The sequence below is a fragment of the Ictidomys tridecemlineatus genome, chromosome 11, assembly GCF_052094955.1.
Source record: "Ictidomys tridecemlineatus isolate mIctTri1 chromosome 11, mIctTri1.hap1, whole genome shotgun sequence".
Classification (NCBI taxonomy): domain Eukaryota; kingdom Metazoa; phylum Chordata; class Mammalia; order Rodentia; family Sciuridae; genus Ictidomys; species Ictidomys tridecemlineatus.
The window spans coordinates 11,900,451-12,031,325 of record NC_135487.1 but is presented as its reverse complement, the minus strand read 5'-3'; the positions used below and the strand labels follow the sequence as shown (position 1 = coordinate 12,031,325).

The 130,875-nt window shown below is 60.3% G+C and overlaps 1 protein-coding gene across 3 annotated transcripts; it reads right to left on the bottom strand.

Moving 5' to 3' along the window:
* Positions 1–28,556: 28,556 nt before the first annotated feature.
* Pax7 (paired box 7) lies at positions 28,557–114,890 on the bottom strand. Of its 3 annotated transcripts, XM_078025429.1 has the most exons (11): positions 114,688–114,890; positions 111,935–112,170; positions 111,237–111,366; positions 110,328–110,456; positions 67,911–68,110; positions 61,898–62,063; positions 60,801–61,000; positions 48,108–48,147; positions 46,844–46,858; positions 35,192–35,449; positions 28,557–28,685 (listed from the first exon to the last, which is right to left on the bottom strand). In XM_078025429.1, exons 1-11 carry the CDS (start codon positions 114,770–114,772, stop codon positions 28,570–28,572), a joined length of 1,575 nt encoding a protein of 524 aa, XP_077881555.1. In that variant the 5' UTR covers positions 114,773–114,890; the 3' UTR covers positions 28,557–28,569. The 3 variants fall into 3 exon arrangements, with proteins under 3 accessions (XP_077881555.1, XP_077881556.1, XP_077881557.1); XM_078025430.1 differs by lacking the exons at positions 46,844–46,858; positions 48,108–48,147 and having other exon boundaries at positions 35,192–35,438; positions 110,328–110,462; XM_078025431.1 differs by lacking the exons at positions 46,844–46,858; positions 48,108–48,147 and having other exon boundaries at positions 35,192–35,438.
* Between the last annotated feature and the right edge of the window lie 15,985 nt (positions 114,891–130,875).

Genomic DNA, 130,875 nt, shown 5'->3' with positions numbered 1-130,875 from the left:
ATATTGCCCACGAGGTCCCAGGCCTGCAGCTGAGAGCTTTACCTCTGTGACTTCATGTAATGCCAACAAAAATCCTGAGACGACATCATGGTTCTCATTATTTCCATCCTATAGACAAGGAAACAGGCTCAGAGAGGTTATTGCCCAAAGCCACTCAGCAGGTACAAGGAAGAGCCAGGACTGAAACCCGGGTGCCTTTGACCCCAGAGTACCCGATCCTTACTATAATCTAGCGCTGTCTTTCCTCGGCACCCCGCCCCCCATATCTGCTTTTGGTCCCTGGAATTCCACCCTGGCTAAAAAGCCTTGTTAGATTAAGGAACAGAAGGGGAGCCGGGTACAGGGGTGCACGCCTACAATCCCAGTGACTAGAGAGGCCAAGGAAGGAGGATGGGAAGGTGGAGGCTGGGATATAGCTCAGTGCCAGAGCACCTCTGGGCTCCATCCCTGGAACTGCAGAAAAGGACCAGGGGAACAGATGTCCTGTCCTCTTGCCTCCTCTGTATCCACTTGTCCCCGAGCAGGAGACTCATCTCACCCAGGCTTTGCAGGAACCTCGTCCCCTGGCTGATGCCTTCCTGGGAGGGCAGCCTGGCCCAAGAAGGCTCAGGAGGGACGGACCGTCTGGGTTAGTGCCTTGGGGACCAGCCCTGCCCCCTCAGGTGCCAGTGCCCTTGGCCTGGACCTCACCAGACCTGGCTGAGGCGGGGGGCAGCCCCTCTGGGCAGCCTGTACCCTGTGGGGGATGGTAGAGGTGCCTGGACCCCAGCCTGTGACCCTCTCTTCTCAGTAGCCCCGTTAATGAACAGATGGGGTGACAACGCCAGTCAGAACAGGGCCCAGGCCCGGAAGTTTCCAACAAACCTTTCTCTAGATGGCAATTTCCTTTCCTTCCCTCCATGATGGCATCTGCCCTGTCACCTGTGCAGGACACGGTGGCCTCGCTGGCCTGCCCTGCTATGTCCACTCGTCTCTCTCCAACCCATTTTGAGGGCTCCCCTGATTATTCCGATAACGTATCTCGAGTCACGTCCCTGCCGCCCGCGGGAGCCTCAGTGGTCCCCGTCACCCCCGAGACAGCCCCAGCCGCTGGGCCTGGCCTTCAAAGCCCTTTACACACACCCTTGGCCTCCCTGTCCCATCTGACGCCGCCCGGTGCCAGCCCACACCGCCCCGCCAGGCCCACACCGCCCTGCCCCTCGTCTCCCCCTCCAGCTCCGTGGGTCCCGCAGGAAGCCGCTCCTCATGTCCCTCCCGGGCGCCTCTCCGAGCCCAGGCAGGACCCAGGAAGGGTTTCAAAGTGGTGGCCACGGCCAGCTTCCTCCTCCCGGTCCCCGGCACAGAGCAGGGCCCAGCAGCCAGGCCCCGGGACCCTCCGTGCCAGGCCCCTCACGCCCTGCCCAGCCCCTCGGCGGCCCGGCCGGTCCCCTCCGCCGCCTTCACCTGGCTGCCGTGACCAGCCTGGAATTTCAAGCTGAATTTGATTTGCCCTGTTCTGCGGGGCTGGCCCTAAACCAAACCATATTCCTGCTGAACCCCCAGTGCCCAGTGTCCCCAGGGAGGTGGAGACAGCCTGGCTGGGCCACTGCCTGGGGCCACCTTCGCCAGCCCCTGCCCGGCGTGGCCTCCTGAACTAATTCCATAATCCCGCGCCTGCCTGGCCCAGCGGCTCAGGAAGGGTCCTGTGGTCTGTCTGATCCCACCTTCCTGCCCCGCCCGGATCTGTGGCCCCTGGCCCCTCACCCACCACGCTGGGGCCCCGCTGAGGTTCTGAAACTTATTTAGGTCCCTTGCTCTGCTGGCTTAGCGTCCCCACCCCCCTACCCCCAGCTAGGCCTTAACAGGATCCAGATGTTCCCTTCCCTGTCCCCAGGGTCCCTGGAATAATCCGTGACAGTCGGGGGGCCAAAGGGGGCAGGCACAGCTGCAGGGACTGCTGGGATAGAGGACAGAAACAGGTCCAGGGTCAGTGGCGGGATAAACAGACACACCCGACCCAGGAGCCCCCCCAGCCGATCTACGCCACCCTCCTCCAGGGGCCCCTCACCTCCCAGGAGAGGGTGGACCTTCCCCGTGTGTCGGCTCTGAGACCTCTGGTCCCTGTGCGGGCTCGGAGAGGGTCGCCCTCACCCGCTGGGCCAGCTGAGAGCTCATGGCAGTGCCCCGGGGCCAGGCAGGGCCAACCAGGCACCCAGCAGGCGCTCACCCCACAGTAGGGTGAGGCGCTGCCTCACAGGACCCGTGGTCTCCTCATCTGTAAAGTGGGGGTGACGGAGCCCACTTTCCTGGGCTTCAGGGGGACTGGCACCTGGCGCCGGGTCCCTGCGTCTTCCAGCGGCACTGGTCAGCACCCACGTGGCAGAAGGAGGTGGGCGGGGCTTATCTCCTGGAGTCTGTGCCAAGGCCAAGGCTGGGTGGGGAGCCACTCCTCCAATGGAGAATCCAGTTCTAGTCCCGAGCTGCCTCTAGGGACGCGCCTTCCCCTGCCTGGGCCTCAGATTCCCCAGAACAGAAGGTCTTTGGAGTCCCTTCCAAGCTCCCAGAACACAGTACATGCTCAATAAATCTGTTGCATGATATTCAGAAAACTCACCATCCTTTTCTGTCCTTCTTCCCAAGCCCCCTGGCCTTCCTCTTTCCCTGCTGTCCCCGAGGGGCTGCAGCACCCCTTGTCCTGATGGCCCCTTCCAAAGAACCCTCACCAGAGCTTACCTGCCACCAAGCCACGGCCCGCACTCAGCAGACCAGGGTGGAGATCCAGGGGCTAGACAGGAAGGACAGGGGCACGAGCAGGTGCAGGGACCCTCCCAGGCCCCCTGCAGGCACAGGTGGGATCTGGAGGCAAGGAGAGCCCTTCTCCCCCCGCTGGGATGGGTCATCTGTGTAGCCTGGCGTTGCTTGGGGGTTTACTGTTCCCCAAACCCTTCCATGCACTCCACAGACAAATGCACATGCAGAAATACAGCCTGGGGACAGTCAGCACGTGAGACTGAAGTGGATGTAGTTTGAAATGTCATTTGTTGTCTCAAAGATCTGTATCTGCCAATCCCTGTCACTCTAATTCATTTTTAAAAAGTAAAAACAAGACAACTCATTCCCAGTTTTTGCTCCACACACGTTGATGAAACATGCATTCAGAACCAGAACCAGGAAATGGAGACAAATGCGACCCAGACTCTGCTTTCAAGGGAACTTGAGTCCCAGGAGTGAAGCAGGGAGAAACCAGGCCCTTCCAGCACCCAGGGCTGAAGGCAGGGAGGGGGCAGGCAGGTGTGGAGGAGGGGCGGGGCCAAGCTGGCTGGGAAGGGGCGGGGCCAAGATGGCTGGGCGGGGCCAACCTGGTTGGGCAGGGGCGGGGCCAAGGTGGCTGGGCGGGGAGTGGGGCGGGGCCAACCTGGCTGGGTGGGGAGTGGGGCGGGGCCAATCTGGCTGGGCAGGGGCGGGGCCAGCCTGGCTGGGCGGGGAGTGGGGCGGGGCAAGACCGAGAGGAGGTGGGCCAGAGGGTGTCTTCCCGGGGAGGGGAAGAAGCATTCCAGAGAGGGGTCACCGCAGGGGCGGAGTGCTGGAGGTGTGGACTGCCGCAGATGCAAGGGGGCGGCTGGGTGGCAAGGGCCCGAGGACCATCACTTCCCGCCTGGATTCCGGGCCAGCTTCTTGGCAGGTGTTCTAAGCTTTACACGATTGACCTCCTTAACGCTCTCTGTGTTGAAAGATCAGAAACGGAGGCACCGAGGGTTGAAGGATCTGAGGACACATTGTCCTGAGGCTCCGTGGGCAGGGCCTCTGCCAATGGGGACCTGGAAGGCGTGTGGCAACAGCCTCTGATTCCAGACCCTTAACACTGGCGACATTGGGAGGTGCGGGTGAGGGTCCCTGCGGCCCCTGAGACTTGTTAAAGAATGATTTCAGGAAACGGAGCAGGAGAAGGGCCTGCGGAGAGGAGGGTGGCGACCAGGGTGGAGGTCTCTGGGTCTCCTGCATCCCCGCGGCTGGGTGGCTCGTTCCACAGCGAGCTGCAGCCCTCCCCAGAGGTGGGCATCCGTCTGCGTGGACCTGGGGCTTTGCATTTCTTTCTCTTCCTTTTTTCAGGATTGGGATTGAACCCAGGGGTAGAGGGCCACTGAGCTGCATCCCCAGCCTCTTTTATTTTTTTTCATTTTGAGACAGGGTCTTGCTAAATTGCTGGGCTGGCCTCGTTGGAACTTGAGATCCTCCGGGTCACTGGTGTGACCCCCAGTCATCCTTGGGGTGGATGATCCTTCCAGCGTTAAGGATCTGGAATCGGCTACTACCATTCTCTTCTCAGGAATTTAAGATGGGAGAGGTTGAGTGACTTGCCAGAGTCCTTGCCTCGGGGCTCACCATCTCTCCTCTAGGAGACACCACCTCAGGGCCTTTGCACTTGCTCTTCCCTCTGTCTGGATGCCTTTCCTGAGCTCCCAGGGGCTGCCTCCTCTGCATTATTGAGGTGGATGTGCAGATACAGCCTCCTCAGAGGCTGCTCCTTTCCCTGGGTGTAGCACAAGCTGCAATCGCTATTCTTAATATTTACTCAATTGCTTACCATCTGTCTCCATTGGACAGAACGTGACCTCTAAGGTCAGGGAGGTGAGTGTGTGGTTCACTCCTGCACCCCAGGACCCCACTCGGCTCTGATAGGTAGAAGGGCATGTTCTGCCTGTTGAATGAATAAAATCCTCCCTAACAGTCTTTTTTGTTCAAATGTTCTTGAACTCTTTTCTCTCTCTTCCTAGTTCAACCCTCAGACATCAAGTACAGCCCTGCCCCCAAACCTAGTGACTGTCACCAGCCGGGGCTCCTTACAGTACTGCCTGATGGTGCACAGAAGCCACCCTGGCAGGACAGAGGCGGGATCCAGGTGTGAAGTTGGGAACCCGAGAGCGGCTCAGGGACGGCGGTAGCCTGTCCTGACACGCGGGTGGCTGGCGGCTTCCTCTCTGGCTGCCCTCCCAAAGCCAACGTGCTCGGGGTTTGCCTTCGATTTTTAAAACTCTTAAATTTGATGTATTTCATATGATGCATTCATATGATTCAAAATTCAAAAGGACAAAGGCATGTCCCCGTCCCCCTCCCAAGAGGTAGCTCACAAAAGCAGCTTCTCATATACCTTCCAGAGATGGCTTTTAAACGCTTGTGCAAACACAGATTTATTCTTTTTCCCCTTTCATACACAAATGGCGGTGTACGGTTTCACTCTTTATTGTTTTGTTTTTTTAGCCAACTGTCGATCTTGGCCATCATTCCGCTCCGAATGCTGACAGCGCATGCGCACTCCTGCTTCCAGCAGCCGGGGGAGGGGGCGCTCTGGTGAGCCGTGGTCTGCTCTGCGTCCACAGCCCCCACCTGGTGACCTGTGCCAGGTGGCGGGGAAGGTCGGAGAGACCGGGTTTAATGCCAGCTCCACCACCAAACCGAAGGACCTCTGCTCCATGGCCTATCCCCAGACACCTTCCTCTGAGTTGAGGCCAGGATTAAATAAGGTCAAGGGTCTCGCTCTGTGCCTGACACACAGTAGGCCCTCATTGCATGGTGGCTGCTATGACCAGAATCATGAAGAGAGACAGGGGAGACAGGGACACAGCTTGCCCTGGTGGCCTTTCCCTGGTTCTCAGTGGCCATGTTTCGGGTTGAGGTTTTGGGGATCTTATTAAATTCTTTCCCCCGAGTTTCTTCCTCCAGGAGGAGCAGCTTCTGTGGGGAGCTGTGGTCAGCCGGAGGCGACGGCCCAGGGCACCGCCTTCCCTCCAGGCCCCCTTGCCGATTGCTCCCCGCAGGTCTTCTCAACTTATCAGGGTAGCAGAGCCACCATTAGGAGAGTAAAAAGAAACGCCCTAATTCCCTTCTTGGGGTGACTTCCAGTGACACCTTCACCCCCGTCCTTGCCCGCCCTCCGTGTGCCCTGGCATCTCTGAGATCCTGTTACGGTCAGGTTCCTGTCCTGGGTCATGCGTCACATCCTCACGATGTGGGAGACCTCATCTACGTCTGCTTCGTGGCTGTGGAGTGGCCTAGTGCCGAGAAACACCGTGTTTCTGGGATCCTCCTCCTATGCTGGACCTGGGGCTGTTGTGCGTTGCTGTACCACTTGGGGGTGTCCCCACAGAGAGAGCTATGGCCACCTGAGGATTTTCCCTGAGGCTGGGACTTCCAGGAGTGGGTCCCTTGGCCAGTGACTGTGAGATGCTGAGGATTGTGACCTCCACCACCCCCCCCATCCCATCCCCTGCGGTCAGCTTCATTTTAAGACGTGGTTCAGCAAATCCTGCCTTTTTAACAGACGGGGCTTTCACCTGTGAGACCCAAATTTCACGTTTGTTTTTCCTAAAGCATCTCCAAGGGCCCCTGATCCAAGGCCATCAGAAGCCAGTGCAAATGGCTGTCCAGGGCATCCGGGATGCCAGGCCTCGGGGGGCAGGGAGCTCGGTGGAAGAAGAAGAGCTCAGCCACCGGCTGCAGACCTGGTCCCAGCTGCTCCCTCTCACCGCAGCATCCCTGGCATGTGCAGCCGTGAGATCTGGGAAGGTCTCAGGCCTTCCAAGCACCAGTTATCTTTAAGACGGGCGGCTCTCCCCTCCTCTGAATGTTGGCTGGTGATTTCTGCTCTCTCACTCAATCCTTTACTCAATCTGTGTTTACTAATTGCTGCATCCGGCTCAGGAGGAGACTCTCCCTTCCCCATCATCCCACCTGCAGGTGTTGGTTCAACAGGATGGAGCTGGGGTCAAATGCCGTGGGTTAAAATCCCGCCTCTCCCTCTGACTGGCTGTGGGATTGGGTCAGTCATTGAACCTCCCTGAGCCTGAGTCTTCTCCTGTGAACACCGGGAAGGAAACGGGAGCCTGTGGGGGTGGTTGTGAGGATTCACCTGCGCAGAGAGTGGGAAGGCTCGTCAGCACCCAGCCAGCGCGGGCTCCGATGACGGTGGCGGAACGGTAACCACGTTGTGTAACAGGATCTCAGGCACCTTCTCTGGTGGTCATTTCCCCCCATTTCCAGGATGGCCACATGCTCCAGCTCCTGGCAAGTCTCACGGGGTGCGGGCACGACGGGGGAAATCACCCAGCCTGAGTGCCCCCCAAGGGTCCCCAGGTGCATTTGCCCTCCCAGAGAAAAGGGACAGCAGGTCTGAGCCCCTGTCGGTGACTGACAGCCAGACACTGGAAACAGGTGAATTGCGGATTGGGGTCTTCCACGTGGACTGGACAGCCCGGGCGTGGGAAGGAGGGAGGAGGCAGGGGTGTTAGAATAGTGTCATCGTCACAGGTGACAGTGGTGCGAAGCCAGGATGTTAACACGACTCCCTGGGAAAATGCGTGGACGTCATAATAGTGGGCAGGACATTACGCGCAAAGAACTTCGGCTTGGAACAGGCTATGGCAGAGGACCTCGCAGGCACAAAAAGTCCCGGGAAGAATACGGTATCATTTTCTGAGGGTTGGCAGCACAGGATTTGGACAGGAGTTTTAGGCGGGAAATTCAGAACCGGATCGGCACAGTTTTATGCATTTGGGAACAGAACCCAAAGTTGACATGTATGATTATGAGCTTTAACGTTTTGGACCATTTTGGCTGGGGTGCCCTGGGTTCAATCCCCAGCACCGCAAAAAAACAAATATGTGTAGCCAGTCAAATAGCTGTGGGTTTGGGGTGGGCCCTTGGGTTCTGCCCACCTCAAGGGCCCTGGGCACGGACACCCACGCTTCCTTTCTTTCTTCCTAGGAGGTGAAGACCAGTGACTTTAGATGGGTCCCTTCATCTAACAGGTGAGGAGGCGGAGATCCAGGTTGCAAGATGCCCTGGCCAGGCCACGTGCGGGCTTTGTGGGGTTGCAATGAGTCCGAGCACCTGGGTGTCTGCTGCCCTCTCCCCACGGCCATCTCCTTGGCTCTCCTGGGCTGTGGTGCTTGGCCTCCTGCGCTGGCATCACTGAACTCTGCCTTGGGTTGGAGATAATTGTGTTCAAGTTGCACCCAACCTGCTGGCTGTGGCCATGGCTCTGGTTCCTAGGCCATACCCGATTCAGTTATGTCATTTCACTAAGAGAACAAGTCGTTGGGAAGAGATGGCCATCTGGTCTACCTAGAACACTGGAGTAGAGTGGTTTTTTTAGAGCCAGGAAGCATGGGTTCAAATCCCACCTCTGCCGCTTCCTGGCTGTGTGTTCTTGGGCAAATAACATAACCTCTCTTGTGAATCATTTTCCCACGGGTTAAATTAGGTTAATGTTAATGTGATCATATTGTCACGAGGATTCATGAGACAGAGACCCTTAGCACAGCGGCTGTGACAGAGCGGATGTCTAACAGACATGTGAGGGTCATCTTCTCTCTCCTTTCTGCTTCCCCTCAGCTCCCACCACACTCTCCCTGGAGGCTCATGGACTGGTCTTTCAGTGCCAAGGTGGAGACACTTGACTCACCCCAAATACCTACGAGTTTAGACATGATGGACATTTGGAGCTTGGGTTTTTCTTGATGAACTGGAAGGACTGTTTTCTTTGAAGGCCTCAGAATTCCTTAGCAAAGTGGCAGCCAGACCAGGAGAAGGGACAGCCACCAGTCCTGAAGGCCTGCCCTGCTTGGTCACAGCTCATGCTCCGGCCTCCAGGCAGAGAGGTGTGGGGGGACCTTCCTTCTCACAGATGGGCACTGGGGCCCAGGGAGGAGTCGATCTGGTCAACCTCAGAGATTCACTTCTGAAGCTGAATGTTGGATCCTAAAACCCGCTTCCTTTCTGCTGGGCCTGGCTGGCTTTCTTCCTCTTTTTTTAAGAGCAGACAGTATTTGAATAACATTTAAGAGTGGGCTGACGTGCGGCCGATTCTCACGACTTTTGTTGTTTTTGGATTCTCCTTGGTGCTTCTTGGTCGCACAGAATGGCGGCTTCATTGTGGCATATTCCTAGATACATAAACGTGGAATCTGATCTGCTTGGCTTTCTGAGCTGGAGAGTGGCCCAGTCTTCACCTGGCCCTGGGTTCCCCGGGGGGGACGGGGAGGGTGTGCTGCAGAGATGGATGGGGTCGGAGGGAAAGGGTGTGGTCCAAGTCTGCATCCCCCACGGAGCACCTTCCTGGCAGCGGTACGGAGCTGAGCTCCGTGGACAGTCCCCTGCCTCGTCGAGGACACCTGGTTGTTTCCCCTCTGAGATGGAGAGCAGGTCCCTGGAGTGAGGCCCTCCCTGCAAGGCAGTTGCAAGATGCAGCCAGATGGAAGCAGCTGGAACAATTGGAAACAAAAGTAAAAGAGCTAAAGAAGCAAGGGGGGGGAGGGGGGAAAGGGGGTTGTGGGGGGTGGGGCGGGATGGGGGTGGGGCTCAAGGGAAGCTTCGCAGGCACCACCAGTGTCTCCTTCCCGCTCCCTTTACCTCTCCAACAGGAGTGAAGTCAGAGCTGAGCCGGAGAAGTGCGGGCCAGGCTACCCTAGTCCCATAGGAAGGACCAGAATGACCCCTAAGGAGGGTCAGGAAGAACCTGGCTGGTCCAAAGAGGGACAGGGGACCAAGTATAGATTGGAGCCCAGTCTTGAGGACAATCTCTGGGGAAGTGGTGAAGCCCTCCCAGCAGACGCTAGGTTGGAGCAGGAGGCTCAGAACCAAGACCAAGAACCAAGGGAGGAGTCCAGGGTCCACTCTCAGGTGCTTTGGGTGCAGGTCTGTTGACCCAAGAGGTCCTCCCCCAGCTCAGACCCAAGGGGTGGGATTCCAGGTGGTGGGCTCACAGACACGGGAGGTGGAGGACGGGAGGCGGATGACCTTCACCAGCGTCACCCAACTTGGTGAGGGACAGAGCACCCCTCGCAGGGAGCTGAGACCGCCGACTCACCCTCCTCTGTTCCTCCTGAAGCCCAAAGTGGCACGAGGCCAGATGGAGGCCCAGGCAGTGGCTGCTCATCCTCTCGTCCCCGGCCACCAAGAGACAGCAGAATGGGAAATAATTAAAAAAACAAGAGTGAGGATGGGGGGGGGTGCTGGGTAGGAGGAGAGCCGGGGGCTGGGGGAGCCGCTTCCAGAGGGGAGTGGGAGGCGGGCTGGCGGGAGACACCAGCAGATGCGATTCTGCAGATAAGCGTAGCAACTTAGATAAATCTCAGGCTTTGGAGCGGGTCGCCTGCGTCCCCTCTCCTCCGTCCCCTCTCCTCCTCCGTCTGCCTTTCTTCAATTTTATCTCTGAGCCCGGGGAGGGGGAGGGGGAGGCCGGGACTCTGAGGGGTGAGGGGCGGGGAGGGGGGCCAGCTTCATCTTCGGGGACTTTGGCTTTTCTTTTTAATGTGTTTTTCCCAGAAGGTGGGAAATGCCAACACACACTCGGAGACCTAGAAGGCGGCCTATGTTTTTTAAAAAGCGGCGGACAAAAATCAAAATATTTGAAAATGTATTTCATGGTAATTATGTCATATTTCATGGGCTGGTGGCACTACTGAAAGAGAGGCTGAATGCCTTAATTTGTATAGAAATTGTAATCATTTGTTCATTTCAAGGTGAAAATTGCATTTTTTAATTTAAATTGTATCCTGCATGATAGTCTATTATCTAGTAAAATTGTCTCCATGTCTGAATGCCTTATATGCAGTTGCAATGCTTGTTACAAATCCACTTATATTCATAAAAGCAGGTGGACATCTCAGGAAATGGGAGCCGTTGTGTGTGTGTGTGTGTGTGTGTGTGTGTACGCGTGCGTGGGGATGCGGTGGCCCCTCTGTCCATCTCTCACTCCTTCCCAGCCCCTGCACCCACCTCAGACAAGGACACACTCATGTCAGGATCCAGATCTTCTGAAGAGAAGATAATTAGCTGGGATAGACGGGGAGATGGAAGGGTGAGCCCTGGGCAGTTGGGGGGCTGGGCAGGGCTCTGCTCCAATACCACAAAGTGCCCCCTGCAGGTTGCAGGCTTGATCCCTTCTCTGGGCCTCAGTCCCCCCCAGATCTAAAGCTTGACTTCCTCCAAGTGAAGACTGTGCACCCATCGAGCGAAGAACCCAAGTCCAAGCTCGGCTGTCCCCGTCCAGCCCTGCTCTGTGGTCACACTCGCCCTGAGGTCCTACAGGACCGCCTTCGCCTTTCCGGGCCTGTTTCCTCATCTGTAAATTGGCAACAAAATCTGCATCATATGGTGGTGGTTTCTGCAAACGACAGGCTTCGGGCCAAATGCTTTGTTCAGCCCAGGAGCCTAGAGTGTTTTTTTATGTTTTTTTTTTTTTTTTTTTTTGCATTTTTTAACAGTTGAAAAAGTAAAGAAGGATATTTTGTGATGTGAAGTTTTATGAAATTCAAATCTATGGGCTCATAAAGAAATTTTTACTGGCACAAGGACGCGCTCCTGGGTTCACACGAGGCCACTCTCGCGATGTTGTGGCGCTCTAACGGTCTGGGTAGCCCACCAGGCCAAAAACTTTTGCTATCTAGCTCCTTATGGGAAAAGTTTGCCCACCTCTGAGATAATAGGAGCTCAGCACTTGGCTCAGCCTCCAGCACGGGGCGGGGGAAGTCTGGGTGTCAGGAAGAAAGTTAGGCACCTGGTGTTTATATGGCAGGTTCCATATGCCCTGCCCACACCTGGTACCGATGGGTCAAGGTGCAGAATTTTACTTGGGGGCAAAAACTAGAATTGGACTCTGTTTCCTCCAAAGATATGGTACCTGGAGTTTTCTTGAAAATTCCATGATTTGTTTTTTAAACTCTTGGGTGTCAGAAGGGGCTGTGGACCAGGAAGTAGATGCTCTTGTCCACCCACTGACCCTGGGCCTCAGCTTCCGTTGGTAAAATGGGTCCCCTCCAGCCAGAGGTATGACCGAGGGTACTCTACGCCACAGACGGTCAACTAGCATGTTCCTGCCTGTCCCTTGGTCACTCTAGAACCCACTGAGAGGCTTCGCCTCACCCCATTTTGGTGGCTCATTGGACCAGCAATTTCCAGACCTCTCCTGTGACTGAGCCCCTGCTGTGCGGAGCAGCTGGCTGACCTGAACTCTGGCCGTTGTCAGAGAGAAAGGAACGCTGCAGCCGGACCCTAGCTGAGTGTCATTTTGTGTGTGACTTCACCTCTGAGCCTCAGTTTCCCCAACCATAAAGTGGAACCCAGGATTTCCCTCCCTTTACTGTGGGGAGATGGGGGAGGGGTGGGGCTCGAGGAGCCACTGGGCACCAGCTGTCCTCGGTGACCGTAAAGAGTGGTATTTAAGGATTTATCTTTCCCAGGATTCGGGCTGGGACAACTTGCCCCGGGTCTTCATTACCCACCACCCTCCCTCTCCTGACAGCTTTTATGGCCAAAGGGGACGCCAGGCTTCTGTCTGTGCCTGGAGGACTTCAGGGTAGAGGTGAGCTAGGGTTGGAGGCCCAGGGCCTCGGTTTCCCCGTGGGCTGTCAATACTGGGGGTGTCAGAACCAACAACAACAACAATAGCAATAATGATGAAGGTACCTGGCCAGTCCCCCCCCCCCAGTGGTCCCGGCCTAATGGGCAGGGGCCAGAACTGCTGTTTCTCTCTGCTTCCAACCCGCAGCACCAGGGCTGAGAACCGTGCGCTCCACATGCTTGAAAGAGGGGCCCTGTGTGGCGGGAGACTGCCGCAGTCTGGCTGGGCACAAAATCACGAGGCACCACACACCTTGTAGATTCAGACAGCAACTCTTTATTCCTGAACTCTCACCGGCACTCTACACACACGTTCTGGGGAAATTCACGTTCTCCACCGGGCTCTGAATCCCAAATACTCTCCGAATCCCCCGAGAACTCACTGGGAACTCAAGCGCCTGAGGCAGCAGGATACGCCCTATTCCCAGCAGGGTACACCTGAAACCTGGAACTGCCCTAAACCCAAGGAGCGGGATACTCCCTAATCCCAGCAGTATACACCCTAAACCTGGATCCGCCCTGGTCCTTGAGCAAGGTCACTTTACATGCAATGTCACTGCAAATGACCTGGGTCCCATATGGAGAGTCCTTTCTCTAAGCAACATGGGGTCGGCCGACAAAGAAACTGCCACGCGTCATTCCTACTTGGCAATAGAGGAATCTCAGCAGGAGACAATGTCCAGGGCCTCCAGTGGCTGGTCCTGATGTCCCTTCACCTCACTCCTGCTCCAGGAAATGCCACCCCACTTCAGAAAGGTCGAGGGCTCTGGGATGAGCAGAAGCGAACCCTAAGGCCGATTCTAACTCGACCCCCACCCCTTGCACCCCTGTGTGACAAGGTGAGGACACAGGGACTCCCAGAGCTTCCCACTGCTGTGACTATGCGCCTGGGGCAGGCAGGGCTCAGTGGATCCCAGGGAGTGAGAGCCAGCCGGAGCCCAGGAGAGCCTGACCTGCAGGTCCTCCTGGGAGCACCGCCCTGGGCACCTGGCCGGACTCTCGGGCCAGTGGCTAATGGTGTGGGGGGGGTGGGGGGCAGTGGCCAGCAGTTAGCAGACTTTCTTGGCAATCTTCCAAGTGAGTTCAAGTTCATAACAGCACGTACCAATGGCTGGGCCACCCCCGTGGGCCTCGAGGATTTATTTAGGGACAGACCATGTGACAGGCCAATTCCTTGTCCCCCACCTGCCTGAGTGTCTCTCCCCTCTCCAGCGGTCCCTGCTGTGACTGCAGACTGCTTCGCTGGAGCCTCGTCTGTGTTGAACTCTGGAGGGCCTGGTCCTCGGCTCTTTTCCTCCTCGCTCTCCTACCCCACTCGCTCTCTGCGTGATCACAACCAAACGGGACCCACCAGCCCCACTCCCGGGACTGAGGCTGCAGGCTCAGAAGCCTCCGGGTGTCCCCCACTGGGGCAGCTCCTCCGGCCTTCTGAGCTCTGACACCCTGGCTCCTTCCCTGGTCCTACCAGCCCAGCGAAGGGCCCCAGATCTACCCACCGTCTAGACCCAAAGTCCAGGACCCTCCATCCACTCCCCTCCCACTTTTCCAGTGCTGGAGGGGGACGCGAGACTCCTCCCCCCACATGTTACTGGGTCCGCCCACTCCCACCTCCATTCTACCACCCAGTCGGGGCCACCGCTGTCACTGTCCCCTGGTTCCCTGCACCCCTCTTGCCAGCACAGGCTTGTCTCCCTACAGCAGTCGGACACTCTTTCCAATATAACCCCCACCACTGAAGACCCTCCCTCGGAGGCTCTTGTCCATTCTCTGAGTGAATCAAAGTCTAAGCTCTGGGCCAGGTTCTGCAGGGCCTCCAGGATCTGGCCACTGCCCATTTCAACCTTCTAATCTACCACAAGGGAATGGATGAATGAATGAGTGAATAAATGAGTGAATGAATGAATGAGTGAATGAATGGATGAATGAATGAGTGAATGGATGAATGAATGAGTGAATGAATGAATGGATGAATGAGAGAATGAATGAATGGATGGATGAATGAATGAGTGAGTGGACGAATGAATGAGTGAATGAATGAGTGAGTGAGTGAATGAGTGAATGAATGAGTGAATGAATGAGTGAGTGAGTGAATGGATGAATGAATGAATGAATGGATGAATGAATGAGTGAATGGATGAATGAATGAGTGAATGAATGAATGAATGAGTGAATGGATGAATGAATGAGTGAATGGATGAATGAATGAGTGAGTGGACGAATGAATGAGTGAATGAATGAGTGAGTGAGTGAATGAGTGAATGAATGAATGAATCAGTGCATAAATAGATGAGTGTACAAGTAACGGCCTGCATTGGGAATTAAGAGATGGACCCCAGCCCTAGGTTCTCTGGGACCTTGGACAACCCGTGTCCCTGGGACTTAGCTCTAGTGCTGGTTGGATCTCTCACCACGGTGCCTATGAAATAGTCACTGCTATGCTCGTTTCACAGATGGGCAAACTGAGTCCTGGCAGGGTTAGGTCCTTTGCCGAGGTCACCCAGCAGCAATGGAGAGACCTAGGATTTGTTTTTGGTTGTTTGTTTTGGGCTGTGCTGGGGATGGACCCAGGACCTCATCGTGCTAGACCAGTTCTCTCCACCGAGCTACATCCCCAGCCTGAGACCCGGGATTCTCAGAGCAGCACGAGTCGTTCCAAATCCCGTAGCCCCTCCCCATGTGCCTGTAGATTGGGGCCAGAGACACACCCAGCTGCTGCTGTCACGCCACTTGACCCCGCATCAGGGGTCCCTCATTAGCAGCACCCTGCCCAGGCCTGGCGAGGACACTTTGTATAAAACAAAATGTGCCCTGCCACATCCAGCTGTCTTTCAGAAAGAACCAGATCCGTGGCTCCTGGGGTCAAGATGGGACATTCTGTTAATTTGGTGCCTCTGGACACGGCCTTGCGTGACAGAGTTCTCAGCTGTGTGGCCTCTAATGGAACCCGCCCTGCGTGGTCCCCTGACCCAGGCCTTCCCCACCTCGGTGCCAGGAGGTGGGTCGGATGGCTGTGTTGCAGACACTGTCCTGGGCTTTGGAGGACAGTGCACTACGTACTAGACGCCAGGAGCAGCCCACCCCCCACCGGGACAACCTAAAATGTGTCTAGCCTTCGTCCAACATCCCCAGGGGGCGGGGACCAAGAACGGTCACTCTCATCTAAAGCTAGCCCGATCCAGAACTGTCCCATCTTACACCTGACAGCTCTTGTTCCGTGGCACTTTTCCATGTAGCAGGCTTCCAATAATTGGCACCTCATTAGGAATTAACTACCAGTGAGCACCTACTGAGTGCCAGGCACCCAAATTTAGCATAGATATGCACTTTCTCGACCCCTTGGGTAGGTGCTATTTCACCCATTTCACAGATGAGGAGATTGAGGCTCAGAAGGATGAGGTGAGTTACCCAAGGTCATGCACCTGGCAGGACGCCCAGCCAGAGCCAGGCTCTCTGCCTCGCGTGCACCTGCATTTGGTCCAGACCATTTTGCCAGCCATGGGGCTGTGATGTTCAGATTCTGGAGGAGGAGACCCAGGCTCACGGGATGTCCCTGAGTTCACTGAGTGTCCCTTGGCCTCCGTAATCGGTGGAGCCAGGATTTCACCCCAAGGCTGTGAGAGGAGCATGCGCCCTTCCCGCCGTGGCTGGCTGCCCTCTGGACGGGCACACGCTGCTGACTTGGCGGGTGCTCAGGGCTGCTCACTTACTCCTCCAACAGACAGCACCGATGCCACCCCATGCCAGGCTCTTCATCTTTTGGATGCGGAGGGGAGGCGGGCCGTGGTGCGGATGAAACGAGACTGGCGGGGGATTTTCTCGGACGCGGCTGGAGGAGGCCCGTCTTTGCTCCTAGGAGGCTTTTCATCTGATGGTGCTTTTCCAAGTGTAGACACCAGGTCTGGCTTCACCACCCACAGTGTCATCTTGGGGACACGTCTCTGCCTCCCCAACATCGGCTTCCTGATGGGAAAACTGAAGACGACCCTTTTCCATTCTCAGGGTGTCTTAGGGACCAGGGGAGAGAATCCAGGGAACGTGGTCCCCACGGGCACTGAGTAAGGACCGAGACCTTGAAGGGGCTTCTTCCCATCACCACGAGGACCTCACTGTCTCCTTGTCCCCATACCTCACCTGAGCACCACCCTGGGTCCACCCTCAGTCCAGATGGCCAGCCCACGGGCCCCGCGCCTTGGGGTGGCCCTGGAGAGAGTCTAGCCCTGGATTGTCCACAGCGCAGGAGGAGGGCAGGGTCCTGATCCCCGTGGAGACTCTGGGGCCACGCAACTCTGCACCCCTCAATGACAGCTGCGACGAGGTCTCACCTGGAATCCTGGTGGCTGAGCTGAAGTCCACCCCTCGGCTTTCCCCCTCCCTTCCCCTGTCCCCTCCAGGTGGGGCTCCTCCTCGTCCACGGTCTGGGCAGATTAATTATTTCGGTGTTCCCAGCCCCAGGGGTTGGCGTGGAGTTTTGGAGACCCTCCAGGAATCCTGGCTTGGTGTGGGGTGTGGGGTGTGGGCTGTGGGGTGAGGGCCAACAAGGCAGTGCCCGAAGGGTGCCTGCCCCTGTCCCCAGGAGGGAATGAAGATGGTCTCGTGCTCACAGGGTGGCCACCTGGGGACTGACTTCCACCCAACAAATATTCCGGACCCTGTCCTGCACTCCCCGGCCCCCATGCCAGGTGCAGGGGTGCACGCCTGTGATTCCCACCACTTGGGAGGCTGAGGCAGGAGGATCGTGAGTTCTAAGCCAGCCTCAGCAGCTTAGTGAGGCCCTAGACAACTTAGTGACACCCTGTCTCCAAATAAAATATAAAAAAAGGGCTGGGGATGTGGATCAGTGGTTGAGTGCCTCTGGGTACATTCAATCTCAGGTACCATAAATAGATAGATAGATAGATAGATAGATAGATAGATAGATAGATAGATAGATAGATAGCAAGCTGCAGTCATATGACCAGTTCTGGCCAAAGGCCTGTGAAGGAAATGACACTTGTACTCACCAAACGTACCTCCCTTCCCTCTTTTCCCTAGATGGTGTGCTCCGAGGCCATGTGTTCTAACTAGTATAGAAACATCCTGGAGGAAAAGAAAATCCTTCATCACCATTGAGATTTGAGGGTGCTATAGTTTGGGTGTGATGTGTCCCCTAGAAGCTCACTTGTGAGACAATGCAAGAAGGTTTGGAGGAGAAATGACTGGGTTGTGAATGAATCCCTTGGTGGGGTTCACTGAGTGGTAATGGAAGGCAGGCAGGTGTGGCTGGAGGAGGGAGGACTTTGGGGATGAGCCTTTGGGGCATATATTCTGTCCCTGGTGAGTGCAGTCTCTCTCTGCTTCCTGGTGCGATAACCTGAGCCGCTTTCCCCTACCACGCTCTTCCGCCATGATGTTCTGGCCCAGAGCCATGGAGCCGGCCCTCTGTGGACAGAGACCCCTGAAACCATGAGCCCCCAGATAAGCTGTTCCTCCTCTGATTGTTCTTGTCAGGTCTTTCGGCTGCAGCAGAAAAATAACAAGCTGACTAAAACAGGGCTTACCCGTCTCTGCAGCAGAACCCAGCCTATCCTGGCTCATATGACAGGAGCTGTGTCAGAAAGACCTGCAGAGATCCCGAGAGTAAAGGTCAGCCACACAGGCAGGGTACCACGGTTCCCCTAAGGCCAAAGTGACCACCCCTGGGTGATAATGCTCTCTGTGCCGTGTCCTGTGTCACCCCTGGAAGGGACCCCACTCTCTATGAACTCACAGACCAAGGACAGTGGAAAACTTGACTTCTGGAACCCTCCTGGGTCTGCTGAGTGAGGGCCACAACCACAAAACAAACAAATATGACCAGAGTCCCGTCGTCCAGAGGATTTTAACAGGCTCCAGAGTTCATGACGTTCTATTCAAAAAGTCCAAGATCACTCGACGTCCCAAAGGCCAGGAAGCCCTAAAGCAATTCAGAAGGGAAAGGCACTGGGCAGCTGCTGACCCTGTCATGCAGCAGGCGCTGGAGCCATCAAGACCTTCAGGGGCCATTAGAAGCGCATTCGGTGAGGTGCAGGTGGACAGGCTTGAAGAGAAGGAAAAGGGAGCAATTCTTGGTGGAAATAGAAGTTCTGGGGAAGAACCAGATGGAAATCTTAGAACTGAAGCACACAATATCAGAAATGTTTCCAAAACCCACTGGATGAGGTTGATAGCAGGGGAGAGATGACTGACCGGAGGACAGATTCAGAGAAACTGTCTGATCCAAACAATAGAGAAAAATTATTTAAAAAACAAAAACAAACAGAGGCTCAGAGACCTGCGTGACCCTAAGATGCCACTGAAATCCCTGAGTAGGAAGAGTAAGAGAGACAGAAAGAATATTTTGTAAAAATAATGGCTGAAAATTTCCCAAAAACATTGAAAAGACACAGATATTCAAGATGAGCTCCCACATGCACAGATGTAACTGGATCCAACTTTTGACCATGAAAGAAAAGTCTTTAAAGCCATTAGAGGGAAAAATGTTCAAACGATTGCAGATATGTCCTCAGAAACCACGGAGCCCAGAGAGATCGGAACACCTTTTCTAAAGAAGACAGCCGTCTACCCAGAACCTTCTCTGTAGAGAAATATCCTTTATGGGCTGCGGTGGGGCCCCATGGTAGAGCGCTGGCCTAGCATGTGTGAGGCACTGGATTCGATCCTCACAAAACATATAAATAGATAAAAATAAAGGTCCATTGAAAACTTTAAAAATATCCTGCAGAAATGAAGGCAAATGAGAAAATCTGGGGTGAAGAAAAAATCCAAAGAATTCTTGACCCTGGGAATGCACTAAGGAAATGTTAACATAAGTTCTTCTGACCGAAGGAAACTGATCCAGAGGGAAACTTTAGGAATAAAGACAGAGTAACAGAAATGTTGGATATCTTGGGAAATAGAACAGATTATTTTTAAGTTTTTTTAGAACATATAATTAAAAGTATCCAATTGCCCGAGAGGGATCCATGTACGTACATTAATACATACGACAACAACAGCATCAAGTGTCGTAGAGATGCTAGGTTTTCTTTTGTATTTCTAGGTAAAATATTAATTCCAAGTAGATTTAGGAATTCAGGAATGTTTATTATATCCCTAGACCCATCGTTAAACAATAATATAAAGAGGTATAGCCCAAGCACCCTTAACTTACTAAGATAACACTAAAATAGATTAAAATAACTCAAAAGAAGGCAGCATAAAGGAAAGAGAGAAACAAACAAGAAGTTACAAACAGAAAAAAGTAAAATGACAAGCCCAAATCTAATGACATCACTTATTACATTAAACATAAACGGCCTAGATACAGACCTTACAAGACAGAGATTGTCAATTCCTGTTAATGCTCCCTATCAGAAACCTACTAATTACCTATATAATCAGACTCTAAACATTTTCAGAGTGTGTATTTATGAAAAGCACACCTGTTAAATAGTCACTTGAATTGTGATTTTCTTGATGGTATTAACTTCCTTCTCTAGATGGTCCCAAACGTTCCTATGTCAAGTGAAGGTATCAAGGAACTGAGTCTAGAGCATGTCCTGTTGTCCCCCCTCCTCACCTGCCCCCAGAAAACCTTTATAAGAGACATTTCTTTTTTTTTTTTTTTTTTTTTTTTTTTAAAGAGAGAGTGAGAGAGAGAGGGGGACAGAGAGAGAGAGAGAGAATTTTAACATTTATTTATTTTTTCTTAGTTCTTGGCGGACACAACATCTTTGTTGGTATGTGGTGCTGCTGAGGATCGAACCCGGGCCGCACGCATGCTAGGCGAGCGCGCTACCGCTTGAGCCACATCCCCAGCCCCTATAAGAGACATTTCTTATGCATCTTTCTATATTTCACAAGTTTATTCTGAAGTTGTCATTTATATTATTGAATAGTTTCCTCTTTGGGAAGACACCACGTATAAACTGCTTATAATATCTGAACCTTCTCTTAGCAAGTTCCTTATTTTCTCAAGGACATCGAGATTGGTAACTCCTCGGGTTTCCTGTTTTCCTTGGGCTTCCTGGAAGCTCCAGGATCTTTCCCGTAATGTTGGCGAGTATTCCTACCAGAAAAGGTCCAGCCATCAAGTGAGTTTGTGAAATGAGACGAAAGGCAGTTGGTTGGGGTTCTTAATCCCATGGTGGTAGGTCATCCCCACGCCCCCTTGGAGGTTGCTGCCATCGTTAAGTCAGTTCAGAGATGAAGGGGAAGGTGAGTCCCCACTGAGGTTTACAGCGCTCACACCGGATCACCCAGGGGTGGCTTCAGGATGGGAACCGCCTGCCACAGGAGGTTGCCAGGCGGCTCTGTGACCTGAGAACCACTCTCTTGAACTGTCTGTCGGCAGATTGTGTACAGAAAGCCATCGACACGGAGGACGCTCGCCCTTAGGGACTGGGCAGCTGAAGTGCTGGTTTCACAAAGGAGGGGGCCGTCTTCAGGGACAGGTGAGGCCTGGCCCCAGGTCCCAGGGAAAGCAGATCTGCTACCCCAGCCCTTCCCTGAGCCCTTCCTCCTGGGAGTATCCCCTCTGCTGTCCATGACCAGCGATGCTCCTGGAGACCCGCAGACCCCTGCTGCTCCTCGGGCCCAGGCCCCTCTTCCGGAGGCCAGTGTCCTGCGAGCTCGAAGCCCTCCCCGGAGATAACTGCTCACGGCTGAGCGTGTCCCGGGAGTGGAACAGGTTCCGCCCGACAGGAGGATTTTTTTCTAAATTTCCCAGATAACGGGCCTCACTCTTCCCTCCTCTGCCGTCCAGATGGCATCCAGACCCTGTGCGGGCCTCGAGGAGGGCGGAATGCTCTTCCCGGTTCCTGACTTTGGCCCTGAGCCTTGCCTTGGCCTTGGGACGTCGGTGAACTGACCAGAGAGGCCTGAAGTAGATGGTGAAATACCTGGGACCGCGGTGCCCTTTGAACCCTGGTCTTCTGCAGCCACGGCCCCCGGACCCCGCATCGTCACAGCTGCCCTCGGAGCTCGGCTCCCGGTGCGAGCTTTCTCCTGCCATGGCTCCAGCGCCACCCCCGCGTCCCTCACGGTCTCTGCAGGTCAGGAGTCCGCACGGCATGGCCGGGGCCCCTGCAGGGGAGTCCCCAGGCTGAGGCCCGGGTGGTCAGGGCTGGGGCTCATCTGGAGGCTGGACTGGGGGGAACCGGCCCCCAGGTTGGCTGGAGGGTGGCATCGGCTCCTCGCCCTCGAGGACTGAGTGCCCCCTTCCTTGCTGGCTCTTGGACACGGGTCCCCCCAGCTCCTAGAGGGTGTCCTCACCTGCAGGCCACGCGGTCCTCTCCCGGTGTGGCAGCCCACTGTGTTCAGCCATCAGCTCCAGGCTGCCGTGGTGGGCTCTGGTGACACGTGACACAGTCACAGTCACCCTTGCCAGGTGTGCAGCTGCCGAGGACCCGGGGTGGCCAGACCTCAGCAGCCCACAGCCCGCAGGAGGGAGAGCCAGTGGTCATGGGCCCAGGAGTTCTCACGTGGCTTGTCCCCAGGCTTCGCCATGGTGATGGCCGGTGGCGGGTGACCTTCTTTTCCAGCTCCGTGCTGGGAGGGAGGCCGCCACAGTGGACGGAGCTTTGCTTTGGTTCCAGGTGAATCTGAATTTCAACCTCGGTTCCTCCCATTTCTAGTTGGGGACCCGGGGACAATGACCTCACTCCCTGGGTCCATTTCCTCATCTGGACCCGCGAGGCCTGCCGTGTCCCGATGGCGGAGGCCACAGCTCCGGATGTGGCAGGACCGCAGCCCCTCTGCCCATCTGCCCAGGGGAAGCAGGTGGAGAGAATTCTGGGCAGGGCCGCGCGCTGTGCTGCCTGGCTAGTGTCACCGCTGGGGAGGACGGTGGCCTGCAGGAGTCTCTGACCCTGGGTGGACTCTCAGTGTGACAGATGGCAGGAGGCCGCCCTGCCAGGCTCCTGTGGGCACCACCCTCAGGCAAGGCCCCGCTCCAACCCTCCAGCACCTTGGTGCTGACGTGTGGCCTGGCCCGCTTCTCCCCACCACTGACCCGTCACGTGACTTGGACCAGTGACTTTCACTTTTGGACCTTGATTTCCCTCCTCACCTTAGGGTTAAACTCCCACTTCCCGAGGAGGTTGTCATGCTGATCATGTGACAAAGGCTCTGGCTGGGCCATCGTGGGGCCACAGGACAGGCTGCCCACCTATGTGGGTTGCTGTGTCCCCTGCCGCAGGGCCACCAGGACAGCAGCCCCTGTCTCCCCTCCGTCCCCGGGGCCTCCTTCTGTCCTCATGAAAACCCTCTGTGGCAGGGGCCGGAGGGGACCGTGCTGATGCTGAGCCCCAACCCCGCTCCCTGCTCCCTTGGAGGTTCCGGCGGAGGCTCTGGTGCCAGGGCACCTTGCTCCCTGTCTTGCCCCCAGCGGCCACAGCCCTTGGCACGATGCCACACTCCAACAGCCCGTGGTGGGTGCCATGGGGTGAAGGTGTCTCCCAAAGTTCATGTGTTGGAAACTTAATCCCCAAATGAATAAATCAAAGGTGTAAAGTTGGGGGCCCTTAGGTGAAGTCATGAGTGTGTGCCCCCCCCATGGCATGAGTGGCTTTATGAGGACAGAGACCTGACCTGGGTCTCTGTCCCTCCACGTGGCTGTCTGCCTTGTTATGACATAGCAGGGGTCCTCACAAGATGCCACACAGATGTCTGCAGCGTGCTCTCGAACTTCCCAGCCTTCAGAACTGCCAGCCAGATAAACCTCTATTCTTTATAAACAGCCCAGTCTCAGGGACTTTGTTACAGCAACAGAAACCAGATTAAGAATGAGTAGAGGACACGAATAGGAACAAGAAAAAACGAGCCTTTGGAACCACCAAGATGTGGGGCTGGTGGTCACCATATTCTGACATGATACAGTAAGCAGTCTTTATTCCCACGGGAAGGATGGGACAGCTGAGGGATATGACTTGCCTACAGAGGGGACCTGGGACCAAAGGTGGGATTTGGCCAGAGGAGGTACATTTTGATCTTTCTGGGGGAGGCACAGAAGTGACAGATGCTCTGAGCGCAGGCTTCTTGCTGCCCCTGGGGGGGAATCTCGCTCCCCCAGCGGCAGCTGTAGATGTGGCCAGAGGAAGGAAGATGATTCTCTGTTCTGGGAGGACCAGAGTCTAGACTCCACTACCCAACAGGGGGGACTGTACCGAGTGTCTGTCCCGTGTGTCCCTCCCACTCGGTGGCTCCATTCATCTGCTAGCCCAGGACCCTGTTTCCCCTCACCAGCTCTTGTCACCTGAGGAAAGCTGGGAAGCTCGTCCACCATAAGGAGGGCGTGACAGAGGAGCCGGAGGACACTGCTCCAGTGTCTGTGGCAAAGCTGGCAGATCCACGCGTCTGTCCCACGTCTGACCCCCATTCCTAGGCAAGTCCCCTAAGAGGGTCAGTGAGCGCTCTGGAGCACGGTGGCGGGCAAGCTCTCAGGCCGCTGGGCCTCCTCCAAGCCTGCCTTCAGCTCAGGCCACTGTGACGGTAACCGGGGGTCCCCAGAGGGTGTCCAGCCTGCTTTCTAAAAATGAAAACTGTCCCCGGACCCACGAAGGCTCTAACGCAGCGCGAGGGTGGGGTCTGACTGGCTCTTGGACTCTCCTGTGATGGTGGCCTGGCGGGGGAGGGGGAGGAGGAGGGACAGACGTGGGATGGATGGAAGTCGGGAGCATCAGTTGCTGGGACTTGGCAGGGGTGGCAAGGGACCCCGCATGGGGGAGGGTCCTGGTCTCAGACCCTGGGAGAACCCAGCCTCCCCCTGGGTCCTGCCCTGGAGGACCAGGCCTGGGCCGTGTCCGCTGAGGTCAACAGGAACCCTTGACCTTGGTCAATTCTTCATATATGATTCCTCTCCCAAACTGCCCTACTGCCCGCCTCCTGTTTAGAAGACGGTCCAGGGAAACCAGAACCCTGGAAAGGCGTGCAGACCCGAGTTCAGGGCCAGGAGAACACGGGGGGCATGGACACTGCTGGCCCCTGCCCAGGTCCCTTCACATGTCCCTGAATGCTCACGGCAGCTCCTTTCTGGCAGAATTTCAATCAGAGCTGCTGGACACGCAGGTCGGTCTCTACTCAGCCACCCGCACCCCAGGGCACCAGTAGCCCAGGAATCCCCACGTCAGGTGACATGCCGGCTCCCAAGCCCTCTCCTGCCTCTCCATCCTGTATCCCCGGAGAGAACTCAGGAGGTTCTAAGCTTAGCGACAGGAAGTCTGTTCTGGAGAAGGGAACCCAAGTTCCCGCCCCTTCTCTGACATCGCACTGTTCCTCTGAGCTCAGAGCTGCTCCAGCAACTCCATCTGTTGATCAGATATCGATTAGGCACCAACTGCATACTGGTAGCAGCTGCTTAGCACTGGGGGACTCAGCGGGGTGCGAGAGAGTCCCAGTTCCCACCCTGACCTTCTGTCCTAGGTCAAAAGGCTTCCCCGACCCCCCTCGGCCCCCAGCCCCAAATGGCAATCAATCAGTGGAGGACACGGAACCTTTAAAATGCTTTTAATTTCTTTTAATGTATAACGGTTACGCCTGAGTTACAGAGGCAGCGCTTACAAGCAGCAGGTAGTTAAAGCAAATACCAGTTTCTCTTCCTAGTCTACTATTCCATATAGCTGAATAAATTATGGTGCGATTATATTTAAACACAGACCCTCACGCGCACGCACACACCCACGCACACCCTCTCCACGCACACACTCTTCCATGTGGAGGAAAACTGTCGAGAGTCAGACACGGGAGCCACGGTGCTGCCGATACAAGGAAGGAGGAATGATCTAGAGTGTGATGGGGCAGTTTCCCAGGTCAGCACACAGGTGTCTTGGAGCATCCAAGATGGCGGCTGGAGCGCACCCATTTGGTCTTGGCTTGCTGCTCCTGCAGGAGGGGAGGAGAGAAGACCTGCGCACCCCGACAGCTTCCAAGATGGAAAGACACATTCAGGAGCTTGAGGAGAACGCCAGCCCGAGACAAGATCCAGAGAAAGATTTTAGCTGGCAAACATGGAGTTCTGGGTTGAGGTCCAAGATCCGAATCCCACCAGGTTTCACCAGCTCCATCTGAGACCACCCTGGGTTGCCGGTGGCCTGCTCCAAGTCCAGGACCTGTCCTGTTCTCCAGCCACGGTCAGGTGGGACCTCTGACCTCCGCCTCGGTCTGCACTCTTCTCTCTCTTATTCCCCTGTTTCTCGGCTTCCTCTGCTCTTTCAGTTCCTCTGGCAAAAGAGCATCAAAAGTGAATCAAGTAAAAAATAAAGAGTAGAAGAGCATACCTCGGGTCTTACACGTCACTTATTTGTTTTTTGTTTTTTTTTTTCATAGCAAGAGAGAAAGGACCAAGTGAAAAAAAACAAAGCAACAGAGTGAAGGAACTCAACAGAGCCCGGAATGCATAACCTGGAACACACGATAGGCAGGTATATCCCTACAGAGGGTCCCTGGCACTAGCACGACACACACTGCGGGGGTTTTCTTTCCTTTTTTTTTTTTTTAGCATATATATTCATATATAAAAAGTCAACTTCCTATAAACAAACAGCACGTCACCACGTTTCCAACTAATATCCAGTGGGCTCAGGAGACGAGCCCCCGTAGGAAGGACCAGTAGCTACTTGGGACAGTTGGAGGAGACATCTCTTCTCTTGCTAGGGGCTCTATTTACAGGGACGGCTGGGGTTGTTTCTGGGCGGGCCTGGCCACTGGACTTCAAGGCCTTTTTCTAGGCTGTGGTCAACCCCCGGGGATTGAAGCTTCGAGCCTCTCGTCCAACCAAATATCACTTTCCCGGTGAAGCTGCAAGCCGCCAACGCAAGGTCCAGTTTATAGACTGAGTTGGCGAGACCACAGATGCACGGGGTGTTAGGGAATATCTGCTGGGGGTTAAGGGTGCCCTGGAAAACCAGTGAGTACCACTGTCTCCCGAGACGGTGGCTTGGGAGAACTCCGAGGTGTTGGATACCGTAAAGACAAACCGCTGGGTTGACTCCCAAGCAGGTCTTGGTTTTGTTTCCCGGTGGGGGCAGATCATTGGGATTGGTCCTAGCATGGGAATGTCACTATTGGTGCTGGGCTGGGCAGTTTTGATGTCACCTGCCTGAGAGCCCTGCTCCTGAGTCTCACAGGACGTGTCCTGAGCCGGGCCTCCAGGGAAGGACTGGCCGTTAAGGAATGTGGACGAAGATGGCGTTGGTCTTCTGAGCGGCCTTCTGGCTGTGACAGCTACAGCAGCGTGGACTGCACTTCCAAGGGACAACGAGATCTTCCCTTTTGTCCAGAGCTTGAAGAACCCAAAGTCTCTTGGAGTGGATGCTCCAGTTGGCTGAACCTGACGGGCCACTGCTGTCCGGGTGCCCACTGCTGTCCGGGTGCCCACCGCCACCAAAGAGCCCGTTTGTCCTCGGTTATCAATTGGTCGCATCCAAACCACAGGGTATAAGCCGTCCTGGTCAGGGCTCAGGACTGGCTTGGTGTGATCAGTTCTCACGAAGAGAAACAGGTGAGCATGGTCCCACAGGTGACGTCCATGCGGACGAGTGTCCTAGCTTCTTGTCCATGTGGCTCTCCAGGAGGAAGGACCTCAGGTGAGCTCCCAGAGCAGCATCCCTTCCCTCTAGGAATGACTCGTTGGCTGAGGGCAAGAGGCCTGGACGCAGCAAACAGGTGGCCTCGTGTGCCCAGGTGGGGACAAGCAACAGGGTCCAGTGTTTGTGGATTCCTTGCCGTGTCCCCCATCACTAGTGTCCTGTAGCCAGCCGCACTGGTGCAGGTGAGCTGAGCGGAGTGTATGAGAGGGTGAGGGGGAAGGTGGACGCGCCCGGGGAGGAGGGGCAGGGCGTGAAGCAGAGGCCCCGGCTCTTGGGAGAGTAGAGCTGGAGGAAGCCGCTGGAGTGCTGAAGGCAGGAAGGAGTCTTTTCTCCTCTTTTCTAGAACCTTCTGCGTCTTCCTCTGCCCAGGCCCAGGGTTTGGAAATGGCCACATGCACCCAGGTCAGCTGGACCCCATCAGGAGACAGAGGCCCCTTGGCCCAGAGCGAGTCAGCGCTGAAAGATGGGTGGGACCAAAACGCCAAGGCGACTTGGCAGGCTGATCTGGAGGGCAGGCCACCCCTGCCCAGTCCAAGACTCTCCTCCGAAGCTCTGGCGGAAGCCCTGCACCTCGGCCCATCCAGGGCCCGCGGCGGGAAGATGGCGGCCTCTCCTGCAGCAGGGTGCAGGGTGGGTTCCCGTCTCTGAGGAGCCTTCGTGGGGATCCTGACTCCAGGCAGGTGGACGTGAGGCCAAGGGCTGGGGCGTCTCGCCTCCATGGCTGGCCGCCCTCCAGGGAAAGGATTTGGTCAGGAAAGTCCCTTCCGGGCCCACCTGGCACCTCTTTGCTGGTGACTGTCCCCTCTCTGTCCCATCGGACCCTGCTGAGGAGGGAGCTGAGCAGCTTTGCAGACCCCCCGGGGTGGACGCGGCTGGAACTGGGCTTCGGTTGAAGAGCCTCTGCCTCCTGGAGCCTGAGGTGGGGCCTGGCGCTCTGGGCCAGCAGTGTGGCCTGCAGGTGTGACCCCACAGCCCCGGCCCTGGTCGAGCCTCTGCCCTGTCCCGGTCTCCCCGAGGGCTCAGCAGGGCTGTGTGGGGAGGGTCCTGAAGTCCTCCAACGTCCTGGGTGAAGTCGAGACCGTCACCCGCTGACTCCCTTGGGAAGACCCCGGGGTCCCCTCTGCTGGAGCCCTGTGTCCTGGGGAGGAAAGGGCTGTGGTTCTGGTGCTGAGCCAAAGACCCACCGTGGCAGGGGGCGGGGCCCCAGCACTGGGAGCTGACGGGGTCACCCCGGGCTTCCCCTGCCCTCTGGCCAGGGCGCCCCGCTGCAGAACTCAGCCCACAGGATGGCAGCGCAGGCTCCGTCCCGCTCTGGGGCCCAGGTGCCCTGTTCAGAACGGGCCTCCGTCTCCACCCTGGGCTCTGGAGGCCACCGCAGATCTGAGCAGGGGACGTTGCAGGTTGGCCTCCACCCTTCTGGGAGGGACTCCAAGGGGCCTTTGAGGGTCCCCAACCACAGGTGACTGTCAGGAGGGCTGCTGATGAGCAGGGGACGGGCTCCCTTCCTGGTCTCCCGTGGCCCCAGGGGGATGAGGGGGACTGAGGCGGAGGCTCAGGGGTCAGGAGGGGGTGGGCTGGGCCTCGGGCTGGGGCAAGTCGCCCCAGGAGCCTAGTAGGCCTGGCCAGTCTCCACCGGCAGGAGTCCCAGCACCGCGGAGTGCTCCCCGAGCTTCATGCGACGCTGGGTGGACAGGCTCACGTTTTTGGCCAGGTAATCAACAGCAGCTGGAAAAAAACAGAGAGAGAAACTCCTGGAAATTGAGGTTCTTTTGGTCTATCTTCCATTTACTCCATCCATCCATCCACCCATTCATCCATCCGTCCATCTATCCATCCACTCATCCATCTGTCCATCCATCCATCCATCTGTCCATCCATCCATCCACTCATCCATCCATCCATCCATCCATCCGTCCATCCACCCTTTGGCCATCTATCCGTCCATCCTGGCCTTCTCGCCCTCCTCCCCCTCCCTCCCTCCATCCACCTCTTCTCTCACCTCCTCCCCTACACTCGGCACACAGTCACCTGACATTTAATGTTTATAGCTTTCTCGTGGGTTCTGCAGGGACAGAATACGGAGGGGATCCACAGTGTCGAGGGAAGAATAATTGCCTCTTCCCACCAGCCCTCTGCACACCCCAGCTGCGGGGGATGACCAGGGAGTCCCTTGAGTCCAGGTAGCAATGCCTGCTCTGGACCCTAGCCCAGCTCATGGACGAAGCCAGGCAGGACCCCGCACAAACACCAAGGCAGCTTTGTGGGTGAGCTGAGGGGTCCGGCAGGAGGAGGAGCCAGGGCCCCCGGGGTGCAGGGAGCCGAGCCTGCAGCCTCTGGTCATGCAGAGGAGATGGACGAGCCTCTGAGGATGTGTGTGCGTGTGCGAGTGAGTGGGCGCACTCGTGTGTGTGAACCCTGTGAACAGAAACAAGAATCTCCCTGAAGCAAGAACGAGGCTGCGTGCGTGTTCGTGCAAGAGCAACGCTTGTGTTCACGCCCACACTCGTGAGTCAGGCACACCTTTGGGAGTAGATGACAGAGGAAATGGCTGGGCTTGGGCAGGTGCTGTGTGCCGTGAGTTGCACCTGAGCTAGGTGCACGTGTCTACCTGTGTCTGGGTGCAGCTGTGATCAGTGGCCTACTCCTACGTGGGCTCTGGCTACCCTCAGTAAGGCCCGAGCAGAAATCAGGCCTGACCTGAGAGCTGCCAGGCAGGTGGCGGAGGCCTCCTGGGACCCAGAGATGCTGCCCAGCAGTCCCCTGGGACCTCGGGGCACCTCACTAGGGGACTAGCGTCCAAGCCTGGCCCAACACCCACTCCAGCCCCTGCCCCCAGGGGTCACTACTACGTTTCCCACTGTGGGAGCCTGCTGCCTAGAGCAGGTGGGGGGCAGGTGGCAGATACGGGCTGAGTGGGAGGGCAGGGGCCTCCTGGACAGTAGCTGCTGGGGGCTGAACCACCTTGTGGTTCCAGGGACCCAGGTTCGAGTCCAGAACCTGCCACCTGAGCCTCGGTGTCCTTGCCTGTAAAATGGGGCTATTTATCACCCCACGGAGGCTGCAGAGGCCACCGAAGGCTGAAGGACACACACAGGTGTGGTCAGCTGGGCCTCCCCCATCAGGCCGTGAGCTCGGCCACCACTGGCTCAGTGTGGTAGGACCTGAGACTGGGACTTGGTGAGCAAATGTGACGTTTGAAAGGGTCAGAAAGGAAAGTGGTGGCAAAGAGGCGGCCACCTCCTGCTCATGTGGCTTTGGGCAAATCACTGTTCTTTGGTACCAGGACTGACTCAGGGGCACTCGGCCACTGGGCCCCACCCCCAACCCTGTTTTGCATTTTATTTGGAGACAGGGTCTCCCTGAGTTGCTTAAGGCTTCACTGTAGCTGAGGCTGGCTTTGAACATGTGATCCTCCTGCCTCAGCCTCCCGAGCTGCTGGGATGACCTGGTGCAAATCCCTCTTCCTCTCTGGGCCTGTGTCCCCGTCTCTAAATGGGGAGAGCAGACTCCAGCCAGCTCCAGGCTGCTGTGAGGAGGGGCACATGACATGACGCTCTTCTGGATGCTGGGCACCGAAGGCCTGGGCCAAGGCCCCTGGGTTTCTGAAGGATGTACCAAGACCCCCGTGTCCCTGGGAGTGTCAGGCCTGTGCCCTGAGCTGCCAGGCTCCAGGTGGGAGGTAGGAGGGCAGGCCCCTCCAGGGTCTGAGGAGCCCCAGGGGCAGCCCACCTCCCGGGGCGTGGAGCAGAGGGGGCTGTGGCCTGCTGCCTGCCCTGGACCTGCCCCTGCCCTGCTCTGGGGGTGGGTGGTACACCGGGCCTGGCCTGCAGAGACCCCCGGCTCTGGCCACGCCGCTCCCCTAGCTGGGTGCCCCCCCAGGAGGAGGCGGTCTCAGCGGGGTGATAGGACGGGCAAGAGGAAGAGCTGGCAGTGCCCAGAGCTCGGCCCCGTGGACCCGCTCACAGCACCGCGAGCTCTTGGGTCACTGAATTGTCACCCCAGCTCTTCGAGGCGGCTGGGTGAAGAGCCCCTTCCACACCATGGAGCTGACGTCCTGGGACCAACTTGCAATGTCACACAGGTCCCAAGTCGGGAAGCCAGCCAGACCCGGGCAGCCCAAGGCCCCCTCCCCAAACCCCACAGCGTCCCCTGCAGAATGACCGGGGAAGAGTGTGGGGGGCCCTCTCCACCCGAGACTCACGTGGGTCCACTCCTTCCCCAGGCAAAGCCAGTGACATGTCCAAGGTCACACGGCCAAGTCAGGTGGCCTCTCCCCCGGCACAGACGCTGCCCCTGCCTCCCCGTGCTCCACACGCGCCAGGTGGACAGGATCCCGCTTAATCTTTCTTTTTTGGTGCCGAGGATGGAGCCCCGGCTTCCTGCTCGCGGTAAGTGCTCTGCGCTGAGCTGCGGCCCGGCTGCTCCCAGCAGGCCCTGTGCTTTAGGAGTGGCGGCCCCATTCGGTGACTGAGGACCCAGGCACCGTGATGGCCCAGAGCCACACACAGCATGGGACATGGAGGAGCCTGAACGGTCCCTGGTGTACCTCTAGCCACTCTGCCTCCTCCTCCACTTCTCTGAGCCACCGGCCCGTGGCCCAGCACACAGTAGGAGCTTGCCCAGGTCCTGCCCTGTCAAGGTGGCCCAGGGGCCATCAGGAAGCCACACTGGCGACCCAGCCAACTCCAAGGGCACCCCACGTGCCTGCCTCTCCAGGGCGGAGGCGGGGCCGATGAGGGCAGGGCTGTGACATTCCTCGTTCGGGCCTCTGCCGGGCCCTCCCTGTCCCTCTGTCTCTCCATGGCTCCCTTCCCCTGCCCCACGCCCGCGCCTGGGCTCTAAACGTCTCAAATTAGATTAATCAGGCGTTGGCAGGAGGGTGGCCGCAATGCCAACCCGTAAACAGACACCAGCCGTCAGCGCTGCGTCAGCCGCGGCCCCAGAGGAGGACCCGTCCAGACACAAGTTCTTATTAGACTTGTCAGATCGATTAAAATCCTCTCCACACTCCTGAGCTCTATCAGTGCATCATTAGCTCAGCCCTGGCCTCTGGGAACACCGGGGCCAGATTAATCTGCCGCGCGCCCCATCTCCGGCCCCTGCCCCACACCCTCCAGGGACAGGGAGGGACAGATAGATGGACGGACAATGGCCCGACAGGAGAGGAAGGTGTGACCGTGTCCCAGGAAGGTGGGAGGCTTCGAGAGGACACAGCTGCTCGGGGGTTTGGCCACGTGGGGTCCACACACACCTGCGGTGGCCCTCCAGAGACGGAGCACACGCCGATAGCTACCCCTGGTGACCTCAGGCAGAGAACCTCTCTGGGATGCCATTTCCTCTCCCGTGAAAGGGAATCACCACGTGCCGCCCAGGGTGGCCGTGGGGATGGAGGGCAGGCCACAGTAGATGCTCAATAAACGGTCAGTCCCTTCCTTCCCACACAACCTGCTGTTTCTACCTTGAATCAGCGGACTCACACGCTGGTGATGCACTCGGATCTCGGTGTGCATCTGTGGGTGTGTGTGAAGCTGTGAACACGAATCGAGCACAGGAAGGCCTAGTAGGTGTCGGTAACTGAGCGTCTCACACCAGCTTGTGGCTTTGGGTGGCTGAAGTCGGGAGACCCTGCATCCTCCATTCTCCTGCTGTGGGACCTTGGGAAAGCTACCTGGCCTCTCTGAGCCTAGTTTTTAAATCTGTACGTTGGAGACAAATCGCTTTGAGAAGCACATGAACAAGGAACATGGGTTTCATCCGGTGTCCCCTGGACTGGACTCACGCACAGGCAGGTGTGAACAGGTGACCCCAGGCCCACGTGGCAAGCTCAGAATGCGTGACTCTTGACACACACACCACGAGAGCCCAGCCGCAGGGTGTCCAGTGGCCTGTGGACCTGGGGGTCTGCCCAGGAAGCCAAGGGCCAGGGAGAAGGCCCCATGGGAAACTGGAAGCCAGCGGAGCCTCGTCCCAGCCCCTTTCACAGGTGGGAGGACTGAGGCTGCGGGCAGCAGCGGTGGGGCTGGGGAGGGTGGCCCGGGAGGAGCTCCGAGCTCTCCCTGGAGGACCCATCGGGGAGCTGGGGTTGGAGGGGCAGGAGGAGGAAGGGGGAGAGGAGGGGAGAGAGGGACAGGGCTCCTCTCGCCTCCCGGGCCCTTCCCTTTTGATCCCCGCCCCCACTCCCCCCGAGCTGACTCCGGGGTTAATTCTATTTCCGAGCTGGGCAGGCGCCTGGAGCAGGGCGCGGGCTCCGGGTGTGACTAACGCCTGCCCCGGGCCGGCTCTTGATCAAGAGCATGTGTCCCACTCCGTGCAGGGACATGCGCTGGGTCAGCCGGTCGCCAGGGCCCCTCCGGGAGCACTCCCTCGCACACACACGTGCTCCCGTGCACACACATTCGCACGGTCACACACAGACACGCCACCCGCGTCCCCCTCCCCCACAGATTCGAACACACGCTCACACCTGAAGGAACCAGCGGCGCACACGTATGCACACCTGCACACGCTGCTCCTTCCGCAGGACCACGCGGTGACACGACCCCACGCACACCAAGCGCACGTGCACACACGGACTCGCTCGACCCCACGCACACACCTGAAGGCACATTGGAAACACGGGCGTGTGTGACTGCCACCGAGGCGCCCGTGCATGGGTGCACACGCGTGTCCGTGCACACAGACCCACAGGTGCACCGTGCGCACGCGACGCCCTTCCTCAGCAGGTGTGTGTGGAGCCGCCCGCCCACGTTCCCCCACGTGCTCACCGCGCCTTACACACGGACACACAACTCACCCGCTCTACGCAGACGCCAACGTACCAGGACACACAAGCCTGAACTGGGTCACTCGCGGTGCCACCGCCACACTCGCCCAGATATATGTGTGCACAGGAGCGGGCTCACACACGGGCAGGGCCACAGGAGAGGAGTGGGCAGGAAGCGGGGCGCAGGCCGGGCGGGTGGAGAGGGCGCCCCGGGGTCGGGGGCTGCACCCCCTCCCTTCGCCTGCTGATTAGTTTGACACCAGCAGGTGAGGCCCTGGCCGGGAGGTAGGGCAGGAGGGGACCCGGTGACCTCTGACCCCTGTCCCGTCTGGGCCTGCCCTGCCGCGGGCCCCGCCGGGCAGCCAGAAGGGGGGGCCAGGTCGGCCCTCCCCAGCCTTTGGTCTGAGAGTCTCCTGTCCCCTGTCTGCAGATGGGTTCTGAGAGGATGGCAGCGGGGGTGGGCAGGGGACAGCAGGCAGCTGGGGACACCGAGGCTGAGGGGTCGGGCTGGATGCCAGAGATTCACACACAGCTGCCCCAGCCTGGGGACAGCACGGGGCAGGGCCTCACACTGTGCCACCAAGCTGGCCACCATGAGCCACACGCTGGCTACTGAGCACTCGAACGGTGGCGAGCGCAGCCAGGGAGCCGAATTCAGAGGTTGGTTTAGTTCTCATCTAGATTTGAAAACCCATCGTGGACTGCGTCATTTCATGGCTGGGAAACCTGTGAGTCTCTCTGAGCCACCCGCGTGTGTGAATCTACCTCCCGACTGTAAACTTGATGAAATTTCAATATGGAGAGAGCATTTCTGTTCTTTTGCCGTCGTGGGGAGTGAACCCAGGGCTTCGGGTGCCAGACGGCACCCTGCTCCTGAGCTGTCCCCAGCCCTGGGCTGTGCTTCTGATGCAAGTTTAGTGTCTGAATTAAAATGGAAAAACAAAACGAAATGAAATAAAATAAAACGCAGTGCCATCAGGTAAAACACGCAGCAGGTATCAAAGCCCAGCATGGAAGACACAATGCAAAACCCAAAATTAATAATCGTATGGGGCTGGGGCTGGGGCTCCGTGGGGGGTGCTTGCCTGGCGCACGTGGGGCCCTGGGTCCCATCCTCAGCACCACAGAAAAATGAATAAATAAATAACTAAAATACAGCTCTTGTGCCTGTCTACAACTTGAAAATCTTTCAAAAATGATAATTTTATGTGCATTGCATGTTGACGTGATCATCTTTCAGAGAGATCAGGTTCAATAAAACACGCCAGTGAAGGTCATTCCGCTCTCGCTTCTCTGCTAACGCCACGGAGCGTTCGGGGCTGTGTCCTGGAGGAGTGGCACCGGGGCCCGGGCAGGAGACAACTGGACTTGAGGCTCGGCTCCTTCGTGGAGACCGACTCTCGTCCCTTCTGAACCTGGTCTGCCCATCTGGGAGGTGCCCCCCGCCCCAGGGCCCGGGGACACTCACTCTGGCCGTACTGGCCGTACTGGTAGCCGGCCACGGGGTCCACGCCGTAGCCGGTGGTGCTGTAGGTGGGCGGGCAGTAGGACTGGGAGGTGGGCAGGCTGTCTCCAGGCTTGATGGCGTCGGCCCTCTGGCTGCAGCTGCCCGAGATGGAGGAGGCTGAGTCCAGGCCGCCGTGCAGCGGGGAGATGGAGAAGTCGGCCTGCGGCTGTGGGGCCACCGCGCTGGGGCTGCTCAGGATGCTCATCACCTGCCGAGAGACTCAGTGCCGGGGACCGCCCACCAGGACGGAGGGCGCGGGGCGGCCTGGCGGGAGCAGACCCCTCGAGGTCCCTGCAGCCTCCTGCTCCCCCTTTACCTGGTCTGTGTCCCCTTGGGAGCGACAGGGCTGCCGTCTCCGCTGCTCTCCTGCCCACGGCCCAGCCCAGGGGCCCCCTTCCCCTGAGAGTCTAGGGCAGGGCAGGCCCTGGGCACCTCTCTGTCCCCATGGTCTGGCTCAGGGCTCACCCCGGGCCTGGCTGTCCAGGGGCCAGGAATGTGTGTGTGAATGAGTGAACTCATGGGGTGCAGGGTCTCCCCCTTGTCAGGCACCTCCCCCAGACCAGGAAGGCCCGGCCTCCATCCCTGCAGGGCAGCAGGACACTGGCCGAGCTTCACCCACTCTCTGCAGAGGCTGGCTGGGCTCTGGACTCCCGGCCTTCCTGCCCCCTGCCCTGCCCCTCCTCAGCATGTGGCCGGTGCTTTTATTGTATCTTATTGGGGGGTGGGGGGAGCAGGGTGACTGGGGACTGAAGCTCGGCTCTAGCACTGAGCCACATCCCCAGCTCTTTTTACCTTATTTAGAGACAGGGTCCTGCTGAGCCACCCAGGCTGCCCTTGAACGTGCCCTTGAACCTCCGCCCTCTTCCTCCTCAGCAGGTGTGTGTGGCCCAGCAGCCAGTGCTTAAGGCAGCTTCCTGGGGGCCCTGTTTTGACTCTGGCAGCTCCCTGATGTCTGTGACCATCACCACCTCCCTACTTGGCCCGGGGACAGCCACTGGGATGTCCCCTCAGTGCTGGCCCTGGGACTGACCTGTGGGGCTTGTCTGTAGACACGGAGCTTCAAGGAGCTGGGGTTGGGATGTCGGGATGAAGGTCACTTATTCATTCAACAAACAGGCACCACTAACAGCTGGCCCGGCCCTCAGAGCCTGGGACTTCAGAGGACAGAGTCCTGGTGCCTGCCCCAGGTGGGGAATGGAGGGAAGGGTCCAGGCTTGGGGATGTGACACACAGGGGCCATCAGGGCCATGGGGCACTGAGGGACTGGACTGAGACAACTCAGGGCCGAGGAGCCCACGGAGCGCGTCCCGCCAGCTCAGGGGTCCAGGGAAGCTAAGCAGAGTCACCTGCTGAGGAGTGGCCCCAGGGGACAGCAGAACCAGGCAGCGCCAGGGCAGACCCTGGGGAAGGGGAGGGCAGCGTCCCCACCCTACCAGGGGAGGACAGACGGGCCCTGTCTGCAGAGCCCAGGACGCCAGTGACCTCCTGCCACGGCCACCCATTTGGGGAGGGAGGGCGCCAGGTGGGGACAGTTCCGCCATCACCAGCCCCGCTCAGAGCAGAGGCTCCAGACGCACAGCCCTGTCCTCTGCCTTCCCGGAGACCCTCCTCAGGGGGCAGCAGGCTGCGGGCACCTCCTGAGGAGCCCACCTGCCCCGGACGCGCATGGCCACGGGATTGGCTCAGGCCGCAGAGGCCTGGATCCCTCCTGTGGGAACCTCGGGGTGTCCCTCAACTGCTGTGACCGTCTGTGATCCTCAGGGAAAGGGTGACGATGTCCCTGACACCAGGGTAGCTAAGGACGGAGTGATCTCGGCATGGAACAGGCTTTGCCTCCTTGGTGACTGTCCTTCCTGCCCCTCCTCCTGACCACTGACCGCGCTACCTGCCCAATCCAGAACCCCATGGACAAGAGTGGGGTGGAGCCAAGGTGCCCATTTCTCAGAAGAAAAGACTGAGGTCTGCAGAGGCCGGGGCTGCCCCAGATCTAGAGCAGGTCTGCAGGCCTGCTGTCCAGGCCCAGGCTCCCCTGCCCAGGCTCCCCTGCCCCAGCTTGTGGCCAGGCGTCAGGATGGACCCTCCAGGCCGAGGCTCCCAGAGCAGAGAGTCCCAGGTTCCTCCTCTGTGTTCCTGGCAGCCTCCACCTCTGCCCAGTCCCTTGTCCCCACTCTCAGGGCCAGGGCCAGGGCCGGGGCACTGCTGGGCTGTGGCCTGGCTGGCCTCATCTCCTGTAGCTGTGGGGATCCCACCGAGGCGTCCGGGAACCACTGTGTGTCTCTGGGTTCTCCAGAGGGAGCTGGGGAGGGTCCTGGAGCGGCCTCACCGTCCACCCAGGGCTGCAGGCCGAGCTCTGCAGTGGAGCCGGTGCTCTGCCCGCACAAGGCCCTGGCTTCCACCCCCAGCCCCAGGGGAAATAATAATAGATATATCTACTTAGAGAGAGAGAGAGAGAGCATAGCCTGGTTTTGGGTTGGAGACGCAGCTCAGTGGCACAGCGTCTGCTTACTAAGCACAAGGCTCTGGGTTCAATCCCGGCACCACAGAAAAACTAAAAAGAAAAAAAGAAAGAAAAAGGCAGGAAGGAAGGAGAAAAGAAGGAATGGATGGTTCCTCCCCCTCCATCCCCCGCCCCCCACACACATGGAGCCTGCTCCCTCCCCCTGGAGGAGGAGGAATGGGGACGGGGGACACCAGGCTGCTTTGGAACCCGCTGCAGCTGTGCCTGGACCCGGTGCTCAATCTGCAAGACAGAGATCTGCACAGAACGGCCACCAAAGGGACCGCACCCCTCGAGAGTGACCGGTGGCTCCCAGAACCTCCCCGTAAAGGCTTCTTGTGATGGGACCTGCGCCAGCCTGCCCCAACGCCTCCCGCTTTCCAACCTCGTAACGCACAGCCCAGCCACGCCAAGTGTCGCTCCCCCCCTCCTCCGTCTATTCACTCAACAAACATTTCTCAGGGTGCCACCGTGTGCCGAGGTCTAGGTAAGGCGGCGGGGCTCTCTGAGGACAGGACGGAACGTGTTTGACCATCTCTGCCGCCCACAGCCCACACCGTGATCTGGATAAAGCTCTGTTGAATCCATGTGTATTCAGTGAGCACCTACTATGTGCCAGACCCTGAGCCAGGCACTGGGGACAGAGCAATGGACGATGCTGATTCCACACCCGACCCAGGGAAACTGAAAACCACCAAGTGTGTGCATAAATAACCTAATTTCTGATCCTGCTAAATGCTGTGGAGGACAAATAAGGGCATGTGGTGGTTGTGGGGAGCCAGGAAGACGCCCCCCGGCACACACACCCATGAGGGAATATCCAGCAAGACCGAAAAGGACTAGCCATGGAAGATGTGCAGGCGAGCTTTCCAGGCAGGGGCATCTGCAAGTGCAAAGGCCCTGGGGTGGGAACACACCCAGCAGGTATAAGAAATAGCAAGAAGGTCAACGTTGAGAAGAAAAATCCTGGCAGCTGCCAGGCGTCCCGCAGCCCTTTGTCAGGAGGGGCTTGTGTGGTGCCCAGTGGCTCAGAAGGCCTTGGACCCTGGCCGTTAACAGGCGGCTCAGAAACAGCTTGGGCCCAGGGAGCTTTTCCTGTAATGGGATTTGCTCAATGGGATTTGCCCTGGAACATCAAATCAAATCCACATCTGGGGTAGGTGTGAATGGGGGATGCGAGCTATCGGCTGAGTCTCTCCCAGAGTCCCCGGAGGCCTGCGGATCAAAGGGCTTCCATTTCATCCAACCCCCTGTTTCCAGGCAGAGCTGCTTCCAAACAAATGGGACAGGACCCGAGTAGAGAGGAGGGAGGGGGTGCTGCCGAGAAGGCCAGGCCCCAGCCGTAGCCTGGTCACTTCCAGGGCTCCCCAAGCAAATGGGCTATTACTGCCCCCATTCTGCAGACGGGGAAACTGAGGCAAGGGGATGTAAACAGACCCCCTGAGGTCATGCAGCGGGAATTGCAGAGCGGGGACTTGCGTGCATCTCCTGGATGCCCAGCTCTGCTCTTTCCCCACAGGTTGGGGGGGGGGGCCGAGCTGAGCTGCTCAGAGCCCCGCCAGCCCAGGTGGCCCTCTGCCAGCTTCGGGCTCGCCCAGGGACCTCTGGGAGTCCCTCTTTGCCCACAGGAGCGGGAAGCGTTTTGCCCACGGTGAGGGGCCCGGCTGAGGTCTGGGGCCTGCAAACTTTTGAACTTGAGGAAGTCCTGGCCTGACGCGCGGTAATCCACCCCCTCAAGAATGCCGCGCCTCTGCCCGGGTGGGTTTGCCTCCTTCCCGGTGACCTTGCTCTTGCTAATGTATTACTTCTTGGTACGTTACCGTTACTAACTCAAAATCAATACCGACCTCCACATCTGTAAGGTTTTATCTGAAGGCAGATCTCGGGGCTGTCCGTCAGGCTGACTGACAGCCGTCCCTTCCTCTCCCTTCCCCCCCACCCCTGCCCGCCCCCCAGCCCCTTCCTCTCCCTCTGCTCCAAATCAGTCCCAGCCCGGACCAGACTAAATCAATAAGGGGCCAGCCTCACCCTCCCTTCCGCCCGCTGGGGAGAGGCTGGCTGGTTTCGGGGGTGGGGACCCCCCTTCCCCAGCCTCTGCTCACCCCCCTCCCCCGGGACGCGCGGGCGCGCTCCCCCACTTTAAAAGAAGGGGATGGGAAAATGTAATTAATTCCCTCCGTTCCTGAGCTGGCCCCGGGGCCTGGGATGCGGGGACTGAGCTGGAGGTCTGCACCCTGTGTGATAACCGAGCGTGGCTTTGGGAGCGCGGCTGCAATTAGAAGGGCCATCGCCACCGTCCTGGCTCCGTGGCAGGATCTGGGTGGGTGCAGGGGGGCCTCGGCAGGGTGCAGGGGAGGAGGCGGCGCAGGGACCTGAGCCTGGGGGGCCGGGCCCTTGACAGCTGGAGGGGGAGGGGCCTCGAATCGGGCCAAGGACCCCTGGGATCAGCTGCAGGTCAGGGGGCAGCCCCCTCCTCACGGCTAGAGGGGCACTGAGGCCCTGAGGGGCACCCGCGAGGGCCCTTGGTCAGTCGGTGCTGGGCCGGGGGCTTCTCTGGCCGCCACGTTCCCCTGTGACTGCTTTAACCTGCCGGTTCAGCCTCAGTCTTCCCGTCTCTACAGTGGGAGCGGCAGCGGCCCAGGCCGCCTGTGGGGTCAGCAAAGGACTAAATGAGGAAGTGCACAGGGGGTACCCCAGAGGGGGCCTGGCACCCGTCTGTCCCCAGGGAACCCGCTGTCTCCTCCCTGGCTGGCTCCCCTCAGCCCCTCCCCACGGGGACCTCCTCTTTGTCATCGTGGCTTCACAGGAGGCACCTCCTGGAGGAGCATCGCTCGGCCCCCAGGACAGGTCTGCCACCCCCCAGAGCCCGGGGTCACTCGACAAGACACCCCCCCTGCATGTGTGTGTCCCTGGAAGGCCCTGATGGCGAATCTGTGACACCTCCCCGCCGCCACCTAGCCAGGCCTGAAGTCCACAGACCCCTCCTCCCGCACACCCCACGGAGCAGCTCACGCCGCCCGGTGCACGCTCCAGATCAGAGTGAGCAAGGCTCAGACAGCTTCTCCCCACAGCCCCGGGGGGGGCCGTGCGACAGACCTATTTGCACACCGGCCTTTGGTGAAACTCGTCAGATTCACTTGCACGCACACAGCCCCGTGCTCCCCCGAGACCCCAAGGCAGCCTGGAGGTCACCGCTCAAGGGGGAGGAGGACTGGCCGAGTCCCCAGCAAGCAGGCCCTGCCGCGGCCCACGCGGCCTTCCTGTCACTCCTCCTGTCCCCTGGCCTGTGCTGGGCTGCAAGACACCCACCGACCCAGCTCGCCAAGGGCTTCTCCTCCGAGCCTCAGACCCAGATCCAGCCCTGGGCCCCATCCTGCTCGTCCCCTGGGCTTCCATGAGTGTCGAGGGGGGGACAACTGGGGACAGCCTGCTCCCATCGCCAGGAAAGGAAAGCAAGGTGTCTGAATTGCACAAAAATGTCTTCATGGGCCGAGAGCCACCCGCAGGCTGGGGGGACCTAGGTGTCCCAGCCCCAACTGGCCTGCTCCCTGAGGCCTGGGGTCGACTCGGCAAGCTGAGGGCAGGGGCGGCAGGCAGGACTGCTCCCCCGGGTCCCCTCACCGCTGGGAGTCAGTGGGTTCTGGGGCATCGGGTACTTTTCAAAGGCCCCCAGGTGATTGTTATGGGGTGTCACCATCACTCCCCGACACCGTGGGACACCGTGGGAGCACACAGCACCCGGGTCAGGCCAGCAGGGACCGGGCACAGGCTGCGGGGCCACCACCCACCCGCCCGTGTGCACGCCCACGCAGCCTCCAACCCCGTCCACCGCTCCACACACGTGCCTCCACACCCTCCTCCAGCCGCCAAGGGATGCCCAGATACACATCTTGGGCGCATGCACACGCACACACACACACACACACACACACACACACACACTTTCGCTGGTCCCCTGCCTGTCCCAGCTCCACGCTGGGATTAGTACGAGCAAGAAATCACCCACCCGGGCAGTGGCCACTCTCCCCCCCTCCCCCTCTCCCTGGCAGTTCTCTGCTAAGAGGATCTGGCCCCCCTGCCCGCCCCCTGTGGACAGCAGTAATGGGCTTCGGGTGCTGACTTGGAGCTTCCAAACGAGATTTCCTGCAGGTCTTCCTGTCCCCCGCCCCCTTCCCCGCCATCCCTGATGGCCCTCACCCCTACCCCCTCCGCCCCCACCCAGGCCTCACACAGCAGCCCCCACCAGCCAGGGACCAGGACCAGTGCCGCCGTCCCCACCCCTCACTTGTCACCCCCCAGCTTCCACGGAGGCCTTTCTAAGCTGCTCCTGCCGCTCTCGGGCCTGAGCACAGCACCTTACAGTTTGCAAACCATTTCCTTTGGGGCTCGAGACTCTGTGACTCCACTTTGCAGATGAGAAACTGAGGCTGGGGGGCTGGCCTCGGTGACCCCAGGGGTGAGGGCAGGCGTGGCCCCCAGTCCCAGGCACCTCGCCAAGGTCTCCTCTCACTACCAACAGCTCATTCATTCAGGCTTAGGCAAGTGTGCACACCACGGTGCGTTTGTTGTGTGTGCGTGTGTAAGGGCTGCATCGGTGTGTATGCGCGTGTGCAGGGCAGGTGTCCTGGAAAGCACAGGTGCAGGCTGGGCAGAGGCCCTTGGGTGAACACCAGGTCACGGGCTGTCATCTCTGACCTGGTGGGGACTCCCCACTCTCCACCCCATCAGGGTCTCTCTTCACCCCCCTGCAGTTCAACCCCTAGACAGGAAGGACTCCCGAGGCGGGCTCTGTGTGAGGGGGGAAGCAGGGTGGGGTGGGAAGGGCATCATTTGTGAAATTGCAGCAGGACAGATCTAGGTAAGACGTTGGTAAGAACCTCCTGATGTGGACGGAGATGCTGGAAAGTCAAGCAGAAGCCTCACTGGGTGCAGCCTGACCCAGAGGCAACTTTTCAACCTCATTGCTGCCAACCCTCGGCCTGGGTATAGGTGCCTCTGGCCCTGGGTGCTGCTGCACACATACCTACACACACCTGCTCTCTGGAGCACTGATACCCACCCCCACAGTGCTCTCTCGCTCTCTCTCTCCCTCCCTCTCTCTCTCTCTCTCTCTCTCTCTCTCACACACACACACACACACACACACACACACACACAAATTCCCCGTGATTGACAGGATGACACTCTCTAAATATCTGGACGGATCTAGAAAAACTAGATGGAGATTTTTGACCGCACCCACCCTGGGCGGGTCCCTTGGCCTCAGTGCCAGGATGGGTCCCAGGGCTCGGGCCGGGAGGGTGCTGGGAGTGGTCGGAGCTGGGGGACTCAGAGACCATCTCTGATGGTGCGATAACGGCCCCCGGCCGGGGATTAGAGCGACACGGGCTGCCGGGAGCTGCGCGGGGCCGGGGAAGGAAGGGGCCGATCGCTGGGAAAGATATGACTATTTAAAGATAATGATTGCATAAATTTAATTAGCACACTTTCACGCGGCAAATGGCCGTTTTGTAATTAATGTATCTGGCCTTACTAAGCATGAAAGATCCCATCTCCCCCTCTCCCTTCCCGCTCCCCCTCCTCAGCGGCCCTAATGAAAGACAGAGAGCAAGTGACAGAAACAGTTTGTCATCGGCTCCAGGTGTCAGGGGCCTAATTGGCCGAGCTGAGGGGAGGAGGGGGGAGGCACGGGGCCTCCTTGACTCTGGAGGAGGATGGGAGGCCTGGGCTCTGAGGGCCCCCCCCGGCCCGGGGGTCCCCCTCCATCAGTGCCAGAGACGGATGGAGACGGACGGTGCCAGAGAGGCCTCGTTAGGCCCCGAGCAGACAAGCCGGCACGTGTCACAGCGCGTTAGGGACTCATGACAGTCGGCCGATGCCCGCTCCAGGGAGAGACGCCCCTCAGCCTCCTCCCGGGTCGAGAAGCTGGCACGACACCATCAGAGCCCACCTACTATGTGCAGGGGGCCCAGGGGCTGATGAAATCGGGATTCACCTTGCACCCGCTGTGCCCAGTGATGGCCACGTGGCGGGGTGGCTTTGTGAAGGCTCCCGGGGACACCTTCTGAGAAGATGGAGAGGAGCCAGCAGCGCAGCGACTTGGATCCACCGAAACGCGGTACAATGAGGAGCAGCGGATCCGTCCCAGGGACCCGGAAACTGAGGCTCCGGGAAGCTAAAGTCTTGCTCCAACTGACCCAATCAGTAAGTGGCGGACTGGGACCTGAACTCAGAGGGTCAGATCTAAAGTCCCTTCCCTTCCTGGGGACTCGCTGCCAGGCCCGCTCAGCACCTTCTCCTGCCCCCGAGGTGCCGTCCTCTAGGGTGACCGAATGGCCCGACTGGCCTCATGGGAACGTCTGCTGGCCAAGTGGGCACAGCTGCCCATCTCCGTCGTGTGCCAAGGTGGTAGGGTCCCCCAGTGTTCCTGCAGAGCCACCAGGTAACGGGGTGCAGAGAGTTTGAGCCACCATGGCCGCGCGTACCCCCTGACAGTGACCCTCCACCGTCCTCACCAGCCTCAGCCACGGGCCTGTGCCCAGCACACTCTTGCCCACTTCTCTCTGAGGAAGGAAGAGCGAGGAGGCCCTGAGCCGGCACGGCCAGCCCTGGCCCCGCAGCCCTGGCCCCGCAGCCCTGGCCTGGACCAAATTCAATTTCGAAGCTTAATGAGTTTGCAGAGGAGCCCAGTAGCTCCCCACGCCGCTCCTTGCCGGCTGGGTGGTTCCCGGCCGGGCCACCGAGCGCGCGGTGGCTGAGCTGGGAGAGCCCTGGGCCCCGTCGAGAGTGGCGGGGGCACCGAGCAAGTGAAAAATGTCAGAGCAAATTGCTCTTGACAGCGTTAATATCTGCAGCTCATAGCCATAATTACATGTAAATAAATAGCAAAACCACACTCAGCTGGAGGCTCGAGCCGGGGACAGGCACCGCTAAGGACCAGCTGAGGACCGCTGAGCCCCGCGCCTGCCTCTCTTCCTCTTAGAGCCCCGTCCCCCCGCCCCCAGCCAGATTCCTGCCGCAGCCCAGGGCGGGGGCCTCAGGATCTGGTCACTCGTGTTCAAAATAAAAGGAAATAAAGAAAGGTTGATGTCCCTGCCCCACATTCTGGGCCCGCCGTGGGGCGCAGTGGGACCAAGCGCCCTCCCACCCTCCCTCCCTCCTCTCTCCCTGCACACCCTGCTCCATCCCTGGCTCTCCGCCCTGGGCATCCTGGCGACGGTCTCCCGGCCTTGGCCTTCTAAGGCCCACCCCTGATCCAGGGGTACCCCTGCAGTCCCGTTTCTGCGCATGACCAGGGTCACTCAGACTCCAGACCCATGTCTCGGTCATCCTCCGTCCCCAAGTCCCAACACCCTGTTGGCCATCACAGGCCGCGCCAAGTCGCCGGCTAAACATGGTGGGACTTCCTGGAGAGAGCAAGAACTGACCCAGGGCCCCTCTGCCACAGGGTCCTGCCTGCCCCCGGCCCCACAGAGGCCAGGAGAGATAATGCATGCACCTCGGCAGGGCACCCACCCCGGACCTCCAGGGCAGACACTCCACTCTTATCAGGGGGTGACTGTGGCCCCAGAGAGGCCATCCTCAGAAATCACCCAGAGTAAGAATACGCTCAGGGACCTTCCAGGCCTCTCACCAGACGTGCCTCTTGCTTCTGTTTGACTGGACCGTCCAGGCTAGCGGAGCAGAGGCCTGGGGCTGAACTCACAGGGCCCGGCGGGGGGGCCTGGGACGGTCAGGGGAGGGCCACAGGAAGGGAAGGTGGAAGGAGAAGAGGGTGGACAGAAGAGGACCAGGGGACCGCGCAGCCTGGAGGAGGAGGCTCCAGAGCCCCCCCCCCAGGACCCAGGGCCCTTCTCCCAGGCCCCGCCCGCCCGCCCCTCTGCACGTGGGGTCCCCAGGCCCTGGAGAGAGGCGCAGAGCCTCGCAGCTCCTCCCAGGCCCTGCCCGCCTCCCCGCACGCACGGAGCAGGGAGCCAGGGAACGCAGGCTCCATTCTTCAGGAAACAAATATCTTCTCTGGAGCAGGCCCGGGCCGCACCTTCTTGTTTAGCTCACCAGCTAATCCACTTATCAAGGATAAAGCGCCTGCGAATCCCCCTTGATAAAGGCAGCTACAAAATTAGCCCCAGTGTGCCCACGGCACCACGTGCCAAACAAACAAGAGGCCGGGCCCGCGGCTCCGCAACGGCTCCTCTCAGGCCCTGGGCAGGGAGCGATGCGAGCAGATAGCGGCTCCCTCTCTCCAGGGCCCTGCAGACTGCGAAGGGGGTGGGGGGCGATTATCCAGGAAAGGGGCTGGGCAGGGTGGAGGAAGGACCTGGGAGAAGCACCCCTCCCCATCCGACACTGCACCTTCCCCAGCTACGACCGGGACCCCCAGCTCCCGTTGCGACCCCACTCTGGGACCCTGAGCTGGCGCAGCGCTAATCCATTAACTCCTCACAGCCAGCCTGGGAAGTGGGTACTGCATCACCCACAGAGTAGAGATGAAGAAACTGACACACAGAGAGGTCAAGTCCCTGGCCCAAGGTCACACAGCTGGTAAGTAATTTAAACAATACATTCCAATTCAACACAACCCGTTCTAACTCCAATCCTAGTCCCCAACTTGGACAGCGATCGTCTAAACCAGCCAAGGCCCTGAAGCTTGGCTCCAGCGATCCAGGGTCCCCTCCTCTGCCACTGCAAAGTTCTTTCAAGTGGCTGAAGCCTGTTGGCATTCCCGTGTGATGTGACAACTGTGAGTCTCCCCTGATGGTCACTGTTAGAGCGGAAGTTGTCCCCCATGGGCATTAGTGACTCCCGTCAGGGCTGTGGGCTCCCAGAAGCCCCAGCAGCCTCTCTGCTTTGCTCCCAGGGGCTCTGGGCACTGGGCAGAGGCAGCCTCCGACCGTGACAGCAGGATTACGACCACGCCACCCAGCCAGGGAGCCACAGGCTTGGGGAAAGTCACCCATGGTCAACTGAGGTGACCCAGGAGGTCCAGGAAGAGGGAGGGGCCAGGGCGGATTCTAGAAGGCTCTGTCCTTGTGCCGCCCACCCACCCTCCGGCTCTGGCTTAGAGAGGAGGAGCTGGTCCCAGGCCAAGGGTTGGGGACATTAATCATGGGAAGCACCTGTCAGGGTGGCATCTGGAACTAAAGGGAAACACTTGGCAAAAGGGCGGGAACTTCCCACCCCAGGCGCCTGGGGATCCAGGACCAGCCACTGCCCACCAGGAGGCCAGGGCATGTGGGGCCCAGGCCCGGCAGCCTGGGAGCAGGTCCCCACCCTGGGTGGACCTCTGCATCGAGGATGGGAGGAGGGGTTGCAGGGAGCATGGAGAGAAGCCCATCTGGGCAGGTTGCCACTGTCACTGCTTCTGTTGATGGGCAACCTGATGATGCCACACAGCTGGGAGCCGGCGGGCTGGGACTACAGAGCCGGGACTGTGTTCCCGGTCCTAGGTGACCCTCAGGCCCGCCCCTTTTGCTCTGGGCCCCCTCTCCCGAGGTTCCGGCCGTGCCTCCTGGTGGTCTCTGTCCACACCTTGGTCCCTGGCCTCCTTTCTCTCTTCCCTCCCTGTCCCTGACCTTTCTGCAGCCCTGTGTGTCCATCTGCCCTGGTCTTCCTGTGCTGGGGCTCTGCCTCTCTCCATCTCTGCTCCTCTCTGGGCACCTCTCCCCTCCCCTCTCCACGGCTCCTTCTGTCCCTCCCTTTCCCTGGCCCTTCCGTGTGTCTGTCTGGACCCACTTCCCTTGTCACCAGCATCTCATGACCCAGGTTTCCGTCCGTCTAGACCCACCTGCCTTGTGCCCCTTGGCTCCCACTCCTGTGTGCCTCCTGCAGAGGGTCCCTCCCCTGTCAGCCCAGGAAGGAGTGTGCCCAGGAGAGCCTGCCCTGCCAGGGAGCCAGGGTACAGGCTGTCCAGCCCGTGGTGGGCATGCTCGGGGACTGCAGGATGGGAGGGCCCTCGGTCTCTCTCTGGATCCCTGGACACTTCATCCTGGTCTTGGAGGGGCTGTGGGCTCTTGCCACAGCTTCCTGTTACTGTCCTCTGCCGTCCAGGGTGGTCCACTGTGAATCACTGTGGGGAGCTTAGAGGGCATATGGGAGCTGGGGCCGGGTGGTAAGGCCATTCCCAGGCCTGCACCTCCCTGGGGACCTTGTTAATGGGCAGGCCAGACCTGGCAGCAGGGGTCTAGCCCAGTCCCTCCTGATCTGGCAGCCCAGCAAGGAGGGCAGGCCTGATCTGGGGCTCTGACACTGTCCCCCACTGACGACCTTGGCTTCTCCTCTGAATCTGCACAGGGGGCATGAGGATTCCAGGCCCCTGGGGCTCAGTGAAAATCAAAGAGGGTCTGCTGCCGCCAGGCTCTGGACTATGCTCCGAGTGGTGACTGATATGAGCACAGACCACCCTGGACCAGGGGCCCTGCTTCTTCGGGGGTCAGGATAGAGACGGAGTCCCGCTGGGCAGCTGCCTTAGCCCAGAGCCCTAGAGAGGGTGAGAGGAGTTGGCTGGGCGGGTGGACACCCTGGGCTGCAGCGGGGACGCCAGGTCCGGGGAAGCTCAGGAACTTCTGCCCCTGGGCATCATGTCTCAATTTCAGCCTGGAAGTGTCCCCTTTGTGATAAGACACTTGCCAGGGTCCTCGTGGGACCTTAATCCTCTGATGCTGCGGGTCAGAGACCCTGGTCTGGCGAGAGAGTGGCATTCATTTGGCCTTGGGCCAGCTCCACGGGGCCTGGGGGGCCGGGATCTGAGCCCCCCGACAGCCCAGAAGGATGCAGAGGCAGGAGCAGGGCAGGCGTGGGTCTCCCCTGCGCACCCCAACACGCCTCCGTCTCCCTGGCTGGGGCTGGTTCACCCCCAGGCAGCTTGATGCCAGTGTCCATGCGACAAATCCGCCCTCTAAACATGGGGCCGCCGCCCACCCACCTGCCCTTGGAAAGCCCCGCCAACCCGAGAGGACTTGGCGGTGAACATGGGCTCTGTCTCTATTTGTGAACGGAGGTGGCTCTTCCAGCTCTGAGGTCCCTCCGGAGAGGGATCTTGGCTCAGTGTGGTTCGGACCCTCTTGGAGTCGCTTTCCAAGGAAAAGGGGGTCCAGGTGCATAGGAATCCCGGGGTGCACGTAGGTGAGGGGGCCCTGGATGGGCTCCGCTCTGCCTGCAGGAGGTAGACAAGGGCGACGCTTGCTAGGCTGCCGCTTCTGGGTGCCAGGCCTGGGGTGAGCTGCCTCTGAGGGGGGCTTCTTTAAAGGGCAGATTCCCGGTCCCTCAGCGGCACCCCCAGATCAGCCCACATCACCAGAGCCTGCGCTGGGAATGTGGCCCCGATTCATTCCGTCTCCCCATCTGGCCAAGGACCTGCTGGCCCGGGCTTTTGACAGGCCCGGTGTGGATTCTGCTTCTCGGGGCCGCCCCTCGGTCCCCAGCCCTTGGGATCCCTCACCCACCCGGCTTCTACCGTGTCAAAGCCCCTCGCAGGCTCAGGGCGGTTCCCCTCCTGCCCACACTGATCCCCATTTCCCCGGGACAGTTGGTCAGAGAGCAAAGCCTGACCTCAAGTGACCTGTCCAGTGTGGTCAAGCCAGCCTGCCCTGAGGAAGGTTTCCCCTTGGTGGGGGCCTAGGGGCAGACTGTCCAGCTCAGCGGCCGCCCTCCTCTCCGGGAGGCCCTGGCTCCCGGCTGTCTGCCTGCGGTCTCTGTTTCTGAAGGCAGGGGTCAGGTGTAGCCCACCTGGTGTCCTTGGCGCTCAGGGCTGGTCTGGGAATAGATGCTCAGAGCCTCCCTGCACTTTATGGGGCTCCTACTACATGCTGGGCTTTGTGGTGGGGACCAGGCCCGCAGATGGCCTGGACCTTGCTTGAGCAGGAGAGAGAAGGATCCAGAAAGATACGCCCAGAGGCCACACTGCTTCCCTGGGGAAAATGGGTGAGGCTGCCCAGACTAGAGGTTCAGGGAAAGCTGAGGCCGAGAGTGTAGGGCAGGGGAGGCCAGGAATGTTCTGGAGTAAGGAAGGCAAGGCTGGGGTCAAGGGGCTGCAACGAGTGGGTGACACGGCAAGGACGCCCCCAGCCTCATTCCCCACACGTGCCCTCGCGCGGGCCTGGGTCCCCGAGTCCCGTGCGACCCGCGGCCGTCGGGGCAGGTCCCCTGGCCCCGCGCTCGGCCCGCGGCGGCCGGCTCCTGCGCCGGATCCGGGCCCGGCCGGGAATTAAGCGGCGGCCGAGCCGAGCGCGTCCTTATCTCGGGGAGACAGTCGTCGGGAATCACTTTGACTGAGTGGTTTTGTCTCCCCGCATTTTCCACTGTCAGGCGGCCTCGGGCCATGGATCAAAGGCGCGGTGGCGGCGGCGGCGGTGGCGGAGCGCGAGGGGAGGGGCGGCCGCGGATCCGCCCCGCGCCCCTGTCCCCGCGCCGCGCCCCTGTCCCCGCGCCCCTGTCCCCGCGCCCCTGTCCCCGCGCCCCTGTCCCCGCGCCCCTGCCCGCCCGGATGCCGAGCCACCCCAGCGAACACGGGTCGCGGGGGGCCCCAGGGACGCAGAGAGGGGGCAGGGTAGGGCGGGGGAGGGGAGTGGGGGGGGGGACAGAGGTGAGCGACAATGAGCCCGAGTGGGGAGGAGGATGGGGGTGGGTATGGGGGAAAGAAGCGGAGGGAACCGCCCTGGAGGAGGGGGAAAGGGACGGTCCTGTCTTCCAGGAGGTGTGGGCCAAGGGCCAGGTGAGGGGGACTGGGAAGAGGAGGGAGAGAAGGAGGACAGGGAGAAGAAGGGTGAGCTTCCCATCAGCTGAGCCCAGGAGAAAGGGGACAGGACCGACACCTCCCAAGAAAGTGCTGGGTCTTCTCCCCCGGCAATGGGGGGAGAAGTGACTGGGGCCAGGAGAGACCTTCCAAAGCTCCCGGGTGATGCCCAGAAGCCTCTGGCCAGGAGCCTCCTCTGACTCTTGCCTCCCAACACCCTTAGCAGAATTCCCGGGGCTGGCTGGACACTTGTCACCACTGGTGAAGATGTTGGAAAGATGCCGCAGTTGGGGTGAGGGTGGGGAGAAAGGGGACCCCTGGGGCTGAGGCTGGGGCTGGGTGGAGCCTGGGGAGGGAGGCCAAAGGGAGCCTGGGGGCAGCAGCTCAGGTGTGGGGGGCCTTTCCGCACCAGCAGGGCTGGTCCTGCCCTGCACTCACTTGTGGTGACCGGAGGCCCATCATGGTCCCTGCCAGAGCCTCAGAGCCCTGCATCTGCCAATAGCTACCAGATACAGTGTGCAGAGACCCCTTCGCCCGAGTCCTGTGAGGCGGGCACCCTGCTTAGCCTACTTTACAGAGGAGAAACGGAGCCGGGGAAGAACCTGGTAGAAAGCGACAGTGCTGGAGATGCCCCACTGCACCCCCAAACAGAGACCGCACCCCCAAACAGAGATCACACCCCCCAAACAGAGACCGCACCCCCAAACAAACAGAGACTGCACCCCCTTGGTCCTGGTGTCTGCGCTCCTGCCTCTGGAGGGCGCTAGGATCAGCTGAGGTCAGAGTCACATTTGGGGCCCTTGGAGACCTCACCAGTGGCGGGAAACAGACTATTTCAATGACAGTCACTGGTCTCCCAGGCCAGGCATCCCCTGGACAAATTGTTGAAAGCATTCAGTGCCTCTGTCGCCCCATGTGCAGAACAGAAATAATCCCAGGCCCTCCCGAAGCGGGGTTAGAACGATTAAATGAGATAATCCCTGTAATGGCCAGGTGAGTGCTGGGGACATTTACCCAGAGTTATTATTTATTTCTTAATTCTTGTCTAGCAACACGGAACTTTTCATATGCTGATGAGGTGTGGTGCATTCCCCCGGGGGAAGCAGGCTCGCCCACTAAGAGGGGGTGAGGGGAGGCCAAGTCTTAAAGAATAGGAGGTCTGGGTGCATGGCAGAAGAGAACGGGGTGGCGGGGGAAGAGTCTGGGAATGCAGGCGAGGAGGTTTGGAGTCAGGGATGCGGCCCTGGGGGAGCTCACAGAGTCACCCTGCCCCTCCTTGCTGGGGTCCTGCCCGGCCCCCAAGTCCAGTTGCCCAGCCATCTCGGCAGCGCCCCTCCCACCAGGGACCCCCGAGACGGGCCTGCGAAGCTCCGCGTCGGCCGCAGTATTAATTGCTAATCTCCCTCATTTTCTTCCCCTCTATCTGCCGGGACTGTCTCGTCCTGAGCCCCAGTGCTAATCAGAAAGAAGGACAAATCCGCTATTTGCATTCTTTCCCACCAAGCCAGGCAGGTCCCCATGGCTAAACCCCTGGCCTGCTGGGACCCCGGCAGCCCAGGGAGGAGGTGGACCTGGAGGGCTGGCCCCACCCGCAGAGCCGCTCCTGTGGGAGAACTGCAGAATCACAGCGCGGTCGGTCTCTGTCACAGACAGGGAGACAGGCGCCAGCGGGGAGACTTCTGCTAAGATCACATGGTGGGCCAGAGACAGACGGGGAGAGAACCGAATTTCCTGATTTTCCTACCAGAGAACAGGCTGGGCCTGCCCTGGATTCTCCTGGCCCAGAAAAAGAAGGTGGAGGCAGAGAGCCTAGCAAGACCTCCACGTCCAGCTCCCCTTCGGGGGGGAGAGGCAGCGAGGGAAGGCTCTTGCTGTCTGCCGGGCACAGTGCTGGGCGTCTCCCACCAACACTCTCCAGTTTCCCTAACGCTGTTTTGCAGATGAGGAAACTGAGGTTCAGAGAGTCCCTGAGCTTGCCTGTGATCACACAGCGAAACCAAAGAGCTGGAATGGAGCCCTGGTGTGTGTCTGCTGTACTGCCCACAGTGGCCCTGAGCTAGCGGACGCCTCACTCCTGTCGGGTCCTTGGCCACTGCCCCGGCTGCCCCAGTCCCCTATCCCTTCTTTGATTTCCCCCTGATTAAAGTCACATCTCGTCCAGGTCACCTTCTCTGACCATGTCCACCCTCCTCCAAACTTCCTCTGCTCTCCCTGTTTGACCAGGAATCACAACACAGGGTCCATAACCAGATCTCTGACTGCTCTTTGTGGAGGGGAGGTCTGGTCTCCCTGGATGTGTCCCTCATCCGAGCAGAGCTGGCCGCGTGTCGTGAGTAATGACCGTCCAGAGCCCCAGAGTCCTCTGGGAATCCACCACAGGTGGGTCCCATCAGGCCTGTACTGTGCTGGGGGTTGACCAACAGCTCTTGGTGGCCTACTATGTGCCAGACCCTGAGAATTATGCGTGTCACCAAAATAAGTCCTGTGCTGAGTGGCCCAGGGCTGCCCGGGGTCCTGCCTAAGACCACGGCCACCCCGGGGCCTGGAGCATCTGGTTTTCCCAGGCTGGCTGCCCCCGCCGGACCGACTCTGCAGAGGGACGGAGGTGGGGCTCGAGGGTGGAGCTAGACACACGCCCTGCTCCAGGGATGGGCACTAGGGTGTCCCCCGAGGGGAACGCTGGGCTCTGAACTGCTCTTCAGCTCAGGGAGGGCCCGCCCCAGGATCCCAGGACCCGCTGCACCTTCTCGGGAGGGAAGAGGCCCCTGGCGAGCTCTCCTCGCCCCCTCCATGGCAAAAGACCCCGGTGTCACCCGGGCCACAGCCGGGACCGGGTTCCTGGCACACAGGCCTGGTTCCCCCTCCTTGGCAGCCTGGAAAGTTCCAGATCCTGGTTTCTGCAGGAGTCCCTCCCCCCAGCTGCTCTCCACCCAGGAGAAGCGTGAGAAGGCGGAAACACAAACCAACGGGCCGTGTGTTCCCAGGGCCTCGCCCCGCGGGCTGGAGCCAGGCCCTGATGGACAGGAGCAGGTGACCGGGGCAGGGAGCCAGACGTGGGAGACGGCCCAGCTCTTCCCTGGGAGGAGGTCAGCCGTGGGCAAAGGCATCTGGCTGGGAGAGAGGAGCCTGAGTGACCACGGCTGTCAGCTCTCGCCTCTGCCTCCACGGTGGCCCTTCTCAGCCTCAAGGCTCACCCCTGCCTCAGGGGACGCCTGGTGAGCAGAGGGGCAGCAGCCACATCCGGGTCCCCAGTGTCCCCCAGCAGGCTGCAGTGAGGGGTGGGGCGGGCAGATGTGGTGGGGGGGGTCTCGGGAGCTGGACTGTGACCTGGTGAGGTGAAAGCCAGCTGGGGGCAGACCCCCGGCTTCAGGTCCAAGAGGATCAGCCACAGACTCCCGGCCCCCTCCACAGGCTGAGCCCTGACCCACACCAACACTGCTGGTCGCCTCGGGAAGCGGGGGCGGGTGGTGGTGACTCAGCGCTCCCCTGGTCCTGGGGCGCACATCTCCATCTGAGTCACCCCACCCTTCCCCAGGGACCCCAGGCGGCCGGAAGTAGCGCCTCCTGTGCTTTCCGCACCCGGCACCCTGTCTTCCCACCCTGGGCCAACAGAACACCTACGTGGTCCTAGGCGGGAACCCAACACGGGCGTTTCCCTGGCAACCGAAAGGGCTCAAGGAGAGAGGGGAGGGGACAGGATGAAGGGCCCTGAGGCAGAGTTAGGGACCGAGCCACAGAGGGTAGGGGGGTGTGGAGAATGCACATTTATTGAGCACCTACTGTGTGCCAGGCACTTGACTCCAGTTTGTCAGTCCTCACAGCACCCCCGAGAGGTAGGGATTGTGGTCCCTGTTTTCCGAGGAGGAAAATGAAGCCCAGAGAGGTGAAGCAAGCTTCCCCAAGGTCACACAGCAACTTAGTAAGCGGGCAAAGCAGGACTCCAAGTCAGGGCTTCTTATCGCCCAAGGCCTCGTCATTTCTGCCACCCCAGGCTTTCTTCCAGTCCTGGTCCCCGAGGGAGAGGCCTCCCAGGAAAGGGAACGTCAGAAGGAGACCCCCGAAGGCCAAGGGAAGGAAGCAGGCGGCAGAGCCGCCCAGGAAGGAGGCGAGGGCAGGGCTGGGCGGGGCGCGGAGGAGCGCGGGGTGAAAGCCGTGTTCCTACAACCTGCTAAGCCGGAGAAATGAATTCTGATCCCTCCAAAACCCAACCTTGGAAAATGTGCGAGAGAAGGGTCTCCTTTCACGGGGGCAGGAAATCCTCCACACCTCCTCCCGATGCCCCGGTAATGCCAGGATGTCCCCAATCTGCTTTGAGGAATGGAGAGATTAAGAATAATAAAAAAATTGCAATAAAATGTGTGTGAAGGAGGGGGTAATTGTGGACAAACGCAGCATTCAAATTCATTTCTCGGCTCTTTCACACACCATTTCAATCTTATTTTCTGCTTGCTAATGAGATCTTGTTGCCTGGGCCAGGCAAAACCTTCCAATATCAGGACGTAATTGCACATAATTTTCTCTCCTACCAGTGATTTGCATCAGTTTTTTAAAAATTCTGGGCTATTTAACACTCTACAATCCCCCTCCCCATCTTCCTGCCGACAAATCTCTTGCTCCCTCCTCCTTCCCCGTCCTGGTCCAGCAAGACTCATTTTAAATGCTTATTATAAACGCAATGTCACCAATAAAGGGGCGGGGGACCAAGAGGAAATAAGAGGAGAAAGAGGCAACGGGAGTCTCCAGTGCTCACCCGGGGCCAGACGTAGCTCCCTAGGGCAGCCGACTGCCTTGACCTTGTCCTGCTGAGGGCCAGGGGGGAAGTTCATGGGTCAAGTGGATCTTAGTTAAAATCCTATCTCCACGTCTCACCAGCTCTGTGGCTTTCCGCAAGTCACTTGACCTCTCTGAGCGTGTTTTCCCAAGTAGAGGGATGGAATGACTTCAAGCAGGCAAAGTGCTTTCGTGGGCGCTGGCACCCGGCAGGTGTTCTGTTGAGGGAGTGTCTGTCCTTGCTGGGTGGCTTCCCGGAGGCCAGCTCCCCATGCCAGGAAGGCAGCTCCTGAGAAGCCTGCAGGAGCCCCGTCCTAAATCACAGTAGCGCTGGGAGCCGCCTCCCTCCTGCCCTCAGAAGGGAGGGGTTTGGGGACACAGACTATGAAGCTGCTTCTGCCACCAACTGCCCCCATGACCTTGGACCTCAGCTGCCCTGTGTGGATGTGGCACCAGCCTCTCGGGGCAGCTCAGGAAAGCACAGCAGGCCCCGGAGCCAGTCTGCTGCATTCCAGCTGTCACTTTCTAGAACCTTCCACAGAGCCTGACACATGACCCCACAAACAGTCGCGAATAGGCGGATGGAAGACCCCGATAAAGCAGTCTCCTTGCCTGTAACGTGGAAGTCACGGGATAGCTGTGACCTGGGACATAGGCTCAGCCTTTGGCCCGCCTGGGCCTGGCTGCCGTAAGTGTCCAGCCCACGGTGACGGTCACTGTAGTGTTTATACTGTTTGCAGCTCTGGGGGTCGAATCTAGGGCCTCACCCACGCTAAGCAGCTGCTCCCCCACGGAGCTGCGTCCCAGCCCCCGTCACCCCATTATTACGTGCCCGAGAGGGACAGGAGCCTGGGTCTGCAGGGACAGTGGGCAGTGATTAGCTGCACACTTGGAGGGTAGTTTTCGTAGCTCGGTGTCGGAGGGATGGCGACTATGTAAATCCCTTTATAGGTTCCTTAAGCTCCAGAGAGGGACGTGGTGGCACCTGGGGACGTTAGGAGGGGCATGAGGACCCTAGCGCCCTGGGGGCCACCAACACAAGGGTGTGACCTGGTGCCCATCTTGGGAAGCTGAGCCCTCTCTGGTCCCTGGTTCCCATTTCCAGCCCTGAATCGACCCCTAAAAAAAGCTGGGGAAGAAGGGACTCGGGGACACAGACTCTGAACCCAGTTCTGCCCCCATGGCCCCTTATGGACTCTGGGACCAGCTTCTCGGGGCTGACCGTGTACAGCACAGTGGGCTCTGGAGCCACCTGTTCCCAGCTCTGTCACTTTCTAGAACCTTCCACGGAGCCTGGCACCTGGGGGCACATGGCTCATCCCTGGAGAGGCCCAGCACAGGGAGCCTGCCTGTGGCCTCCAGCCCCAAGGACCCTGGAAATGGCAGAATTTTGCTTGTGACTCTGTGCTTGGGATCTGGGGCCAATAAGACCCGCAAGTCCCCGTGACTGTGGGACACCTGCCTCCACCCTCCCAGGGACCCCTCCAGAGCAGACTGTGCTCTGCTATCAGGCCGCGGCGCCCAAGGACAGGAGGCTTGTCCCCGCCATCTGACCTCGAGCTCCCGAGGATGAGCTGCCTCCCCACCGCGCTGGGGCCCCGCAGGGCAGGGGACCCGGGCGTCCTCATTCTGCACCCTCTGCTTGTCCCTGCTAGACGGGGCTGGCAGCTCTTAGAGCTGTCAGTGTATTCCCGTCCCCAAGGCGTCTTTTGTCCCCAACTCCCAGTTGTTTTCTAAGAGCCTTTTCCAAGGTCCCGACCCTGGAGCAAAGGGGGGGGGGGCTAGGGTCTGAGTCCTAACCCGGGATGAGCCGTCGGAAATGAGGTCCCCTGGGCTCCCCGACACCTCTTCGGAAGGACACAGTGCGCAGAGCTGGGACCTCCTGTGTCAGGCGCTTAGCACCTGATCCCGCAAGGCTGGCGTTTGCAGTTGGGGACACCAAGGGACCCAAGCCTAAAGGAAGGGCTCTGCCCACCCAGTGGCTCTGCCACTGGTCCCTACCCTGAGGTCCTGGGCCTCGGTTTGCTCATCCGTGACATGGGGAGAGTGCTCTTCCCTCCCCCAGGCTGAGCAGGTGACAGGGTGTGGGGACAGGGCCTGGCACAGGCAGGCCGCTGGTAAACCGCTTTCCTCTCGGCTGCCCAGGACACAGGCACAGAAATGAGGAGAAACGCTTTTTCTGTGAAATTTGGCCAAATCTCCCAGGGAGTCCTGGGGGCTCTGTGACACCCACTTCCCTGGCCGCCTGGTGACAAGGGACCCAGGTGAACCTGCAGGAGGAGGTGTCTTCTCCCCAGAAGCCATGAGGATGAGGAGCCGGCTGCCCCAGGTCTGTCCAGGTCTGCCCAGGTCTGCCCAGGTGCTCCGAGCCCAGCTTCACGCCCCCCCCCCGGGGGTGGGGCTTCTGTAAGAACAAACCACCGTCCAGTGTCAAGGGCAAAGCTCCCGGCTCACAGTGAGCGGCAGGACCTGCAGCCCCGGGTCACGGAGGCCGTGCTGGCCCCAGCCCAGGTGGAAAGCCACCCTCTCCTGGCCCAGGTGAGCTGCACTAAAGCCCCTCCTGCGGGGGGGGGGGGGACACTGGCCCCATTTGTCCCCACAAATGATCTCCCTATAGAGACCCCTCCTGGGTGAGAACCCCCCACCCCACCTCTCCAAGACCCCAGAGATGAGCCCGTGATGTTGCTTGGGCAGGGGGTGGGGGTGCTGGGGGTGGGGGGCTGTGCGTGGGAACCCTGCAGTCAGGGCTGGGAAAAGCTGGGGCTTCTGTCTTGGACGCGAAGCCCCTGCCCACCCCTCCTCCCTGTGTTTCAGGTCTTTCAGGAAGTGTCCAGGGCTGAACCCAGCTGGGCGCATGGGTGCACGCACACACACCCATGCACATGCACACACACACACACACACGCACACACACCCATGCACATGCACACACGCACACACACGCACACACACCCATGCACATGCACACACACGCACACGCACACACACCCATGCACATGCACACACGCGCACACACGCACACACACCCATGCACATGCACACACACGCACACACGCACACACACACCCATTCACACACGTGCACACTGCTGCCCTGGCTCCTGCCCTGAGTGCGGCCCCCTCCCCGCCCAAGCCCTTCACCCCTGGGTCCCCTCTGCCCCTGTCAGACCCTCCGTCTGTCTTCACACCTTTGGTGGGAACTCTGGGTGGCTCTCCAAGGTCACCCAATCCATCATGTCCCACGGCTTCTCAGCCCCAAGATGGGGTGCCCTGTCCCGGTCTCTTCCTTTCAATTCTCCTCTTGTGAGGCAGCGGGTGTGGGTCCCCTTTGGGGGCTTCCAGGCAAACACACCCCACCCCAAAGCCGGCCAGCCATGAGGGGGAAGTCTCCCCAAGATCAGTGCTCACCCTAGGGAGTTGCTCTCCCCTCCCTTGTCACCCTTAAGCCCATCCCCTCGCCCCAGGGACCCCTGTCTGCTGGGCCTCCTGGCTCTGTGACAGGGTCCTGCCGAGGAGAGGCCTTGGGCACAGGATGGGCTGCAGCTACTGGCAGGGGGCAGGGCGCCCTGGCTCAGCCTGGCCAGCCACATGTCCCGCCATCTGGAAAGGGAGGCTCCACGCTGTCCAAGGTCCCTCTTCAACTTTCCCAGGGTGTTCCCCCACACTGGCTCTGTCCCCAGGGCCAGGCCTGGACCACATCTGGGCCACGGACACCCCAGCGCTCGGCAGCACCTTCCCCTGGCAAACTCGGGGCTCCTGGGTTGCTGACCCCCTGTTCAGTCCCGGCAGGTCAGCCTGGCCGCTTAGCCCCCCGCACTAACGAGACAGAGGTCATGACCTTGAGCCCCCAAGAGGCCACTGGGTTTCACTGGCCAGGGGAGGTCTGGCTGCAGGCTGTGGGCACCTGCAGGGTCTGTTCACCCAGGAGGCCCGGCGAGACCAGCCCGGGGCTGACAGTTCAGCTGGGTCATGTCCCCTCACCCTGTGGCCAGGTCCAGGAGGCTTGGGGAGCCTCCAGAGGGCGCTGCGTGGCCTGCTCAGGTTTACTAAGCCCTTTCCAACGGTCACTTCACTCCATCCTCAGTGAGCCTAGGAGGTGGGTACCCGCATTGTCCCCATTTCACAGATGAGAAGATCAAGGCACAGCAAGGGGAAAGGACTGCTCCAGGTCTTCCCAAGCGAGGGACAGGCGGAGACGCAGGTCGCCCCCCGCTGTGCGGGTCAGTAGAGACACCAGGAGGAACCCAGACCAGCAGACCTGCCTTAGACCAGGGACTGGCACTTTTTTCTGGGTAGCCGGATAGTATTTGAGGCCCCACAGACTCTGGTCTCTCGGGAAGCTCAGCAACTCCGCCATCACTGCACTAGAGCAGCCGTCACATGATGAACGTGGCCTTGTTCCAATAAAACTTTATTTACACAAACAGGTGGCTGGAGGCTGTGGCCTGCAGGAAGTAGCAGATCCCCTTGACTGTTTAAAAAAAAATTTTCCCTCGAGGGAGACAACAGGTGTCCCGTATCGATTACACTGTCCAGGAAACAGGACAGGGAGTCAACTAACGTTGGCTCGGCCCTTTCTTTCGTGCCAGGCTGGGTGCCAGGCGCTTGGACTGGTGACCAGGTTGGTGCAGGTTAGCAACAGAGTCGTGTGGAACGGGGGATAAACCAAGGCTCGAGCTGCACAGCAGCTTGAGGTCACCCCAAGAAGGCAGAGCGAGGGTTTCAACTCACCCTGAAGCCCGACCCTTCCCCCACAACAGCTGTTGGGATCCGTTTGTGTCTGGTGTCTGCTCCCCACAGACAGGGCTGGGGGTCCCAGCAGGTGAGAGTCAGAAGAAACCCAGGCGGGCTCTGTCCCCTCCCCACGGGGATCTGGGAGCTACTGCAGCTACAGAAACGAACCCATCGGTGCCTCAAATTCCCTGGGACTTCTGGCACCATCGACTCCTGTTCCTCAAACCCACCAAAAGCCACCAGGAGCCCAGCGCCAACTCTGACTTCATCCCAAGCAGGTCCCAGGACCTCTCCGAGTGACTAAACCAGCAACCAATCAGAGCGAGGGAACAGAGTTCTGAGACCCAATCAGAGTGCAGCTCTGGGTCCAGAGCCTCATCTGCGATTCTCTGCACCCCAGAGGGTCCTGCCTCCCAAGGACAGGTCACTCCTGGTGGGAGGCAGGAGACGCAGCCCAGGTGGACCCCAGCCCAGCCAGCCTCCTGCAGGGAAGGGGCCAGGCCGGACCAGGCACCCACCTGAACAGCATGAGGTGGACGGGGCAGGCCAAGGGCAAGTGCACAGTGCTGTTTCGGTTTCTAGACAGCAAGACAGTGGAAGCCCTCCCTCCACACGCAGGTGGGCAGCCTGAGAAGCTCACCCTGGGCCGAGGACCACGGCTACCCCAGTGAGTGGGAGTGGACGGAACAGCCCCCCCCCCGAAACTCTCCCCAACAGGCAGGGGGCTCTGGGAGACCAGTGCGTTCTCAGTGACACCTGTTCTCTCCGTGCAGAACCCACCTGGGTCACCTGGGCCTCAGGTGTCTGGTGATGGGCCTGGCGGAGCAGGGGGGCACCTACCTGAGGAGACAGGCCGTTGCTGACGGGGTTCATGTGGTTGGAGGGGGCCCCCGGGTTCATGAAGCTGTCCGAGTAGCTGGAGAAGCTGTGGCGGGCTCCGTAGGCGGAGCTGGTGTCCGCGGCAGCGGCTGCGGCCAGCCCACCCTGGTGCATGGTGGACGGCGGGAGGGGCTGGGGCCGATGCACGGTGCTGCCCCCATCTGTGGAGAGACCCCAGAGAGTCCTGAGCCCGGAACCTCGCCCTGGAGGCTGTGCCTTTGAGGGCAGGAAAGAGCCTCCTAGGAGGAAGGCCGGCCATGAGCCTCTGCAGCCCAGTCTCAGCCCTGGGGGAAAGCGGCCGCCTTCTCAAGTGACTTGGAAGAAGGGACACACTGGCTCCTGAGCAGGACACTAGGGACGGGCCTAGTCTTGACTGACACCCTTATGCCCAGACGTCCTCTCTGCAACTGCATGCTGCTCTTGCTGCAGGTACACAGCAAGTGCTCCGTAAATGTTAGCTGGACTGAAAGTCCCCCCCCCACCCGCCCCCACCCCCGTGACTCTGATGGGCTCAGACTTGGCCTGTTCCTGTATGTGAGCATCGGCCACGTGCCAGGGGCTTCCGCAGGTGCTGTCTCAGGGCCACGAGGCGAGAACTCGATTCCCATCATTTACAGATGACAGCACCAGTCTTGGTGGGGTTGGGGACTCATGCAAGGTGACAAGGCCAGTAGGTGGTGGGACAAGGGTTCACATGGCTCGACCCGGAGCCGTTTCTGTTCCCAGCTGTCGGGCAGCTACACAGCTCTGTCAGGGTCCCTCTTTCTGTGCAGCCCTTGTTGGGAATGCAGAGTCTCGGGCCCGCAGCCCAGCATGTCCCCAAGATGCCCGGGACCCGTGATGGAAGGGATTTGGAAAGCTCTCTTCCCACAGGTGCTCCTGGAGGGTGACCTCTTGAGCCAAGGATTTCAAGGGCATGGCGGGGTCTGCTTTTGGCTTAACAGTGTGTGCACAGGAAAGTCCACAACTGGGACAACCTAGAAGGGACAACCCCTGTGAGCCAGAGGACTGGAGGCTCAGGTGGCCGGGGAGGGACGCGGGGCGGGCCGCACGCTCACCTTGGGAGATGGTGGTGGTGGGGTAGGTGGAGTCCGGCAGCTGGTACGGGGGCAGCGTGGGCATGCCCGTGGGCGGGAAGCCCCCTGGCAGGAGGTGGTTGAAGGCTGCCAGCTGGTTGGCTCCTGCCTGCTTCCGCCAACGGGCGCGGCGGTTACTGAACCAGACCTGGGGGACGAGAGCGGAGATGGAGACCACCCGGCTGGAGCCGCTGGCACCAGTCCCCACCCAGCCACATCCTCCGGCCCAGGCAGCGTCCTTCTCCAGGGAAGGATGGTCCCCGTCATGCAGACCTGGACGGTCTGCGGGAGGACTTCATAGGCAGGACCCCCTTCTGTCCTCGTGGCCAGTGAAGAGTTCGTATCATTGTCCCCATTTTAAAGATGAGGAAACTGAGATTCAGAGAAAATGGGTAACTGGCCAGGACAGGGTAAGTCGAGGCTCAGACTAGCCTCTCGTCCGTGATCGCCCCACTGCTGCTGCGCCAGCCCTGAGGGTGCTGGTAGTCTGCCGGCCATCCTTGCCCATGTCTGTGTGTACCCGACCCCATGCCCACTTTACAGCAGGGGAAACTGAGGCTCGGAGAGGTCACAGCTCACCCAAGGCCACCTGCCTGCCATGGATCTAGGTTCCAACTGAAGTCGGCCCGGCTCTGCAGGGCGGTTCGCCTGGGTTTGCCACTCCCTAGGACCCAGAGAGACAAGGAGAAGGGCTGCTTCGAGGGCTGTCCCCACCCCTGGGCTTGGCACCTGCTGCCCCCTCTCACCCCAACGCCCTTCCCTGGCTTTGCGGGCACCAGGGGCATCCTGGGGGCCTCCTGGGCTGGGCTGGACCTGGACCCTGTGAGAAATGGCCCCCAGCTCCCAGCCTCCTGGAGAAGGGTGGGGACGCTGGCTGGAGTCCATCCACCTGGAGACCTCGGGGGACCGACGTCCAGGTTGGAAAAAGCCTGAGCCCAGTGCCCCGCCCACTCCTCCGGGCCCTCTGTGGCTTGGGGAAGGGCGGCCTCCATGGGGTGCTAATGCGTCCCCCTCTGTCCTGGGCCCTCTCTCCCACGCGCTGATCTCCCCGTCCAGCCCAGGGGGGCTTTGCAGGTGGCAGTTCCTGCGAGACTTCCGCGGTGTTTGGTTTCCACAGTCCCTGTGTCGCCCTGTGTCGCCCTGTTGCTGTCCCTTTATGGACACGCTGCTCGCGTTTACTTCAAAACACGTTCATTTCGCTGAAGGAAGTAACACAGCGGAGAACGTGAGCGTGGTGAGAGTCTCGGACACGGGGGACGGTCACTGACGTTTTGACTAAGGCGTCCTGGTTTGTCACACGTCCTGGTGGGTCCCGGGGCTGTCCCCTCCTGCTGGCTCATCTTTTCCTCAAGTCAAAAGTGCAAAGTGGACTGGGAAGCAGCTCCTCCTTCCCCTCCGGCCCCTTCTCTGCTCCCTTCCTCCCCTGCCCCCTCCACCTCCTCCTCATCCCCGACAGACCCCCCCCCCCCCCGAGGAGAGGCGTGGGCAGCCCGTCCTGGTCCTGCAGCTGCCCCCTGCCTGGCGTGGACCCTGGAGCCAAAAAACCAGTGCTTTCCCGTGCGGGGACCTCAGGCCGGTGCCTCGCAGGTGTGTGGGGAGGCCAGGGGAGGGGCTTCCGGCTGCCTCCTCTGGGCCCAGGGGGACCCTGTCGGGGAGAGGGCCTGGCCCTTGTCCCTGGGACACTGCCATCCCACCGGGGTCCCCACTTCCCACCAAGTGTGGCTTGATGGGTGACAGCAGGCTCCCTGGGGCCAGCTGCTTGGGTTTGGGCCTTGCCCTGACCTCCAGCTAAGACGGGGAGTCTGTTGTCCCTCCCTCTGAGCCTCCGCCTGGTGACCATGTGCAGTTCTGGGCCTCGGGCGAGTTGAGGGCCCTGGTGACATACAGCATTGTGCTGTCCGCCAGAGACGCGAAGGCGCTGAGCTGAAGGCTCCTGGCCAGCGTCAAGCGCAAGGTGCCCGTTTACAGGCCGGAGGTGGGGACTCCCGGGGGGGAGCAGTCGAGGTGCCAGCACCCCACCCAGAGCCCCTGCCCAGGGCTGGGCTCTGGGAAAGCAGCGCTGGTCTTATTATTCTTTATTCCTTTTTGTGGCGCTGGAGACGGAACCCAGGGCCTTGTGCATGCCAAGCACGTGCTCCTCCACCGAGCTGCACCCCAGCCCCAGCACCTAGACCAGGAGCGGGCACAGTAGGACCTCTTGCAGAGCTGAATTTCACCTGATCTGTCTCTTAGTGTTGCCCAGAGGAAAAGAACAGGGGCAGAGACTCGAGCCCAGCACAGCCACGTTCTGTGTGGCCAGGAAGCTGTGTCCCTTGGCTACACTTCAGTTTTCCTGTCTGCAGTATGGACAGAGGAATGACCCCTCACCTCCTAGGGTTACAGCGAGGAGGGGCGGAGACACTGCAGAGTGGGGAACCTCCTGCCTGGCACTGCAGACGCCCACCGTCACCTCGCTCTAGAGCTGTGAACGGATTCAGTGCAGGTGGCGCCAGGCCGGGTGGCGCACGCCTGGGATCCCACCGTCTCGGGAGGCTGAGGCAGGAGGATCACAAGTTCAAGGCCAGCCTGGGCAATTTGGCAAGTCTTGCTCAGCAACTCAGTGAGACCCTGTCTCTAAATGAAACACAAAATAGGGCTGGGGATGGGGCTCAGCGGTCCAGTGCCCCTGAGTTCAATCCCTGGTACCCGCTAAAAAAAAAGACTCCATGCAGGCTGCTGATCAGCCAGCCCTCGGGGCCTCCAAAATGGCTTTTCTGTTCAGCTGACAGAGGGGTCTGAACTGGGGCCACCGTGTGCCCGCTGCTGCCCTTCCCTGAAGGGTGGGAGGTGCTGTGGGTGACCTCGGGACCCAGCAGCCCCTGGGCCTCTGTTTCCAGAAGAAATGCTCAGGCTCAGGCTCAGGCTCAGGCTGACGCCACTGATCTGTTCGCCTCCGGGGAGAGCCAGGCCAGGCTGGGCCGGCCTCCAGCAGCTGAAAAGTGGAAACTCCTCAGCGTGGTCCTGGGTCCCTGGCCTTCGTGCCCTGCCCCTCCTGTGGCTCGGGCTTCCTGCTGGCTTCTCTGTGGCCAGCCCAGAAGGCTTGGGTGGGGGGGCGCTCCTGACTCCTGGGGGCCCAGCTGGGGGGAGCCCGGGGCAGGAATAGCCGGCTCTCCCCACAGCTCTCCCCACGGCTGGCCCTCCCGCTTCCCTGTTTCCTAGAACGGCGGTGGCCACGGGCACTTCTGCCTGAGGAATCCCCGATGCCTAGATCAGAGTCTGGCGGACAGTCCTCACTGAATGATGGCCAGAGGGACAGACACGGAGCCACGGGGGCGGCCAGCGCTGGGACCGCCAAGGGCAGGGGGGTCTTCATGACCCAGCCCCTCTGGGCGCCAGGCGTTTCTTAATAGATTTTTTTTTTTTTTTTTTGCACTTAATCATTTAATCCCAGAACGAGGCTCACCCACTGCTCCTGCCTCCACGGTGCAGAGGAAGAGACCGAGCGGAGAGCAGAGGCGGGTGGGGATGGAAGCCAACCCAAGGCTTCTGGTTCTGACTGCTCCTGAACCCGTCCACTGCCCACCATGTCCACCCCGGGGCCACGGGGATGAGACAGGATTGGATTGCAGAGTCCCAGAACCACAGATTTAGGATCAGAGACCAAGACCTCAGAAGCACAGAGCCAAGCCCTGCGCCACGGGGCCTGTCTGTAATCCCAGCCCCTCTAGAGGCTGAGGCAGGAGGATCACAAGTGGAGGTCAGGCTCAGCAACTTAAGGAAACCCGCAGCAACTTAGCAAGACTCTGTCACAAAATGAAAAAATAAAAAGAACTAGGAATGCAGCTCAGGGGTAAAGCACCCCTGGGTCTAATCCCTGGTTCCTATGGGCTGATGGTGTGGCTCAAGCGGTAGCGCGCTCGCCTGGCATGCGTGCAGCCCGGGTTCGATCCTCAGCACCACATACCAACAAAGATGTTGTGTCCGCCGAGAACTAAAAAATAAATATTAAAAATTCTCTCTCTCTCTCTCTCTCTCTCTCTCTCCTCTCTCACTCTCTCTTTAAAAAAAAAAAAAAGAAGAAATTTAGTAAGATCCTAAGCAACTTAGAAAGACCTTGTCTCAAAATAAAAAAAAAATAAAAAAAAAATCCCTGGTTCCTAAAAACAAGAAGCTCAGAATCTAGACAGTGCTTGCTCAGGGCATCGGGAAAGGTCCCTGCCCCATTCCCTGCAGCAGGGATCCCTCTCTAGGTTCCCGGGGCCGCTGGACACTGTGCTTTTGCTTGGACATTTCTAGAGACGGGGTCCCCTCCCCCCCAGCATCCTGATGGTCCACAGTGAGAACCCCAGAGCTTCCAGAAGGCTTCGTGGTCACTGCGCTCCGTCCCCTGTCTGCAGGTGGACACTAACTCTCTGGAAGGGAAAGTGGCCTGCCCAGGTGTCCCAGTGGGTCAGGGGCGGGACCCACAGGCTCCGGAGCGCTCTCCCTGTGGACCTTCCTGCTGGACGGGAGCAGATGCCCTGTTGTCCCTGGTCCCTCCACCCTCGGGGCTGCACGGGCTTCAGTCTCTCAGGCTACAGGGTCTTGATTTTGTCTTGGCGGTGGACGGTCAGCCTTTGTCCCTTCTTCAAAAACTCAACATTTTTGTTTCTTTCTCTGCTAAGAGACCCTGGGGGCTAAGGAGCCCCTGGAGGTCACAGCCGGTGGCAGGAGCATGGCAGGGAGCCCCGGGGGTCCGCGGCCTCCGCCTGCAGCGGCCTCCGCCTGCAGCGTGCCTGGGCTCCCTGCTCCTCCACTCCCAGGCCCCGCCCTCCTTGGACCTAGAGTGACACCTGTTTCTAGGTCCCCTGGGCCCATAAAAGCATGGTCCTGGCAGCGAGGCCATTTCTCAGGGAGCAGGCAGGCTGCAAGGTGGCGGGAAGAGCCCGACCCGGACGTGGGAACCAGAGGCACCAGGAATGCGCTGCACAGCTGCAGGGATCAGGAGGCGGGCTGGGCAGGCTCAGATGTCCCCCCGGCTGGGAGGGGAAGGCAGAGCGCTGCCCCACGCTGGGAGTCAGGCTGCAGGCTCCAGCCAGGGTCTCCCTGATGGTCTGAGTCACCATCTCCTCCGCGTGGAGAGAACGTGGGCGTTGGCACCGCCAGGCCCAGCCAGCGGGGTCCAGCTCCCTGCGGGGGGGGGGGGGGGGGGAGCGCTTCCCTGGGCCTTTTTCTGTCCCTCGCTCGGGCTTGGGGCTGTGTGTGAGACCCTGACAACCCGGTGAGCTGTCCAGGCTGCACGAGGCCACCTGTGAGGAGTCGCGGGCACTGCAGCGGGCACCCGGGGGGTGCCGAGGAAAGCCGGTCCCCCCGCTGGTCACAGCCCCCGCAGCAGTCAGGGGCAGCCCCTCTGCAGGCCCACTGCCCGGTCATCAGGAGACAGCCCAGGAGTGGTGAAGCCACTTGTCACCTCCTGTCCTCGTCCCCCTCCACAGCCTGAGCCCCGGCACTGAAGGACACCTGTAGGCCTCCTGGTGGAAGTCCAGGGCCCAGCCTGGGGACATGAGGCCACCCCCTCCCCAGGGCAAGCCTGGAGCCCCAGACTCTGGCCCTACCCCGCCCCTCCCTCAAGGCCTGGGGGGACATTCCAGGTCTGGGGTCTCCCTGCCCTGGCCCGATGGGTCACACCCCGCAGGCACCCACCTGCTCGGCCTCTGGGGCACTTCCCACGCGGGAAACTCGCAACCGCTCTGCGGAGGCCAGGCCTGCTCAGAAGCCCCCTCCCCACGGTCCCCATCAGAGACCCGCAGCTCAGTGCCCTTCTTCCCCTTCCTCCGTCTCCCTCTCCTTCTTTCTGTTCCTCCATGTCCCCTCCCCTTGGGCTGTCCACCTCTCGGCCAGTCACATTCGCTGTCCACGCACTCTGCTCCAGGTGCTGGTGGCATTAATCGCTCACAAGTGGAGGTCGGGCCCCAGCCCCTCGCACTGACCTTGGCCACCCCGGTCTCCTCCGGGCCGGGCCCTCGCGTCCCCTCACCTGCACGCGGGCCTCGGTCAGCTTGGTCCTCTGGGCCAGCTCCTCGCGGGTGTAGATGTCAGGATAGTGGGTCCTCTCGAAGGCCTTCTCCAGCTCCTCCAGCTGCTCGGCCGTGAACGTGGTCCGACTGCGGCGCTGCTTGCGCTTCAGAGGGAGGTCCGGTTCCGACTCCACGTCCGAGCCCTCGTCCAGCCGGTTCCCTGCAGCGGGTGAGAGGGGAGACCGCGGGCCGGTGAGGCGGAGGGCGGGTCTGCACGGAGCCACACGCGCCCACTCTGAACACTCACTGAGGACCGGGTCCCTCCCGAGCAGGGAAGGATGCTGACCGCTGCAGGGTCCGTGGGGAGCAGCCTCCATCCCCGGCCCTAGGAGGCTGGCTAAGCAGTTTCTGGCAAAACCATTTTTTTTTTTTTTAAAGCTAATCCCCCATAGTTGGGCATTTAGATTATTTCCACTCGCACGGATGGATACCCATGACATGAGGCTCAGGGGGTGGTTTCATGGTGAAATACATTTGTCAAAATTCACAGAAGTATATTCTCCAAGAAAGGGAGGGTTTTGCCGCTTATGAATGACATCTGAAAAACCAACTTTAAGAAAAAAGCAAGGTACAAGCCGGTGGGCAGAGATCCATTCCACCCGCAGAAAAGCACGCACAACCCCATGACCCAAACCCGCACAGGCGCCCACCCTGGGGCCGGGGCGCTTTCTGTGTGATACTTGTATTTAGATATTTTTAAACTGATGATCGTTTCAACGAGACTGTCGTCGGGTTTTGTGGAAATATTGCAAAAACGAAGAGAAGGAGGAGAAGAGGACAGGGAGGCCGGGGAGAGGAGGGGGCTGGACAGTGCACCTGAGGGTCCTCCTCCGGCTCCTGCTCTCCCCCTCACAGGCGCTACCGGGCCCCGCAGTGGCGTCTGGGAGCTCAGACTCCTGCTAGCTTCCCGCGGGCCTCAGTTTCCCTACGTGTAGCATGAAACGTTTGGACTATGTGGCTTCCACAGGCAGGCCCTTCCTGGGACACTCCCAGATCTCTCAGTGACCTCCCCGCCTGGAGGAGGGGACCTCACCTGGGTGATCTTGGTCGGGCCATGGCCCCCACCTCTTGACTCCTACTAATTTCCACCCTGGAGCCTGGAGGTGAGTGAAGGCTTTGGATTCCTGTGCAGAGAGAGCAGGAAGCTGGAGCCAGCTTGCTCCCTGGCATTGCAAGGGGCTCTCAGGCCAGGAATCCATTTCTGCCCCAGTTGCAGCCTGGGGAAGCTTCAGGAAGGGCTTGATCAAGCTTCCCCACGGTCGGAGCTGAGGCTGAACTGGCTCCCCACCCTCACTGAGCCCCGGCCTCTTGCCTATTTCTGACACTGTCAAGGGGGTGCTAGCAGGGAGGTCCCTAGCCAGGGCTCAGAAGCTCTGCCCCATCCACCAGGAGGGCCTGAGGGGAGTGTGGAGGAGGGGCTGGTGAGAGAAGCAACCAGGGGAGCAGGAAGGCAGGGGGGCAGGGAGAGAGCCCTGACGTCCTCCTCCTCCAGCTGCTGCTCTCTCCCTCTCCTCTCTGCCTCGGTCTTCCTTCCTCCCTCCATCTTTGGATCCTGGAGAACACTCTGGTCTGTATTCACTCCCTCACCAGACCCTTTACTGAGCAGCTGCTTTGCCTGAATGGACACGGCGTCACGGGCCCACACTACAGATGGGAGAAACTGAGTCACGGAACCCCAGAGGGGAGTGTCCAGGCTGTTAGGGTCACCTCCGCACTCAGCTGCGGTCCCACCTGCTCACCAACGCCAGGGCACACCCTGCCGTGCCCAGCTAAGTGACGCTCGGGACCCCACGAGGAGCGAGCCCCCACACACGCTGGAAAGCCACGGAAACAAAGATGAGCTCGGCCCCTTGGACACAGAGGAGGTGAGGGGACGGCGGGCAGGGGCCTGGCTGCTGAAGCGCACAGTGGGCGGTCCACCCCGTGCTGCCCTGCAGGTCACGCGGGAAGGGGGCGGTGTCCACCTGCAGCCCAGCGGCCGGGGGCAACCCCTCTGCTCTGCCCTGGGTTCCTTCTCCCCTCCTCTAGCTCACCCGATGGGAAGTCGTCCCTGTGCCTTACTGACCGCTGCCAGGCTGTCCCCAGCTGTGACATCCTGCCACAGACCCAGGGAACCAAGCCAGTCCTCCCTTCAGTGCTGAGGGCAGATCTGGGCACAGGGCCGTCCCCTCCCCTGCCCTTCACGGCCCGGGCTGCCAGCTGCCCAGCCCCCTCTGACACCGAGCGCGGACGGCGTGGGTCCAGCTGGCCCCCCGGCCCCTCCCTAGCACGTCCGGGGCTCGGAGCCAGAGACGACTGATCCCAAGGACTCACGCCTCGGAACTTGCCGCAGGCCTGACTCCTGATGGGGACCAGGAGGCCAGCGCGGCTCTGAAGGAGGACCTGGCCTTGGCAGGTGGCCAGGGACACAGGAGTGGCACCCGTGCGGGGACCCTCAGGCTCCGGCAGGACAGGGATCAGGGTTGTCAGAGGCACAGATTGTCCTCAGAGCCGGGAGTCGGAGGACGGTCGCTGAGGGAGGGGCACAGTGGCCCTGGAGGGAGCCCAGCTAACGGCCCAGGCTGCGCCCCGAGCCTCAGAGGTGACGGGATGCTCTCCACCCACGCTGTCCCTTGTGGCCGTCCTGGCCGCGTGTGGCATCGGGCACCTGGACACCACCTTGTGCCACTGGAGAGCTTTCTCCACTGGGCTGGACTTGGTTTCCGACCCGCCTCCCACACCTGCCTCCCCTCAGGGCAGGGGCAGCCCTGGGCCGGAGCTGCCCACGGGGTCACTCTCCAGGACACTGAAGGCCCCGGAGCCGGCACTCAGGGCTCCCGGGCAGGAGCGCTGCTCTCCTGAAGAGGGTTCCTACGGCGCTTTCGTACAAAGTAAAGCCTTAAGGAAATAACAGCAGACTATCAGGCTGTGACCAAAACTGTGACAATGACCAAATGACCCACATCTGTCTCGGGCAGAGGCGCCCAGGTCAAGGTGCTTCCGCCCACCGCCCAGGCTCAGTGCCGCTGCCCCACCCCATGCCCCTGCTCTCCAAGATCCCAGGCCCACCATGGGCCTCCGCTCTGGTCCCCTGCCCCCCAGCTCCCCCTCCCCGGATCAGCAGGACCTGGGGAGCCCCGTGAGGCCAGAGAGGAGGAAGCCAGCCAGCCCGCAGGTCTCCGCTGTTTGAGAGGATCTGGAGGACACTCTGCGAGGATGTGTTGCCATAACAACTCCTGGGATGCTGAGAAGGGACAGCAAGACTGTCCTCCACCCGCAGAGACGCAGACACATCTTAGGAGAAGGGGACTCAGCCTGTTTGTGTCATCAGTCCCCTGAAGGAGAGTTTCCACCCGCTCCCCGGCCTCGCAGGGGGTGAGACCCCCATTTGAGGGTTGGGGGGCTCCTCTGTGCTGTTCACATGACAGGTCTATGAAGCTGGGACAACTGGCTTTTTTAAAAATAGGGAAGCCAGGCGCAGTGGTGCGCGTCTGTAATCTCAGTGGCTCAGGAGGCTGAGGCAGGAGGATGGCGAGTTCCAAGCCAGCCTCGGCAACGGCAAGGCACTCAGCAACTCAGAGAGACCCTGTGTCTAAACGAAATACTATACAGGGCTGGGGGTGTGGCTCGTTGGCCAAGCGCCCGAGTTCCATCCCTGGTACCCCTGCCGCCCCCCAAAATAGGAAAACCAAGGCTCAGAGAGGTTCAGCCACTTCAAGGAGCCCACACAGCCCCCATAAGACCGTGGAGAGGGATAGTGAGGAGGGGACTGACTGGCAGGGAGTGTGACAGCCTTGGGGACTTGATAACTGGGTCCTGATCTCTGTCTTTCCTTGGCTGGGTGGCCTTGGATAAGTCCCTCCCCGTCCCCGTCCCCTGGGTTTTCTCAGCTGTAAAAATGAGGATAAAAGCGCACCCCTGCCTTCGGCACTGGATGGCTTTGGGGGTGCAGTGGAAAAGAGCCTTTGAGAATCATTTGGAAGAGGAAGGACCCGGGAAGATGGTTACTGTGGATGATGGTGATAAGGAGGGTGGTGACGGGTGGAGGGGCCTTGACGCTGCTTCTCGCCCCCCCCCGCCCCCCCCTTCCCGCCCGCCCTGGCGCCCTTCCCCTCCCCACCCCCAGGAACCCTTCAGCCTCCGAGTTAAATTAATCAACAGGATTAAGTGGAATTGGCCGCAGAGAGACCCTGCTGACGGGGGCTGAGTCCTCCACGCACCAAAAGCCAGTCGCTGAGCAGTCAGCGTGGGGTGGGGGCACGTGGGGGACGGACATGGGGACGCATTCATTACACGGACACCAGACCTGGGCGGGCGGCAGAGAGGGGCCTTTCCAACAGCTGAGGGCAACGTCTCTAGGGCCAGGCCCTGGGCTGAAGATGGCCCGAGCCAGGGCAGGGTGCAGGACACACGTTCCTGGATCCTGTCTCTTCCGGGAGGCGGGGAGGCCCCCGATCTCGCAGGGGGAACAGCTTCCCCCATCAGAAGCCCCCAGTGTGACGGGGGGCAGCACCTGGGCCTGAGGCTTCCCAGGGTCAGCGGTGGGAAGACTGTTCCAGGTGAACTGGGCACAGGACAGGCCTCCATCGGCAGGACACCCAGGTGACCTGCGAAAGCCACCGAGCAGCCTGAGGACGGAATGAAGGGCAGGGCCGTGTGGTCCGGCCAGGCTGAGGGTGGGCAGGAGCCACCCGGTTCAGGGTGGGGTGCAGCCCAGCAGGTCAGCGACGGCGGATGTGAAGTTTCTGGGGCGATGCTCGGCCACCCCCAGACCCTGCCTCCTCCAGAGCCCCCGCCCACCTCTGGGAAATGGCTGCCCACTGCCAGGTGGACCAGGAGGCCCCACCACCACAACATGGCCAGTGTCCAGACATTCCGCCCTCCGCGGGCCCCCCCGTCCAGCTCTGGCTTCCTTAAACGGTAGAGCCAGGGGCTGTGACCACAGCGCCCTCTGCTTCGTGGGCCACCTCTGCCATGGTGGGGGTCCTGCTCATCCCGGGCAGCCAGCTCAGGGGCCGTCTGCCCAGCCAGGCCCATCCCCGCGGCTCAGGGCCTGCCCTTGGCTCTCAAAGCCCACCCATGGGTCAGGGCGCTGCCTGACGGTGACTGTGGTCCGCGGGTGTCACGGGCTGGGGGACCCCGGGGCTCGGTGGGCTCGCTCCTGAGTGCAGCGGGCGGGGCGACGGCGGGGTTCCTCCTGGACTCACCCCCTGCAAATCAGCCCCTGCCCGTGGGCGCAGCCCTCCACAGTCACAGCCCTTCACGGACCCGGCGCCGGCCTCCAGAGCCGCTGGGAGGGTGGGATGGCAGCCGAGCCCCATTTCCCAGGTGTCCCCGGGGTCCCAGGCTGGAAAGGGACCCCAGCCCCCAGCACGCCCAGCCTGGTGACAGGGTGACAGACTCGGCCCCCGCCAGGTCCCTGGGTGAGGGAGGAGTCCATTTCTGCTCCTGAAAACCAAGCTGGCCTCTTCCCACCGGCACCTTGCCCTTGGCGCTCTCTCTTGTGGAGGAGACCAGGCAGGAGGAAGGTCTCCCCGACCCTGTCGCCCCGGGTCACGGAAGCCAGCACTGGCCATGAGCCTGGGGTCCGTCACAGACACCCTCCGGCCCTGGCCCTGGCCCCAGCCCCCCGCCCGCCGCCCCCCGCCCGGCTTTTATTACAGTTTAACATGGGCCGCGCGCGGGCTGCGCACAGAACGAATCACATAATAGTTGATATGCGTTTTAATCAAGTAATTCGGGCAGAGCCGGAGCCGCCAGTGCGGCCAGCCTCCCTGAATACCAAGCAGCCTGGGCGCGGCCTTCGGAAGATGGGAAAGCCATTTGCAGCCCAGCGGGGGCCCCTCCCCAGAACCGCTCGGCTGTGACAGTGGCTCGTCCAGTCTGCAGGGGCTGGACCCGCTCAGGGGCAGGCGAGGGGCCTGGGACCCAGAGGCAGGGACCCTGCCTGTTAACCCCTCCGGCCTCCTCCTCCACCCTCCTTTCCCTCGGGTGCCCACCTCAGCCCTGGGCACTGCCAAGCATCCGTGAGGCCCTTTCCTCTCCCTCACAGCCTCTCGGGCACCCAGCTGGGCACCCAGCTGGGCACCAAGGCCAGGAGCCTGGGAACGAGGCCCACACCCCCAGCCAGGCACTGCCCTGCAACCACGGGCTCTGCACGGTGCACCCTGGCCGCTCTCGGCCCGTCGGCTCCTGCAGCTCGCAGCGGCCGGGCCGGGCAGCAGAGCCGGGCACCTCGACTCAGCGGGCAGGGCCCGTGGACTCCGCCAGGGGAGAAGCGGGTCAGAGCAGGATCCGCACTCCTCTCCACAGCACGGGCACAGACGCACAGGCCGAATGCTCTGTTTTACTGTCCCCAAGACTGCCACCAGCTGCCACCAGTACCCCCTCCAGGAGGGTATGTGCCCTCTCGGGGCCTCTGCTCCATGCTGAGTCTCCTGTGCTCACAAGGGTCCCCTGAGTATCCGCTGCACCCACGAGTGAATGAGCCGGGGGACGAGTGAGTACCTTAAGGACAGGGACTGCGCTGGGGACCCTGACGGCTTCCCCGAGGACACCCTCGTCCACTGAGGCACAGCTGAACTGGCCACACCTGATTCACCTCCCATGTGTCCTGGGCACCCCCTCTGTCCCCAGTGCTGGGCAGTCAAAGGGGAAATGGCCCGTCCCTGTTCCGGGAGCTCAGGGGAGGGGTGGGGAGGGGAGGCCGGGGGCTGATGGGTGCTGTCCCTGGCTCTGCTGGACGCCCCCCTGCACACACACACACACACACACACACATGCACGCACACACGCACCCCGTCCTGAGGAGCAGGGACCCAGCCAGGCCCCCCCCACAGGCAGGGGGCCCAACCAGGTGGAGAAGGGGCACAGGGGCTCGCGAGCCGGAGGAGGGTCTAGACAGGCCCGAGGGCCGACCTTGGCAGATGGAATCTCCATCAGCCCCCAGGCCTGCTGCCCTCGGAGGCCCCACAGCCCCCTTCCCTGCCCCTCCCTGGAGAAGCTGGAATGTCCTGTGTCCGCTGGGCATCTGGGGACTCCATTATCCCCAACCCCTGGGTCAAGGCAACAAGGCCAGCCCCCTGCCCCAGAGGAGGAGCCGCAGCGCGGTGTCTGGGGACGGCCCAGGACCACCCTCCAGGGCCTGGGTCCTTCTCGGAGGTCTCGAGCTGGGGCTCCCCCACGGCAGAGTCCCCGCCCCTCCCCTGGGCACCCAAGGGGCTTCCCAGATGGCAAAGGGTGGGACCCTCCCTCCCGGCTGGCATCCGAAGGGTCTGAGGACCCAGAACCAGACCCCTGGCCTGAGAGCCTCCAGGGGCGGGGGCGCCAGGCGGGTGCGGAGCCACCTGGCCTCTGCCTGACCTGGATCCTGTGCTTCCTCCCTCTCCCAACCCCCAGGCAGGAGCTGGACCCCCACCGGCCACACTGGACCCTCCCTCCTCCGGGAAGTCCCATCCAGCCCATCAGTTTTAAGCTCTGAATCTAAGGCAGACGATTTGCACCCCAAAAATGTAGGGCCCATGTGGGGAGTGGTAGGATCATGGCCCTGGGCTAAGAGCACAGTATTGACCTGAGGCGCTAGAGGGCGCTGTTTATACATTCCTGCCAGGAAGGGACAGACCTGGGAAGAAGGAAGCAGTACTACTTAAAATGGTACTGTGTAGTTATATGGCCAGAACTCAGAGGCATGTTTTCTCAGGACAGATCCAGAGCTCGGTTTTCTGCACTGAGTTGTGAACCGAGCACAGATGGCAGAGAAGAGATGGATGTCAAGGGCGGGAAACATCTGAGCCAAAGGTACTTCTCAGGGAAGATTTCCTGGAGAAGAGAATTCTTATCTAAGGTTCACCCAGCTACGGCAACTGGCTGAGGCAGAAGATGTCCTGAGCATCTTACCAACTCAGTGGCTTTACCTCATGGTGTCCCATGCAGCTACTGCGGGGCTTGGGAAGGGGGGATATTTCGGGGTAGGAACTAGCCCACTGTGTGAGGAGCTCAGTTCAAAATCAGCTACAGGCTTCCTACAGCTTAAGATCATCTTGAAAATAATCGCCCTTTCATCCCCTTCTTCCCTGGGACATTTCAATCACTCGCTCACTGAGTCGCCCGGCAAGCAGAGGGCCACCGCTGGGCCAGGCAGAGCAGAGCGCACAGCGCTGGCCACTCAAGACCTGACCACCGGGGCCTGTCACAGAGGTGTGTCCAGGGCAGCACTGGGGGAGAGAGGGGAAGGACAGCCGCTGTGGTCACAGGGACCCGGCTTTCACTCTGGGCCTGCCTCCCACCAGCCACGGAGGCCAGATGTGTCCCTGAACTCCTGAACCCGGTTCTGGTCATTTCCAAAATGAGGGTCGTGCTGGGAGTGAGAAAGAGGGCAGGAGAGGAAAACCGCGAGCAGAGGCTGAGCTCCAGACCCGTCGGTGACAGGGACCAGGCTGCCCAGACCCTGCCTGACCTCTCTCAGAAGGGAAGTCAGGGCCCGGGGTCCTGGCACTTCCTGCTCAGTCTCCAACCTGTCACATGACCTTGGGCACGTCCCTCGTCCTCATGGACTCTCCTTCCTCCACTGGGCCTCCCGCAGGTGCCCACTGGCCACAGGGATGGGAACGTGGAGAGGTGCCCAGTGACAGCCAGCCCCACACTCAGGGGAGGCCGCGGTCCACCTGGGGCTTCCTGAGGACGGGACTGTGTGTCTTCTATGATCCTGGGTGTTACTCCAGGGCAGGGCAACTGGGAACACTTCTGTGGTTCCTAGAATTAAGAACATTCTAGAATGTTCAAGAGCAGGTCCCTCATCAAAACCGCAGCCATCAGTTAAATGAAGGAGCCACGGACGGACCTTGGTCGTGACAGACGGAAGCACCGACCGGAGCTTCCCCAGGGCCACAGCTTCCCTCCCAAGGCTCCAAGCTACTTGCTTTCCTGGGAAGACTCGTCCCACCGCTGCCTCCCAGGGGCAGGAGGACGGAGGGGAAGCTCCTCTCCAGCACGGGAGGGTGGATGTGGTAGGAAACAGATGAGCAAACAGTCCCAAAAGAGCTAGAACAGAGCATTCCGGTGTCCCAGTGCAAGGAAGTGACAAAAGTCCAAGGGAACAGACAGATGGGCAGTTTAACACCCAGCCGCTCGGGAGGCTGAGGCAGGAGGCCAGCCTGAGCAACGTAGTGAGGACTTAAACAACTCAGTGAGACTCTGCCTCAAAATAAAAAATAAAAATGGCTGGGGATGTGGCTCAGTGGTTAAGTGCTCCTGGGTTCAAGGGGTACCAGGAGCCCCCCCCCCAAAAAAACCAAGTTCTGCTTGTGTCCTGATCTGATCATGGCACACCGCATGCCTGTCCTGAGATGCCCTGCCCAGCCCCCACACGTGAACGATTCCTAGGTGCCAATGAAAAGCTCAAACATATTTTAAAAACTTAAAAGAGCCACCGCAGAAGTGCCCCCCAAATGCCCCCAAATGGACGAGAGCACTGTTGCCTCCCCAGAGGGTCCAGGGGGATCCTGCGAGCTGTTAGTAAGACGTGGGGTGGGGGGGCTTCAGGTTGGAACCCTGAAATCTGCCTCCGACTTCACCCCCGATTCGCTATGTGCCCAGGCTAAACCCTTCCCTGAGCTCCATCTTCCCCATCCCTGAAAAGGAGGGGTTCCCCTGGGTCTCCAAGGCCAACCTGGGAGGGGGCCCCGGGGTGCACCTGATTAATCCATCTACTCTATCGCCAGAGCCCAGCCCCCGGCACACAGTAGGGCTGCCTTTCATCTTTCAGTTGGGGGCCACGGGACACCCCGAGGTCATGGGTGCGGCCCTCACCCTCACATTCCTCCTGGGGTCTCTGTCCTGCTTCCCCAAGTCCCCAAGCCCCGCCCCCTCCGAGGAGAAGCCCCGCCCTCCTCCCCCTCCTCTTCCCCTCCCTCCCCGTCGTGGGGGGGCCCCTGGGGTCTCCTCGAGGGCCGGCGCCGGGCAGCCAGCGAGGCCTTTCAGGGCGCAGCCCCGGGGCCCCTCCCGGCCTCTCCCCCAGCCCCGTCGGGTCACCCCGTCCATCTGGGCGCAGCCCTCTCCAGCTGGCCGGCCGGCCGTTCCCAGGCAGAGCAGGTCCACGGTGGAAGGTGGTGGAAAAATGTGGACAAATTTCTGATTTGCAACACTCTGGGAAAGAGTTTATTGCCATTGTTTGAGGACGAATGTATAAATAAAGCGAGGCGCGGATGGCGGGGGGCGGCCGATGAAAGGCAGAAAACGAGCAATTTTATGGCCATAAGGAGCGGCTCTAATGGTGATTTCTGAGGCGCTGGACCATGGTGGTTACTTAGCCAAATGACGCCGCGGCCCGGCAGCGCTTACTTCTTAATTACTGCTGCGACTTGGGTCAGCGACGCCCCTGCCCGGGGGGGACCGGGTCCTGAGCAAACACGGGCTTGGAGCCAGGTCCCAGGCTGGGGGGCAGCTGGGAGGGCCGAGTGACCTCTGTCACCTGCCCCCATCCAGGCAGCGTCCCTGCCCCTGCTCAGGTGCCTGCCCCCAAGGAAACCAGGGCGAGAGGGGGTGAAAGGAGCCCTGAACCCGGGGTCACTTCTTCACGGTCACTCGGAAGCTGCAGATCTGCTGTAGGCCACGTGGCAGGGCCAGGCCCTGAGCCAGCTGGGAGACAGGCCACAGAGAGCCACCATCACCGTCTCTGACTTCCAAAGCTATTTGCAAAAAAGCAGCTAAGGGCTCAGGTGGAGCTGCCCAGCTGTGAATCCCCAAGGAACCCGAAGGGCAGAGCAGAGGTGGTCAGTCACCTGGGCTGCGAACATGGCCTCTCTGAGCCTCGGTCTCTTCATCTATAAAAACAGAGTGGAACTAAATAGTCCCCGTGGGGCTCTAACGTCTCAAGATTTTGTAATTAATTCTAAGAGGCTGTCACTGTGTTGCTCCCAGAGTTGGCAAAGGTGACCGGCATGCGCCCGTGAACACTCTCGGCTGAGTTTCGTGGTTGGCTTCTGGACTATGAAGCAGTACTGGAGGGAGCGGGGGAGCTGACGTTTATTGAGGGTCTACTATGAGCCAGGAACTCGGCATTCCTTATGTCCTCCCACAGTCACCTCCTCAGAGGGCGGGTGCTCCACAGAGCGCTCAGAAAGGTGTGGAGACTCCATGCAACACTAAGCAACTAAGGCCCCCTTCAAACCCAGGGAGCCGCACGCCAAAGCCAGCCAAAGCCCAGCATCTTCTACAGCGGCCAGGGGCCCGCAAGCTTTTTGGGCACCGGAATCAGCCGCCGGCTTGGTGTCAGCAGACGGAGGGCCCCAGGTGGGAAATTCTGGCTCAGTAGCCGGAGAGGTTGCGTTTCCAGCAAGCTCCGAGGGCTGCTGAGACCCAGGTGATTTCTTTTTTTCTTTTTTTGACAAGATCGAATGCAGGGGCGCTTGGCCACCGCACCGCACCCCCAGACCTTTTTACTTTTTGAGACCGGGTTTTGCTACATTGCTGAGGCTGGCCTCAAACTTGTGGTCCTCCTACCTGGGCCTCCCAAATCAGTGGGATTGCATCGCTATGCCTGCTGGGGCCACACTTTGGAGACCACTGTTCTACCGAAATGCAGAGGAAACTAGCAAGAAAAATAAGCTAAACTGCTACTCAGCAAAGAGGGAGCAAGAGTCCAGGGGAAAACTACGATCCTTCTCCCCACCATCAGAACAGAGAGAGACAGAAAAGAGTACCATGGCCTCAGCCCTCTGCCCCGAAGCCCAGATGCTCTGCGTGCTACCGAGCTCAGGACATGGTGGACCCTGCAGGGACAAGCTTGGCTGGGCTTCCTCCTGGGTGCCTGCGCCTGTATCACCAGGAGCCTGATGCCCAGGAGGCCTGGAGGCCTGAGCAGAGGCCCAGCCTGCCCACCTGCCTGCCCCGCTCCTCACCACTGGGTCTGACCAAAGTCCCCTCTCCTTCCCCACAGCCAACCTCCCTGCTCAGCATGCAGATGCTGGTATTTGCAGGGGAAAGAGCTGCCCGACATTAACAGGGGACCTTCAAAAGCTGAAGCTGGGCCTCAACTTGACCCAGTCTCCTCCACGAACTGTCTTTCAGCCTCCCAGCCAAATGCTGGGGACTGATCCCAGAGGTACTTTACCACTGGACTGCATCCTCAGTCCTTTTTTTTTTTTTTTCTTTTTTTCCTATTTTCAAACAGGTTCTCACTAAATCGCCGAGGCTGGCCTCAAACTTGCCATCCTCCTGCCTCAGCCTCCTGAGCTACTGAGATCACTGGCATGCATCACTGTGCCCCACAACATTTTTTTTTTTTTGGTCCCTGCTTCATTTCTGCTTCCCAGAGGGAAACCTAGCTGACAGTTGGCGCTCAGCACACATTTATGGAATGAATGAATGAATGAATGAACGGCCTCCTTCCAGAGGCCCAGAACTGTGTAAAAACTAGCCATGTTTCAAGGGAAATCCACCCCCAGGTTGCTCTTGGCGCCAGCATGGTTGCTGGTGACTATGTCAGCGGCCTGGTGCACAGTGATCTCATTAGAGATGTATTTATGCCACTCCAGACACCTGGCCAGCAGCTGAACGGTGCCAGGAGGTCTGGGGATCGGCGCTGGGTGACCCCACGCACGGGGCTCCCCTCAGCCCCCCAGAGCCCCCAGATGCAGACACGCGTCCTCCTGATGGGGACCCTCGACGCCTGCCCCCTTGAGCCTCCCCAGCGAGCCTGGCTCTCAGGACGTGGCTGCCGCAGGGGGCCCCCTCTTTCAAAAGGAGTTAAAATCCAATTTGCTCCTGCTGCTGACACCTTTTCTAGTGTGATGTATTTTTGATAAAAAAAAATTTTTTTTTGATCAATAAAAATAAAATCTGTGACTCGCACCCTGCGGCAATTATTGCTCTGAGCCTGGTTTGCTGATCTCGAAAGAATTAATAATGTTATTTTCCCAAAACTGTGGCCAGCCATAGGTTACAGCTGCATTAAAATGGCCGGGGGCTGGTGGAATGCGAAACCACGCTGTTCTCAGAGAGCGAGGGTCCTGCTTTGAGGTAGCTGGGGGACAAGAGCCTCTTTATTTAAGGAGCTGCAGGGGGAGGACTCAGGGAGGAGCCTGAAGAGAAGACCAGGGTCCACGGCCCTCCCGACAATGCAGGTCCTGAGCTTTGCATGCACAACTGGGTCACCTCCGGCATTGATATCAACCTAGCTCTAAGGATGAGACCAGAGAGGGTCAGCGATTTTCCCAGAGTCACTCAGCTCTATGTGTCAGCATCAGATCTTGAACCTAGATGGCTCTGCCATGTCACTTCCCTTCCTGAAGGAAGGGCTGGAAACTGAAGAACACACTCATGCTGGTGCCTGACACTCCTGGCCTCCTCCTTTTTTTTTTTTTTTTTTTTTTTTGCTACTGGGGATTGAGCTCAGGGTCTCTCAACCACTGAGCCCCATCCCCAGCCCTATTTTGTATTTTATTTAGGGACAGAGTCTCACTGAGTGGCTTAGGGCCTCTCCATTGCTGAGGCTGGCTTTGAACTCCGGATCCTCCTGTCTCAGCCTCCCCAGCAGCTGGGATCACCTTACTGTCCTTGCTTACAGACCCCGGCCCCCCCTGCAGAGCTGCAGCTCAGAGGCAGGAACCCCAGCAAGACAGGGCCGCGCTGGAGGGAAGGGGCTGGATCCCCGCCTGGTGAGATGGACAGGGGGGTACTCCCAGGACTGGGGGGGGGGCAGGAGTGAGAGAGGGGGAGGGAGAGTGTAAAGGGAGGGGACCCGCCCGGTGCCCGGGGTGAAGATGCTGAAGGTCAGGTGGTCCCCTCCCAGGATGGCAGTACATCAAAGAACTCCAAGTGCTGGGCACTGTCCCGCTCAGCCACACCCTCCCCCTCTTCTTCCTGCCAACTCTGCCCACAGAAGCTTCAGCCTGTCGGGTTTTAAATGAAGAAAAGGAGAAAAGAGTCGGGAGGTGTGGCAGCACATGCCTGCAACTTCAGTGACTTGGGAGGAGGCCGGGGGAGGAGGATTGTAACTTGGAGGCCAGCCTCAGCAACTTAGTAGGACCCTGTCTCAAAATAAAAAATAAAAAGGGACTGGGGATGTGGCTCAGGGGCAGAGCACCCCTGGGTCCTACTATAAAAAATAAAAAATCAGGCTCCCGAGCCCTCCCCGGTCCCACAAGGGGTCCCTCTCACAGCCCTCCTCCCACTCTGCCCCCTGGGGCCTCCCAGCCCCGGCCTCTGCCTTCTGCCCCGTCCCCATCGGCCCCTGCCCTCTAATCAGCTCGCCCTGGGAGCGGGCGGTGTCTGTGGAGCTGTGCCCAAGGCCACTGGGCCCACAGTCTCTCCTCCTCCTCCTCATGGCTCACAACGTCGGGGCGGCTCCCGTTCAGCTGCACCCGGGACACTGCCCCGTGTCTCCTGCCGTCCCCCTTCTCTTGGGAAATGGAAAACCGGACTCTGCCCCACCCCAGCCCCCTCATTGCTACCTGGAGTCATTGCTTCCCGTCCTCCCCAGCTGGCCGTCCCTGCCCCGAGGGCAAAGCCCCCCGTCCCGCTCCCACCCGGACTCTCTGGGTCTTCCAAAAGTCGAGGGTCGGCTGACCTGGGGCCTGGGGCCTGGGGCCTGGGGACCTGGGGCCTGGGGACCTGGGGACCTGGGGCCTGGGGCCTGGCCTCTGGCTCCACTTTGAGCTGGACCTGCCTCGGGAGCCGGACGCTCTCCAGCACCTTTGAGGTGGCGCCAGGAGCTCGGCGCCTTGGCTGGTGCCATCGGGTTCCCGTTAGTGTCCCCCGCTGGTGTCCCCCGCTGGTGTCCGGGAGTAAATCACAAACACGCGGCCATTTCCACTTCTGAGGCCTCCGCCCGCCGCCCAGCTCAGGGCACCCTCCCCAGAGCTGCCTGCGGATGAGGACCAGGTGGCCGCGGGGGCACAGCGGCCGGGCGGCCTGTCATCTGCACAGCTGCAGCCCCTGCCTGCCGCTGGCACCTGCCACGGGCCCCAGGGCCAACCCGGAGACCTTTCCCACGAGACGGACGGATGGACCGATGGACAGACCGTGGGAGGCCCTGGGACTGCAGGTCTGGACCCAAAGCCCCGGGTCCCACGAGTTAGGGGTTGCAGAGAGGGCAGGGGAGCTGGTGGGGAACAGGTTGGCGAGGGCCACCGCGTCCGCCACAGCCTTGGGCTACGTGGGTACGGCGGGGACAGGTCCCCAGAGCCTGGGCACTTGGGATGTGTGCGCCGTCCCAGGCGCCTTCAAGATCAGCTCCTGTGACCTTGGCCATCACGTCGACCCCTGTCTCTGCATTTCCCAATGAGGACGCTCAGAGAGCCGAAGCCACCGGCCACCACTCACAGCTGCCACACAGCAGGGTGGGGGCCAGACTTGGGGCGGGTGCAAGTGACTCTCGGGCTCAGATCTGAGAGCACCTTTCTGCATCCTGGTCTGTTCCGGCTGGGAGCAAACACAGTCCCAAGTCCTCGACTTACAGATGAGGAAATGGAGCCCAGAGAGGGGATGCAACTTGCCAGAGGTCACACAGCGGATCAGAGGGGCAGCTGGGTCCCAAGCCCTCTGTCTGTTCCCCGAGACCCGCTGCCTCTCTTGGGGGTGTGAGTGTTCTCGGAGATAGGGACACGCAGGGTGTGTCACTGTGAGATGCAGGGGTGGCTGACAGCAGGCCTCACTGGACAGGGTGCGTGTGGCCACTTTGGGCCAAGCACCAAGACCTCTGACTCGGGGGTCTCTCAAGATGCCCTGGGCTCCTCCCGGCTGCCCCCTGGGTGGAGGCAGTGACCCCCCAGCCTGAGGCATCCTGGACGCGGGACAGAGAAGCCGGGACAGGCGGTGGCCAGCCAGGCTGCCCTCCACTGCATCCTGGGGGGACCGGGGGCCACCAGCAGGGCCAGGTCCGGGGACTGAGGACCCTGTCACCCTGGACCGTGGCTTCGACTCTCTGAGCCCCAGCCTCCAGGAGCCACCCGGGTGCAGAGGCCGACGGGGAAGGACGGGGAAGGAGGGACGCTGCCCCTTGGCCCAGACCCTCCCCAGGCCCCGGGGAGAGCTGACACAGGTCCCTGCCGCACCCTGGGAGGCCCCGACACGCTGCTGAAGAAACCCGAGGATCCGGGCCGGGACTCATCTCTAGCCAGGCGCTGAGTCACTGTTTGCCCAGGGTTACCTAAGAGGTGCCCGACAAGACGCAGCCGGCCTCCCCCAGGGCCTTGGCACACCCGCCTGCCCAGACCCACACAACTCGGCCAAAGGCAGACCCCTCCCGGGAGCAGGCGGGCCCAGCCCGGAGCCACTGGGATCCAGAGGCACCTGGTCGGCCTCCAAGGACGGGGCCTCACCACCCTCAGCACGCGTTCATTGAGCACCTACTAGGTGCCAGGGGCTTTCTCACCCTGGTCTCCTTCCAAGCTGCCTGGCGGCTGTGGGGTGACTCCCACGGCCCCCACCTTTTGCAAGCAAAAAAGCCCAAGCTGGGAAGGCGAGGCTCGGCCTCTATAGGACGGAACATCTGCAGCCCCTCTCCTGGGCAGGAAAGACCTGGGGAGCCCTGGGAAGCGGCGTGCACCCCTCCCCCGTCCTGGCCGCTGGGAATGGGGGCAGCTCGGAGGTTGGGGTTTCTCAAAGCCCCCGCCATGAATCTCGGCCGCCAAGGCTGGGAACCGCTCTTCCAGGGCTCCTGGGTTTTGCCCAGAGTGTCCCCCCCCCCGCCCGCTGCTCCTATTCTGCTCCAGAGGAGGGGGCTCGGGGGGCTGTTGGGGGATCAGAGAGGGGGGCAGCTGGGGAGGGGCCCACGGGGCTGGCCTCGGCTGAGGAAGAGGCGCAGAGACTGAGCCTTCCGGAGCCCCAAGAGGACAGGGGCCAGAGCCTGGGAGCGAGCAGCAGAGGTCACTTAGAGGTCGTTCCCAGCCTTCCCCTGCCTCCACCGCCCTCCGGGGCCCTCGGACCTCCATGCTCCCCGTGACGCGGTGACTTCATCGAGGACACATGCCTTGCACCTCACCCACCCCTCGGACGGCCTCCTCCAGGACCCGGCCTCTGGGCCCCCTTGATGAGGCCACTCGAAGTCCAGGGTGCGGGCAGCTCCAGGCACCCTTTCCTCCCGGTGGCTCTCTGGGGCGCAGGGGAAGCCCAGCCACCCAACTAACTTCTCGCCCCCCTTCCCGTCCTCTAGGACTCTGCACTTGACCCTGGGCCTTTGGGGTGGGCATCCTCGTTCTCCCCCATTTTGCAGACGGGGAAGGCACAGAAATGTACAACAGCACGCACGGCAGCCGTGGTAGGGCCCAGACTCAAGCCCGACTCCTCTGCTCAGGTGCTGAGCCGGGGCGAGCCATCTTTTGAGCTGCAGCAGGAGGGAATGAAGTCAGACCAACGGAAGAACTGCCTGTCCTTGGTAGTCCTAAGCCCTGGTCCTCAGCTGCCATGGGGGAAGCTGTAGAATGTCTCTGGGCTTTCTCAGTTACTAAACCACCCACCCCCCGGGCCCATGCTGCAGCCCCCCTCCCGCAGCCCCCGCCTCCAGCAGTCAGGTGAGTGGAGGGAAATCCAATCCCGCTTCCTTCACGCTGAACTTGCCCAGAGCTTGTTTGCTCTGAACCGTCAGAGGCCCGCCGCCCGGCCTCCTGGTTTCCAGTTGTTGACTCTCCCGCCTGACTTGGGGGACGCTGCCACACCCCCTGGGTGAAGGGTGGAGCCTGAGGACTTGGCCAGGAAATGGGGGAGGGGCCAGACGCCTTCCACAGTCACCTGAGGCCACCGCCCTTCCCCCACCCAGCCCTTCCCTGGTCACCAGCTGCCACCGCCTTGACCCAGCGGCCAGGGAGTCCCTTGGTCCCTACAGGCCACAGCAGCTCCGACCTCCCCCAGGCCGCAGCCCGACCACCGGGTGTGGAGGTCTCATGACAGAAACGAGGCCAGACCTGGCCCTCCATCCTGGACCGCAGGGCGACCCGAGGTGGCCACCAGGTCATCCTGAAACAGGACGCCCCAGACTGCGGCAGCCCAGGAATGAGCCCCAGTGGACACCTCTTGGCTTTCCCCCTTGGAAATGTCCCTGTTCCTGCTCAAGCCTGGTCTCCCTAGCCCAGGCCAGGCCTGCCTCTCCCTCGCCTTCTGGGGTTGGCCAGAGACCACCAGGGAACTCATGTTGAACATGAGGAAACCAAAGATCAGAGAGCTGCTCTCATTTTCCTCAGGACACACAGCAGCGTCAGAATTTGAAGTCAGGTCCGGCCAACTGCAGAGCCTGGTAGGCCCAGCAGGAACACTGCATCCCGCGGAGGATCCCTGAACCAGGACGTTCCCACTGGGCCCTGTCAAAGCTGGCGCGCTCCCAGGACAGCCACACCTTGCCCTCTTCTCCCGGGAACCGGCGTCTCACGGCCACCTGTCTCGGAGATGGGGCCCCAGAAAGGCCTCGGCTCCTGGCCTCGGCTCCTTAGGGCCTCGTCTTCTTTATTTTCAAAACGGGGAAGTAGGACTGGATGGGCCCAAGCCCCCGGCCCGCCAGACCTGATATTCCACCACTTACTGTGCGACCTGAACAACTAAGCTCCATGTCCCCACTTGCCATGGAGGGGTGACAAGGCCATCCACAGGGGGTGAGGGTCACAGCTGTACAGCGCTGGCCACCAGCGGCCTGGCTGCCGAACCAGCTCTTCCCGGTCATCGGCTTTCTCGCTGCTCTGCCTGCGTCTCCTCTGGGCTCAGAAGCCATTCGACAGCGAGGAGGGGAAACCCAGCGGTGGCCATGAGCTGCGAGGGGCCCGGAGAGAGTCCCCGCCTCGGAGGGATGACAGCATCTCCAGCAGGACTGACTGAGTTCGCTGTGTGACCTTGAGCGACTCACTTAACCTCTCTGGGGCTTCTGCCCTTCCACCTCTGACAGTGAGAGGGTCAGAACGATGCTCCCAGAGCTCACATCTGGGGCGTCTGCAGCCCCCAGACCCAGCCCCAGTGCAGGGATCCGGGAGATGAGGGTTCGGATTCTGGATGGGGAAGGAGAAGTGCACCCAGGATTCCCCTTGGGCGGCAGCGGGGGGCCCGGACCCCGGAGCCCTCTTGACTGGGCTGGTCGCTGCTGGCCTCACCTTCAGGGCTGTGTTAAAGTCCCCAGACGGCTCCTGCCTGCGGGGGATGGTCAGAACCGGGGCTCTTCCTCCACAGGGACCTTCCCCCCAACTTGGCACGGGGCTGGCCCCCCCTGGACGCCCCAGAATGTTCTAGAGGGTTTAGAACCAGAAAATCTCCGTTCTAGCCGCAGCGGGCCTGCTTTCCAGGGAGGCGGGAAGCAGTCAAGCTATTTTCCTGGCCCCTCGGTCTCCCGGTCGGGTACACGGGGGACCGGCCCCAGCGAGGAGGTGGGGCTGGCCGCCTGTTCCCACCTCTGGACCCTGGACCCAGCCCTGGGGGGGCGTCAAGCAGCGAGCGGCCTCTCCCAGCCTCCCCGGCACACCCAACGGAGGGAGGGAGGCCAGGACGGCGTCCCCTGCACCGCCCCCTCGGTCCCCATGACCAGAAGTGTGCACGTGTCCATGGAGAGACCTCGAGAACCGTCCCGTAACTCTGCGGGGCAGGGAGCGGGCCCAGACTTGACCGCCTACTCGCTCGGAGCGTTTGGATTCTCCATTCACAGGGGGCCGTCCTCCTCCACCCGAGGCACGGCAGACGGACAGATGGACAGTGGACGGACAGATGCCTTCAGTGAACAAGCGGCCCCTCCAAGGCTTCTCAGGTCCCTATCAGGAGGCCAGCCACGGGTACCCCTGAGAGCTTCCCGGGGTCAGAGGTCATCTCTAGACCCACAGCGAGGGCACCAAAGTGCCCCCCACAACCCGCCAGGAGAGTTTCCACCTTGAATGCAGCACACCTGTCCCCAGTGAGGCTCAGAGCCGGCCCCAGGGGACACGGGGACAGAGACCCGGCTGTGCTGGGTTTGGGGCCCAAAAATAAATGCAGCCTCCCCCCAGCCCCAAGCCGCTGGCCCGGCCTCCTCCTGGAGATGCCCTTTGATTTCGGAACGGGCTGCAGTGGGAGGCCATAAGCCCCCGGTGGTGCCCGTAAACAAACAGGCGGCGGGCGCTGGGCCTCCCCCGGTGCCCCCCGCCCACCCCCTGCCACTTGAAGGCAAGGGCAGAGGGCAGGGCCTCCCGCCATTGTCCCCGGGTAATTAATTGCGGTAATCAGGGGCCACGCGGAACTTCAAAGGCCAGGCCCAGCCCCAGCCCTGCTCCGGGTGTAGCCAGAAAGCAGGGTGGGCCCGGCACCCGCACCCGGGGCTGCTGGGCCCAGGGCAGCACCGGGCACACGTGCCCTCCCCGGGAGGAGGCGACCCTGGTCCTATCTCACAGATGAGGAGACCGAGGCTCACAGAGGCCGATTCCTGCAGCCGAACTGCGCCGGGAACCTGGCCTGGTTCAGGCCCCTGGAGACCTGGAGGAGGAGGGGGCCGGCTCGTCCCTCTCTCAGCCTCTGAATCCCCCCCCAGACCAGGGGGGAGGAGCAACATCGAATCTACGAGCTGTGGCCCACTGAGGGAGGGGACAGGGTGACAAGCCAGGGCGGGACGGTGGGGATCAGAAAGTCCGAGGTGGAAATGAAGAGACTCCTTCCATCTGGGGACCCCAAGCCTGGCACTCCATGAGCCTGTGTCCCTACCCCGCCACCCTGAATAGAGGGGTGTGCTGCCCTCTGTCCATCCCCCCGACAGGGCCCGTGAGAGCTAGTGCTGGGCCCGGGCGACCCGGCCTCCCCTCCACCCGTCCCCCTGCTGTCCCCTGCTCCCTCTACTGTGTCACGTACTTTATTTTATTCTTTTTACCCTTCAGCACGGGGGACCCTGGCCCGGCCTCGGGAGCCCCTTTCCCAGACGTTCCCCTTAATCTTCATAAACCCCCCGAGGAAAGTGTCCTAGCTCCACCGCCAGAGGAGGACAGGGGGACGAGCAGGACAGGACACCCTTCTCATCTGGGGAGGTCAGCCGCCCGGATTCTCGGCTGCTTCACGGTCACCTCCAGGAGCCCGGTCCCCACGGTGCCCCTCTCCCCTCCCGCCCTGCGGCCTCCCCGCCCTGCGGCCTCCCGGCCAGGACACCCCACCTCCCTGGCCCCCTTCCTTCTGGTTTTTCGCTCAGGATTCCTGAGCCGAGGAGCGGGGCTGGTTTATGGCCCTGCTGGCCCGTGGTCAGCTCTCTGGGGCTGGGGGGCTTTTTGAACGTGCCCAAGGCAGGTTGCTAGGGTCAAGGGTCACAGCCCTTCCTGGGGGAAGTTCGAGTTGGCTCCTCCCTGGAACAGGGGCTCTGGTCCCCTCGCCCCGCCCCGGGCCCCCCGGGTCTCTCCAGATAGAGGCCGCATCTGGATTTCCCGTTTTCTTCTCTCCTCAGTTTGTCCTCAAGCCAGAAAATATTCAGGGGCCTGGGGGGACAGCAGACGCGAGGAACTGGGGGTGAGCCAGAGGCCGGTTTGATCTGGGCAGCAGGACACTAGGCCACACCAGCAGCCTCAAGTGGCAGAGCCAGGATTTGAACACAGCTTGGTCTGAGTCACAGAGCCCAGCGCCTCCCACCAAGCGGGACGCTGGCCCCAGCCCAGGGCCCTTCTCAGTCCAAGGCTCCAGCCACCCAGTGCCACCAGCTCCACCCGTGGACACAAACTGAGTCCTGTGGCCCGTGTCCACCTCAGGGCCAAGCCCAGAGCACGTCTCCCTGAGAACCAGGCCTCTGGGTCCTGCTTGTCAGGTGCCCTTCCCTTCCTGCCCCAGGGGGACAGCCAGGTCCCGGGGCGGAGGACGGCTAGCCCTCCCAGGCACCCTGGGGCCAAGGGCTTTTCTGGGACCCCAGACTCTTGTGCTCAGCCCAGAAAAGCAGGCACCATGGGGCAGGAGCGGGCGGCTGAGAAGGCGGCTGCCGGGGCCAGAGGCTGGGCTCCCCCCCACTCCAGCTGAGCCCCCGGTCCCCCAGGAGGAAGACACCAGGGAAGGGCGTCCCCTGCCTGGCACTGCTAGGAGGAGGCGGGGGGCGTGTCCAGAGGGTCTCCAGCCCATGGTCGCTGTGCCGCTCCTCCTTCAGGCTCCCCTGGTACCGGAATTAACAGAGGTGTGGGCTCCAGGGGGAATAAAGACTGAAGAGGGGAAGGACGACCCTCGGTGGAGGTCTGGGTCCGCCCTCCCCTCACTAGGAAAGTCCTAGGAGTAAGGAACTCCCATCGAGGGCCTGGTCTGCGTATGATGTTGTACTGGCACCGAGGCCAGGTGGATCCAAACAGGGTACAATGCAGTTAACTGTCTGGGAGTGGTGGCACACGCCTGCGATCCCAGTGACTCAGGAGGCTGAGGCAGGAGGGTCTCAAGTTTGAGACCAGCCTCAGCAACTTAGGAAGACCTTAAGCAACGGAGTGACACCCTGACTCTAAATAAAAACGAAAGGGGCTAGGGGTGTGGCTCAGTGGCTCAACACCCCTGGGTTCAATGCCCTGTACCCCGCACCCCCCCAAAAAGTGCAGTTAACTGGTCCTTATCCTCAAAGAAGCTACCAACTGGGAACAGAAACATAGAAACAAAGTCACTGGAACTGGGGATCTATGTGCACACGTGTGTGGGCAGGCACACGTACACAGGCACACACACACACAACCACACGCCCTCCCCAGTAGAGTGGACGGGAATCTGGGCTCCTCCCTCGTTGGGCTAGTCCCCACCCTCGGCCTTCACACTGGAACTAAGGAAGGACGCTCCCAGGCCACGCCACGGCCTCCGGGTCAGGCCTCCCACGGCCTTCCCCACACCGCACCAGGCCACTCTCCACCTGAGCCCCCGGCTCTGGCCAGCCTGGGGGAGCCACCCTGGAACTAAGATGGAGCTCTGGCCTCAGCCACTGAACACGCAGCTGGAGGCCAGGTGGAGGCCCAGGAGCCCGCCCACTCGGAGGCACTGCCCCTCGGTGCCCAGAAAGGTGCTGCTCTCCCCGCCTCCCGCCTCCGCTTCCACCCATAACCCAGGGCAAGTGGTCCCTGTGTCCGCGTCCAACACACAGGGACCGTGACATGCTCAGGTCCCTACATGGCCCCTGGCGCAGGCCTGTGGTGTCCAAGGACGGGGTTGTTCTTGGGAGCATGGCCCAGGAGGGACCGTGGCCGGGAACCCCATCTTCTCCTCCAGGAATGCTCGCCCGAGGTCCCTCGCGGCCACCGCGCTGTGTTGGGCTGCGCTGGGCAACATATGGCGGAGGGCGCTGCTGCGGGCGGGGCGGGCGGGGGCGGCGGGAAGAGGAGGAGGAGGAGGAGGAGGAGGAGGAAGGGGGCATTTAAGAAAAAAGAAAAACCCACACAAAACCAACAGAATTCCAGGCGATTATTCCTGCGGCTGCAGATGTACATTAATGCAGGGAGCGGGTCGGGCTGGCCCAGAAAGGGAGGCCGCGCAGCTCCTTTTAACAAGCCGTTGTCTGGCTTGATCTTGTCACTCTGAAGAGGGCCATTGAGAGGTATTCAAGCGTCGGCCCTGGGGGGACAAAAGGGCCCAGTATATATACTGACTGCTCAGTTGCCTGCGGCCCGGGGCCCTTTGTCTGACCTCCCTTAATAAACTTTTGGGGAGAGTTCATCAAGCCACTTCAATGGCTGATGTTCTCATTTTCAGAGGGAGGAGAGAAAGCAGAAGGCCCGCGTCCCTCCTTTTTTTTTTTTTTTAAGGGGGCATTCTCCATAAGAGGGGGAAGGGGCGAGAGAGAGAAAGAGCCGGAGTCTGTAGACACCCCACTTTAAAGGGAAAAGAACGCACCACAAATCCCAAAAGAGAACCCAGACAAAACCGCTATTCATCAGGCCTCGGGATTCAGCCTCCCTTTAGGCGTCTGGGCTGGAGGCTCTGGAAACCGCAGAGAGGAGATTCGCAGGAGGAAAGCCGCCCGCAGAGCCTCCTTCTGCTTCTCTTCTAGACCTGGGGTCCTTGGTGTCCCCCCGTCAGGCGCTTCTTTAAAACAGGAGGCTTTTTTTCTTAATATGTTTTTTGGTGGTCAGCGGACCTTTATGGTTATTTATTTATTTTCTGTGGTGCTGAGACTCGAACCCAGCGCCTCACACAATCCGGGCGAGCGCTCCACCGCTCAGCCTGGCCCAGGAGGTCTCTTTTTATGCAGGGGGTAGCAATTTCTTCTCCTCCAAGCTTGTTTTGCCCTGTGTATTTTTGGCTTCTCAGGTGCTGGGGACCAAACCCAGGGCCTTGTGACGCGAGGCAAAGGCTCTTCCACTGAGCCACGTCCCCAGCCCACCTCCAGTCCCTTCCCTCCCTCTTTCTTTGCAGCACTGGGGGCTGAACCCAGGGGTGCTCCAGGATCAGGCTACACCCGCCATTCTGTTGAGTTTTTTATTTTGAGACAGGGTCTCTCTAAGCTGCGGAGGCTAGCCTCCAATGTGCAATCCTCCTGCCTCAGCCTCCCGAGTAGCTGGGATTACAGGTGGGCACCACTGCACTCAGCTCCCAGTTTTCTTTTCTTAAAATGAGGCTTCTTCTAAGACCCTCCTGGGGCCTTCCACCCGGGGCTGCAGTAGGGTTTCAATGCCTGTCCCCCCCCCTCCTCACCCCCTTCAACTTTGCACCAGGTTGTAAGAAGGCTTCCTCTCCACCCCCCCCCCATGCTTCTAACCAAAGGAATGGAATCTGAACACACCCCCGAAATCCTACACTGCAGGGCAAGGTGGCCTGGTGGGGAGTGGGTCGAATGGGAGGGACCATAAAAAATTTTTTTTAGTTGTAGTTGGACATAATACCTTTAGGTATTTACTTATTTTTATGTGGTGCTGAGGGTCCAACCCAGCGCCTCTTACGTTGCTGGGCGAGCACTCTGCTGCTGAGTCCCAGCCCCAGCCCCCCGCCCCCCGCTCCCCGCTCCCATGCAAATCTATTTTTTTAAAATTAATATTTTATTTTACTTGGGGAAACTGAGACTCAGAGATACGGACTCCAATCTAAAGCGGCAGAATGCTGAGCTTCAAACTCACGCCTTACCAAACCCAGATTTCAAAGATCTAAACTAAGCTGACTCTTGGATTTTAAATAATAGAGACCAGAAGTTGCACTCTGGACGCACCAGGTATTGCCATAAGAGCTTTCCACGGGCTGTAAATACGCACGGGTTCCAACAGCCCAGTGAGACGGGTCCTTGCAGTAAAATACCCCAACTGAGCCACAGAAGAAGATAGGAGACCAGCGGCTCAGCCAGCCAGGTGGGCAGAGCCCAGTGCACCCCAAGTCAGCCCCCAGGGCTGCTGCCTTGGCCCCCAGCCCCCAGCATGCTCTGCCCTGGATAAAAGGCAGGAAGCAGCGAGGAGCCAGCACACCCCTGCCCTGCCAAGCCTGGTAGCCAGGTCTCCCCGGGCCTGGTTCAGCGCACGCCCAGACACACACACACACGCACGCGCACACACCCTCTCCAAGTCTCCCCAGCGGCCCTAGTTCAATGTTTTACAGGCCTAATGAGTGTTGACAAGTTTAATGAGTTTGTTTTAAAGAGGGGAGGGGGAGCCTGGTCAAGTTGAGATTTCCGAGTCAAATGAATTAGTGGAGGCCGCCAGACTTCGCTGACAGCCTGGAAAGCCTTCCCAGGACAGCAGCCTCCAGCCACCGACCCGGCTCCCCTCCTTGAGAGCCGGCCCGACGCCAGGCGCTGGGGCCTGTGGGGGGCCTCCGGGCGGCCTCCGGGCATCCCCTCGCGCCTGGTTCCCCACCAGAGCCCCTCTCTTGGTCCGGCAGCAGCTCCCCGCCAGCCCACCCCTGTGGGCCCCCTTCTGCTGGACTCTCCCCCCCCACGGAGTCCCCAATGAGAAATTTGATTCAAACCCAGTTTGGCACTTGTTTGCATATTGATTGCGTGGTAATTAAGTGGCTTCATCTGTGGAGGGGACTCGCCACCTGCATTTCTAAGCTCTGCAGTCACGGGCTGGGACCGGCCACAGCCCTTGTTACTGACCGTGGAAACTGGAATCCAGGGAGACCAGCTTCTGGCTGCTAGACCGCCGTTCCATGGGTTTCCACTAAAATAACTCTTTTTTGTTTTGCAGTGAATGATGACAAAAACTGAGGCGTTTGCTGATATCTGACCAGCTCCAGGCGAACAGCAGAGTTAAAATGAATGATCCTTAGGCCCAGATTAAAGAGGGACACGTGGCTGTGGCCCAGGAGGTCAGATCACTGTGCCCAGCAACATTGGTTCTCCCCTTGGATCGGCCCCTCCCAAGCCACCTGGCATTGACAGGTCCTGGACCCAGTTCCAACGCTCTCCTGCCTCTTACTCCAGCCTGTGATCCCGAGCAAGGGATTTCCTTCACCCAGCCTCAGTTTCCTCATCTGCAAAATGGGGTGACCAAGACCCGTGTTTCCCGGGGTGGCAGAGATCACAGGACCCGCGCAGGTTCTTGGTGAATCCCCCGCGGGTCCAATCCCATCTCTCACCACCACAGTCTTGCCCACGGGTACCGCCCCCTTCCTGTTTTGGCTCCTCCTCCTCCACTAGCCCAGGTAGCAGGTGAAGCTCTGGGTGGCAGGTGAAGCTCTGGGTGGCACCCGCCACTCACAGGAGGAGGCAGGGAGTGGAGGCTTAGGAAGGAGGCCGGCCTTGCCTCCCCACCTTCCTTTCTGCTGGATCACATGGGGTTTTGTCCTCCCACGTGGAGGACAGAGCTGGCACAGACACATCACAGGTGGGGTCACAGCCCCCGGCTGGGTGCGGACCCCGAGTGTCCCCCCCCCCCCGCCGCCGGGGGGGGGGGGGGCGACGGCTGGGGAGGGCGGGTCCCCGAGTCGCGGGCAGACGGCACCGCCCCTCGGCCGGGCCGGGCCGTGGCGCTCCGCCGGCGGGTCCTGCACTCCCGGTCCCGCCATTGTCCGGGGCCAGCTGGGGCGTTAATCTTTGGCGTATTTGCCTGCGGAGAAAGAAAGGCCTCGTGCGACGGGGCTGGGCCGGGGCGACACGCCGGAATGGGGAGGGGGCGTGCATGTGACCGCGCACACGTCCGCCGGCCCGTGACGACAGCGGCGGCCCTGCACGCTGACATTTAAACCTTTTGTTGTCCCCAGGCCTTCCTTGGGGGGCAGGGAAAGAGGCCGCCTTCTGAAGGAGCCGTCCTTGTCCTTCCCCCTCGGCCACTTACTAGCCAGATGCCTTCACGGAGGCCACCAGGTGCCCCCAAGCCTCAGCTGCCTGTCTGTGAAATGGGGGCAGATTCTTTCAGAGCCAAAGCCAAACCCACCGGCCTGCCACCAGAGCAAGTCCCCTGAGCACACAGGTCCCTTGTTCTGCAGCCACGCGCCCAGAGACCCCCAGTGACAGCCCCACACCCTGTCCACACACCTCCGCAGAGGACCAGCGGCCCAGGGAACCCTAGGACACGCCCCTCCCCCTCTACCCAGAAACCAACTGCACCCCGTGTGTGCCTGGGACAGTCCCCAGGAGGACCCAAGAAACCCGAGAGACCACTGGCCACCGCAGGCCCCGGAACATCACCTTCCCACACACTCCACTGCCAGTGGACTCCTCTGTTCATGGTCCCCAACACCAGGCCCAGACAGATTCCCGGGACCCCATTAGGGGACCCCATTAGGAAAGGAACCAGCCAAGGCTCCTGGCGGATCTTCCCTGAAACACAAGCTTTCCCCGGAAAGGGACAGGGGAGCCACCTTCCGGAACCCAGGGCCCTGTGAGTTGGCCGAGGGTGTTCCAAAGCCACATGCCTCTGTCCCCGGCTCTGCCCCTGCTGCCTTGCACCCCGAGCATCGGAGGGAACCTCTCCACAGGCTGCTTTCATCTGTGAAATGGGGACACTGGACACCAGGGGCCAGGGCACAAAGGCCCTACCCCATTCCTGACACATGGCAAAAGGTGGACAGTACGGGTCTCCAGTAAGACAGTCCTGCTGCTCTGTGACCCAAGGGGCCCGGCAGCTCTCCATGTATCTATAAAGGGCCTCTCTGCATCCCACCTTCCAGGGCTTCTTGAGAGGATTGATGATGTCAAATAGCGCTTCCTCCAGGCAGGCCTCCCTGATTAGCCAGCATCACTGCCCTGGGCCACTTCCTGCTTCCTGTCATGTTTCTGCTGTGTGTTCTCCAAACCTTTATCCACCTTCCTGAAGGACCCTCCTCGGGTGTGCACTGGTCTGTCTCCTCAGGTCTGTGAGCCCCTGCAGCCAGGGCCACATCTGGGCTCCCAGCCCCAGGACCTGCACACAGTATGCTCAGTACGTGTTACTGAGGGAAGAACATGTGAGTTCTAACTCCACCTTCCTGGGACAAGGGGGACGGGGAGCGGAGGGCGGACAGCTGAGGCTACAGGTGGAGGCAGCCCCCACCCAGCACACGCCCCTGCCCCCTCCGGAATGTGGTTCCCAGGCTGCTGGCCTAGAGGCCCAGCCTTGCTGCTGCCCAGGATTCTCTGGCCGCCTCCTGCCAGAGGCCGGTGAGCCTTGATGTGTTTACCTGGGTGTTAATCCCCCACAATCCCCCCTGGCCTGACCCCAGAGCCAGCTCCATTCTTGTCCTGGGTCTAATTAAGTGCCTGAAATACCACTTCCCCTTTCAAACCCACTGCTTTTCTGAGGCAGGCAGGTAAAGCCCGCCGGCCGCTTTGAAGCGGAGGAGGCCGGAAGCCCAAGCAGGTGCATGGAGAGGAGGGGAGGTGCTGGGGGCCTGGAGGGAGGGCAGGGGGGCGGGGGGGGGGGCGGGCGGGGGCTTGGGAGGACCAACACCTGCAAGTCCTCTGACGCAGGATGCTTAACCTTTTGGGAGCCCTGAGCTCTGGGAGACTCAGGAAAAGCTAAGGCTCTCCCTCCAGGGAAATGCGCACGTATGTATAAACAGATCATGCCGGGCCTCAATCTCGGGGTGCATGGTCACCCCGCAAAGCCTCTATGGTCCTGGGGTAAGCTGGTGTGACGTGCTGTGCTTTGCATATGCAACTAGGTCTGGGTCAGCAGGTGGGTACAGCATGGATCTGAGTATAGAAGTGTAGGCAGCTGTGCCCCCAAACTCAGCAAGGTCATTGCTGAGGATAGAGATGAATTCTTCAATTTGAATTTTGTTCACTTTCATATGATTTGAAATTTCATAGTGATATGATACTTTTGCCAAAAGCCTTTCCAAAACACAGGGGGAATAAAATCCATGCAGCTCTATTTTAGGATCCCCTGATGGAATAACGCGCACCTGAGTTGGGAAATTCTCACCTTCCGAACCTTTATGGCAGGTCCGTCCCTCGCCCCTTACTCCCAGGCCTTGGCCTCAGGGTCATCGTGAATTTCCTGCACACAGGGGAACTTTTCTGCATGTAACTCATTTGCACCTTGGATCCAGTCCCATTGGCCGGAGGGAAAAACTAAGACCGAAAGCAGGGACCTGACTTGCTCCCAGGAGCCACAGCAGGGGTGGCGTGGGGAGTCGACCATCCTGAATCCAGGGAGCCGTCCCCAGTCCCCATGGCTGGCAGAGCCCAGTGCCTGGGTGCCTGTCTCGTGGCACGGGCAAGAGTTGCTGCTCCCAGCATAGTACCCTGGTGGATGAGACTCTCCACAGGGGCAAGTGACAGCAAAAGGAAGTGTCCGGTTCACGGTGCCTGGTCCAGCCATCTGGAGCCTGGTCCCTGTGCTCTTTCAACTTTGCTGGGCAACAAGGAACACCTTCCTTTCCCTCTCTGGGCCTCATTTTCTCCATTTGGAAAACAAGGTGTCATGCTGGACCATTTGCTCTCAGCTGGGGTGGCCGTCAAATCACCTGGGCGGGTTACCCCATCGCCACTGCCGTCGGGTGCCCAAATCCAGGCAGTGCTCAGTACCAGAGCAGAGGTTGGTGACTCTGGGGCACCTCCTTGGCTTCTGCATTACGTCCTCCTTCTAACGCCATCCCAGGACAGCACCACCCCTGCTCCCAGGCTCCGCACCCCAGTAAAGCACAGAGAGGGTAATGGCCTTCCCTGGTCACACAGCAAGCTAGGCAGAGACTCAATGACAGGGTCTGGAGACCAGTCCTGCCTGTTCTAGCAAAGAGACCTCCCAGCCAGGAGAGAAAGTTTCCTCATGGGGGGAATAGAGGAGGAGGAGAATCATTTGTCACCAGATAAGCAATATCAGCTTATCTCTGAAGACCCATAACCACAGCCTGGGGCCCTGATTCCAGGAGGGTGTAAACAGAGCTCCCCTCCCCCTCCCCCAGAGTGGCCTGGACCCAGGTCCCTGCTCCCAGAGCACAAACCCCGCCTCCCTGGAGCTTCCTCTGTCAGGGGAACCAAAGCTGGATTTTACTTCTTCCTCTGCCTGGGGACACCCCAAGCTCCTGCCCAGAACCCAGGCTCCGTGCAACACAGTTCGGAGACCCAGGGCGGATCCCGCCTGGCCACTGTTCAGACAAAGGGACCAAGAACCCGAGAAAAACAGGGGCACATCCAGAATGCCACAGCAGCTGGTGCTCCCACGGCCTCTCCCCTGCCTGGGGGATGGCCATTCAGGACCTGGGTTCCGGTCAGGCCCTCTGCTCTGGGGGGGGGGAGGGAGGGACCTCTCAGAGGGTCAGGCCTGTGTGTCCACCAAGCCCAAGATCCTCTCCTGGGCTTCAGGATCGGGGTTCAGAGGACTGGGGGAGGGCGCTGGGCGGCCGTCTAGGGTGGGGCAAGAGGAGGAGCTGCTGGCTGGTCCCCGTCGGCCTCTTCAGGTGAAGGCACCGGGTCCCGCAGACCCTGTAAGGGGGAGCCCTCTCCCTGGCTTCCTTGGGTCTTCCCTTCTGTGAAATGGGACCACCTAGAACGCAAACGCTGAGGGATGCAGGGGTGGGGCAGGCCTCACGGCACCCGTCCCCAGGCCGCCACCAACATCCCTGGTGACCTTCCCCCATTGGGGGCTCAATCCTGTCTCATCCTTAGGACTCACCTTTTCCTCTAAGCCCCGTTCCAATCTGGCTCCACCCTCTGGGATCCCAGGCTGGAGGGGGGCTGGATGGCCCTAGTGGCTGACCATGGGCTCCACAGCCCTGAGCATCCAGCCAGAGGCGTCTGGGGGTGAGGGCGCTGCCTGCCCGCTGGCCCTCGGTCCCCAGCCCGGGCTGCATCACCCTCTGTGCCCTCGACCGTCTGTGCCTCCCTCTGCTCCTGGATCCCAGCACCAACCTTCACACCTTCCAGAACATTCTCTGCTGAAATCCCTCCATGGCTCCTCACCACCCTGTCGGTCCTCACTCCTTAACTGGCCCCTTGATGAGTGGACACCTGGAATTCGGGGAGGGGGTCCTTCCCAGGACAGCCCCGCTGAGCCAGGGGCTTCACAAATAGCTGTGGCCGAGTGGAGGGGGAGCCCGACTGGACTGCGGAGGGCCTGTGTCCAGCTCACCCGGAGGAAGTTCTTACCCCATCTTACAGTACCCACAGGGCCCCAGGCACTGGCCCTTCCCTGCCGTCTCCCTTGGCCTCTGCGGGCTGGGAAGATGTCCCCAGAGCCAAGGGCTCCTCCTGTCAGGCTCTGGACAGGAGGGAGGCCATTCCCGGGTGCCGATTTGGTGGTCACCTACGGATACAGAGCCCTGTGCTTTCCAGCAGCCATGATCTCATGGGGGAAAGGCCTCTACACAGAGAGAAAGACTCTGAGGAACACAGGAGGCCGGGGTGGGGAGTCATATTTATCCAGCCTCCCCATCTGCCCTGTGCCCTGTGCCCTTTACTCTTCCCAGCCTCCTGAGATGGCCATCCTTAGGTCCATTTTGCAGAAGAGGACACTGAGGGTCTCTGAGTACCTCTCTCAAAATGACCCAGACCTTTCAGCTGCGACATCCTGCTCTTTCTCCTCCCCCTCCCCTCCCCCTCCCTTCAGAAACTGGCTTCACAGCCTCCCGGAGCCCAGGCCTCTGTCCCGCCAGACACCCCCCATCACAGACGGGCAGGTGGCCACAGCTGGGGTGACTTTCGGAGACCTCTGCCACCCACTTCCGGGGCTCACAAAGGAGGAAGAAAAGGCCTGGGAGACTTGTGCCCTGACCACACAGCACTGGGCGACACACGGGGCTTTCCCTAGCCCCCTGCCCCCCAAGCCACGACTCTAGGCGACAGGGGCGCAGGCCCAGCTCCTTTGCCCCCTCCCTCCACGGCCCAAGCCCCCAGCGGCCCGGCTGCCCCCGTGGAGCCCGGGTTTTGTTGTGGGCTCGCTGCGTCCCGCGGTGTCGCGCCGCCGCCCCTCCCCCGCGTCCCCGGCCCCCGGCGCGCGGCTCTTGACTTCATCCACTAAGTCAATAGCGGGCGCTCCCCCCGCGCCGCGCCGCCCCCCGGTTTTCTTCTCGGAATAATGGGGGCTCTTTGTGGCCTAATCAGCCTCCTGAGGGGCCGGGAGGCCGGGAGCGCTTCCCCCGCGGCCGTCGGTGGAAATGAAAGCGGGATTAGGCCGGGGCCGGGCCACACCACAGTCCAGCGCCACCAGGCATTCGCCCCTTCAAAGCCCCTTTCGGGGTTTGGTTACTTTATTTCTAAAGTTGTTTGTATTTCTAAAGTGGCCATTGAGGCGCGAGCGGGGGCTGCGCAGGGGGCGGGGAGGAGGCGAAGCCCTCGAGCCTCCCTCTCCGGCCTCCACCCGCCGGCCTCCACCCTACAGCGGGCCCGGCCTTGCTTCCTCCTGCCCCTTCCATTCCCACTACGCGGATAGGAAAACTGAGGCTCGGCCACTGCGGGGAATGGAGGCTCCCCCGACGGGAGGGGCTCCCGGGTTCAAACCCACCGCCCAGCCAAAGGAACAGCCCGGCTCTTCTGGGGAGGGGGGGACCCAAAAGGCCTTTGCAGCAGTGTCCCTGGTCCTGTGCCTCTCAGAGGGTTCCAGCTGAACCTCTTGGTGTCCTCTAAACAGATAGCAATAGGGAGCCCATTTATTCAAGTTCCAGGGCCCTTTTGCTTGGAGTTCACTCTGAGCACCTCCAACAAATCCCAGAAATGCCGAGATGGTGCACTAACTCAGAGTTTGCCCCCATCGCCGACGTGGGAGCGGGGGAACCCTGAATTTTGGCATCTGCCGGCAACAGGAGTGAGAGAGGAAGGGGTTTTGGCCCGCGGGGTGGGGGAGGTCAAAAATCAGAAGAAAAGGGTTTCTTCCTGTGGCGCCCCTTCCCACCGCCCCCACCCCACACTGGAATTTCTTTTTTGTACTGGATTTCGGGCCCTTGGAAGGGTAAATCCCAGCTCAAGAAGCCCAGGCGAGGAGGGAGACTGCGAGGAAGAGGGCGCAGGAGGGGGCCTTAATGCTTCAGGCTGGGAGACTGGCCAGAGCCGGGTCCCGGGTTCCAAGACAGCCTGGAGATGGAGGCGCGTCCGAAGGTCCCCACTGGGAGCCAGAAGGTCACTGAAACCAAAACTAGGGCCTTGGAGACAAACTCTAGCTTAAATTGATTTCTCGTCTATGCAGCCCAGATGAATCCGAGCTGACTTTAAAACAAGCTTCCAGGGAACCAGAGGCCTGATCCCAGCCCCAAATCTCTAAACTGCAAACGTGACACACCACCCCCCACGCCCCACAGGGTCTCCCAAATGTTGCTCTCTCCACGCTGATTGGAACCTGCAGCCATCGAGATGGCTGTCCACCTGTCACCCTCTTGGGACCACGGGAGAGGCGGGGAAGGCAGCCGGCCTGGCCGGGGGCTCTGCAGGGCATGGCTCCCACCGATTGCATCCCGGAAAAGTTGAGGGTGGAGTTTTCCGAGCTATTTCTTGCGCCCAGCACCCCACCCCTTTTTTCTCTCCCAGGCGGGGCCTTTTTGATCTCTGGTCTTTTGGCAAAGTCAGACAAAGAGCGCAGTCACGGAATGAGGCTCTGGAGGCTCGGGCCAGGGCTCCCTCTGCCTCCCCCTGCAACCTGCAGCTCAGCCAGTCAGAGCCTGGAGGTGCCTCTGGCTTGGGGCTGCCACCAAAACTCAACTCCAGCGCCAACACACCCTGCTGTTGTGCTCCCTCCCAGACCTGAGCCAACACACAAACGTACTCCCACACCCCAGATACATCCCCAGGCAGCCTGGAGAGGAGGCAGGCACACGGGGAGATCCAGGTCACTCGGAAGGTGCACATGCATGAGACACATCTGTTTATTTGTGGGCTTACTGTCTCCACCACCTGGCTCAGAATTTCCTGAGGCCGGGAACAGTGTTTGGCACCTAGTAGGTGCTTCACCAATTTTTAGGATGAGTGAAGTGATTCACATGGTATTCGTCTCCGGGAAGACACTTGCATTTTTTCTTTCTTTCCTTCCCTCTCTTTTGATGACCAAAGAGGGAGGGAGACAGCATATATGCTTATCACCTAAGGCAGATGTCTTAAAAAGGACACTTTCAACCAGTTCATGGAGAGGGGAGGGGTGGGACTGAATGCCGGTTTTGGAAAGGGGAGGAAGCTGCACCCGCAGAGAGCAGGCTCAATTTGGACTCCTGGAATCAGAAATCCCCTGAGAACACTGGAGGCTGGAGACCCAGGCACATGTGGGGTTCTGAACCGGGTGTCGTCACAAGAAGCCCAAGGTCCTCTCTATAGTGTGTGCAGAATTCTGGCCCGTGGACCTGGGTGAAGGGTGCGGTTCTGTTTTCCTTTTTAAGGACTGCAGAATCCCAATCCCTGAAGAATAAAAACCTGCTCTTAGCCTGATTCTCTGTTCACGGGAGGAAACAGGCCCCGAGAGGCTGAGTGAAAAGTTACCACATCACTGAGTTGGACGGTAGACGCCCCCACCAGCTGTGCACTGTCCCCCCCCCCCACCCCGTTCCCACCAGACCAGACACTGGGTTTAGGCCGGGAGTGTAGACAGTGAACAAGGGAATCCAACACTTGGGCGCGGGCAGCTGGTCCCGGAGTGTGCTGGGTGGTACCCCGGCCCTTACCCGCGCGCAGCCTGGGAGTGGGGACAGGGGCCTGGGCGCCACCCCTTCTCAAAGCCGAGAACTTAGAAGGGGCGGTTGCTCCACCGGAAGGCGGCGAGCCTCGCTCTCGCGGCGGCAGTGAAACCCGGGCTGGCGTGTTTATTTAGCGACGCTCTGAATGAGGGTTCCCGCCCCCTGGCTCCGCGTCCCAGCTCCGCCAGGCGCGCGGGCGGCCCCTGCCCTGCGCCCGGCTCCCAGTCGGCCTCCCGCCCGCCCCGCCGGCCCCGCGCGCCCGCCTCTAATTAAGCGGCGGGATCGCAGCGAGCCGCCGGGCCGCGCTGTAATATGATGAACTGCCTTTGTGCCAGTGTCACCGAAAGCGCTTCAGATAAGGAGAAGCGGCGCAGGATCAAAAGGGCGGCCGCGGCTCCCCGCCTCCCGCTGCCCCGCCGCCCGGCTCGGCGCGCTCGCCCTCTCCGCCCGCGCTCTCCCGCGGCCTCCGTCTAAGCCCCACGGTCGCCCCGGATCTGCCGGTCCCAGGGCCAGCCTTTCGGCGACTCCGCGCCTCTTTGTCTGTCTTCCGGTTGTTCTGCGCCTCCCTCGGCCCCTTCGCCCCGCCGGGTCCTCGAGCTGAGCTCCGGGCACGTCCTGTCTCCCGCGCTCCGCGCTCCTCCGGATGGTCTCTGGGCCTCTGGGGCCGCGCTCTCCTCTCCTCCTCTCTCACTTTTCAACCCCCCTCCGCGGCTGTCCGTCCACCGCCTCTTCCCACCCCTCCCTGGGTCTCCGCCCGGGCTCGAGCCCAGCGCTCCTCCAGGGCCCCGGCGGCCAAGTCATTGAGGGGTCCCTAAGTGACCCGCAGACCCGGGGAACCGGGTCAGTTCACCGGAGCAGGCTCGCAGAACCCTGCAGCCGCCTCCCGGCCCCTTACAACGCAACCTGACTCAGCTTAGCTGCCGAGAAGGGACCGGCACAAGCCCCCAAGGCGCCGGGAATGCCACTTGGGGCTTCTGAGCTGGATTGGGGACGCCCGCAGCTTCCCCTCACCCCTCCCGCGGCTGCAGTGGCGGGTGGAGGATTTTCCGCTCCCCAGGGGCTGCAGTTCCATCTGCGGCCCACCCCGCCTCTGCAAGCCGTCCCCACACCCCTTCCTTTGGCCCCCACCTCCCCTTTGCCCTCGACCCCTTCTCTTCCTCCCCAGGCCCCTCCCCTTCACAGGCTAGGAGTCCCCCTGCGCTTTCTCCGGACCCCTTCCCGGCCTCCCCTCTCCCCCACCCCACTTTGTTTGAAGTTTTGGAGAGATCTATCTATTAATGGCGAAGTTCCTCCCTTAGGTCACCGTTCTGCCTTGATTCGATTTGGAAAGGCGAGTTCCCTCCCTCCCCTGCCCGACCCCAGTGGGGCCAATCCCTCCAGAGCAGGTCAGAAAGTGCTGACCCCATTTCCACCTTTTCCTCTTTCAGCCAGAGTTGGGGGGAGGGGGAAGGCGGGGGAAGGAGAGCCCAGGGCCAGGACAGCACAACTGAGGGGGCACCCCGGTCTTCCCAGTGGCCTCACCCCCATCCTCAAGGCCACCGCCTAATTACCCCATTAGTCTGCAGTGGGAGGGAGGAAGAGGCATTCTTCTGGAATTCCTGGAATGTGCTCCCCCTTAGTCATGGCCTTCAAGGCCCTAGAGCCTCTGGAGCACCTTCCCTTTGGGGTCTCTCCCCGGTGCCTGCCGGGAGCCTTCCCTGGCCAGGCCCCATGCCTCCCGGGGTACCAGCCTTGTCTGGTGGAGACCAGGAGCCTCCAAGGCCAACGCCAGGACTTGGTACATTTCTGTTCCTATCCTCAGATGCCCTTCCCCGGAACACAGAATGAGGCCTCTGTCAACTTTATTGATAGTGATAAAACAACAGTAAACGGGGACTCCAAAGAGGTAACCTGGAAGGAAACTGTACTTGCTCAGCCCCCCCCCTATTAAAAATACGTTTGATATATTATTTATTTGTAGTGTGTGACAACTATCATTTTCAGAAAAACATTCCTTAAGGAAAGGAAAAAAAACACCCAAATAATCACCTTACTGCTTTGAGTCTACTGTTATATGTGCTTTTAAATCCTTCCATGTAGATTCCTCTGAAAATTTGGAAAGCTGTGAAAGGGGAGGGGGCGGGGTGGGGGAGGTTAATCCGGGTTTAACGCGGCGATGCCGTCTTAGGACCAGGGTTAGCCTGATTGCGTTATCTCGTCCCAACATTTGAGACGCCCATATTTTACCCAGCCAAATAGCTCGGAGAGCAGCGCAGATGGCTGCCGTGGTCGCGCCTCAGGAAAATGTGTTATTAATATCTAAATAACTTCCCAATACTGTCGGGTAAATCTCCCTTCCACCATTCCAAATGATGAATTCGTTTGAAGTCTTCCCCCAGCCTCATCTTTTCAATGTCTCTCTCCTCTCTTCTTAGCCAGGCTTATTTCAAACTGGTAAATATCTAATTCCTTTAACTGCTGCGCCGTGCACACGAGTCTTTTAGGTACAAACGCCTTGAAACAGCCGGTGTGTGGCGGTGCGTGCCCCGAGGTGAACACAAAGCCCGCACGCCCTCGCAGCGGGGGACCCGCTCCTTTAGACGCGCCAGCGATCCGGAGGCTGGGGCTGCACCGGAGCCTCCACCCGGGAGCCGAGCCCCTATCCTGGCGCGCCCGAGGGGACCCTCTCCAGGTTCCCCGTGGAGTCCCAAAGACACCCCCCCAACCCAGCTCCGCCGCGGCTCCCAGGCCCGCCACCCGCGCCCGGTCCGCGGACGGCTTCCCCGCTCTCTGGGGCGGATCATTACGCCCGGCTCGCCTGTTCTCCCTTGTTTAAAGTTTGTTTTCTAAATGTCTTCTATTAGATTATGCTCGTTCATTCCCCCTCCAACCTTATCTCCTTCTGTCTCTTCTCTCCTTGCCCGTCACACTCGATTTAGGCACGAGTTTATCTGGCAAACACTTTGCCGACTTTGTTTATTTACCGCGGGTTCTGGGGCTGCGCGCGCGCGAGCGCCAGTGTTTGCCTTTGTAACAGTTATCTCCTCATTGTTGTTCTTCGTTAGTCTCCGCTCCCTCCTGCCCCCCTCTTCTTCGGTCGGGGGGATGGAGGGAAGAAAAGGGGGAGCCTTGTCAGCCCAGTGTGGGCTCGCCCCCTCGCCGGGAGCCCCCTCCTCCGGGGTATGGCGCGCCCCGCACCCCTCCCGCCCCATCCCCCGCCTGGGCCGCCGGAGCCTCGCCGCCCCCTCCCTCCTTCCCTCTGGTCTCTGAATATCCACCGCCGAGCGCTGCCTAAAGCCGGGGAATTGCCTGACACCCTCCCATCTTCCTCGGAGCCCCCATTATGCGAAGCTGATCCCACTCTGAACAGCTTCAAATCCCGCCTGGACTCTGTTTGATTAGATTGCCAACCCGGGGTAATCCTTTGATTTGGTGGAGTGTCAATTACCTTTCTCTAAACACACATTTACAGAGGAGAGAACTTGTTGGTTTAAATCAATGCAGATTGTTTCTTGATAAATGGACTATCTGCTTCCCCTCCCTCGCCCCCTCTCCCAAGGCCTCGCTCCCTCCGGACCCCTCCCTTTGCCGACTTCACCTAGACCACTGACAATGTCCCTTCCAGGTGTAGAGCCCGGGAGGGGGGGCAGTGTGGGCTAAGGGGAGCGGGCCCCCCTTCCCCTATTCATTCGCTCCCCCGGAGCCTAATTAAATTTGGCAGGTCCTTGTACACACAATCAAAACAGCTTCCTCCAGTGTAGCAAACCACCGAAAACCGCATTAGCGCTATCGCTGCTGCCAAATTAAATTGTTTCCCACCTCCCTTTACAAGTGTCTAAAACCCACACTCCGGGCTCTCCCCTCCTTCCCCATCTTCCCCGTCACTTCCCACTCCACACCTGTAAGTTTACAGCCTTAAAAATAAATTAAGGATAAAAGCAAAGAAAAACAAATCTGGCTCATCCCCTCCTGGACGCCCCACCCCACCCCACCCCCACCTCCCATGATGGTCTTTCAGACCCGGGAAAAGCTGCAGATTCTCCAAAGGGGACTCTGACTCTCAGAGTTTTATTCTGGCCACAAGAAAGCAACTCCGGTCACTCTGCTCAGGATGCAGGTTCACTGTAACCTCGCTGGGCTTCTGGTCCTAGAGGCCAGAGTGGAGCCTGGTGTCAGATCTGGTCAGCTGAGCTTTCAGCTCCTGCACTGACAGCTGCCCACAGCTCTAGGTGACTGTTGGTTTCTGTTGCTATTGTTGTTGACATTATTGCTGATTTCTTTACACACACACCCAGCCCCCAGCTCCTACAGAGGAAGCGGTTGACCCTTTGCAAGCCCCTATCAGATTCCTCACAAGAATCCCTGAGCTCAGATTCTGGGAATATTTTTTTTTCTTCCTCTTTGCTCCTCAGACCTTCTTCCTGTTGGCTCCATGGCCGGCCTGCCTACCCCCTGATCCTTGGAGAAAGGGGTGCAGAGGAGAGCATCTAAGTGGACAGGGGTGGGGCGGGGAGGGAGGGATGGTACAGAACTGTCCACCCTCCTCCCCAGGTGAGCAGAGCTTGGCTGGAGCACCTATCGGCAGTGGTCTGAGAATTCATACAACCAACAATCCTAATAACTCAGTCTTAACAAGGATAAGAGCAAAAAAGAAAAAAAAAACACGAGCAGTCTCATGAATATCAGCCCAAGGGGAGCAGGAGTGAGCTGTTCAGAGATGAAAGTGCACAGAAATAAAAGCTCAATTTAATCTGCTTTAAAACCCTTCAACTTAACGTTTGTGCTTCAAACTCTGAGAGTGAGGACTGATTGCGGATAAATAGTTTCTTACCATGCCTGGAAGCTATTACACCCCTCTCCAACACAGTTTCCTATTCAACAGCCCCAGTTTTCATTACCAGCTCTAATAAGTCTTAACATTATTAAATGCCAAGCGGACGATAGGGAAAAACGGACTCAGGGAGGGATCTCTCTTTAGCGCTTAAAGAAGAGAGCTCTTAAACCTCTTCTTTGGCGGCTCCCTGCCACGAGAGGGGCAACCCCCGGAGAAAGCATTTATCAAGACCAAGAAGCCAAAAAACAAAGTTGTGGGTAGGCACCCCTCCCCCTGCTCTGCCCACGGGGCCTCTCTGCCTCTCCTGACCTGGACAGCCTGGGGGAAGGTTGGGAGGTTTTTCTTTCTTTCTCCCCCCCCCCCACCTTTAACTTGGCCATGACACGGATGTCTAGGGTCTGGGAGGAAGGTGAGGGGTTCGTCAGAATGTCTGCTGACCACCCCACACTGGGACAGCTAACTGATACAATTTGTCCAGAGATGGACAGGCGGCGCCTCTCTCTCTGTGCCATCAAATGCCTATTCACACCCACGGGCATCACACTGCGGACCCGGCAGAACCCCACTGGCGCAGATACAAGTGCAAGGGCACTCTGATCCCTAGGCGGGTGGGTGACAGCCACACGGAGAGAGAAGCAAAGGAGACCATCCAGCACAACATCACAGCGCCCCACGCGCCCATCAGGACTCAAAACTCAGAGGGCTTTCTGGACACAGGCCCGCCCCGTGAGGTCATCTGGTTTGTGAAGCTCCTCCAGACTCAGCACCTGTGTCCCCAGCCTCCCCCATCTGGAGCCACCAGGCTGCTCTGTAGACCCTGGAGACTCAGCGCTTCCTGGCTCTTTTACAGGGAAAACCTCTCTCCAGCGAAGTGGCCCGCTCCCTGGTTTCGTGAAGCCAGACCAGCTCTGGAAGTGCCCAGATTCCCTGAGTCACAGACCCCATATGTCCCTTTCCTTCCTCTCCCTTGCCCCTTGCCTTTCTCAGAGAATATTTACCTATTAGTACTTCCTCACAGACTGACAGACAGACAAACAGACCCACACCCCTGAAGTCTTTCCAAGTAAGTCCAGACCTCCCTCCACTTCTGGCTGGATAACTCTGAGAGGTGCTGGGCATGACCACTCCAGTTCCTGTCCCTGACCAGCCATTTTTTTTTCATGTAAAAAAAAGTCTCCAACTAGTCTTTCCAGTAGGAACTTGAGTCAGCACTGGGTCCCCCCGCAGGGGTCCCAGGGCCGTGCGACAGGCGGTCTGGCCGAGACAGGGCTCCTTGGCAGTGCTGGGCTGCGCGCTCGGCAGACCCGAGGCCCCTCGGCAGGCCCAGCACAGCGGGGTGCCAGGCGCTGCTCGCTCCCTTTCTTCCCTCGCCCTTTGTCCCGGGCGGGACTGCGGCTCCACTAGGGGCCCTGAATGTCAATAGCCCGCCCCTTCCCCTGCTCCGAGCAGCTCTCACGCGGGGCTGCCCACCCCCCAATCCTTCCCCCTCGGACTAGGCCGGTGGGGGCTGGGCCTCCCTGGCTGGGAGTCGTCTTTGGAAGCGGGCTTTGTCTGTGAAGTTCATCTTCAAGGTTGGGAGGGACTGCCGAGAGCCGGGGAGAGACCTGGGCTGGGAGTGCTCGGGAGGCTGGGAGAGGGGTGCCCCGGCAGAAGCCTCTGGAAGGAAGGAGACCCGAACAAAATGGCTCGCCCACTTTTTCCAAAAACCACAATTTCGCCGGTTCCTAGGACCGCTGTCTTCCGATCCTCTCCCCGCGACTCCCTCCCTGCGGGTGTTTGGGGGCCCTCCTTTCCCCAGATCCGTCTTTGTGGCTCTGGGTCTTTGCACTTGTCCCCTGGCCCCACTCGGTGCACACAGACCCAGTCTCCAAGAGAACCTCGAGGGAGGGGTGAAGGGCAAAGACTTTCCCTTCCTCCTCTCGAAACTTCTCCGTCTGTAACAAAAGCGTAGTCCCCTTCCCCGGGCGTGCAGGCGCTTGAAAGAGAAAACGCCTTCCTCAGGTCGCGGGGGAAAGTCTGAGCCGGCAGCCCGCGCCCCAGCCTCGCCAAGGGTGGGGAGGGGGTGTGTGGCGCCTGGGTCCCCCGCCCGGGGACGACATCTGGGAACTTGGCCTCCACTCCCCGCCCCATCCGCGAACGCCAGAGAGGAAGGCACCCTTCCGCCCGCCACTCTGCCCTGGCGACGCGGGACTGAGAGCCAGGCGGCCGCCCTGCCCTCGCTAATTTTTATTGATTGCGGCGGTCAGTCAACTGTCAGGCGGGGTTTCAAGGGACCGTTTAGAGAGCTGTGCGGGTCTGGTTAACAAATTCATTTAGGGAGCCGCGGGCCAGCTCCTCCTTCCTCGCTCCCCTCCCCGCCTTCCCCAAGTTTCCTATAAATAATTGATCAACAGCGGGACGAGCAGCCCAAGCGCCAGCCCCGAGGACGCGCGTACCCGGGGAGACCCCGCGCGCGCAGGAGCTGCACAGCCGCGGCGCGCTCCGCTCCTCCCCGCGGCCCGGTTGCCTGGCAGAGGAGACGCGGCTCCGCACCCTGCCGCGGCCCGGGGCGCACCGAGGGGGCGCTCTCCGCATAGCCTGGAAAGCTCCCGGCTGCCCGCCGCCTGCGAGTTTTTCCGCACGAGCTCTGTCCGCGGCGCTGGGGCAGCAGGAGCGAGCCACAGGCCCGCCGGAGGAGCGTGGGAAGGCGCGGGCTCCGTGGTCAACGGGCCCTGGCAGTTTCCTACCTTTGTCGCCCAGAATGCCGTCGATACTGTGTTTGGCCTTCTTCTCGCCATCGTCCTCTTTTTTGTCCCCTTCGTCCTCCTCCTCTTTCTTCCCGAACTTGATTCTGAGCACGCGGCTAATCGAACTCACTAAACCTCAGAAATTCAAAGGCAAAAGAGCAAGTATAAGTTGTTGGGCAAAGGAGAAGTGGGGAACCCCCACCCCACAGCACTCCCCAGGCCGCCAGCATTTGCACCTACTCACAGGGACCCTCAGCACACCTGAGGCACCCACCCAGTGCCTTCCCACACAATCCCATGTCCCATGTCCCACAGGACACACCTCACATCCTAGATGCTGCCCTCCACACCCACTCCTCCTAGACGTGCCCCCAATTCCTGCTGCTGCCTTGCCCAGGCTCAGGTGTGTCCTGGCCTGCACGTCTGAATGCACATGGACACACACATACACACACACTCACACACACCCCTACTTTCCCTGTTATGGTGGTTTGGGGCCTCTGAATTGGGGACTCACTGGTGGGTGGTGGTAGCCAGAGAATGGAAATGATGATTTGGGGAGAGGGGTCCAGGAAATAGGGCAGACAGCAGCCCTCCTGGGGCAGGTCTCTCCTCTGGGTAACTTCTGGCCCTCTCTCCCCTCCTCCCCCTTCCTTCCTCCCACCTGCCTGTCGGCTGTCCTTTCCTTCCCCACCTTCCTTTCTTCCTGCCCTCTCTCCTAACTTTCTTCTTGCTCATCCTCCTTTCTGTTGGATTCACGACTGCTCTCTGTCTTCTTGCTCCCTCTTCCTCCCTTCTCAGCTTCAAGGTCCCGGGGAACCACCACTCCCCACTCTTTCTCCCCTCCATCCCCACACCCTGAGCCCTGTCTTTGGGCTGGCAGGTTCCCCGGCTCAGCTGCCTTCTCACCTGAGGGCACCGTGCTGCGGTCGCAGTGCCCGTCCTTCAGCAGCCGGTCCCGGATCTCCCAGCTGAACATGCCTGGGTTTTCCCTCTTGTACTCCTCAATCTTTTTCTCCACATCCGGAGTCGCCACCTGCTTCAGAGGTGGAGGTGGGAGAGGAGGAGTGGACAGATGGGGTGGGGGAAGGGAGATACTTTTAATACCAACCTCCCGAGAGCCCCAGGCCAGGCTGGTGGCTCTGGTCACCAGGCTCCCCTTCCAAGATTGGCTCTGTTCTTTCAAGAAATCAGTTCCTGGCTCCCAGGATGGCAGCTGGGTAGGGAGCAGGGATGGGTAATAAAATACAACCTAATTAGCACCCCAGGACCTCCCCTCGCCATCACAGGAAGGCAGAGATTTCCCCCGGTCCGGGGTAGCAGCAGAGACTTGGGGTAGTTGCAGGGACAGTCCAGAGATAGTTTATTAGCCTCAAAGTCAGGGACAACCTAGACCTGTTATTCCCTTCCCTCCCTGAGAAATTCAAATAATGGGGAAATAATGGGGACTTATCTGGGGTGGGGGACACTCCCCACTGTGCTTCCCATGGAGAGCATACAGACACCCCAGTGCCGGTGTGTGACACACAGGAGTAGCACAAGGGGTGGCAGCCAGGGTCCCAGCCGCGGGGAGGCCTGCTGCCAGGCTCGGTGGCAAAGACACTCACTCTGGGCTTGCTGCCGCCGATGGCCCCAGGCCTGATGGAGCCAGTCTCCTGGTAGCGGCAGAGAATCTTGGAGACGCAGCCATGGGAGACCCGCAGCTGGCGGGAGATGACACAGGGCCGGATGCCATGATGGGCCATCTCCACAATCTTGTGGCGGATGTGGTTAGGCAGGGGTCGCCCGTTGATGAAGACCCCGCCAAGCTGATTGACCCGGCCTTGGCCAAGCGGGGTGGACACTGGAGAGGGAAGAGAGAGAGACCTGGGTGAGGACAGGGAGGGGACGCTGGCTGACTGCCCTCGGGGACTCGGGCTGCTTGAGCCCCAAGACCTCTCACCCCGGATCTCCCCACATTCAGAGCCACTCGGGTAGACAGAGGTGGGAAGGACTGTGGGGAAGGAGGACCTGTGGGAGTGGAGGGAGAAGTCACCGCTGGGCTGTGAGGACCTCCACACAGGCCTTGTGCCTTTACCCTGCCACACCCAAGGATGTCACACACCTGGCGAGAAGAGGGACACTGCAGAGGAATGAGCCTGGTGGTGCTCTAAAGACCTCTGGGGCACTGGCTGTCTGTCCCCCAGGCCAGGCGTGGGCCACCGGTCTGCCTGCCTCTCAGAGACACCAATTACTGATGAGATGTGGCCCATCGGATGCGATCAGTTCCAGGATCCCAGGAGACTGGTGACTGATCCACTTTATTGGTGGCTACAAAGGGCTGGTTGAGTCCTAGCCTCTACAGCTCAGCTTGAGCAGCGACCTGACCTACCCGTGGCTGAAGGGCCCAGGGTCAGTGACACAGTGCTGCACGGAGCTGCCTCCCCAGGCACCTGGCTGTGCCTTGGGGGAGCCCCCTTGTTTCCAATCACTCTCAAAGTTTTAATTTCGTTTTGGAGCAACTGGGGGACACATCCCACTGCCAGCAAGCTCCAAAACATCCCGCTCAGAAACCCATGCGCGGTCCCTGCAGGCTCTGCTCGAACACAGATGGGCCACAGTCCCAAGGGTGTGGGTGACTTTGAGAACCAGGAAGGCAGACAGCCCCGCTGTGTTCTGAGGAAAGAGAACGGCAGGCACGGGTCGCCTTAATGCAAAGTCTACACAATTTTCTCACAGAAGGTTGGGGGACACCCGGTGCACTAATCCGGCCTCGATCCCCCCAATTTGGGGACTCGGCGGCTGCGGAGATCTGGAAGATTAGAACGATTTCACAGCCGCCAGAGTGGAGGGAGCTGTCGGTATAATTGGAAGGGAGGGGGCGGGAAGAGGCTCGGCTGCAGGGCTCTTCCTGCCGCCCCCTCCCTCGCTCTCCCGGGAGGCCCCCCACCTCTCTTTGTAAAAGTAGGTGTCTGAAGCCACCCTCGGATTTAATCAGAAATCGTGCGTCGCCAAGTCAGAGTCACTCGGTCTCCGTGGCGGGATATGCCATTAGCGCTGGAGAGCTCTCGAGCGCCCAACTTTATATTCAAGAGCCTCTTTAGCGACCGGCGCTCGGCTCTTCTCAGTATTCTGCGTCATGTTGGGCAAATATTGTCCTAATCCGCGCCGCGTCCTCAGCCGCGGTTTTACTGGCATTCGCTCCAGGAGAGTGCTGCGGCAAATCCCCGGGCTTGCGCGCCCTCCCGCCTGCGTGGCTGCTCGCGCGCACTTGATCACGGAGCCGCTCTCTTCGCCCGGGTCTAATTCAGGGACCCGGCGCCTTCTCTCGGCCCGAGGGGCCCCCCTCCCCGAGATCGCAGGCTGCCTGCCCGCCCACCCGCTCCCGGCCTTCTCTCGCCTTCCTCCCGCACATGGGGGCTCCAACAATCGCAGGAAGAGTGATGGGAAAATAAAAGTCGCACACATCTCTAACTCCTTCCCCAAGACACCCGGGGCTGCCTACCCCCAGAAGCCAAATGACCCCTCAGTGACAGGTTGAAGCTGTTGGTTAGTCCAAAAAGAAAAGAGAACAAAAATGCGGGAAGGGCCTCCGCTCCCAGCCTGGCCAGCCCTTTCCCCCCGCCGGGAGCCCCCTCGCCGCCCATCCTCTTGCCTCTCCACGGCCGCTGGACGTGCTTAGGAGGATGCGTTAGAAAAGGAGCACTTTCCCCCGGGGTGCACATTGTCGTGCCCCGCTCGCTATCTGGAGGTTCACTCCTGGGAGACGTGCCGAGTTGGGGTAGCCCGAGTGAAAAGTTTTGGGGAGGAAAACGATCGTTACTATTTAAGATTTCAAATTAATGTGTTGGCAGGTCAAAAAGCAGGAGCGGTGGAGGGCGGCTTTGGAAGAAGGGGATGGCCTTGGTAGGTCCACAGAGCAGCCAGCACACATTGTTGGTATTTCGAAATAAAAGGGATTGGAAGAACATCCCGGTAGCGAAAAGAACAATTCCAAACTAGAGTAGAAACCCCCGGAGCCGGTGAGCGCCGGGGGCTGGAAAACTATCAGGAAAGAAGTGTCTGAAATAGTGGGAAGATCGGAAATCCACGGGGACCCGGGTTTACCAGAAGCTGAAGTCTACCGGGAGCTCCGCCCTGCGGGGAAAGGCCAGCGGTCCGCGACCTCTGAGGCCGAGGCCGCGGGTCAGTGAAACCCACGCAGAGACGGACAAGTGTCAGCCCCAGAAACTTCCTGGGTCCCGCGCCCCGACTTGGACCCACACGGGGTGCGGGACCCAGGGCTCCTGCCCCCGCCCCCGCCGCCCCTGGAGATCGCCACCTCCCGGGAGCTCGAGTGGCGGGCAGAGGAGTCCGGCCGGGCCAGCCCGGGCACTCTTACCTTCCAAGGGAAAGCCCGTGCGCGGGTAGTTCTGCCCCGGAGCCGGTCGCATCATCCTGGGTACCGCGCCGGGAAGGGCCGCCATGCTCGCGCACGCCGGGGACGAATCCAGAGTCGGCAAAAATCGCCTCCCGTCCGCTCCCTTTCCCCGGCTGCGATCTTTCTTCCCTCCTTCTTCTTCTTCTTCTCCTTTTTTTTTAACCTCTTCCTCCTCCCTCCACGCACTCCCTACCCCACCCCCCCACCCCGGCTGCAGTCCGACGCGTCCAGAAGCTGGGGAGGGGGGTGAGGTGGGGGCGGAGGTGGGGGGAGGGAAGGTGGCGACGAGGAAGTTCAAACAAACAAACACTCCAACCCCAAGTCCGCCTCCGCCGGTGGGGCTCGGCCACAAGTTGTGCGCGCGGATGCGCCGGGCGGAGCTGGGCCACCAGGCCCCGCGGCGCAGGGGACGCAGGGGACGGGACGCGGCCGGATCCCGGGCCCCGGCCTCGGGCTGCAGAGCCACTCGCTCCCGCACTCGGGGCCAAAGTTCCTGAGCCGGGAGGCTGCGGAGCGGATTTCTTTTCCTCTTTATTTATATATTTATGCCCTCGCTCCGGCTCCCTCCCTCCCGCCTCCCGCGCCTCCCTCCACCCCCTGCGCCCGGCTCCCTCGCGCCCGTCCCCGGTCCGACTGGAGGAGGGAGCTAGCGCCTCCTTGGGTCCCGGGAGTGAGGGGTTGGGGAAGAGGAGAGGAAAAGCGAGGGGGCGCGAGCGATCAGCTGGGTAAGTTGTGCTAAAGTGCTCAACTGGAGGAGGAGGAGGAGGAGGAGGAGGAGGAGGAGGAGGAGGAGGAGGAGGAGGAGGAGGAGGAGGAGGAGGAGGAGGAGGCAGCCGACGAGATCTGATAGGTTCGGACTTTTCTTTTATTCATGAGGAGCGAAGGGGGCCAGGACGGAAGGCTGCCGAGGACCAATAACGAAAAGAAATGGCCAACGAATAATTTTTTCTCTTTTCTAATCCCCGGCTCGACCTCGTTTTGGGGGGAGAATTTGAACTGCCCGTGAAGACAGGGGGAGCGGAGCCCCGGGAGCTGGGGGTGGAAGAAAAGGGGAGGGGGCAACTTTGTCCGAGTGTCTGTCTCCCTTTGATGAATGGGCCGGATCGGCCGGGTCCCCAGCCGCTGGTCGCCTGCCGCTGCTCGCCGTGGCCCTGGCTCTGTGGGAACGCAGCCCCGGGTTGGGCGTTTCTCCGGATGGTCCCCTTCACCCCGGCCCCACTGGGTAGGGTCCGTGTGTCTCGGCGTCGTCGTCTTCCTCATCTTACACGCCCTGAAATTTCCTCCAGTTGGACTCATGGAGAACAGCCCGGTGACATCAAGGGAGGGATTACGACTCGGTGAAATAATGTCAGAGCCCTGGTGTCCGGTGGCTCTCCTCTGGCTTCCTGCAGCTCCTAGAAGCCCAGAGGGACTGTATCTGGTTTAATGCTTGGAAAACTGGGTCTGCCCAGAGTTAGGGAGGCGTCCCTTCCTCTCCAACCCCGTCCCCAGGCCACAACCCCAGGACCTCTTTACAGGGGGTGGTTGGGTGTCCCCAGGCTGTGCAGTGTGGCTGTGCAGAGGATCTGGGACTCCAAAGGCAGGGGATATGGGGGGAGGAGCGTTAGAACTTGGAACCAACTCCGGGCTCCTCTGCTGGGGGGGCTGAGGGAGCCCCAGTTAGAAGGTCCAGAGTTAGGAGGGGTGGCCAGAGGTCCCACAGTTCTGCACTCTCCGAGGCCTGAGTGACCAATGGCCCCAGCCTCGGGACACGGATCCCTGGGGGCGAAACGCCCTCCCAGCGGGGCAGGACGCCACAACGGCAGGCCTTTTGTCTCCGGGGGAAAGAGTGTCTCTGGCGCTGGCTGGAGCCGAGGTACAATAAAGTAACCCAGCCCCGGCGCTCGCCGGCCTGCCCTCTCCCTGCAGTGGGGTCAGCTGCGTCTTGGCCTGGGGGGCTCTCTGCAGCTGGCCCGGTGCCCTCCCTTCCCCTTCCCTCTCCTCACCTGTGACCTTTGCCCCTCTCAGCAAGTGACAGACTGCTTTTCCTAGCATCAGGGAGACTTTGGGGGAGCTTCCTGGGAATAGGGACCCTGCTCAAAAAAACTTGTGGAACCCAAGTTCTCAGAACTGAACGGGGGAGGGGCCAAGTAGCTTTAATACTGGAAAAGGGGTCACCAGGGTGCCTTGCCTAGTGGGCTGCCTGAGTTATAGGGACCTCCCCCAGGAGAGACGGGGAGAGGGCTTGCAGCCCTACTGTGTATTGGAGAGGATGGGAGCCTGGGGGGCGGGGACCTGGCGTGTCTCGCCTTTAAGGGTGGATCCATGCGCTCACTTACATGGAGCACGTATGCACCTGCGAACGTACATACGTGTGCGTGTATCCCCATGTTCACCCTCCGCCTCCCATCACCCACACCCCGACTTTCCTGGCAGGCTTCGAGGCCCCTGCTCATTGCGGAAGGACCTGTGTGCTGTGGGCGGGCAGGGCTTCTGCAGGGGTGTGTCGGGGGCAGGTGGCGTTGCCCAGGTCTGTTTGGGGTCAGTCCCAGTCGGTGGGGGTTTCGAGGACAGTCAGTGTTTGTGTTTCTGTTCTGGGTCACACCCAGGTGGCCTCTGCCTGGGTCTCACAGCAGGGTGTGAGCGTGTGTTTTGACCAATTCATCCCGAGGAAGGGCCTCCAGCCTCTGCGCTGAGTCTGCCACCGCGGGGGGGGGGGGGGGGGGGCCCTGCCGCTCCCAAGCCGAGAGGAGTGAGCACCCCTCAGGTCCCCTGTGCAGGACCAACGCCGAGGACCTCGGAACTCCTGTGCCAGGGGCCACCTTGCTCTCGGGGTGACCCCTCTTCTCCTGCAGAAGACACTCTGGCAGGCCCCGTGGCCACCCAGGCCAGGGGCCAGGCTCCCGGGGACCCAGGGACCCAGGGCTGGCGGCTCAGCCCTGCGTTTGGCAGCCGGGATTCCGCGGGGGAGGCAGCGGGGTTGTCCGCTGGAATGAGCGTGGCGGTTCTCGCCTGTTGGAGACCAATTTCACAAATGATTTTTGCAACAATTAAGAAGTGTGGCGGGTGAAATGGCGATTTCACATCCCGCAGGGGAAAGGGGGGTTCACCTGGGGCCTGGGGCCTGCAGCTGGGCTGGGGAGGCGCTGCCCCTCGCTGCATTGTCCCTTGCTAACCCTCTTGCCCCAGTTCTCTCCCCACAGCCATGAATCAGCTCCAGGACCCCCGTTGCCTGGGGGCTCTGGGGGGCTTCTGCCTGGATTGTGGCTGGACTTGCCCTCGGAGGGCGACCCTCCAGCCCTTCCCGGCTCCCTGCCTCCTCCCCTCCCCCTCTCTCTGTCCCCCTGTGTCCCTCCCCACCTGCCCTGCTCTCCCTCTCTGTCTGGGTCACAAGACACTTTTCCTTCTCTCTCTCTCTCTCTCTCTCTCTCTCTCTCTCTCTCTCTCTCTCTCTCTCTCCCCCCTCAAAGTCTGACTTATGGTCTCCTCCGACTTGGGGCTCCCTTTCCCTCTTTCCTCCTGGTCTTCCTGACTCCTCCCCAGCGGCCATCCTCTGTCAGTCCTGGCCGCCGCAGCCACCCCCATCTCCATGGTTTCCTGAGGCATTTCAGGCCGCGGCTCTGGGGCTGGACTCCCACCGAATCCCCAGGACAACCCTTTGGTTCAGCTGGGGTGGGGCAGAGACCCCAGGACACGGTCCTCCGCTCCCCTCGCTCCCTGGACTGCCCAGCCCCCAGCCCCCCCCCCCCCAGTGCTGTCCGGTTGACACTTCAGGACACTCCACCTTGGAGGACTGTCTGGACTCTCCACACACACACCCTTTTTCTTTTTTTAAAAGAGACAGCACAAGCAGAAAGTCTGTCTTCCAAGTGGAGCAGGAAGAAGCAGGCCCAGGGCCGGGGCAGGACCCAGGCTGAGTCCCCTTCTGGCGCTCCCTCCCAGACCCAGGAGTGACAGGAGGCACGAGCTTCCAGACCAAGCTGGGGCTCCCCCAAGTGGCCAGGCCTCCACCTCTGCCCACGGGAGAGGACACTGCACCCAGACCCCAGTAGTGACCACTTCTTGAAAGCAGTTCCCCCCCAAATTTTAAGGGGTGACAAACCCACCTTGAGAATCAGGGTTTGGGATTTGACAGGATCTTTGCGTTTTCTGAGGTTCTGGCCAGTTCCTCTGCTGGGTGGCACGGGCAATGGACAAATGGAGGATTCAGTCTTCACAGGTGTGATGAGGGATGGGGGGCTGGGGGAGGGGGGGTGTCCGTGAACAAAGGGCCTCCGCAGGCTCCTGCAGGTCCTCAGGTGCGGATGCCTGGGGCAGCTGCTGCAGAGGTGCCCGCAGAGGTGCCCCCAAGGATTTTTTGGCAGGTCCTCCCCGTCCTCAGGACTGTCTCCCCCCCCCCCCCAGGGACGACTCTCCAAGAGAAGCCTCCAGACACCTGCCCAGGCCTGGATGGGGGGAAAGCGGGAAAGTGGTTTTCTTTCTTGATGTTTTTATTTTCTCCCCCAAAATACAATGGTGCTCCCGGCCTGGGTCTCAAGGTGCAGAAGGACAGGGCGCTAGCCACCTCCTCCCGGCCACTCAGGGGGCCTGCCGCCTCCTCCCCTTCTCCCTGCAGTTCCTCCTGCCCTCTCCTCGCCTGTCCTCCTCTCTGTGGGTCCCTCCTCCATTTCTTCCCTTTTTCTTCTCCTGAGCCTCCTTCTCCCTCTCCTCCTTCCCCCTTTTCCTCTTCCCCTCCCTGTCTTCTCCATTTCTTCCTCCTCCTCCTTTTTCTCGGGCTGGCCCTGGGGTTCTAGAAATAAATGAGGGGTGCCCAGGAGATGCCAGGAAGCCTCTCCTGCCCTCCTGGACCTCGGGGGCTGCTGGGCTTCCGCTCACCTCCCCCTGAGGTCCTTCCTCACCTCCCCCTGAGGTCCATCCTCACCTCCCCCTGAGGTCCGTCCTCACCTCCCCCTGAGGTCCTTCCTCACCTCCCCCTGGGGTCCGTCCTCACCTCCCCCTGGGGTCCTTCCTCACCTCCTCCTGGGGTCCTTCCTCACCTCCCCCTGGGGTCCTTCCTCACCTCCCCCTGGGGTCCTTCCTCACCTCCCCTGAGGTCCGTCCTCACCTCCTCCTGGGGTCCTTCCTCACCTCCCCCTGGGGTCCATCCTCACCTCCTCCTGGGGTCCATCCTCACCTCCCCTGGGGTCCGTCCTCACCTCCCCCCTGAGGTCCGTCCTCACCTCCTCCTGGGGTCCGTCCTCACCTCCCCCTGAGGTGCTTCCTCACCTCCTCCTGGGGTCCGTCCTCACCTCCCCCTGGGGTCCTTCCTCACCTCCCCCTGGGTCCTTCCTCACCTCCTCCTGGGGTCCTTCCTCACCTCCCCCTGGGGTCCTTCCTCACCTCCCCCTGAGGTCCTTCCTCACCTCCCCCTGGGGTCCTTCCTCACCTCCCCCTGAGGTCCTTCCTCACCTCCCCCTGGGGTCCTTCCTCACCTCCCCCTGAGGTCCATCCTCACCTCCTCCTGGGGTCCTTCCTCACCTCCCCCTGAGGTCCATCCTCACCTCCTCCTGGGGTCCTTCCTCACCTCCCCCTGGGGTCCTTCCTCACCTCCCCCTGAGGTCCTTCCTCACCTCCCCCTGAGGTCCATCCTCACCTCCTCCTGGGGTCCATCCTCACCTCCTCCTGAGTCCATCCTCACCTCCCCCTGAGGTCCATCCTCACCTCCTCCTGGGGTCCTTCCTCACCTCCCCATGGGGTCTGTCCTCACCTCCCCCTGAGGTCCTTCCTCACCTCCTCCTGGGTCCTTCCTCACCTCCCCCTGAGGTCCATCCTCACCTCCTCCTGGGGTCCGTCCTCACCTCCCCCTGGGTCCTTCCTCACCTCCTCCTGGGGTCCGTCCTCACCTCCCCCTGAGGTCCTTCCTCACCTCCTCCTGGGGTCCATCCTCACCTCCTCCTGGGGTCCTTCCTCACCTCCTCCTGGGGTCCATCCTCACCTCCTCCTGGGGTCCATCCTCACCTCCCCTGAGGTCCATCCTCACCTCCTCCTGGGGTCCTTCCTCACCTCCTCCTGGGTCCATCCTCACCTCCTCCTGGGGTCCTTCCTCACCTCCCCCTGGGGTCCATCCTCACCTCCCCCTGAGGTCCATCCTCACATCCCCCTGAGATCCGTCCTCTCTGCTCACTGCTTCGCACCTGGCTTTCAGAGACGGGGTCCCCAGTGTCTGTGAAACCTTTCTTCTCAGGTCCCCCTCCTCCCTTCCCTTCTGGAGTGGGGAAAAGGCCCTCCCAGGGACAGGAGAGTGTCCCCCTCTGGTCCCAGCGGCCCACAGGGAATGGGGCGGGATGCAGGCAGCTGTGTGCATGGGAACCTGTGAGGCCCAGAGTGTGCGTGCCTCCCGTGTGTGCTCAGATGGGAGCTGAGGCTTCTGGAGAGCTCCCCAGGGAGGGAGGCCTCCTCCCAGACAGGACCGAGTGTCACTTTGCAAGGCTGCCCGCCCAGGGCCTGGTCCGTGAGGTCACAGTCCAAGTTCAGTTTGCACCAAGTCCAGCAACAAGAGGTGGCTGACTTTGCCCTTGGAGGACGCTTTATCACAGCGGAGCATCTGAGGAACCGGCAAAGCATTTTCATTAAGCAAATCAAAGCGGCAGTGGAGCCCAGCACCCGCTGGCCTGCAGCTCAGGGCCCTGCGCAAGTCCCAGGGAACTCCCACAAGCCTGGACGAACCTCCCTCCAGGCCCCCCAGGCTTTTCTGGGGCACGGGGTGGGATGGGAATGTGGATGGAAAGATCAAACGCGGCCTGTCCTCCACCTCGGATTGGCTCATTGTCAAGACCTGGCCTTGACTCTCGTGAGGCCAACAGTTTGCTGTATGAACCTTTGTGTGTCCTCGGGGGTCAGGGTCACCGACAGGAACGTCAGGAGGTTGGACGGCCATGTAGCCACGGTGAATTCTATTCACAGGGGACCCCAAAATGGAATCAGCACTGTCTTCAGCCGCAGCCACTGGGTGGGGTGAAAACAGCCAGCCCAGGGCCTGGCCCGCGGGTGGCACCCCGCGCACGCTGAGCTGTGCTTCGTGCAGAAGGCTGCCGGTCCCTGGGCCCTCAGCTCTGCAGGGCCAGGCCTGAGCTGGGCCTCAGAACAGAGGAGCCTGAGGAAGACCTCGTTGGACGACCACATTCCTCTTTGACCTGTGCCTTTGGGAAGGCCCCCGGTGCCCGGGCCAGGCGTGGAACAGTGAGTCTGTGCCCGGAGGCTGCCCTGTGGGGTAGGTGGGCATCAGCACTGCTGTTTTGCAGAGGAGGCTCAGGGAGGCTGGAGGCTGACCCCAGGCCAGCCTGCGATCAGGTGACGGAGGGGACCTTAACACAGGCCTCCCTGGCCCCCAAGCCCGCCCTCTTTCTGGCCCCTGGTGGGTGCTGCCGAGTGGGGCGGAGAGGAGAGGCGGGCGGGCGGCAGGATTCTCTATGGCCCCTGGATCCTGTAGAGGTGCTCGGGTGGGAGGGGGGGCTTGGAAATAACCGTGTCCAAGGAGTTCGCAGCGTGAGGAGCCCCCCTGCATTCTGGGGGTTCAGGTGACACCAGGGGACTTTTGCCCGACCCGATGTGCCCAGCCCCGGGGTCGGGGGCCGTCCGAGGCGCTCAGGAGCCGGGTCTTCATTGGAATGTGCGGCGGCAGGGAGGACACAGCACACGTTTGTCTAGGTGAATTAACAGCACGATCCCGTCTCCCAGAGGGGCCGCGGGTCACATCGGCACATTCAGTCGTACAGGTGTAAAATGGGGTCCCTTTATGCTCCTAGAGTAACGTTCCATTTGAATTTCAAGGGCTTTATTCCCTTCTTTGGATTCAGGTCTTCTACCTGGACCCGATTCTCTCCATAACCATTAATTCCTTCATCATAAAATGAATTCCACCTAATTCTCTATAGTGGCAGTTAGAGCAGATCAAAAAGTGCCCTTGAGAGGACCCCCCCCACATTGTCATCTTTACCCTCCTCTCCAGACGGGGTTTCAGAAACCAGGGCTCTGCAGCAGGGGCACTAAGTCCTACGGCCCAGGAAGGGTGTGAGTGTGTGTGTGTGTGCACAGGGGCACACGCCCGAGTGTGGCACAAAATGCTGCTCACTTCCAAGGAGGCAGCGGTGACAGTTTCTGTGATCATAACGGCGAGTCAGCATTTACTGTGAGCCAAATCCCCCGCCAGGCTCTGTCCCTGCGTCAGAGCGTTCCATCCTCATACACAGTAGGAGCCAGTATCCCTATGATGGATAAGACGAGGAAGGTCCATAGCCGGGCGTGGTGGTGCAGCTCGGGAGGCTGAGGCAGGAGGATCGCAGGTTCGAGGCCAGCCTCGGCAACTTAATGAGGCTGTGAGCCACCTCGTGAGGCTCTATCTCAAAATAAAAAAATAAAGAAAAAGGGCTGGGGATGTGGCTCAGGGGTTAAACGCCCTTAGGTTCCATCCCTGGTACCAAAACATAAAAATAAAGCTCCAGAGGTGTGAAGAAAATTGCCCAGGTTCATACACCCAGGGAGAGGCAGGTCTTAAAAGAAAAGCAAAGAAAGAAAGAAATTAGGGACCGGAATGGAGCTGAGCCGTGCAGCATGTGCTTGGGCCCTGGGTTCAGTCCCCAGCACCCGCCAAAGGTCCTAATTGATCTGAATAATGGTAAAGGTGATTGACGATTTGCGGACACGGGTGGCCCTTCCCCCCAGTGGTCTCTGTCTTCTCCCAGAAGCGACTCCGACTCCACCCCGACTGGCCTCGTCCCTTCTGTGCGCTCTGTAGTGGGCTGGAGATGACCCCCAGGGGGTCAGGCCTTCCTGTCGGGAACCTGCAACTGTTCCCTGAAGACCAACAGCCTTGTCACAGAGGGGACTGGATCAGGGGCCCATGGGACGATCCTGCGTATCAGGGTGGGCTCCACCTGCCACGGCGAGTGTCCTTATCAGAGAGAAAACGGACGTCACGGACACGCCGGCAGCCACCAGAGGGTGACGGGGGAAGGACTGCAGGGTCCCACTTGCCCACAGAGACCTTGATTTTGGCCCAGTGATTGTGACCCAGGACGTCCAACCTCCTGCATCGCAGAGGATGAGTCCCACTGCGTTTATCACCACCTTTGCTGCTTTAGGATCGCTGTCACTGTCTGCAGCACTCGGCATCGTGCGCCGTCTAGGCAAGTGCTGGCCGCTGACCTCCACCCCAACTCCTTTTATTTCTCAAGACAGAGTCTCACTGAGTTGCAGAGGCTGGCCTCCAACTTTCCATCCTCCTGCCTCAGCCTTCCCAGCGGCTGGGATCGCGGGCGGGCGCCACCGCGCCCGGCTAGGTTCAGTTGTCTGAAGGCATCAGGTTTCTAGGGCTTTGTCACAGCAGACGACAGGGGCCAGCGGCCTGCTTTTGAATTTTGACCACATGTTCACACACTGGCGTGCTTTGTCCAACGCGGCGTTTTCAGGATTCACCCTACTGACCCCGGCAGGGCTGGTGCGAGGGTGTGACCTGCAGCCAGTTCAGGTGGATCGTGGCGGGCACATTTCTGACTGCAGAATGCTCCGTGGAGGCGGCTCCGGCCATCGCTCTCGGAAAGAGCAGGGCCACACCTGCCCACAGGGACCAGGTGATGCAGATTCGCTGGGGACCCGGCTTCTTGTGAGCCTGGGGGGGGGGGTCTCGTATCGCTGAGACCTTGGAGAGTCAAGAGGTTACAAGAATAAAGACACTCGAAGGGAACGAGAATGTGTGTGTGTGTGTGTGTCCCCGCGTGTAAGCCCGGGGACCCGGGCGTTTTTCTGGTGTGGTAGAGCGAGCAGACGGCAGAGCCAGGGGAGGGTTGAACGCAGTGAGTCGGGCTCCGCCAGAGAGCTCAGGCTTTGAAACTGACAAGCTAAATAGTAATCTGGGTTTCAATCCTCAGAAGCTGGGTTTCCCGGGGCAAGTCACTTAACCTCTCTGAACTTCCATTTCCTCTTTAAAGCAAGGAGCACAGTAACACTTAACTTGTGGGGACTGCTGCCGAGATAAGGCGTGTACAGCGGCTGGCACGGAGCAGGCTCAGGAAGGGGCAGCCCTTATCACGTCCCAGAAGCCAGCAGCCAAGCCAGTGGGCTGGCATGGACTGTTGTCCCCAGGGGGCTTGCGTCACTGGGGCGTCATGACCTGTGACCTGTGACCTAGGAGGCAGCCAGCAGGGGTAGGAGTCAGTGGGTTTGGGGTCTTTCTGGAAAGACCTGACAGACCACTTTCCAGTCTGGAGCTTCTCATGAGGTAGGGGGCAGCCAATCAAAGGGCCTGCCCCAGGCTGCAAACTTAAAAGGGCCCTGGGCTGGTGGAGCCAGGCGGGATGGATGGTATTGAGGGAGGAGGCTCCCTCGCACTGGGTCACCAAGTGGTCTGAGAGCAGCACACAAGGCCAGAGAAGCCACCAAGACTGAAACTGAGAGCAAATAGCAAGTTGGAGAAAATACTTTCAACATCTCTGCTGCTGCTGCTGCTGCAAAAAATAATATCTTTGCTATGTAAAGAGCTTCTGCAAATCAATAAGGTCAAGAAACAACTTCTGGGCAAAGCACGTGGGCTGACAATTACAGAAGACACAGTTGGGGACCGGAGGCCTACGGAAAGCTGTCATCTTATTAGATATCTAAGCAAGTCCTATTGAAACAATAAGGTCCCAGGGTCGGCCATCCGAGGGGGAGTCGTCGTAGGGGAAATGACACTGTGGGACTTGCTGAGGGTCCTGGAGACTCTGTCTCCCATGTCCCGTGTGTGGCACGGTAAATTGTTACCAGCTTTCTGAGGGGCAGTTTGGAAAGTATGTTTCAAAAGCTGCAGAAATGTTCAGAACCACCCTAGAACCACCCAGCACCTTGCTTTGTGTGTCTGGGAATTTGTTACGTGAAAGTGCGAAGTGTAGAATACACCGCCACTTTCTTTCTTTTTGTTTGTAGTAGGGAAAACTGGACAAAATAAACACGTCTTTCTATCTTCTCTCTCTCTTTCTTTCTTTGTAACAGGGACTGAACCCACGGGCGCACACACACACACACACACATGTTTATTTATTTATTTGTAGGTGGACACAATATGTTTATGTGGTGCTGAGGGTGGAATCCAGGGCCTCACACGTGCTAGGTGAGCACTCTGCCACCGAGCCCCAGCCCTAGCCCTTAGTTTATATTTCGAGACACGCTCTTGCTCAGTTGCTGAGGTCCTTGCTAAGTTGCCAAGGCTGGCCTCTAACCTGTGATCCTCCAGCCTCAGCCTCCTGAGCCGCTGCTGGGATTACAGGTGTGTGCCCCGGAGCCCAGCCTGAGGTTGTGTCCTCCGCTGAGCTATTTTACCTCCCATGACTTGGCAGAATGTCCACGAAACCTTGAGCAAAGGAAAGCGACTTCCTTAACTCGTAGAAAAATAACCCTGGGAGGAGGTGTTCTCCAGAGGCTAAAGACCACTGCTAAGGGGGAGGTTTGGGGTTGGTTTGTTCTCTTCTGTTTACCTCCAGGCATTTCCTGCACTTTCCGTGGTGAGGATGGTCACTATTCAAAAAAAAAAAAAAAAAAAAGCAACATCTGTGTAAAAATTCCTGCCGTGAGAAGAAGGGACTCCGGCCTGTGTTCTTGGCTGGGCACCTACTGCCCCCCAACCCTGTCAAGGCCAGGGAGTCGAGGGCTCGGGACCCTCTGGCGTCCCGTGGACCCCAGTTCCCCTTCCTTTCTCCTGAGGACGTGGGGCGCAGCCGTGAGCCGCCTCGTGCCCGGATGCCCACGGGTGCTGCCCCGGGTCCCCCCAGAGCTCCGCTGCTGGCCACAGCTGCTGCCCCAGCCCCAGGAATCCCGTGATCCCGCTCTCAGGGGACTACGTGGCTTTCCACCCTTTTCTGGGGACCGTCTGCAGCTCCCACAGCTCACAGCAATGAATCTCAAAGTGCGTCCATGGGCGGCCGGCAGCACCCACCCCCTGGGAACCGGTGGAAACGCCGCTCAGGCCCCGGCCAGACCTGCTGAATGGAACTGCCGGGTGGAGGGCAGCGAGGTGTCACCAGCCTTCCAGAAGATTCCCCGGCGCTCAAAGGGCGAGACTCCCCAGCCCAGAGCGATGGGGCCGCAGGTTCAGAAGATCTGAGGACGCTTCGGGCTTTTCTCGTTTTCTCACCCCCCAACGCGGCCCCCTCTGCTAAACTCGTTTTTGAAACGTGGACGTGGGGCCCTGGGAAGTGAGTCCGTGTCCTCCGTCCCCCCCCGCCCCTCCCCCACGGCCACCGGCTGGTGAATGGGGACGACTCTCCAAAGGTCTGGACACACGTCAGGCTGCGGAAGGCTCCGAGCACTTTTCGTGGCAATTGCGCCTGCAAAGACCCCCTCCACGGGCTGTCCCCGGGACGGAGCCTCGTGTGTCTCCTGCCGTGTAGACAGTGTCCCTCCTTGGGCAGGACTGGACCGGGAGCCAGGGGGAGCAGCAGCAAAGACTCACTGGACGACCGTGGGCAAGTCGTCTCCCCTTTGTCCCTCTGGGCTCCCTTGGAGGGACCCCGAGCCTGCGTCCCTGCTTGGGAACCTGGGAGTCTCCTTCTGTGGTGAATTTCCAGGGCTGGGCACTGCCCAGACTGTCCATGAAGGCAGCGCCTCATCTATTGACCAGGTCCAGGGGAGACACGCAGAGCTGTAAAGAGGCAAGGTGTGTCTGTACGTGTGTGTGAGTGTGTGTGAGTGTGAGTGTGTGTGTGTCTGTACGTGTGTATGAGTGTGTGTGTGAGTGTGTGTGTACGTGTGTCTGTACGTGTGTGTGAGTGTGTGAGTGTGAGTGTGTGTCTGTACGTGTGTGAGTGTGTGTATGTGAGTGTGTGTGTGTGTGTGTCTGTAGGTGTGTGTGAGTGTGTGAGTGTGAGTGTGTGTGTCTGTACATGTGTGAGTGTGTGTATGTGAGTGTGTGTGTCTGTACGTGTGTGAGTGTGTGTGTCTGTACGTGTGTGTGAGTGTGAGTGTGTCTGAGTGTGTGTGAGTGTGTGAGTGTGTGTGAGTGTGTGAGTGTGTGACTGTGTGAGTGTGTGTGAGTGTGAGTGTGTGACTGTGTGAGTGTGTGTGAGTGTGTGTGAGTGTGTGTGAGTGTGTGAGTGTGTGTGAGTGTGTGTGAGTGTGTGAGTGTGTGAAAGTGTGAGTGTGAGTGTGTGAGTGTGTGAGTGTGTCTGAGTGTGTGTGAGTGTGTGTGAGTGTGAGTGTGTGTGTGTGTGAGTGTGTGTGTGAGTGTGTGTGAGTGTGTGTGAGTGTGTCTGTACGTGTGTGTGTGTGAGTGTGAGTGTGAGTGTGTGTGAGTGTGTGTGTGAGTGTGTGTGTGAGTGTGAGTGTGTGTGAGTGTGTCCTAATGAGGGGCCTGGGCTGAGGTCCTTAGCAGGGGCAGCCGATGCAGACCGAGTGCAGCTGGTCTCCTTCCTGTTCTGAAGGAGGGCAGAGGCCACCGAGATGGCGGGTCGGGCCGGTCACTGGGAAGTCAGAGGCTCCTTCATCGCCTCGCGGGCAGCGGTGGCGTTTGAAGGCTGAGAGGCTCCCGTTAACGCAGAGCTTCTTGGGGATGACCGGGGAGTCCCCCGGAGCCTTCCCAAGGTCGCCTCTTTATTTTCCCTTCAGGTGGGACGGGGAGTCCCGAGGGCGGGGTGGCCGCAGCCTCCAGGTCCTGCCCTGGGCTGGGGCCGCGAGGGTGTGGCCCAGCCGGTTGCTTCCTCGGCTCGCGGTCCCGTGTGTCACCGTGGCCTTGGTTCCTGGGTGCGCTGGAGGTCAGGAGGCAGACGCCTGTACTTTTCTGGTGGCCTCTGCCCACGTTCTGCCAGGGAACAGCTCGGCCTCTGCCTCCTGCAGCTGGCCCATGGCGCCCACCAGCGCACAGAGTGGCCCGTCCGCGGCTGCACCGCATCTTGTCAAAGGGGACACTCCGCGTGCCCAGCGCCCTGGGCCGGAGCCGGACCGCCTGGCTCTAAATGGGAGTCCGGGTCCAGGTTTCAGTGGCCCCGCTGCCGAAATGCCCAGAGCAAGGGGTCAGCCCTGGTCCTGGGTGGAGCCCCTCGGCAGCCCCTCATCTGGAGCACAGGGGACAGCCCTGGGTTCCGATCCCTCCGGCCTCCCAGCTGTGTGATTCTGGGCGAGTGGGTGTGCCTCTCTGTGTCTTCATCTGCTCACCTGCAGATGGAGGGTGGTAATCACGCCTCCTTCCAAGGGGCCAGGGAGAGGAGTCAATGAGGTCCGGTGTGCAGAGCACTTAGTGTGGTCAGTAGGTGCACAATAAACGCTTACCACGGGGGTCATTGTTGTAGCTTCCTCACGACGTTGACAGAGCCCAACGCGGTGTGGATCCCCAGGTGCTGTGTGGCCAGGGCGACCGTGGGACACACACGTGAGACGATTCCGAAGGGCCTGGGCTCTGGGGTCAAACGCTGGCCCTGCCATTTTGTAGCCATGAGACCAGGTGGCCTCTGTGGAGCCTCCGTGGAGCCTCCGTGGAGCCTGCCTCTGCCTTAAGGTGCTTGTGGGACCAGCGGGTTTGGGGCCCGGGCAGGAGGGCGCCAGGACTTGCTCACGGGCTCTTCACTGGAGCAACCCGGTCTCTTACCAGTGAGGGGCCAGGGCAGGAGTGGGGGGCTTCAGGAAGAAGAATCGGGGGGAGCGGGGGTGTGGCCCAGTGGTAGGCGCTGGCCTAGCTTGTGGGGTGCCCTGGGTCCCGTCCCCAGCCCAGGAAAGAGAAAGACAGCTGGGGGGGGCACTGGGTAAGCTCACCCCGAAAACGACCCCCGAGCCCCCCTGGGGAAGGACCCCGGTGGGAGGGAGGCGGTGTGTCCCGAAGCCCGTTCCCGCGGCCTCCTGGTGGGATCTCTCTGCAGACGGAGGCTGGGAGGTGGCGGGTGGCTGCAGGACCCTCCTCCGCCTGTGATCTGAACCCCCACGGCGGCTGGCTGCCTCCCCGGCCCGAGCGGAGCGTCCGCGAGCTGGAAGCCAGTTCAAAGGGGAAGCCGTCCTTGATATTCCTTGGAAATATTTGCAAAAAAGAAAAAAGAAAAGAAAAAGAGAGAGAGATGGTTTGGATCTGACAGCCGCTGGCTCCTAGCACGGCCCGGATGACGGTCAGGCTGCCTGCGGGCCCCGCTCCTCCCGCTTCCCCGCACCTCGCCTGCCCTGGGTTCAAGTGCTGCCCCCTTCTCTCTGAAGATGTCCCTTCTCGTCCCTCAGCTCCTCCATCTTGCAGAGCGCAGCGTCACCAGCGAGCCAGGCCTCGTGGCAGAAGCCGAGCCTCTATCACCTGTCCCCCCCTCGCCCCAGGACAGATGCCACCGTGAAGACCCTGCACTGGTCCATTCAGAGCCCCTCTCCCCTCGGCCCAGGGAGGGAGCCCGGGGTCTCCTGATGCCCCCTTTTCCCGTCACTTGGGGTGGGCCAAGCTGACCCTGGCTCCAGGTGCCCGGGGCCAGATCCTCCAGAGAAAGACCCGCCGCCGCCGTCCCACTGAGTGGCCATTTGGAGCCGAGCTTGGGGGAAGATCTTGTTTTTCCCGCTCCTTCTCCCATGGCTTCTCCCATCACCGTGGGGCGGGGGGGAGGAAGCAGAGGCCCCACCGCGCAGCAGCTGCGGCAAAATACCCCTCGACGGCCTCGGTGACGGGGCTCCCACTGCGACGGGGACTCAGCTGCCTGGCTTGGTGCCTGTGCTGACTTTTCTTTCTTTGGTTGGTTTGTTGGGCAAACATGGTTCCAATGCGACAGGGACAAAGAGGAAGATATACACCTGCTCATCCTCCCTGGCCCGGAGCAGGGAGGTGGCTTTGAATGTTCCTCCTCCTCCTCCTCCTCCTCCTCTTCCTCCTCTTCCTCATCCTCTTCCTCCTCCTCCTCCTCCTCCTCTTCCTCCTCCTCCTCCTCCTCCTCTTCCTCCTCCTCCTCTTCCTCCTCCTCCTCTGCCTCCTCCTCCTCTGCCTCCTCCTCCTCCTCCTCTTCCTCCTCCTCCTCCTCCTCCTCCTCTTCCTCCTCCTCCTCCTCCTCTTCCTCCTCCTCCTCCTCCTCCTCCTCTTCCTCCTCCTCCTCTTCCTCCTCCTCCTCTGCCTCCTCCTCCTCCTCCTCCTCTTCCTCCTCCTCCTCTTCCTCCTCCTCCTCTGCCTCCTCCTCCTCCTCCTCCTCCTCCTCTTCCTCCTCCTCCTCCTCCTCT

Excerpts from the sequence above, each read along its gene's own strand:
- Pax7 (XM_078025429.1), bottom strand. The coding sequence starts at position 114,772 with ATGGCGGCCCTTCCCGGCGCGGTACCCAGGATGATGCGACCGGCTCCG. Across the intron at positions 68,111-110,327 it reads CGGCATTCTGGGCGACAAAG|GGAACCGGCTGGACGAGGGC; the intron begins GTAGGAAACTGC and ends CACCCGCTGCAG. Across the intron at positions 62,064-67,910 it reads TGACCGAGGCCCGCGTGCAG|GTCTGGTTCAGTAACCGCCG; the intron begins GTGAGGGGACGC and ends CTCGTCCCCCAG.